The sequence below is a fragment of the Oncorhynchus gorbuscha genome, linkage group LG09 (assembly GCF_021184085.1).
Source record: "Oncorhynchus gorbuscha isolate QuinsamMale2020 ecotype Even-year linkage group LG09, OgorEven_v1.0, whole genome shotgun sequence".
Taxonomy (NCBI): domain Eukaryota; kingdom Metazoa; phylum Chordata; class Actinopteri; order Salmoniformes; family Salmonidae; genus Oncorhynchus; species Oncorhynchus gorbuscha.
Genome location: NC_060181.1, coordinates 39217215 through 39359789, shown reverse-complemented (window position 1 = coordinate 39359789; position 142575 = coordinate 39217215). Strand labels below are relative to the sequence as shown.

The 142575-nt window shown below is 43.6% G+C and overlaps 8 protein-coding genes across 17 annotated transcripts in view; 6 read left to right on the top strand and 2 right to left on the bottom strand.

Annotated features, from left to right (window-relative positions):
* LOC124043605 (voltage-dependent calcium channel gamma-6 subunit-like) overlaps nucleotides 1-12717 on the bottom strand; it is a 51448-nt gene extending 38731 nt beyond the window's left edge. For 2 of the 3 annotated variants that reach the window (XM_046362370.1, XM_046362371.1), the window contains exons 1-2: nucleotides 12657-12712; nucleotides 9312-9460 (exon numbers count right to left, since the gene is read on the bottom strand). The gene's annotated coding sequence lies outside the window, so the exon portion shown is untranslated. Of the gene's footprint in view, nucleotides 1-9311; nucleotides 9461-12656 lie in introns of all 3 variants that reach the window. The other variant, XM_046362369.1, reaches the window with a different exon arrangement.
* The window catches only part of LOC124043576 (neuronal pentraxin-1-like), a 20015-nt gene extending 6198 nt beyond the window's left edge, over nucleotides 1-13817 (top strand). The window contains exons 2-8 of one of the 3 annotated variants that reach the window (XM_046362297.1): nucleotides 283-384; nucleotides 697-814; nucleotides 2852-3941; nucleotides 5606-6344; nucleotides 6488-6738; nucleotides 9807-9986; nucleotides 10886-13817. In XM_046362297.1, the coding sequence (XP_046218253.1) occupies nucleotides 3198-3941; nucleotides 5606-6344; nucleotides 6488-6738; nucleotides 9807-9986; nucleotides 10886-11095 (2124 nt within the window). In that variant the 5' untranslated portion in view covers nucleotides 283-384; nucleotides 697-814; nucleotides 2852-3197 and the 3' untranslated portion in view covers nucleotides 11096-13817. Of the gene's footprint in view, nucleotides 1-282; nucleotides 385-696; nucleotides 902-2851; nucleotides 3942-5605; nucleotides 6345-6487; nucleotides 6739-9806; nucleotides 9987-10885 lie in introns of all 3 variants that reach the window. The other 2 variants (XM_046362298.1, XM_046362299.1) reach the window with 2 other exon arrangements.
* A 341-nt stretch (nucleotides 13818-14158) lies between these two features.
* On the top strand, nucleotides 14159-18298 carry LOC124043609 (C-type lectin domain family 1 member A-like). 2 transcript variants are annotated; one of them, XM_046362379.1, is made up of 7 exons: nucleotides 14159-14303; nucleotides 15228-15343; nucleotides 15510-15600; nucleotides 15794-15900; nucleotides 16331-16482; nucleotides 16969-17086; nucleotides 17650-18298. In XM_046362379.1, exons 2-7 carry the CDS (start codon nucleotides 15283-15285, stop codon nucleotides 17808-17810), a joined length of 690 nt encoding a protein of 229 aa, XP_046218335.1. In that variant the 5' UTR covers nucleotides 14159-14303; nucleotides 15228-15282; the 3' UTR covers nucleotides 17811-18298. The 2 variants fall into 2 exon arrangements, with proteins under 2 accessions (XP_046218335.1, XP_046218336.1); XM_046362380.1 differs by lacking the exon at nucleotides 14159-14303 and having other exon boundaries at nucleotides 15208-15343.
* A 5983-nt stretch (nucleotides 18299-24281) lies between these two features.
* On the top strand, nucleotides 24282-27304 carry LOC124043613 (cytochrome c oxidase subunit 6B1-like). 2 transcript variants are annotated; one of them, XM_046362385.1, is made up of 4 exons: nucleotides 24282-24382; nucleotides 25711-25832; nucleotides 26757-26857; nucleotides 27120-27304. In XM_046362385.1, exons 2-4 carry the CDS (start codon nucleotides 25727-25729, stop codon nucleotides 27171-27173), a joined length of 261 nt encoding a protein of 86 aa, XP_046218341.1. In that variant the 5' UTR covers nucleotides 24282-24382; nucleotides 25711-25726; the 3' UTR covers nucleotides 27174-27304. The 2 variants fall into 2 exon arrangements, with proteins under 2 accessions (XP_046218341.1, XP_046218340.1); XM_046362384.1 differs by having other exon boundaries at nucleotides 24294-24354.
* A 16377-nt stretch (nucleotides 27305-43681) lies between these two features.
* LOC124043584 (solute carrier family 2, facilitated glucose transporter member 1-like) lies at nucleotides 43682-69125 on the top strand. Of its 2 annotated transcripts, none has more exons than XM_046362320.1 (11): nucleotides 43682-44058; nucleotides 44531-44672; nucleotides 56089-56190; nucleotides 56478-56638; nucleotides 62760-63000; nucleotides 63683-63845; nucleotides 65086-65273; nucleotides 65729-65833; nucleotides 65937-66035; nucleotides 66211-66414; nucleotides 66556-69125. In XM_046362320.1, exons 2-11 carry the CDS (start codon nucleotides 44658-44660, stop codon nucleotides 66832-66834), a joined length of 1557 nt encoding a protein of 518 aa, XP_046218276.1. In that variant the 5' UTR covers nucleotides 43682-44058; nucleotides 44531-44657; the 3' UTR covers nucleotides 66835-69125. The 2 variants fall into 2 exon arrangements, with proteins under 2 accessions (XP_046218276.1, XP_046218275.1); XM_046362319.1 differs by having other exon boundaries at nucleotides 43682-44068.
* Nucleotides 69126-69400: 275 nt separating this feature from the next.
* LOC124043575 (polyhomeotic-like protein 1) lies at nucleotides 69401-82993 on the top strand. 2 transcript variants are annotated; one of them, XM_046362295.1, is made up of 16 exons: nucleotides 69482-69535; nucleotides 69875-70076; nucleotides 70596-70714; nucleotides 70962-71072; nucleotides 73287-73364; nucleotides 74097-74234; nucleotides 74479-74643; nucleotides 74939-75020; nucleotides 75110-76134; nucleotides 76240-76363; nucleotides 76641-76816; nucleotides 79128-79218; nucleotides 79331-79418; nucleotides 80793-80946; nucleotides 82170-82380; nucleotides 82549-82993. In XM_046362295.1, exons 3-16 carry the CDS (start codon nucleotides 70598-70600, stop codon nucleotides 82698-82700), a joined length of 2712 nt encoding a protein of 903 aa, XP_046218251.1. In that variant the 5' UTR covers nucleotides 69482-69535; nucleotides 69875-70076; nucleotides 70596-70597; the 3' UTR covers nucleotides 82701-82993. The 2 variants fall into 2 exon arrangements, with proteins under 2 accessions (XP_046218250.1, XP_046218251.1); XM_046362294.1 differs by lacking the exon at nucleotides 69875-70076 and having other exon boundaries at nucleotides 69401-69535.
* Nucleotides 82994-86431: 3438 nt separating this feature from the next.
* Nucleotides 86432-103911, bottom strand: LOC124043592 (tyrosine-protein kinase STYK1-like). Of its 2 annotated transcripts, XM_046362336.1 has the most exons (10): nucleotides 103525-103911; nucleotides 99319-99374; nucleotides 92648-92863; nucleotides 89319-89534; nucleotides 88716-88897; nucleotides 88058-88135; nucleotides 87498-87712; nucleotides 87347-87387; nucleotides 87104-87200; nucleotides 86432-86943 (listed from the first exon to the last, which is right to left on the bottom strand). In XM_046362336.1, the coding sequence occupies exons 2-10, from the start codon at nucleotides 99371-99373 to the stop codon at nucleotides 86748-86750; spliced, it is 1296 nt and encodes a 431-aa protein (XP_046218292.1). In that variant the 5' UTR covers nucleotide 99374; nucleotides 103525-103911; the 3' UTR covers nucleotides 86432-86747. The 2 variants fall into 2 exon arrangements, with proteins under 2 accessions (XP_046218292.1, XP_046218293.1); XM_046362337.1 differs by lacking the exons at nucleotides 99319-99374; nucleotides 103525-103911 and adding an exon at nucleotides 93668-93729.
* Nucleotides 103912-106224: 2313 nt separating this feature from the next.
* Nucleotides 106225-142163, top strand: LOC124043572 (chloride channel protein 1-like). The gene is made up of 23 exons (XM_046362286.1): nucleotides 106225-106347; nucleotides 119826-120135; nucleotides 120422-120553; nucleotides 123801-123929; nucleotides 124403-124536; nucleotides 124642-124719; nucleotides 124945-125023; nucleotides 125293-125418; nucleotides 125596-125680; nucleotides 126044-126145; nucleotides 128978-129062; nucleotides 132074-132229; nucleotides 132717-132786; nucleotides 133022-133132; nucleotides 133740-133953; nucleotides 134153-134286; nucleotides 134378-134562; nucleotides 135244-135325; nucleotides 135860-135942; nucleotides 139689-139736; nucleotides 140220-140324; nucleotides 140480-140566; nucleotides 140787-142163. The coding sequence occupies exons 1-23, from the start codon at nucleotides 106297-106299 to the stop codon at nucleotides 141255-141257; spliced, it is 3057 nt and encodes a 1018-aa protein (XP_046218242.1). The 5' UTR covers nucleotides 106225-106296; the 3' UTR covers nucleotides 141258-142163.
* Nucleotides 142164-142575: the final 412 nt, after the last annotated feature.

Sequence of the window (142575 nt, the reverse complement as noted above, 5' to 3'; positions counted from 1 at the left end):
TCCTTAGCTGTCACGTCCGTGTCCGTACAACCTCTCAACAACATTGTTCCATAATGTATTAGCTAAACCTGTTCACTTTACCAGTAGTATACAAACATTAAGTGGCACAGAAATAAAGGAAAATGTTTTGAGTCTGGTAAAATCACCTGTGGTGTTGTGTAGGCTATAGCAATGTTTTATTAGTTAGCTAGGGTTTGAGGTAGGTGTATCTAGCTGTCTTATGTGTATTTCTTCAATAGCTCAATTGATTTCATAAACTAAATTGGATATATGGCTGTACAGGTTGGAATCAACCCAAGATGATGAATCCTGAAGATGTGTCAACCCCTACCGTGCCCCATTCTTCCAAGAGCTCACTGAGTTTGAATGAAGACCTCTAGTGAGGTAAGTACAGTACACACACACCAGTGGATGCTGAGGGGAGGACGGCTCATAACAATGGCTGGAGCCGAATCAGTGGAATGGTATCAAACACATGGAGAACATGTATTTGGTGTATTTGATACCATTCCACTGATTCGGCTCCAGCCATGAGCACGTCATCTCCAATTAATGTGCCACCAACCTCCTGTGACACATACACACACGACACTGGCTTGATTATGTCCCTTGTCACCTATCTTTTTACCCACAGAGTAACAGCTCTGGTGCTCCTTGCCTCTCATTCTATTCTTAATTTGTCTATGTTTGTCCTAGGGGTGAGAAGAGCTGACAAATCAGAACTGAGGAGGATTGTTACGGAGCCCCATGAGGAACACCTGATGCTGGGCTGACTTCTCTCTCCTATCTGCTCTCCAGTCCAAACTGTTCCGCTGTGTGTTTCTGCGCCTCTAAACCCCCTTACCCTGAATAGTTGCTCTGATGACCATGGATCTAGGATTGTACCCAAGATCCATCTTGGGTACAATTAACTCCATCTTCCTCTCTCTCTCTCTTTGTCTCACTCTCTCCCCCACACAATATCGTTTTTAAATTAGTGTTGTAATGATGATTTTATTTGGTTACACATGTGTCAACAATTCTTACTTCTATTGTCAATTCTGTTGTTGATTTGTTAATGTTTTTAACCAATTTCAATAAATGTATTTTTCTTACATTTAGATTTTAGGGAGAATTTTACTACATTTACAGCATTATACAGGCACCAAACTTAATACTGTAATTTTGCTTTACAGCAGAGATGTATGTTACAATACTATTTTCCTTACTGCTGTAAATTTACAGTAAGGAAAATAGTTAAACACATTATTTGTCTAATACACTGTAGATAGAAATATAGCTTGCCGATATAAAGAATTGCCAACTTGACATTGACAAACGTATATTGTATGTATTAATCTCATCAAAATATCGGACTGGGGATGATATTTTAAGAAGTAGGCCTATCGGTAGGCGTGGTGACTTGATGAAAGCCATGGGGATGATATTTTAAGAAGTAGGCCTATCGGTAGGCGTGGTGACTTGATGATAGCCATGGGGATGATATTTTAAGAAGTAGGCCTATCGGTAGGCGTGGTGACTTGATGAAAGCCATGGGGATGATATTTTAAGAAGTAGGCCTATCGGTAGGCGTGGTGACTTGATGATAGCCATGGGGATGATATTTTAAGAAGTAGGCCTATCGGTAGGCGTGGTGACTTGATGATAGCCATGGGGATGATATTTTAAGAAGTAGGCCTATCGGTAGGCGTGGTGACTTGATGATAGCCATGGGGATGATATTTTAAGAAGTAGGCCTATCGGTAGGCGTGGTGACTTGATGATAGCCATGGGGATGATATTTTAAGAAGTAGGCCTATCGGTAGGCGTGGTGACTTGATGATAGCCATGGGGATGATATTTTAAGAAGTAGGCCTATCGGTAGGCGTGGTGACTTGATGATAGCCATGGGGATGATATTTTAAGAAGTAGGCCTATCGGTAGGCGTGGTGACTTGATGATAGCCATGGGGATGGGTAAGAGCCTTATAAGAAAGTGTCCTGGTGCTCTCTGCTACCTTCTCCTGGTTTTGCCTCACTTTCTGTCTGACCTCCTATTCAGGAAGTGCAGGATTAATTGAGGCCTTATACCTACTCTTAGAATGTTTGCTGAAGTCATATAGGTGGTTTGATGGAATACAATCTCTGATTAGGAATAACATATAAATGCTAACAATGCTAACTTTGCGTAAGAGGTCAGTAAATGCCATTCCCCAGATAAACATGTGCATAAACAACCTACTATATCCCTGGTCAAGAGCAGTTCTTTCCATTACTGTACATTGTAACTCAGGGCTACGGTGCTACTGTATCCTAGTCTGTACACACCACCTCAATCACACTGGCATTATTTGCGGCTCTTTCAATATAGATTCTTTGGTGACAGCCCCTTGTCTCGCACAACTGTTCCCCTGTTGTTCCACTATGAATAACCTCCTAGCCCTGCATAGTAAACTGCCTGCCTGCCCACATTAAAATGAAAACCATCATTCATTTAACTGCATCCTGATGACTGCCTTGTAATCTGATTACACTGCCCAGGGGGGTTCTCAGTTGATGCAGTTGGCATCATTCACTGAAGGCCATTGCTGGCTCATTGAAAACCAATAGCGGTGACTGATTGACTAAATAATTGTAGTTTCATTGTTTATGACCCCAGCTCCATTACTCCCCACCGCTGCTCTGCTCGAGTTCTGTCATCGCCATCCTATTGCTCTGTACTGTTCAGTATATCAATGTACTTCTGATCTTGCCCTTGTATGTTGCTGTTGTCTACTCACTGAAGTGATAGCATTTCTCAAGACTTAAAAAAAGTATTTCCAATTAAGCTTTTAAAGTGCCAATGACTTATCGCCTTTGTCTTTTCCTTCCAGATGGAAGCACCATCGGCCCTCACGGATAGATAGAAGCCGGCTATAAAGGGATTATTTTGGCTGCCGAACACAGGAGGCACGCTGTGCCACGACGGTCCACCTGGAGGCAGACCCCTCTTCCCTGAACAGAGGAAAAGGACTTTGGCACAAAGGGCTTTGGCACAAGGTCCTGCGTGTTGGAACACTTCTTGAAGGAATTGACCCTGTTGGACAGGGGATTTTGGACTGTTTTGCCATGTGTCAAATCAGCTTGCCATCCGCTCCAAATGACCTCTACTCGTGGTATACATCACACCAAAAATAAAGCGTGGAAGGACAGTCTCCCCTGACAGGAGAGAACGAAAATATGCCCGACAATGCCATTCCACCCCTGATGCTTTTGCCTAAAGTGAAAATGCGTTGGAGTGGAGTTCTCCCAGTTTTCATCCTACCCTCTTTGCCTCTTTTTTCTCTACTCCTTTATTCTCTCATATCTTCCTCGGTGGCTGTTGTTAGTTTGCCGGGATTAGACTATGACTATGGAGCCCAGCCAAAGTTTGTTTGTACCCCGATTCCAGCGGATGCAGACCCCAGCTGCTTCACACCAGGCGGGGCAGCACACGGACCTGCCCACGACAGACCCAGCAGTAATGGGCATCATGGACCTGCTGCAGGGGCGCCCAATGGTAACGGCAGGAGGTCGATGGGAATGGGGATAGGAATATCAGACGAGGCCAAATCCACCATCCTGCACCTTCGCGAGAGCCTGGTGCGGCAAAAGGAGACCATCTTAGACCAGCGGGAGACGATCAGGGAACTGACTGCCAAGCTGACCCTCTGTGAGGGCTTTGACCGGGGGGTGGGTCATCACGATGACCATCACGACAACCACCATGGATCCCCGCGTCTCAACACCCATCACCCGAGCTCGCACCACGCCCACCATGATGCTGACCACCACGGGGATCCACACTACCCACTGAACAATGGACATCGATCGGACCCACACCACCGAGGGAAGGACAACGCTGGGAGCAAGCATGGGGCCTTCTCCCCTGAGAAAACTAGGAAAACGCTACAGACACTCAAGGAGAGGCTGGAGAACTTGCAGGTCAGTGGGAACAACAACAAAGGTTGAGTAGGAAGAGGGATAGGAAGCTTATTGGTCCTTTGTGTGAATTTAGGTTATCTTATGCGTCACTACGGGGCACTGTGTCTCGCTACTGACCTGGAATGAAGCACGACAATGGGTGCTCCAGCTTTCTCTCACGCCGTGAGGATATCAGTGGCCTACAGCCCAAGCTCCATCCATGTGCATGCGTAGGAAGACATAAGTTGATAAGTTAATTATCCCGACTCTCACCCTAGAGGATATATTGCACTGATCCCATGGGAATTCATGAAGCCTAGGAGAAGGTTTTGTTTAGTGATTGTATGACATATGACCATTGACACTAACAACCAACTTTTTATTTTCTTTATTTTCCCATGAATCAAGGAAGTTCCTGTATATACAAAATCCAACTTAATTGACCAACATTTTGGGGATTCCGAAAGATCATTTTTTGGTTCTAATTGATTTCGGTTTCTCACCCATTTTCTTAAAGCGATTCTAGCACTCTATAATGAATTGTAAGACTTGCTATGAGACATGCTATAGGCGTATATCCTATACAAGTACTACTAACACTTAATAACACTGGTGGTTCATAGAAAGTAGAGCCCAACCTATATGTTTTCTTTGGGGTCCGATAACGATTCAGATATTTTGTGGGACAAAACTGACCAACACCAATATATCTGTCGATTTAGTGTTTTACAACAGGGAAATTGAAAAGTTACATTTTTCCACACCAAGTTTTCCTAAATTTCCATCCAAAAGAGTAATTGTCCAAGAAATTTCTTCAAATGTTGATTTCTTACATTGTGACAATGAAAATGAGAATGGACGCTAGTGTTCAGATAAGCATGCGATTCACTTTTTTCCATCCCTTTTACTGAATAATGAAACTATATATATCGGTCAGGCTCTAAAAATAAAGTGTTACCAAAACAAACGTGCTATAAGACATCACAGTGGCATATATCCTATACAAGCATTAATAACACTTAATAACACTGATGGTTCATAGAAAGTGTTACCAAATGTCTTGAGGGTGTTAGACAAAGACAGTTCAGCTGAGATTGGCCTCCCGAGTGGCTCAACTGTCTAAGGCACTGCTTCGCAGTACTAGAGGCATCACTACAGATCCGGGTTTGATCCCGGGCTGTGTCGCAGCCGGCCGGGACCGAGAGACCCATGAGGCGGCACACGATCGGCCCAGCATCGTCTGGATCAGGGGAGGTTTGGCTGGCTGGGATGTCCTTGTCCCATCGCGCTCTAGCAACTCCTTGTGGCGGGCCGGGGCGCATGCACGCTGACTTCGGTCGCCAGCCGTACAGTGTTTCCCCCGACACATTGGTGCGGCTGGCTTCCGGGTTAAACGAGCAGTGTGTCAAGAAGCAGTGTGGCTTGGCAGGGTTGTGTTTCGGAGGACGCTTGGCTCTCGACCTTTACCTCTTTACCTGGGAAAAGACTGTAACTAACAATTGGATATCACGAAATTGGGGAGAAAAAGTGGTAAACAAATACAAAAAAAGTCCTATTATGGAAATAAATTCCAACTGATATTTTAGTTTGCTCCACAAAGTTTGAATAACCAAGCACATGGACTAATAATAAGGCATGCAAACATTTCCAATTGTAACTATTAATCATTTTCTCTCTTTCTCCAGGCCAGGAATTCCTCCAGCTCCTATTCAAGCTCACTGAGAGACCTCCTGCAACGCAAAATCAATGCACTTGAGAAGCAGCTCAACAATCACTACGGTGGGCATCATGATTATGGTCACCATGACGACCACCACGATGACCACCATGACGACCACCACGATGACCACCATGACGACCACCACGATGACCACCATGACGACCATCACGAAGACCAACATGGACCCGACCACCATCATGATGATCGACACGATGACCACCACGATGACCACCACGATGACCACCATGGACCCAGTCACCACGACGATCACCATGATGACCACCACGAGACCCGCACCCCCACCCCCACCCACCACAACAACCGCCACAACAACCGTCAAAACAGTCGCCATGACCGACACTATGACCGCCACTATGATCGTAGCCATGGCCGCCATGACACCCACCATAACGACCACAATGGCGAACACCATGATGACCATCACAACGACCGTCATGGCGAACACCATGATGACCATCATGACCTTCACCACGATGACCACCATGATGATCTTCACGATGACCACCATGATGACCACCATGGAAACGGTCACAGTGACGATGGTCACCATGGCAACGACGACCGTGGCCATCATCCTCGTCCATCCTATAACAGCAAGCCGCCGGCTCCAAGACCTCTTGGCCGTGGACACAACAAGCTTGAAACTGTGTTGAGCCACCTTAACCACAGGAACAATGACCCTGGTATTAAAACTCTGATAATAACCCACTTTGACACTGTATACTATTTTCCGAGTTATATCATGCATGGCGAGTTGTATTTGCAGGTCCAAATACTCAGTATCAGCTGTTCATTGCTCATATTTTGCTGTCTTGTACCCTAACAGGTACCCGGAAAAAGCCAAATAGTCCGGATGCTTTCCAGATTGGCTTCCCTATGCGCACTAACTTCATATATGGGAAAATAAAGAGGACCCTGCTCAACGAAATCTTCGCCCTCACTGTCTGCCTCTGGATAAAAGGGGGATCAGGGCCTGGCCTCGGCACTCCCTTCTCCTACTCTGTACCGGGACAGGCCAACGAACTGGTTCTGATCGAATGGGGCAACAACCCCATGGAACTACTGGTCAACGACAAGGTAAGAGCATGATTGATTATTTTACATACTTTCACGTTGTGCCCCTAGTGACCAATTTGTGAAGATCTATATATTTGTCCTCACTTCTTACACACATACACTCTCCTACTATAAGGTTTCCTACTGTGATGTGTCACAATGTGATGTGTCATACAATGACTGTACGTACATACCCCAACCAGAAGCCATGGATTACAGGCAACATTCGCACTGAGCTAAAGGGTAGAGCTGCCGCTTTCAATGTGTGGGACTCTAACCCGGAAGCTTACAAGAAATCCTGTTATGCCCTGCGACGAACCATCAAACACATAAGAAAAGCATCAATACAGGGTTAAGATTGAGTCATACTACACCGGCTCCGACGCTCGTCTTATGTGGCAGGGCTTGCAAACTATTACAGACTACAAAGGGAAGCACAGCCGCGAGCTGCCCAGTGACACGAGCCTACCAGACGAGCTAAATCACTTCTATGCTCGCTTCGAGGCAAGCAACACTGAGGCATGCATGACAGCATCAGCTGTTCCGGACGACTGTGTGATCACGCTCTCCGTAGCCGACGTGAGTAAGACCTAGAAACAGGTCAACATACACAAGGCTGCAGGGCCAAACGCATTACCAGGACATGTGCTCCGGGCATGTGCTGATCAACTGGCAGGTGTCTTCACTGACATTTTCAACATATCCCTGATTGAGTCTGTAATACCAACATGTTTCAAGCAGACCACCATAGTCCCTGTGCCTAAGAACACTAAGGTAACCTGCCTAAATTACTACTGACCCGTAGCACTCACGTCTGTAGCCATGAAGTGCTTTGAAAACCTGGTCATGGCTCACATCAACACCATTATCCCAGAAACCCTAGACCCACTCCGATTTGCATACCTCCCAAACAGATCCACAGATGATGCAATCTCTATTGCACTCCACACTGCCCTTTCCCACCTGGACAAAAGGAACACTTATGTGAGAATGCTACTCATTGACTACAGCTCAGCGTTCAACACCATAGTACCCTCAAAGCTCATCACTAAGCGAAGGACCCTGGGACTAAACACCTCCCTCTGCAACTGGATCTTGGACTTCCTGATGGGCCGCTCCCAGGTGGTGAGGGTAGGTAGCAACATATCTGCCACGCTGATTCTCAACACTGGAGCTCCTCAGGGGTGCGTGCTCAGTCCCTTCCTGTACTCCCTGTTCACCCACGACTGCATGGCCAGGCACGACTCCAACACCATCATTAAGTTTGCAGACGACACCAGTGGTAGGCCTGATCACTGACAACGACAAGACAGCCTATAGGGAGGAGATCAGAGACATGGCCGGGTGGTGCCAGAATAACAACCTATCCCTCAACATCACCAAGACTAAGGAGATGATTGTGGACTAAAGGAAAAGGAGGATTATCATTGATGGGGCTGTAGTGGAGCAGGTTGAGAGCTTCAAGTTCCTTGGTGTCCACATCAACAACAAACTAGAATGGTCCAAACACACCAAGACAGTCGTGAAGAGAGCACAACAAAGCCTATTCCCCCTCAGGAAACTAAAAAGATTTGGCATGGGTCCTGAGTTCCTCAAAAGGTTCTACAGCTGCAACATTGAGAGCATCCTGACTGGTCGCATCACTGCCTGGTACGGCAATTGCTCGGCCTCTGACCGCAAGGCACTACAGAGGGTATTGCGTACGGCCTAGTACATCACTGGGGCTAAGCTGCCTGCCATCCAGGACCTCTACACCAGGCGGTGTCAGAGGAAGGCCCTAAAAATTGTCAAAGTCCCCAGCCACCCCAGTCATAGACTGTTCTCTCTACTACTGCATGGCACGTGGTACCGGAGTGCCAAGTCTTGGACAAAAAGGCTTCTCAACAGTTTTTACCCCAAAGCCATAAGAATCCTGAACAGGTAATCAAATGGCTACCTGGACTATTTGCATTGTGTGCCCCCCCCAACCCTCTTTTTTACGCTACTTCTACTCTCTGTTTATCATATATGCATAGTCACTTTAACCATATCTACATGTAAATACTACCTCAATCAGCCTGACTAACTGGTGTCTGTATGTAGCCTCGCTACTTTTATAGCCTCGCTACTGTATATAGCCTGCCTTTTTACTATTGTTTTATTTCTTTACTTACCTATTGTTCACCTAATACCTTTTTTGCACTATTGGCAAGAGCCTGGAAGTAAGCATTTCACCTGTTGTATTCACACGTGACAAATAAACTTTGATTTGATAGCATTTAGAAAAGGAGTGTTTCACCATTTTGAATCATAATTCTAAATAAGACGGCGCTTATGTTATCAGTCAGTTGCCCCATTGGCAGCACAAGTGGAAAATCAATCACCTCAAGGCAAGCAAGCTTTACACCTCAGTGTCAGGTGACTCCACTCTTATCCGATCAGGCACCGGAATTTGATTTATCTCCTGTCCTCAAGGAGCGAGGCAGGAGGCAGTTACAGTTCACCTGCTGCCTCCTCTCACCTAGTCTTGCCTCCTGAGAGACAGTGGTTCTGTCTTCATTTATCATCCTCCCTAATGGCGTAAGACCACAGAGGGCAAAGGGCAAGCAGCTTACCTAGCACAGTCATGTGAAGAGACGTCTAATGAGAGGGTGGACACGGGGATAGACACATGGTCTGGGCCCATACCTCAGCATGAGTCAGGGTTTCTCCCAGACAAGAGGGGATTTGGTGGTTAAACCTGGGAGATGCCGAGCTATGGCACCTGAAGGATATGACACAAAAGAAAAGAAGGCCATCGCATTTCAATTGGTGAGCTATTTGTACCTATTCACAAAACCTGGCAAATCATTTACAAAATATCTCCAACAACATTTGTGTTTAATTTACCTTCTGAAGGTGTCATTTTTCTAAATGCCCAAGACAATGACACTAATATCCTGTTCTGTGAGTAGTCAATTAAACTGGTAATAATCTCTCTTTCTCCGAACAGGCCGTGACTTTGCTCTTTTTACTCACGGAAATCTTTTGTTTAGACTCTGTGGATTAAGCCAATCAATCAATCAATGCAATTAGTTAATTATGCCATTGCCTCTATTTTCTTTGCACAGGCAGTGACATTGCCCATGGCAATGACAGATGGGAAGTGGCAACATCTGTGCGTGACATGGTCGACACACGATGGGCATTGGGAGGCCTTCCAGGACGGTGTAAAAAGGGGATCTGGAGAGAATCTATCTGCATGGCATCCCATCAAGCCTGGTGGAGTCTTTATTCTGGGCCAGGAACAGGTACATCTCCACGTTTTATTTCTATGAATTTTCACACTCAAAGTTCTGAAGAACATATAAAAGCTGGGTTAGGAACCGTACATTTCTAAACATCAGTACTGGATCCCACAGCTGACACAAAATGTTGCCAGCAGGGAATTACTTGTCACACTTACAGTGTGTGTTTGCTGATTTTAGGATTCGCAAACACTAAAAGCTGTTAATACAATCATGTTAAAGCGGATTATCGTCTAGTTGTGTCCTGAGAAGACACAGGCTATTGCCAAAAACTAAGCTTGGAAATCAGTACATTGGTGACTGTGATATGTGGTTGTCTCACTTAGCTATCTTAAGATGAATGTAAAAACTGTATGTGGCTCTAGACAAGAGATTCCAGCCTGGTCTCATAGACTAGACGTAAGATAGTAAATGCAAATCCGTGACACCCAAATTAGTATGGTATGGTTACATTAGACAGAAGTTTACTTAAGGCTAAAACAAAAGTAGGGTGGTTAGTAGGGGTGAATAGGGGATGGGTGGGCATAAAATGCAAAAGTCTAGCAACCCAAAGGTTGCGTGTTAGAATATCATCATGGACAATTTTAGCTAATTAGCAATTTTGCAACTACTTACTACTTTTTTGCTACTTGGTATGTTAGTTAAACCTTCCCCTTAAGCCGAACCTTAACATGACACTAGGTCATGAGAAGGTTTAAGAACAAAGGTTGATTGATCTGAACTGCCTAGTTTTAGAACATTGTTAGTGACTAACCAACCTTGTTTTAAAGGAATTAAAAAGGTGGAAAACTCAGACATCTGTTTAAATAATTGCGTCTTTATCGTTTACTGTGGGATAGATTGTTCTTGTTCATGTTTTGTGGGCCTTTACACTTAATAATAATGCTGTGCTTTCCTAACAGGACGCCCTAGGTGGCCGATTTGACGCCACCCAGTCCTTCGTGGGCGAAATGTCAGACCTCCAGTTGTGGTCCCGCGTTCTCACGCCCAATGAAATCTACAGCCAGGCTTCCTGTGGAGGTCACATGGCCGGTGACCTCATCACCTGGACAGAGGCAGTGGTTGAGCTTCACGGTGGGGTCACCAAATACCCCTTCGACCCCTGCCACTAAGCACTACCCCACTCTGCCTCATTAAAAATGTCTGATCACCAAGCCCATGATGTCAGTCAACCAGCTGTACGGTGTGGCAGCAAGGGCTCTGTGCCCTACGCTGCAGAGACATTCTGCTATTTTTGCCATCCATTTCCTCTCTGTTCTGCCTTCCCCCTCGCTGGGCCGAGGAACTGAGAGGACTTTAAAAGAGCAACGGCTGGATATAACCGAATGGTCATGACTACAGCTGCTCCCGAGATCCAGTACAGGAAATAGGATTCCCTGTCTCTAGATGGGTCCATCCATGTATGCCCCGGCCTTAGCAAAGCCCTTCATCAGTCAGGTGTTCAAAGAATCAAAACCTTTTTTTTCTGGGACGTATTACGCCTGGATATGGTTCACAATAGTCCAGGTGTTATTTGTTTGTCTTTCTGTTTTTGACTGGTGAGCAGGATGATACCAGTGATGAAAAGGAAAGCACTGAGGTAGAATGCTCATAAACCAACTTTGGACAGTATGGAATGAACAACCTAAAGGGACTGAAAACAGAGCCCTGCAGATGGCAAGTGTATGAGTTGGAAGACATTGATAAAGATTTGATGGTTGAATGTGAGGGATTACGTATTATTGTTTTGAACGTGAAGATGGGAGGAGCTCCTCTAGGGATGTTGTTTTGAGACTTTTAGCCTGTCCCGACTCTACCAGAGATTTTAGAGGCCTGTTTTCTACTACTGTGTTGTACACACATGCAACTGATCAACATTCCACTGGAATTTTTCACAGGAACTTAGCTCTACAAATAGCTGATGGTGCTCTGCTTTTGGTTAAAGGAGTTTGCTTTGTCTGTTTGCGGAAACATATTTTTGTAAGTACGTGTGTTTTAATAAAAAGTTAAAAAGGTGGACATTTTGTAAGCTGGAATGTCTGTTTTAACACAGCAAAACTTGTGGGTTTGGTTTCGACGTATTTCTATGAGTGTGTCTGAAATGGCTGCCAGGTTTGATGCAACAGCAGAGCAGAGTTGACATTGTCAAGACTGACTTGTGGACAGGTGCCCGCATAAATACAGGTTAACTGGCTGTCAAGAGTTCTAAGGTAATGCTGACATCTCCATGGTAACCTGTGGCTTACAGTGGGATTTACCTGACAAGTAGAGCTCTGACCCAGATCCAGACTATTTCCGTGCTGTCAGTAGCATACACATGCTCTCAAAATAGGCTAAATTCACACATGCACTCACATGCACTCACATGCACTCACATGCACTCACATGCACTCACAACAGCTTGGAAACAAAAATGTAATGCTGTAATGCTCTAAAAAATCTGTTGCTTTTTATTAGTTGGGTCTTGTGTTTTTAATGCATGTAAAATACTTATACAAATCTGAAAAATATAGCCTATGTATTGAATATCAACTGTGAAATTGCATAAACAAATACACACCATTACATTTTTGGTAAGTATAACTTATTGTACACAACACGTCCTTTCCTTATCTATCCTTTCAGTGTATATGTCCATCCCTTATCTGTCTGTACAGCATACAAATGAGGAATGTATTTTATTAGTTCACTTACCCCCATTTCAGTGTATTAAGTTTGGACTGTCTATCGTCTCATTGTTTCACTTGAACACGGATCGTAAATGCACAGAACAATGAGACAGATATTTCACGGGATGGATAAATGCGAAGCATCCGGTTGCTGTTTCCACTCACGACCAGATATGGTGATGAGAGGAAGCCCAGTGGCTGGCATTGGGAGAAGATGGAGCCAGATGGATTTTGGCTGACATTTTGCAAATTCTTTCCTTGATGAAACATTTGAACTCGATACAGTTTTCTGTAATCTGTAACAAACAGAGTGGACAACGTCTTGTAAACTTTACCCTTTGCCAAAGTTTTAAAAAACTGCATTATTTAGAAGGAATGCAAGGGCGAATTGAGTTATTGCACACTTCACAAAGTAGACGTTCCCTAATGTAAATATGCAAATAAATACTAGAATTCGCCAATAGGATCTCGCTAGCTAGTGCTTGGTTCTGCCCATATTCTTGCTTGGTTCTGCCCACTATGATTCATTTGCTCCCATTGGAAATAAAAGGCTCTGGTCTATCTTGGGCTAGTTATAAAACATCTTTGGTAAAAGGGTCTGTTGTTGCCATGGTGATAGTACAGACCTTGGCTGGACATAGCCCCCTGTTGCTAATAATCATTGCAACCATTACAGTATGTTAGTAAATATTTGTTAATGCACCTTTGTGAGAGGACATGGATTGGTATGGATTGTTTTATAAGAGTTTATAATGCCAAGATGAGCATTAAAAAAAACATGCTCCAGTTTATTTTCCTGATAGTGGGCTAAATGTATGTAATGTTTCCCAACATTTTGTGTGTATGTTTCTAATTCATTACATTTAAAAAAGATGATTGATTAATGAATGCTAATACAATTGGATAAAATGCAGTTTAAACATAGTATTGAATGCAGTTTCACCATCAGAATCTACGTTGCTTCCATAAAGTTTGTATAATCTCGCCTTTGGTATACATTTTATCTGTATATAAAGAAATTCTCAATAGCTTAGTTTTTCTTGTCTGTAAATATTGAACAACCTTTTATTTATTCATGTCTGTGTATTTGTTCAAAAAGTCCCTTTCCTGTGTATGTAAGCCAAAACTATAAGATGAATCGTAAAACGTAAACAAGAAATAAAGGGACTAACTCTGGTAAATATTATTGCATATTTCATGAACGGGTATTTCATGTATTTTCTTTCATTGGTGGTCAGTCTTATGAAGACGAATAATGTTTGTTAAAAAACTGTGTTACTGCTTGGATAGAGCAAAAGCTTGCACCCACACCAGCCATCACAGGGTAAAAAAAATCCAAACATGTAGCATACTGTGAAGGGCAGCTAGTGCTATATATTGCTTACACTTATCCAGTCCCTTTACAGATCTGTGAACACCAAAGGGGTAATGGGTGGGAGCTACACACAAAGGAAACAGCAGCATGACTCATGATTAGAATTCTTCAGTGAGTCCAACTTGTTTGCCACAAGAGGGTGTTAGTTGCCTTTGGAGGGTGTTCTGTATGTTGAGGAGCCTACATCGTCATGACGGCATAAAGACCCAACACAAGTCAGAGTCAGAATGCTGCGGCTTTGTTTTGTATGCTTTTAAAGCAGCAATCGGCGGTTGAAATCACATATCATCTAACAAAGTATGATACGAAAATAAATGTACTTTTGGCAAAGCTTGGGCATGATATCGGCTAGGTTTGGAATATGTAACAGCAATAGCAATGCTACAGGGCCTAATCTACAGCTGTAGCCTGTATTGAGTCACAATAGTAACTTAGCCTCGGATCTGTGCACTATGTTTTTGTTGAATAGCACTTTCAAACCACCCCAGGAATTGTGTATGCCTTGATTTTTGCCTGTGTTGAGAACAGAGATGATAAGAGTGCAGGGGGTGCGTGCAGTTGGAAGAATTCAGATCCTGTTGCTGCCGGTCTTAAATGACTGCGGATTCTCATTTGCCAAAACAAGACTCTCACACAGCCTAGAAATGGGTCCGCTTCAGAGCTAAACATAGCACATAAATCGCGTCGGTTGAAGCAGATATTACTATGGATTATTGAGGAGAAGGGGAATGTCTGGCAACACTGTAGGTGTCAAAGTATAGATAAGCAATGCATTTTAAAACAATAGTAGTTATCTAAGCACGGAGGGCATTTGAATAGAAGTCTTGGGGCTGGCTGTACATTGCGTTCCGTTATGACCTAGATACTGTTTGCTGGGTGCCATATTGAATTGGTCTGACCAAGACAACACTTACAGACTAGGGCCAGGTTTCCTAAAAAACATCTTAAGGCTACGCTCATCTTTAGAACCATAGGATCCTGAGATGCTTTTGGGTAACCGGGCCCTGGGAAACCATGCATATTCTAAACAGAAATGTCACCACAAGCTACATAAAGTTGTCCACAAACAACACAATTGAATAAGGGTATTTGGTCATAATCAAAACGTCTCCAGCCTGACAGGTTTTGCTATCAAATGTACTTTGCATGAAGCTAAGGGTGACATACTGTCTCAAAGCTCATTTGTGAATTGGAACTCATGAGAGCTGGATCTATTTTCAGCCTCCAGCAGTCTCCCACTGCTCTGGGGGAATGGGAGTCATAAGACCAGGAGAGAATGGGGGCGTCTGAACCGGGCCAGCTACATCCTAAAAAGATGGAGGGGTCAACAGTGAGAGGTGATCCCATTATCATAACATTGTAGCACATTTTATCCAAAGAAATAAGATCAAGTTCAGATTATTGCATGTTTGATGTCTAAAAAGCATAATGCTATACTTTTTTAGTATGTATCATGTTTATACTGACATTACTGTATGTGGCTGAAATATTTCCCCCTCTCAGATTGGTGGCATACACAGTACAGACAGTTATCACATTACCTTGCCCTGCTGTTTTCTGCTGACTGTGGCCACACTCCTACAGACCTTCCACTGTGAGTTTCATTAGCTCATATGTTTTTATTAAAAAGATTCAGGGGTCAGAAATAGGAGTCCACTGATTTACATTGTTATGGACGGTCAAGACTTGAGGTTTTAACCCTAACTTGACCTTTTAATTGGCTCTCTCTGCTACCTCATCCTCACTTTTTGTTGTTGCATCCATGGCAAACGGGCCGCGTGGGTCAGACTCAAAGACCTGACTCAGAAGCTGAACACCCTGAACAACTCCTACGTCCTCCTCTTCCACAAGTACCCAACACTCAACCTGTACAGTCCTGTCACCACCCCCAGTGGTGAGCACAGACATTTAGGTTGTTTTTATCTGGGGGGAAGAATACTCCAATCCAATAAACTGTTAAATATATGGACAGACAGAGAAAAGATGATGAAGGATAACCAGGATCAACTTAAAATTCCAAAATGGCTGACAATGACAAGAGTCGCGAAAATTGGGTAGCATCACACTAGGCCTATGCGCTAGGCCTGGCATCCTAATAACAGCATCTCTTTAGCTAGTATCAGATTAGTCGATGTAGACATGTACCACCATAAACAATCCCCGCTTGATGGTTTTAAGAGTATTGTTTATTGATATATTTAGGAAATATTGTATTTATACAGGTGATGATACAGAGATTGAAAAACCTATTTTACATAGGGAACCTGTTTCACCCCTGTTCACCATTACCCCTGAGTAACCTCTGGCGTAATCTTGTTTCACAGAGCGTGAGTGCAGGCCGTGCCCAGAGGGATGGGAGTCTTTTGGGGAGAGATGCTGCCTCCACACCCAGGAGAGACAGAACTGGATCTCCAGCCAGTACCACTGCTTGTCTGCAGGGGGCAACCTTGCCATGGTGAAGAGTGAGGAGGAGCAAGTATGAGAGAGCCATGAACCCCATCACCCAATGATACCTGCATACGTTAAGGTTTCTTTGGAGGACTGCATTGTAGCCTATTTCTCAATTCTGTATTCATTTGCATCTCAAATGTGGATCCCTTTTGAATCAAGAGATGATTTAGAACCTATATCATGACAAATCAAAATCCTCAAAAGGTCCGGAGCTTTGGAGGTAAATAAAGAACTGAGATTTACTGAGAATTACTTGGAAATATTAGAAATATATAGACTGCCCTATCACTCAAAGCTGTGATATTCCTTTATACAGTATACAGTGGACCTAACACAGACACGAACATAATCTATAAGGTCAGGGCATGAATGTTTAGACGCATTGCATTCACCGTGTAATACATCACTTTTGACACCCTCAGTTAAAGTTAATAATAGATTTAGGAGTTCTACGAAAACGTGGGGCCGTGTCTATTTTGAGGCCTCCATCTGAGTGTTGCATTTTTCTCAGATCTTCCCGTGGAAGAGAGCCAAGGAGCTGAGCAAGGGAGACTCCTACTGGATCGGCCTGAAGAACGGTAACCCAGGCGGGGCTGGCACTGGGTGGACAACTCCCCGGTGGAAAAAGGGTAACTTATAGTTACAGAAGATTTGCCTCTGAAGGTAGTCTTGAGCAAAAAAAACAAAAAAAAAGGTCCCGTAAATGGATAGAAATATCGTCCAGAAATGGAGTTTGGATCTCAATTCTATCGTTTGGCGTGGTGTCTTGTATCGAGACTCGAGACTGCATTCATGTGATGACATTACCTCAAATGACAGTATCAGATGAGGATACTTACTGTATGAGGTCCCTAGTTAAGGTCATGAAGAGAACATGTTTATTGCCATATAGATGAAACTATGTACATCGGTTAGGCTCTCAAATCATTATTTATCTGCCCACTTGGAGAGATTAGAGGTAGCACAATATGACCGAAGTAAGCAACCCAGAATGGGTTTAAGTAGAAGAGATGTCTTTAAAACAAAACAAAATATGAATGTATTTGAGCATCCTTGAAAAAGATATGGAAATAAATTCCAACTGATATTCTAGTTTTCTCCACAAAGTTTGAATAACCAAGCACATGGACTAATAGTAAGGCATGCAAACATTTCCAATTGTAACTATTCATAATTTTCTCTCTTTCTCCAGGTCAGGAATTCCTACAGCTTCTATTCAACCTCGCTGAGAGCCCCAGACCATTATTCCTCCTCCACCAAACTTTAAAGCTGGCTCTATGCATTGGGGCAAGTAGAGTTCTCCTGGCATCCAACAAACCCAGATTTGTTGGACTGCCAGATGGTGAAGCGTGATTCATCACTCCAGAGAACGTTGGTTCCAGAAGCAGTTTGGAACTCGGTAGTGGGTGTTGCAACCGAGGACAGACCATTTTTACGTGCTACGCAGTTCAGCACTCGTCGGTCCCTTTCTGTGAGCATGTGCGGCCAACCACTTTGTGGCTGAGACGTTGTTGCTCCTAGACGTTTCTACTTCACAATAACAGCACTTATAGTTGACCAGGGCAGCTCTAGTAGAGCAGAAATTAGACAAACCGACTTGTTGGAAAGGTGGCATCCTATGACGGTGCCACGTTTAAAGTCACTGAGCTCTTGAGCAAGGCCATTCTACAGTCAGTGTTTGTCTATGGAGATTGCATGGCAGTGTACTCAAATGTTATATACCTATCAGCAACGGTGTGGCTGAAACAGCCAAATCCACTCATTTGAAGGGGTATCCACATACTTTTGCTCACACAGAGCATTCGGAAAGTATTCAGACCCCTTCACTTTTTCCACATTGTTACGTTACAGCCTTATTCAAAAATGTATTAAATAGTTTTTTTCCCTTATCAATCTACACACAATACCCCATAATGACAAAGAAAAAACAGATGTGTTGTAAAAATGTATTCAAAATAGATTTAAAAAATATAACATTTACATCAGTATTCAGACACTTTACTTAGTACTTTGTTGAAGCACATTTATTTTCAGGTCTCTCCAGAGATGTTCCATTGGGTTCAAGAACGGGCTCTGGTTGGGCCACTCAAGGACATTCAGAGACTTATCCCGAAGCCACTCCTGTGTTGTCTTGGCAGTGTGCTTAGGGTCATTGTCCTTTTGGAAGGTATAACCTTCGCCCCAGTCTGAGGTCCTGAGCACTCTGGAGCAGGTTTTCATCAAGGATCTCTCTGTACTTTGCTCCACTCATATTTCCCTCAATCCTGACCAGAGTTAAGTCTTGACTTCATCAGACCAGAGGATCTTGTTTCTCATGTTCTGAGAATCCTTCAGGTATAACTTTGGGGAAACTCCAAGCGGGCTGTCATGTGCATTTTACTGAAGAGTGGCTTCCATCAGGCCACTCTACCATAGAGGCCTGATTGGAACTCTGGAGCTCTGTCAGAGTGACCATCGGGTTCTTGTTCACCTCCCTCGCCAAGGCCCAAATAGCTTAGTTTGGTCAGGCAGCGACCTCTAGGAAGATTCCTGGTGTTTCCAAACTTCTACCATTTAAGAATGATGGACACCACTGTGTTCTTGAGGTCCTTCAATTCTGTAGAAATGTTTGGTACCCTTCCCCAGATCTGTGCCTCAACACAATCCAGTCCAGGAGCTCTACAGACAATTCCATCAAAATCATGGCTTGGTTTTTGCTCTGACATGCACTTTCAACTGTGGGACCTTATATAGACAGGAGTGTGCCTTTCCAAATCATGTCCAATCAATTGAATTGACCACAGGTGGTCTACAATCAAGTTGTGGAAACATCTTAAGGATGATCAATGGAAACAGGATGAACCTGAGCTCAATTTCGAGTCTCATAGCAAAGGATCTGAATTATTCTGTAAATAAGGTCTGTTTTTGTTTTAAACATTTCTAAAAACCTGTTTTTCACTATGACATTACTGGGTATTGTGTGTAGATTGATGAGGAAAAGGTTTTATTTAATCAATTTTAGAATAAGGCTGTAACGTAACAAAGTGTGGAAAAAGTGAAGCGGTCTGAATACTTTCCGAAGGCACTGTTTAGTGTACATTCAGCCTCTTGCGAATTGAAGGAAATTAATTAAACACAGAGACGAAAGATACATAATTTTGTTTATTTTTTAATTGGTAGCTTTTTGGGGGAATCCTGGCTTCCCTTTGCAACCATGAATACACGCCACTGCCTATTGGTAGATAAAAAATATATATTCAAAAAAGCAGACAATGAATATCCCTTTGAGCATGGTTTAGTTATTAATTACACTTTGGATTTTATATCAATACACCCAGTCACTACAAATATACAGAGAGGAAAGAAACTGCACAGGGGTTTCACCATGAGGTGACTTTAAAACAGTTACAGAGTTTAATGGCTGTGATAGGAGAATTGTAGTTACTCCACAATACTAACCTAATTCAAAAGAAGGAGGCCTGCACAGAATATTCCAAAACATGCATCCTGTTTGCAACAAGGCACTAAAGTAATACCGCAGGAAATGTGGCAAAGCAATTGACTTTTTGTCCTGAATACAAAGTGTTATGTTTGGGGAAAATCCAATACAATAATATTACCGAGTACCACTCTCCATATTTTAAAGCATAGTGGTGGTTGCATCATGTTATGTGTACGTTTGTAATTGTTCATCAACGTAATGGAGCTAAGCACAGGCAAAATCCTAGAAGAAAACCTGGTTGAGTCTGCTTTCCACCAGACACTGGGAGATGAATTCAGCTTTCAGCAGGACAATAACCTACAACACAAGGCCAAATCTACACTGGAGTTGCTTACCAAGAGGACAGTGAATGTTCCCGAGTGGCCGAGTTACAGTTTTGAATTAAATCTGCTTGAATATCTATGGCAAGACTTGAAAATGGTTGTCTAGCAATGATCAACAACCAATTTGACAGAGCTTGAAGAATTTTGACAAGAACAATGGGCAAATATTGCACAATCCAGGTTTGCATAGCTCTTATCAACATAGCCAGAATGACTCACAGCTGTAATCGCTGCCAAAGGTGATTGTAACATGTATTGACTCAGTGGTGTGAATAAATAAATGAGATATTTCTGTATTTCCTTTTCAATAAATGTGCACCAAAAAAAATGATGTTTTCACTTTGTCATTATGGGGTATTGTGGGTAGATAGGTGAGAGAAAAATGGATTTAATCCATTTGGAATTCAGACTGTAACAGAACAAAATGTGGAATAAGTCAAGGGGTATGAATACTTTGTGAAGCTATTGTAACTTATGAATGCCTCATGAGCTCAACTGTCATACCCCATCAGAACCCAGAATATAAGCTTTTTTTACTCCAAACAATGTAATTGTGAACAAACACTGAAGGCCTCAATACATGGTTAAAAGTTGAAAAAGATCATTTTATGTAATTTTATTTGACCTTTATTTCAACAGGGAGTCAGTCCCATTGAGACCAAGGTCTCTTTCACAATGGAGCCCTGCATTTTGCAATTTCACACATTTGACAAAAATATAAAATACAAGGGAATGCAAAAATACAAAATGACATACACATTCAAGAAAAACAATCACATTCCTCAACAAATAAGTCCTCGATAAATATTTTGAATTGCATGAGAGGCATCTAGTCTAAAAAGCATCCAGTCTAAAAAAGCAGCTTTTCTGTGTTGGAATGGTGTGGGTGTACCCCAACAACAGAATGGTGTGGGCGTATACCGGTCAATAAAAATATTCATGCAAGTAGACCGCTGATTTGAGATACAAGTTTGATGTGGGTTCAACTACATTATTTGGGTACGAGTTAACAGAATAGGAACTTTTAAAAGTGAGATTTTCACTGGACAGTTACTTTAACTTACTCATCAACAGGCTTTTTAAAAGACAGCTTATGGTCTATCCAATTAGGTTAAGGTTAAGAAAAGGGTCAGGGTCAGAGAAAATGCTATCCTAACCTGCTAAGAAAAGTAACTTCCAGTCGTAGCTGTATCGAAGGGAGATTCCTTAAAAACATGCCACTTCGATTCTGATATGACCAGAAGTTACTTTTTAGTCGCAGGTTAGGAAAACTAATGCAGCAGGTCAGGAGATGTACGTTTCAAGTTTTATTAGCATGGTTAGGAGAATTAGGTTAAGGTTAGCGAAAATGCTCTCTAACCTGCTACGAAAAGTCACTTCCGGTCATAGCTTTAGGGAGTCCCGTATCGAAGTGGCCTGTTTTTAGGCATCATCACTAGCTACCACAGCCACAGTCATAAACCCCGCCCATTTCTACAATTAATCTTCTTGAGAAAAAAAGATGAAACCCGCACACTGTTCTTGCTAGTATCACTACTCTTTATTAAGCTCTGACGAAGGCCTTGAGGCCGATACGTAAAGCGTATTAAAGAGCAGTGTAGGGGTTTCTTCTTTTTCTCATCTTATTCAACTGTTACCTTGCACCTGCAACAAAGATAGCTCAGATGTGCGAGTGCCTTTTGAATGACAACTTTCTCTTCTTAAAATCTCATTTTAAACCTAACCCTAACCCAAAGGACGTCCACCCAATTTGACAACCGTGGGAAGCATTGGAGCCAACATGGGCCATCATCCCTGTGGAAGCTTTTTACACCTTGATGAATTGAGGCTGTTCTGAGGGCAAAAAAAGAGGAAGGGGGGGGGGTGAAACTGAATATTAGGAAGTAATTCCTAACTTTTGGTATTGTCAGTGTATATTTTGTCTCCAATGTTAATTGAAAACATAAATACATTTGCACAATGAGCACTTGTTGTCTCTCAAATACACTGCTCAAAAAAATAAAGGGAACACTTAAACAACACAATGTAACTCCAAGTCAATCACACTTCTGTGAAATGAAACTGTCCACTTAGGAAGCAACACTGATTGACAATAAATTACACATGCTGTTGTGCAAATGGAATAGACAACAGGTGGAAATGATAGGCAATTAGCAAGACACCCCCAATAAAGGAGTGGTTCTGCAGGTGGGCACCACAGACCACTTCTCAGTTCCTATGCTTCCAGGCTGAAGTTTTGGTCACTTTTGAATGCTGGCGGTGCTTTCACTCTCAGTAGCATGAGACGGAGTCTACAACCCACACAAGTGGCTCAGGTAGTGCAGCTCATCCAGGATGGAACATCAAGGCGAGCTGTGGCAAGAAGGTTTGCTGTGTCTGTCAGCGTAGTGTCCAGAGCATGGAGGCGCTACCAGGAGACAGGCCAGTACATCAGGAGACATGGAGGAGGCCGTAGGAGGGCAACAACCCAGCAGCAGGACCGCTATGTGCAAGGAGGAGCAGGAGAAGCACTGGCAGAGCCCTGCAAAATGACCTCCAGCAGGCCACAAATGTGCATGTGTCTGCTCAAACGGTCAGAAACAGACTCCATGAGGGTGGTATGAGGGCCCGACGTCCACAGGTGGGGGTTGCGCTTACAGCTCAACACCGTGCAGGACGTTTTTCATTTACTAGTGAACACTAAGATTGGCAAATTCGCCACTGGCGCCCTGTGCTCTTCATAGATGAAAGCAGGTTCACACCGAGCACATGTGACAGACGTGACAGTCTGGAGACGCCGTGGAGAACGTTCTGCTGCCTGCAACATCCTCCAGCATGACCGGTTTGGCGGTGGGTCAGTCATGGTGTGGGGTGGCATTTTTGGGGGGGCCGCACAGCCCTCCATGTGCTCGCCAGAGGTAGCCTGACTGCCATTAGGTACCGAGATGAGATCCTCAGACCCCTTGTGAGACCATATGCTGGTGCGGTTGGCCGTGGGTTCCTCCTAATGCAAGACAATGCTAGACCTCATGTGGCTGGAGTGTGTCAGCAGTTCCTGCAAGAGGAAGGCATTGATGGTATGGACAGGCCCGCCCGTTCCCCAGACCTGAATCCAATTGAGCACATCTGGGACATCATGTCTCGCTCCATCCACTCCTGGACAGTCTGTTGCACCACAGACTGTCCAGGAGTTGGCGGATGCTTTAGTCCAAGTCTGGGAGGAGATCCCTCAGGAGACCATCCGCCACCTCATCAGGAGACGTTGTAGGGAGGTCATACAGGCACGTGGAGGCCACACACACTACTGAGCCTCATTTTGACTTGTTTTAAGGACATTACATCAAAGTTGGATCAGCCTGTAGTGTGGTTTTCCACTTTAAATTTGAGTGTGACTCCAAATCCAGACCTCGATGGGTTGATAAATTTGATTTCCATTGATCATTTTTGTGTGATTTTGTTGTCAGCACATTAAACTATGTAAAGAAAAAAGTATTTAATAAGAATATTTCATTCGTTCAGATCTAGGATGTGTTATTTTAGTGTTCTCTTTATTTGTTTGAGCAGTGTACATCGTTACAGTTCAGTGGAGGCTGTTGGGAGGAACTATAAGAAGACAGGCTCGTTGTAATGGCTGGAACGGATTAAATTGAATGGACACATCAAACAAACTCGCGATTTTTTTGTGCCATATTAGCATTGACATGAAACCAGTCAAAACACCTCAAAACAAGGCATAGTATTAAGAACAATATGAAAATAGCTACATACGATTTCCAACATTGCAGTTTCTTGTCGTTCGCTATCTGATCATCCAGAATCACGACAACACACTGGCTTCTGCCCCATTGAAGCGTCCCATCGTTTTCGTGACTTTCTCAATTTTTCCCAATGGTAAACGGCCTATCTTCATTTATTCACCATCTTTGATATCGTTTAGGTCTTGTTGAATTTTGTATATCATTATTATTATTATTATTATTTTACAGCAGGTGGCAGTAGTGGGCTGTATTTGAATACTTAGAGAAGCCGCTTGTCTTGCAGGTGCACCACACTATGTTCCTTCTCCCATCATGCGTTGCGTTTTGACGCTCTTCTTCAGAGGACACCGCAAGAGGTCAGTTTATCAGACTTTTAGCGCAGAGGTAGGCCTTCTTTCTTAACTAATACAATATTGTTATTCCATTAACTAAGATGCACGATATTTTCAACAATCGATGTTGTGTCGTCATTAACAGTCATACAGAAGTGAATAATAGGTGTATGTGGCCGTTTGGCTTTGAGACAGCTAACTACTAACGTCAGCTAGCTACAGATTGCTGTAAGCACACCTGTGCTAGTCCAACTATATATATATGAGCTAGCGAACTAGTTTATAAAGAGTGAGACGGCTAACAATCTCGTTTTGCATGTTCAACTAATTTAGTCAAATTACTTGACTTTCCATTTACCTCTAGTTGGATAGGGATGTCTAGTTAGCATAGCTAGTTTAGCTAGCTATACACATTATCTGCCAAGTAGCTTGCTAGTACTTTGACATTCACAATGCCAATGCACTAGTACCCAGCGCCAGCTAGCTACGTCGGACGTAGAAAAGCTGTAACGTTAGGTGGTTAGTTGTAACCTTACCCAGTGAATAGTTTGACGAGGGATGAATTCACTGAGGTTTGCAAGTGTTTTGGTTGATTGTCGTGGTTTGTTTGTATTGTTAAGATGTGGTGTGTCTATCGGCTGTGTCCTGAAGTACAATTTTGCCGTTTTATTGATTCATTTAATTATCATGTTTGTTCTGAGCACCATTGTGAATGAGACCCTGGTCTAAATTGGGCTACCCTGAATAAATACAAGTGGGAAAAAATAAAATTGTCTTGTGTGAACTGGCATTAGCGCAGTTATTGCAGGCCAAGGGTAGGAGCTAGGTTATGTCTTGACTGATTAATCAGGCTGTGGTACACAATTAATTGGTGTATATACAGACTGAGACATTTGTGGACAGAATCGTATAAATGTCATTTACAAGCCAGAATGTTGAAGATTCTCAAATTTGAATATATTCAAATGTAATTTAATTCTAGCTTGTAAGGAACATTTTACATGATTTTGTGAACATGTCTCAGGCTGTATATACATATACATTTTGAACCTTACAGGTTGTCTGCGGTTTGTCATGAAGATTCTCAAATTTGAATATATTCAAATGTAATTTAATTCTAGCTTGTAAGGAACATTTTACATGATTTTGTGAACATGTCTCAGGCTGTATATACATATGAATTGTATATTACAGCCTGATTAATCACACTAGGACATGTCAATTGGGTCCATGTTTAAGGAAGTAGAATTGGACTATAAGCTGCTAGCCTGATTCTAATTGCAAACATTCCAATGTCCTTTTAGGCAAGGTTGATAGAGTGATTATGGAAATTGGTTGAGATTTGTGTTCAATATTTTGATTAGTATGAATGTTTTGCAGATTGAAATCAGTCAAAATGTCTGACGTAATTGAAGAGAAGATCAAGAACTACAGAACGGCTCCTTTTGATGCCCGGTTCCCCAACACCAACCAGACCCGAAACTGCTTCCAGAATTATCTGGGTAATAACCACCACACTCTACCTTTTTGTTTGCCATTCAGAGCTGCACACAGAGATGTTTAGGCCAGGCCTATATAGCTCTGGTGCTGTTGTCCTTTCAAACAATAGACCTTGTTCACACTGGATATTAAAATACTTTTATACATCTCTCAGGCATCTCATACATTCACCGGCAAAGTTATTCTCTATGCTAAACCAATGTATGCTTAAATAAGGGTTTTTGAAGAATTAATCCACTTCATCTAGGGGTACTCTGTTGGTCGGTTTTGGACACGCTGTGAATAAGATCCGCAGCATCGATTATCATCCAAAACACCATGACATGGCTATCATTACATTCACTCAATATGTCTTGTAGTTACAATGATAATAGTCCCCATGTTCTTTTGAGTCAGACCCACTGTGGGTGGTTGCCATGGCACTTGCTGATTTCAACTTGAGCTTTAACCAAAGCATGTAGTGCTTAAGCCAGGTTCATGTCCATCGCTGACAGTTCACTTGTTTAAATTGTTTCACTTCCTCGAATGGCTATTTTGCTGAGTTAATTCTGGTACCTGCGTAAATGCTTAGTTAACTAACCCGAATGATGAACGGGCACCCGCTGTTTAGTTTTTTTCCCTATTTGTGATTCATGTTTTATTTTTATTTAGGCAATTTGTTAATTTACAAATGAATTTACAGTTATGTAGCCTAGTACAATGTGAACACCTTAATTGTCAACTGACATTTACAACTGCCACTCACCATAATGAGAACTCACATAGTCAGATTGCTATTGACTACTATTGTTATTTGAATACTTGAACGATCCTTGTGTATTAAGTGTAGAATACTGGCACTTAATGGGCTAAATTTTATGAAAATATTCATTTGGTCAGTTCATATGCGTATTATGTTGTATTGCACATATTTCCCTTTCGTCCAGACTTCCACAGATGTAACAAGGCTCTGTCAGACAAAGGCCAGGACGTGGCACCCTGTGACTGGTACCAGAGAGTCTACAAAAGCCTGTGTCCCTTGAGCTGGGTATGTGTCACTAGTTCAATGGTTCTCTCTGGACCATACTGCCCTACAGTAAGTGTTGAACACTCTAATGTATATGTACCCTTGAAGAGACTTATATTTAAATCAGTGGTGCCAGTCATCAAGTAATGCAAGGTTAAAGGTGATGTGGCTGGTTAGTAGTTTCAGGACAAACTCTCCTCTCTTCCTTTCTCAATTTTCATCTTTTATGTCATTTTGTTTTCTGTCATGGGACATTTACTGAGTTTCTCTCTCTCGCTCCAAGGTGGCAAAATGGGACGATCAGATTGAAGCTGGAAGTTTCCCTGGGAAAATCTAAATGGACACATGACTTCTTCCACTGATCTCGCGTCCTTTCCTCCGACTTCCCTTACGTACCTCTTAATGTCTCTGTCAAGCATTTTGATGTTTCTGTAAAAATGACTAATAAATATTTTAATGTTGTGGTGATATTTGGTCATGCTGACTTTGGTTTGGTGTTGGACAGTCCCATAAATTAATCCACAAGACCGGATAGGTCGGTATATTGAAAAGGTACAATAGAATTTAGTAAAATAATTGCTGACATTCGGTAGGATGACCTGCCATATTCTCTAAAACAACAGAGGTAGCTTACAGTATAGAAATGAACATTCAATTCTCGGCAACAGCTCTGGTGGACATTCCTGCAGTCTGCATGCCAATTGCACGCTCCCTCAGAACTTGAGACGTCTGTGGAATTGTGTTGTGACAAAACGGCACATTTTAAAGTGGCCTTTTATTGTCCACAGCACAAGGTGCACCTGTAAGGATCATGCTGTTTAATCAGCTTCTTGATATGCCACACCTCTCAGGTGGATGAATTTTCTTGGCAAAGGATAAATGCTCAAACATTTGTACACAACATTTTAGAGAAGTTGTGTATGAAACATTTGTTTTTATTTCAGCTCTAGACACATGGGACCAACACTACATGTGTTTATATTTGAGAAATTATTGCATGTTTATATTTTTGTTCAGTATACATTCAGAACTACTCAATGAGGGAATGTGAACAACACCCAGAGTACAATGACACTTGGTAGCCGACCAGGTCAGAGTAGGTAAACTAAAATGCTGCTAGAGTATACAGTAGATGTATCTCCTAGTAGTCTATAGAAACCAACGTGCGCAACTATGGGGGAAAAACGGCCGGGTTTGGCTTAATTTGTCATGTTAAAATAATGGGCATCATGCCATGCCAGAGATGGCGCTAGTGGGGGACCTATCTAGGATATATACATAGGTGCGTTATGAGTTTCTGATTAGGATGTCGTAACATGTAATAACCGAGTAAAAGATTATGCTTGCATTTTACCAAACTTTCCGACGTGAGTTCTTCACATAACATGGAAATTAACCCAAAGCCAAGCGCTACGGAAAAGAGGACACGGTTTGTGGACAATGTAATCGCTGTCGGATAAAGGCAAACAAGTGGAAGAATTGAGCGAGAACGAAGAGACTGCAATATCTCAGTCAAATTCCGATGCCAAGGACATGAAAGGTGATTTGTATAAAAACGGGGTTTTCCGTGATCCGTGGGAGAATTATGAAATCGTTACCGTCTTAGATAAAAACGAGCCGCATGTGCGAGTAGCAATACTGCTTAGCGTTATTGGAAGAGAGTGCCATATGCTTCAGCGTTATCTAGATTTGGGGGAAGAGGATATACAAAAATAAAAAATCATTGACGTTTTAAAAAGACATTTTGAACCCACTCGCAATGAGAGTTATGACAGATTCATGTTTAGCACGTGAATAAACTCAAGCAGAGACGTGTGGTCAATATGTTGTGAGGCTGCGTCTGATTCGTGTGATTTCGGGTCAATGAGAGACGAAATGCTCAGAGACAGACTTGTGATTGGCTGTAAAAATGAGAGCAAGTATGCTGTGCGAACCACAATTTACGCTGACTAAAGCCATAGATATATGCAGAGCAAGCGAACAGTGAAACATATCCAATTAAAAAACATGACTACTGTCTTTGTTTGAACAGACAGGATCTGTCAATTATGCCACCCAGAACAAATACAGAGGCTATGTCGATAAAAAAAAATAATAATCGGACAGTGATGCAATGCGGAAAAATTCTGAAGATGGGTGCACGTACTGTGGATCAACACACGCAAGAGCCAAATGCCCAACATATGGGGTTATATGCAAATTCCGTGGAAAAAAATAAACATTTTGGTAAAGTGTGCAGACAAAGACAAAGTAAGCCTGCCAATCTGCTAGAACAGGATACATGCAGTGATCAAAATTATGAAGAAAAGTGGACATGCTATACATGACATATGTTAATTCTGTTCAAAGTGGCAAAGATGAATGTTTTACAAACGTAACGCTCGCCCCACTGATGTGTGATAACTGTGATTATGATCCAAGCAGCACTCAAATGCCAGCTAGACAGTGGCTCAACTGTCAATACACCTGGCCAAAGAGACTTTATGTAAGTGATGGAAATGCAAAGCCACAACCAAGTAAGGCTGTACGATGGCTCGGTTATTACACAAGTAGGGGAGTGTGAACTACAAGCCAATCATGATGGGGGAAACGTGCTAAAGTTCCAATTGGTGAAAACCTTCCAAAAGCCTCTCCTTTCAGCAGAAACGTGTGAAAAGCTTAAGTTGCTACAGCTCAACCACCAACATGTTGTTCATCATGTCAGCACTCAAGAAAAACAACAGGTCCCATCAGACTTGAACTCCTCAGAGGCAACACTGAAACAGTTTGAGGATGTTTTTGAAGGTATGAGTGCTCTGCCAGGTGAGTTCCACCTGGTGGGGGATTAGTCTGTTAGACCAGTTCTACAGCTTCCCCCCCCCAACCCCCGCCGAATCCCCATTCCACTGAAGGAAAACATACTAACGGCTGTTGATTCAATGGAGGAACAGGGTGTCACTACGAAGGTCACCAAAGAGTACATCCATCCTGGTAAGGGACTACTGCACATACAGAGACAAACTCACAATGCAGGAAGAGGTCGTCCACAAAGGCGATAGGGCGGTAGTGCCAGAAACTCTACGCCCGATGATTCTCTCTCATATCCATGCAGGCCACTCGGGTCGAAGCCAATCTCAGGAAAGCCAGAGACTCAGTATTCTGGCCCAACATGACCCAAGAAATAAAAAATGTTGTGGCTGTGTGCAGCATATGTAATGCTAATCTACCTAAGCAGCAAAAGGAAAGCTGCACCAACATGACTTACCAGCACGTCCTTGGTCTAAAGTGGGAATGGATCTGTTCACACTAAAGAATTTTCCTTTTCTGATTATAGTGGACTATTATTCAGATTTTTGGAGGTGGAGAAATTGACACAACAGCCGCTTGCATCATCGACTGTTGTAAGCAGCAGTTTAGCAGATTTGGCATACCTGACAGTTGTGGTGTTAAGGATAATGGGCCCCAGTTCATGAGTCAAGACTTTGCTTTGGTTTCAAAAGCCCAGGAGTTCCATCATGTGACCTCCTCACCCTACCACAGTCAGAGTAATGGTAAGGTAGAGTCAGCAGTGAAAATAGCAAAGACTCTCATCATCGCAAAGGCTATGCAGGAAGGCACAGATGTGTGGCAAGCCATTTTGGCGTTGGGTAAATACTCCCATAGAGGGCTTCGGCAGTCCTGTACAGAGCTTAATGTCTAGACATTCCTTCTCTCTGTTGCCAACAACTCCCAAGCTCCTCGCACCAAAGGTCATTAGGGATGTTCAGGCACACCAATGTGCACATCAGGACAAGTCAAAACATTACTATGACCAGCATGCAAAACATCTGCCTGTGATTAAACAAGTGCTCCTCTCACCTCACTCCAGGGATGCCACATGGAGTCTTGGCACATGCATAGGGCACATCAGCGCAAGGTCATATGAAGTGGAATTAAAGGGACGAAAGTATCGAAAGAACTGGAAGGACATACGCCCAGCTCAGAAGAGCATAGGGCACAGGAGGGCTACATGGGAAGACTGTGAATATCCTCTGGATGGTGTGGACAGGACGCATAATGAGGAGACGGGGGAAGACCCCACCAGGGCAGTTATCTCTGCCGACCGTGCCTCCACAACTTTAGGAATATGTGGAAGAGGAAGGAGAGGCCCTGAGGCTCCCAGAGGTGCCAGGAGAAAACCTGAGGATCCCAGAGGTGCCCAACGTCCCAGAGGAGCCAGGAGAGGACCTGAGGATCCCAGAGGTGCCAGGAGAAAACCTGAGGATCCCAGAGGTGCCCAATGTCCCAGAGGAGCCAGGAGAGGACCTGAGGATCCCAGAGGTGCCCAACGTCCCAGAGGAGCCAGGAGAGGACCTGAGGATCCCAGACGTGCCCAACATCCCAGAGGTGCCAAGAGAGGACCTGAGGATCCCAGAGGTGCCCAATGTCCCAGAGGAGCCAGGAGAGGACCTGAGGATCCCAGAGGTGCCCAACATCCCAGAGGTGCCAGGAGAGGACCTGGGGATCCCAGAGGTGCCAGGAGAGGACCTGGGGATCCCAGAGGTGCCAGGAGAGGACCTGAGGATCCCAGAGGTGCCCAACATCCCAGAGGTGCCAGGAGAGGACCTGGGGATCCCAGAGGTGCCAGGAGAGGACCTGGGGATCCCAGAGGTGCCAGGAGAGGACCTGGGGATCCCAGAGGTGCCAGGAGAGGACCTGAGGATCCCAGAGGTGCCCAACATCCCAGAGGTGCCAGGAGAGGACCTGGGGATCCCAGAGGTGCCAATATGCTACCAGTGTGACACACTTGACTAGGACAAAAGTGCCCGTACCGCAGGGGCCATCTCCCTTAAGAGATGGACAATATATTTTTTTACCTTATAAAAAACAAGGTGTTGATTATGTAAATACGTATTTTCACTGTGGTAAAAATGGTATGAAGTGCTCAAGCTAATTATTTATGAAAAGGAAGATGTTAAGATAATGCCAACCCAGAGATGGTGCTAGTGGGGCACCTATCTAGGATATATAAACAGGTGCATTATTAGTGTCTGATTAGGATGTCGTAACCTGTAACATGTAATACCTGAATAAAGGATTATGCTTGCATTTTACCAATCTCTCCGACGTGAGTTATTCACATACTGTAAACATACAGTTGACAATGTGTAAACTATGTTTATAGAAAAAGTTTATTGAAAATATAAATGCGTTTGCACAATGAACACTTGTCTCTCAAATACATCATTACAGCAAATTTTACAGAGGTAAAGACAGTTTCAGGTTGAATATTCACACTTTCAAACCTCAATAGCTTTCATACCACTTGAGCCACAGACTCCAAATAAGTGTCATAATGTTGGAAAAATTGTGCACAACATTGCACAGTTCTTATTTAACGATTTGGACAATAAAACGTGGAAATGTGAGCAGCATTTTGTATTCCTAGTTGAATTAGTTAGGGAGCGTAAACAAAGTACCTACTTTGTTTTTTACCAATGAATTTCAACAGCTTCTTGGTCATGTCACCGACTGACTTCAAACAAGGTTCAGAATGTCCACTCAGTTGACATACAGATTGCACACCCTTTAGTTTGTCCATTGTCATCTCACACGGTTTTACATGAATTTTCAACATTTTTTCGATGTTTCTAATTTCAACAGCTCCTTGGTCATGTGACCTACTGACCTCAAACAAGGTCCAGAATGTACACTCAGTGGGCCTACACATTGCACACCCTTTAGTTTGTCAATTTCCATTGATAATGTTGAATTAGGTCAACATTAGAATTTCAATAGCTCCTTGGTGATGTGACCTACTGACCTCAAACTACTTTCAGAATGTCCACGGACTGGTGGAGACGGCGCCGCGAGGCGTCCAGTGCGGTAACGCGACTGATCCCAGAGAAGCTGGCGGGAGCCCGGGGGAGAGTTCTCTTTTCTTTGTAAAGGGCAGGGCACCCTGGATTGGGTTCACCCCCGAGAAAGGGACCCAAGCCCTGGAAAGCATTGCGGTTCCGGCGGCGTCCGGTGAGCTCTCGCTGGCCCTTGAAGATCCAGGGGGGAGGGTGTACATTTCAAGCCGGGCCGTATCCATATCCACAGCAGGTCTCCAAGGTGAACAGCCTCGGGCATGTTTTAACAAATAAGGGTAGTTGGCAAGTCAGATCCGTAACTTCGGGTTAAGGATTGGCTCTTAGGGCTGGGTCAAGGTTTCGTACATAGCAGAGAAGCTCACTCGCTGCGATCTACTGAAGGTCAGCCCTCGATCCAAGCTTTTGTCAGGGACAGAAGGCGTCTGACTCCACCATCCTCCTTCTTTACTCACGGGATACCAGGTGCACGAAGAAGGGAGATCCCAGGAAGGTGGGTAGAAGGCGTAAGACATTGTGCTCTGGATAGGTAGGGGGCTAGGTGGTGGTCGCCCATCCTTCCAGGCTCGTCCTCTGGTGGGACTGTGAGTCAGGTTGGTACTAGCTGTGGAAGTCAAAGGGTCACCAGGTGCACAAGGAGGCCTCCCCCAGAGAGTGTAGGCCAGGAGTCAGAGGTCACCAGGTCAATGGGGGCCTGCCTGGAGGTCAGGAAGGCTCCAGGGAGAAGGCCCAAGTGAATAGGTGTTTGAGTGACACTGTCCTTCAGGGGGGCAGAGTAGGGAAATTAATGTAAAATTGTGTGATTTGAAAATGGACATACAAAAGGGTGTGCAATGTGTAGGCCCACTGAGTGTACATTCTGAACCTTGTTTGAGGTCAGTAGGTCACATGACCAAGGAGCTATTGATATTATAAACATTGAAAATGAATGTAAAATCGCATGAGATTAAAATGGACAACAACAAAAAGGTTGTGCTACATATAAGGCCAATCAGTGGAAATTCTGACAGCAGTTTGAGGGTTGTAGGTCACATGACCAAGGAGCTATTGACATTTGAACATTTGAAAAATGTATGTAAAATCGTGTGGGATGAAAATTGACAAACAAACGGGTGTGCAATACATAAGGCTTGTCAGTGGATATTCTGACAGCAGTTTGAAGGTTTTAGGTCACATGACCAGAGAGTTATTGAAATTAGAAACATTGAAAAAGATTTAAAATAAATGTCAAATCGTGTGAGATGAAAATGGACAGACAAAAGGTTGTGCTACATATAAGGCTAAGCAGTGGATATTCTGAAAGTAGTTTGAGGGTTGTAGGTCATAAGATTAAGGAGCTATTGAAATATGAAACTTAAAAAATATATTGAAAAATCTCGTGAGATGCAAATTGACAAACAAAATGGTGTGCAATGTGTAGGCCCACTGAGTGTATATTATGAACATTGTTTGAGGTGTGGGTCACATGACCAAGTTGCTATTGAATTTCAAAAATGTAAAAATTATATTTTCAAATAGAGGGAGATGTAAATCGACCCTAAAAAAATGTGTGCAATGTGTGTCTATCTATGCCATCGGGTTAGTGACGGTCCCTAACTGCTGTTAGTGGACGTAAGGAAAACTACAGGCGAATATCCGTCGAATATCCCACCTGAGTCTGTTTTTACCTCGGTGCGAATATTTGCCATTTTAGCAGTGACATGAAATCAAGAACAAGATGAAACCAGCTAAAACGAGTGTAGTGTCTTAACACTTAGTACTTATTTATGTAATAAGAAAGACTCTGAATACAAGCAATTTAACTGGAGCTTCACATTTACTCAAACAGGTTAGTACCAGAATAACATAGAACAATACTGCGCATGACCAAGGGCGCTTCATCCTTAAAGGGGACATCAGTAATTAACAGAACATAACATTCCTTCTCTTATACAATCAGAGTTACTTTTACCAAACCACAACTGAAACATTTCCCAGAACTTGTTGTGGTTATTTTGCATCTTTTAATTTGAACTTGAACAGTTTATAAGTCTAGTCTGTCTGGTGGACGGTGCCTTCGTTCTGGGTAGCGCCTCAGATTGTCTGGAGGCTCCTGAACATCCTCAGTGTGTGCTTGTTCCATTATAGCGTCTGCTATAGCAGCACCTTCATCAACACGTTCCCTTCTTTCAGCCTGGGGTCTCTCTACTGCCCCACCGTCCTCTACAGTTCCTTGTGTGTCACTCTCGGGAGCTCTCTGTGCCTGTTCTCTCTCGATTGTTGTGCTGTTTTCCGTGGAATGCATTTGGTTAATGTGACGCCGCCACATTATGTCTGGGCTCACTTGAACCTGGTAAGTTCTGGGTCCCGTTTGTGTGTGTACGGTCCCTCTTGTCCATTTCCCTCCTCTTCTGTAGTCTCGCACCATCACTTCCTGTCCTGTTTGGAGATGGCGCTCCCGGCCACCGGAGAGCATCTTGGCTTGTTTGTTCAGCACTTCATTACGCCTGTTTGGCTTCATGATGTCCAGCTGTGTGCGGAGAGGCCTCCCGAACATCAGTGCGGCTGGGCTTTCATTTGTTGTGGCATGTGGGGTGTTTCGGTAGGAGGCCAGGAACTTGGCCAGTTTTGTTTGCAAAGTCCCTTCGTCTCGTTTTGCTGCACGGAGTCCTTGCTTTAGAGTTTGCACAAAGCGTTCTGCCAGCCCATTGGTGGCAGGGTGGTACGGAGCTGAAGTTGAGTGTTTGATTCCATTTACTGACATGAATCTTGTAAACTCGTCACTTACAAAAGCTTGCGCGTTGTCACTTACCAGCTGCAGTGGCAAACCGAAGCGTGCAAACGTTGTTCTGAGACACTCTATCGTCTGACCTGAGGTGGAGGAGTCAGTGCAAAACACCCCCAGCCATTTGGAATGGGCATCCACTATAACCAGAAACATGTGCTTTTCAAAAGGACCAGCGTAGTCCACATGAATTCTCTGCCATGGCTCTGCGGGCCATTCCCATGGGTGGACTGGGACAGGAGCAGGCATGTGAAGGGTTTCCAAACATCCACTACAGTTCTTTGCCATATTTTCTATCTGTTGGTCCAGACCTGGCCACCAGAAGTGGCTCCTTGCGAGCAGCTTCATTTTGACAATTCCAACATGACCTTCATGTAGTTGCTGCAAGACTCGATGTTGGCATTTCTGGGGTATCATGACTCTCATTCCCCACATCAAACATCCCTGGTACGTTGTAATTTCGTTTCTCCGCTGGAAATACGGAGTCAGCTCCTTTCTGCCAGTAGCTGGCCATCCTGACATGGTGTAGGTGTACACTTTTGACAAGGTCACATCTTTCCTTGTCTCATGTTTGATAACTGTGCTTGTGACCGGTAGTGCCTCGAGCTGAGCGGTATGGAACATGTCCACTGCATCCACCCTCCTTTGCCTTTCTCTTGTACATGGCAGTCTGGATAATCCATCTGCATTTGTGTGGAGGGATGACGGCTTAAACTCAATGTCATACATATGACTGGCAAGGAACAGGGCATATCGCTGTAACCTGGCTGCTGTCATTGCCGGAATGCCTTTCTTTGGGCTGAAAGTGGAAAGCAACGGCTGGTGATCTGTAACCAGTGTGAAACGCTTGCCATATAGGTATGCGTGGAATTTCTTGACGCCCCACACTAGTGCCAGTGCTTCTTTGTCGATTTGTGAGTAGTTTTTCTCTGCATCATTCAATGTTCGTGACGCAAATGCAACTGGCCTCTCTGACCCATCTTTCAGTGTGTGTGAAAGGACTGCCCCTAATCCATAAGGGGACGCATCACAAGCCAACTTCACTGGCATTTCAGGGTCGTAATGCATCAGGACCTGTTCAGATGTTATGAGCCGTTTTGCCTCCAGAAATGCATTTTCACATTGCTCTGTCCACCGCCATGTCCTATTCTTTCCCAGGAGCTGATTTAGAGGCTGGAGTACTGCTGAAAGGTTTGGGAGGAATCTTCTGTAGTAATTGATCAGTCCCGTGAAAGATCTCACTTCTGTGATATTTTGTGGTCGTGGTGCCTGTACCACTGCCTCGATTTTGTCCTGTGTTTTGTGCAATCCATTACAGTCAATCTCATGTCCACAGAAGACAATATTTGTCATGTTTGTCATTTATTATCATGTCTTGTCCCTGTGCTCCCCATTCTATTCGTTTCCCTCTGCTGGTCTTATTAGGTTCTTTCCCTCTTTCTATCCCTCTCTCTCCCCCTCCCTCTCTCACTCTCTCGCTCTCTCTTCTCTCTATCGTTCCGTTCCTGCTCCCAGCTGTTCCTATTCCCCTAATCATCATTTAGTCTTCCCACACCTGTTCCCGATCCTTTCCCCTGATTAGAGTCCCTATTTCTTCCTTTGTGTTCAGTTCCTGTCCTGTCGGTTCCTTGTTTAGAATTCACCGTGCTGTGATTGTGTATCGCCCTGTCCTGTCGTGTTTTTGCCTTCATCAGATGCTGCGTGTGAGCAGGTGTCTCTGTCAGCTACGGCCTGCGCCTACCCGAAGCGACCTGCAGTCTGTGGCCGCTTCTCCTGTTATTCCCCTCTACAGACTAGAGGATTTCTGTTATTCCCTGTTTGGACATTTCCTGTTAAGGATTCAGGATTTGTCGTTTTCTGTTTGGACTTGAATAAACTCTGTTTCTGTTAAGTCGCTTTTGGGTCCTCTTTCACCTGCATGACAGAAGGAACCGACCAAGGAATGGACCCAGCGACTTCAGACGCTCGTTACACTGCCGTCAAGATCCAAGGAGCCATGCTCGGCAGACACGAGCAGGAATTGTCTGCTGCTCGCCATGCCGTGGAGAACCTGGCCGCTCAGGTTTCCGACCTCTCTGGACAGTTCCAGAGTCTACGTCTCGTGCCACCTGTTACTTCCTGGCCTGCCGAGCCTCCAGAACCTAGGGTTAATAACCCACCTTGCTACTCCGGGCAGCCCACTGAGTGCCGCTCCTTTCTCACGCAGTGTGAGATTGTGTTCTCTCTCCAACCCAACACATACTCTAGAGAGAGAGCTCGGGTTGCTTACGTCATTTCACTCCTTACTGGCCGGGCTCGAGAATGGGGCACAGCTATCTGGGAGGCAAGGGCTGATTGCTCTAACAAGTTCCAGAACTTTAAAGAGGAGATGATTCGGGTTTTTGACCGTTCAGTTTTTGGTAGGGAGGCTTCTAGGGCCCTGGCTTCCTTATGCCAAGGTGAACGGTCCATAACGGATTATTCTATTGAGTTTCGCACTCTTGCTGCCTCTAGTGAGTGGAACGAGCCGGCGCTGCTCGCTCGTTTTCTGGAGGGACTCCACGCAGTGGTTAAGGATGAGATTCTCTCCCGGGAGGTTCCTTCAGATGTGGACTCTTTGATTGCTCTCGCCATCCGCATAGAACGACGGGTAGATCTTCGTCACCGGGCTCGTGGAAGAGAGCTCGCATCAACGGTGTTTCCCTGCTCCGCATCGCAACCATCTCCCTCCTCTGGCTTTGAGACTGAGCCCATGCAGCTGGGAGGGATTCGCATCTCGACTAAGGAGAGGGAACGGAGGATCACCAACCGCCTGTGCCTCTATTGCGGAGTTGCTGGACATTTTGTTAATTCATGTCCAGTAAGAGGCCAGAGCCCATCAGTAAGCGGAGGGCTACTGGTGAGCGCTACTACTCAGGTCTCTTCATCTAGATCTTGTACTACTATGTCGGTCCATCTACGCTGGACCGGTTCGGGTGCTACATGCAGTGCCTTGATTGACTCTGGGGCTGAGGGTTGTTTCATGGACGAAGCATGGGTTCGGAAACATAACATTCCTTTCAGACCGTTAGACAAGCCTACGCCCATGTTTGCCTTAGATGGTAGTCATCTTCCCAGTATCAAATTTGAGACACTACCTTTAACTCTCACAGTATCTGGTAACCACAGTGAGACTATTTCTTTTTTGATTTTCCGTTCACCGTTTACACCTGTTGTTTTGGGTCATCCCTGGCTAGTATGTCATAATCCTTCTATTAATTGGTCTAGTAATTCTATCCTATCCTGGAACGTTTCTTGTCATGTGAAGTGTTTAATGTCTGCCATCCCTCCCGTTTCTTCTGTCCCTACTTCTCAGGAGGAACCTGGCGATTTGACAGGAGTGCCGGAGGAATATCATGATCTGCGCACGGTCTTCAGTCGGTCCCGAGCCAACTCCCTTCCTCCTCACCGGTCGTATGATTGTAGTATTGATCTCCTTCCAGGGACCACTCCTCCTCGAGGTAGACTATACTCTCTGTCGGCTCCCGAACGTAAGGCTCTCGAGGATTATTTGTCTGTGTCTCTTGACGCCGGTACCATAGTGCCTTCTTCTTCTCCGGCCGGGGCGGGGTTCTTTTTGTTAAGAAGAAGGACGGTACTCTGCGCCCCTGCGTGGATTATCGAGGGCTGAATGACATAACGGTTAAGAATCGTTATCCGCTTCCCCTTATGTCATCAGCCTTCGAGATTCTGCAGGGAGCCAGGTGCTTTACTAAGTTGGACCTTCGTAACGCTTACCATCTCGTGCGCATCAGAGAGGGGGACGAGTGGAAAACGGCGTTTAACACTCCGTTAGGGCATTTTGAGTACCGGGTTCTGCCGTTCGGTCTCGCCAATGCGCCAGCTGTTTTTCAGGCATTAGTTAATGATGTTCTGAGAGACATGCTGAACATCTTTGTTTTTGTCTATCTTGACGATATCCTGATTTTTTCTCCGTCACTCGAGATTCATGTTCAGCACGTTCGACGTGTTCTACAGCGCCTTTTAGAGAATTGTCTCTACGTAAAGGCTGAGAAGTGCTCTTTTCATGTCTCCTCCGTTACTTTTCTCGGTTCCGTTATTTCCGCTGAAGGCATTCAGATGGATTCCGCTAAGGTCCAAGCTGTCAGTGATTGGCCCGTTCCAAGGTCACGTGTCGAGTTGCAGCGCTTTTTAGGTTTCGCTAATTTCTATCGGCGTTTCATTCGTAATTTCGGTCAAGTTGCTGCCCCTCTCACAGCTCTTACTTCTGTCAAGACGTGTTTTAAGTGGTCCGGTTCCGCCCAGGGAGCTTTTGATCTTCTAAAGGAACGTTTTACGTCCGCTCCTATCCTCGTTACTCCTGACGTCACTAGACAATTCATTGTCGAGGTTGACGCTTCAGAGGTAGGCGTGGGAGCCATTCTATCCCAGCGCTTCCAGTCTGACGATAAGGTTCATCCTTGCGCTTATTTTTCTCATCGCCTGTCGCCATCTGAGCGCAACTATGATGTGGGTAACCGTGAACTGCTCGCCATCCGCTTAGCCCTAGGCGAATGGCGACAGTGGTTGGAGGGGGCGACCGTTCCTTTTGTCGTTTGGACAGACCATAAGAACCTTGAGTACATCCGTTCTGCCAAACGACTTAATGCCCGTCAAGCTCGTTGGGCGTTGTTTTTCGCTCGTTTCGAGTTTGTGATTTCTTACCGTCCGGGTAGCAAGAACACCAAGCCTGATGCCTTATCCCGTCTGTTTAGTTCTTCTGTGGCTTCTACTGATCCCGAGGGGATTCTTCCTTATGGGCGTGTTGTCGGGTTAACAGTCTGGGGAATTGAAAGACAGGTTAAGCAAGCACTCACGCACACTGCGTCGCGCGCGCTTGTCCTAGTAACCTCCTTTTCGTTCCTGTTTCCACTCGTCTGGCTGTTCTTCAGTGGGCTCACTCTGCCAAGTTAGCTGGTCATCCCGGTGTTCGAGGCACTCTTGCGTCTATTCGCCAGCGCTTTTGGTGGCCGACTCAGGAGCGTGACACGCGCCGTTTCGTGGCTGCTTGTTCGGACTGCGCGCAGACTAAGTCGGGTAACTCTCCTCCTGCCGGTCGTCTCAGACCGCTCCCCATTCCTTCTCGACCATGGTCTCACATCGCCTTAGACTTCATTACCGGTCTGCCTTTGTCTGCGGGGAAGACTGTGAGAGCCGCCAATAAACGCAGGATTAAGAGTCCAAGGTATTGTTGCGGCCAGAGAGTGTGGCTTTCCACTCGCAACCTTCCTCTTACGACAGCTTCTCGTAAGTTGACTCCGCGGTTCATTGGTCCGTTCCGTGTCTCCCAGGTCGTCAATCCTGTCGCTGTGCGACTGCTTCTTCCGCGACATCTTCGTCGCGTCCATCCTGTCTTCCATGTCTCCTGTGTTAAGCCCTTTCTTCGCACCCCCGTTCGTCTTCCCTCCCCCTCCCGTCCTTGTCGAGCGCACCTATTTACAAGGTACATAAGATCATGGACATGCGTTCTCGGGGACGGGGTCACCAATACTTAGTGGATTGGGAGGGTTACGGTCCTGAGGAGAGGAGTTGGGTTCCGTCTCGGGACGTGCTGGACCGTTCACTCATCGATGATTTCCTCCGTTGCCGCCAGGATTCCTCCTCGAGTGCGCCAGGAGGCGCTCGGTGAGTGGGGGGTACTGTCATGTTTGTCATTTATTATCATGTCTTGTCCCTGTGCTCCCCATTCTATTCGTTTCCCTCTGCTGGTCTTATTAGGTTCTTTCCCTCTTTCTATCCTCTCTCTCCCCTCCCTCTCTCACTCTCTCGCTCTCTCTTCTCTCTATCGTTCCGTTCCTGCTCCCAGCTGTTCCTATTCCCCTAATCATCATTTAGTCTTCCCACACCTGTTCCCGATCCTTTCCCCTGATTAGAGTCCCTATTTCTTCCTTTGTGTTCCGTTCCTGTCCTGTCGGTTCCTTGTTTAGAATTCACCGTGCTGTGATTGTGTATCGCCCTGTCCTGTCGTGTTTTTGCCTTCATCAGATGCTGCGTGTGAGCAGGTGTCTCTGTCAGCTACGGCCTGCGCCTACCCGAAGCGACCTGCAGTCTGTGGCCGCTTCTCCTGTTATTCCCCTCTACAGACTAGAGGATTTCTGTTATTCCCTGTTTGGACATTTCCTGTTAAGGATTCAGGATTTGTCGTTTTCTGTTTGGACTTGAATAAACTCTGTTTCTGTTAAGTCGCTTTTGGGTCCTCTTTCACCTGCATGACAATATTGTCTTTGAAGAACTCACACTTCTTTAAGTTTGCCTGTAGACCATACTCTTTCAGTCTTTTCAGGACCTCTTCCAGGTTAGCCAGGTGCTCTTTGTCGGTGCGTCCTGTTATGATCATGTCATCCAGGATACACTGGGTTCCTGGGATTCCTTGCAAAATCTGGTCAATAGTTCGTTGCCAAATGGCTGGGGGTGTTTTGCACTGACTCCTCCACCTCAGCTGAGACGATAGAGTGTCTCAGAACAACGTTTGCACGCTTCGGTTTGCCACTGCAGCTGGTAAGTGACAACGCGCAAGCTTTTGTAAGTGACGAGTTTACAAGATTCATGTCAGTAAATGGAATCAAACACTCAACTTCAGCTCCGTACCACCCTGCCACCAATGGGCTGGCAGAACGCTTTGTGCAAACTCTAAAGCAAGGACTCTGTGCAGCAAAACGAGACGAAGGGACTTTGCAAACAAAACTGGCCAAGTTCCTGGCCTCCTACCGAAACACCCCACATGCCATTTGGCAACGAACTATTGACCTGATTTTGCAAGGAATCCCAGGAACCCAGTGTATCCTGGATGACATGATCCTTAAAGGGGACATCAGTAATTAACAGAACATAACAACGAGTCAGATATGATTCCCAACATGGCAGTTTCTTGTCATTGTTGATAGCTATCTGCCCATCCAGAATCACAACTCACAAACTTCTGCCACATTGAACCGTGTGCATCGTTTTCGTGACGTTGTCAGGTAACCCATCTATCTATGCACTGTAGGATATTACGCGAGAATAATGAATAAACCTCAGCCACTCACTCTCAGCCTCTGTCGTCACCTCACAAAGTGTGTAGTTCATTTATATTTTGGGGGTAAAAATGTGAACAACAGTTATGGTATTTTGATGAACTGAGGATAATAATACCTTTTTTTTAAATGATGCTCTTTGCACCCTTTATTTATTTATTGCCCTATCCACGACCGATGGACACACTAATCTAAAGGATACCACTATGTTTTTCCACTGACCCGTCACAGCATGGGTGGGAAACAGTGTATACAGACCTGTGTACCTATGGTTGAACATTGATTGGCATGTGTGTTGCTAAAAACACATGCGATTTAAACAGAAGCTACAAAAATGATGTAGTTCGAATAAAACCGTTCAAACGTAGACGTTCCCCTATATAGCCTATATGATGCAACTGACCACGAGGGTTGCAGGAAAGACTGCCGAATGCTTGTTACATCAAACTGAATGAGGTGAAAGTGAGGAATGGATCAATTATACAAGGAAAGTGCTCATTGTCTAAATACAGGCACAACCTTTATTAAAGTATCAGAATGATGAAAGGGCACAACCTGGTGCAACACCGTTCAAATTCAGTTGACATTGATGCTGCAACATAAAATGCTTGTGCCATGTTACTCCATCCAACATTTCAAAATGATTTTTGGCCCGTTATTGTCCAAGCTTCTTTTATATTGGGAATAATGGGACACTATGTAAGTGAGCATCTTTATTTTGATCTCAATATAATAGAAAACGAATGCTTTATTTATTAGGCCTATGGTCTGCATAATTACCAAGAGCTTCTCTCTTTATTTGGGAACATCACCTACAATGTAACAATTTATGAACAATAATTGTTTCATTCTGCTTGTTCACGTTGACTGAATAACCCTGAGTCATGGGCTACTGTCACTATTCTCACACTGAGTCATGGGCTACTGTCACTATTCTCACACTGAGTCACGAGATTTCTGACAGCCATGTGACGTGATACCCATAACAGTTATTCAATTTCAGTCCCACTGCTTGAGAACAATATACGGGAGGCAATTTATGCAGCATATATTATACACATATTCTACAACTTCAACCATTTAAACAAATATTAAATGGAGGAATAGCTCGAACGGAAGAGCATACAAACGGATGGATCCTCATCAGTATCGCGGACGGTTGCCAGGCGCGTGATACATTGCTTTGGTACTGGGGCAGCGTTGCATCAGCAGCATCCGTCATCAGCTGATCACTCTCAAGGTCTCCTTCGCAGAGCATCATGGGGAGGACACTGGAACCGCTGGTTCTATCCGGGGACCGCTACATCCCCTACAACTAAACCAACGTTGGTTCACCATCAGCACCATAATAGGAGACCCACGTCAAAAAGAGGTCACGCAGAGAGCATCTCGTTTTTCATAGGTTGTTAGGAGCTGGACTAAGTCCTCAAAGGGAAACGTGCGGATTGTCGCGCATCCACTCCACAAACCTGAGCTATATGAAACGAATAACGAAGACATTTGCAAGGGACTTTGTTTTAATAGTATTCTACCGCATTGGTGCCAGTTGAATCGTGGAGGGCGGGAGAGGAATAGCACGACTGGTCACGACAGGTGAATTGCGGTAAATTGCTTGTTTTAAACTATTATATGACATCTAGGGCATTGCTGACATACCGTCTGTATAAAATATTGATTAGTAGGTCAAGAATTAGTGCCTTTATAGTAGCTTTTGGCCGTTTAAGAAGTGTGGGAATCACTCTATTTGACCGCAAAGTCTACGTTTTGCTTTTCATAGAACAGTGATTTTTCTAGCGAAGTATAAATATATTGTTTTTGCTGCCATCGGATTCCTCTATTAGCTCAATACGCATAAAACAAATCAATTGAATAGAATCGTAAACAAATGAAGACATTGCAATCTATTAAGACGTTAGAAAGTATGCTATCAGGATATACAATTATTCAACTTGTTATTTTAGGGCTACTTCAGTTCAATTCATAAAAGCAACAGGGCAACGTTTGTTTACAACTGTGATCAGATTCAGCACCAAGGACAACGTCTTATCAGTTCCTTATTTTGCAGGCTGCCGCTTTCAAGACTGTGCCGTGCTTTTCCACCTGAAGATCTTTTCTCTTGTCCTCTTGTCCTGTTTGTCATCTTCTCATCAAGAGCTGCTATTTGTTAGTGAATATCTATCTATTCACTGAAGATGGTGGAGGAGGAGGTACGTTCTGCCCCCTAATTCAACCCTGTAGACAGAGTAGCAATCTATGCTGCTGTTATTATATGCTGACCATGCACTACTCACAAGTACTATACTTTTGACCATACAATGTGTGGCCCCTCAAAAGGTGCCTAAACCTTTGCATTCCTACAATCCATCAATTTTTTCCAATTCTGTTGCATGCGGTCAGAATGTCATATGACTGTTCAAAACCTACTTCATGGTGGTGGGCGTTGTGCTGTATGATGCTGTATATCAGTGAGTCATGTTCTACGCTGAGCTTCCCTGAGCCATACAGCACCTTCCGAAAGTACTCACACCCCTTGACTTTTTCCACATGTTGTTGTGTTAACAGCCTGAATTTAAAATGGATTCAATTGAGATTTTGTGTCACTGGCCTACACAAAATACCCTATCATTTACAAATGAATAAATCATGAAAAGCTGAAATGTCTTGAGTGAATAAGTATTCAACCCCTTTATTATGGCAAGCCTAAATAAAGTTCAATGTGCTTAACTAGACACATAATACGTGGCATGGACTCACTCTGTGTGCAATAATAGTGTTTAGCGTGATTTTTGAATGACCACCTCGATCTCTGTACACCACACGTACAATTATCTGCAAGGTCCCTCAGTCAAGCAGTGCATTTCAAACACTGATTCGACCACAAAGACCAGGGAGGTTTTCCAATGCCTCGCAAAGAATGGCACCTATTGGTAGATGGGTAAAAATAAAAAAGCAGACATTGAATATCCCAGAATATTCTAAACATGCATCCTGTTTGCAACAAAGCACTAGTGAAACAACGACCAACTTGACAGAGCTTGAACAATTGGTAAATATTGTACAATCCAGGTGTGCAAGGCTCTTAGAGACGTATGCAGAAAGACTCCAAGGTGTAATCGCTGCCAAAGGGAATTCTAAAATGTATTTGTCATGCAGGTGAAAGAGGACCCAAAAGCGACTTGGCGAAAACAGAGTCTTTAATCCAGTAAAGTAAATACAATCAAAAAACACAACTTTCACTCGAAATGACGAGGACAAACTGGAGACTCGATCTTGAACAGCAGGTGAACAGCAGGTTGCCTCGGGAAGGCACTTGAACCAAACAGACTCAGACACCTGCTCACCACGCAGCATCTGAGGAAAACACGACACGACAGGGCGATACACAAACACAGCACGGTGAATTCTAGACAAGGAACCGACAGGGCAGAAACGAATAACAAGGAGAGAAATAGGGACTCTAATCAGGGAAAAGGATCGGGAACAGGTGTGGGAAGACTAAATGATTGATTAGGGGAATAGGAACAGCTGGGAGCAGGAACGGAACGATAGAGAGAAGAGAGAGCGGGAGAGTGAGAGAGGGAGGGGGAGAGAGAGGGATAGAAAGAGGGAAAGAACCTAATAAGACCAGCAGAGGGAAACGAATAGAAGGAGAAGAACAGGGACAAGGCATGATAATCAATGACAAAACATGACAGTATTGTGTCGGGGGTGTGAACACTTATGTGAATGAGATATTTGTGTGTTTAAATGTTCAAAACATTTGCACAAAGTTATAAAAACACGTTTTCACTTTTTGTCGTCATGGTGTCATGTTTGTCATTTATTGTCATGTCTTGTCCCTGTGCTCCCCATGCTATTCGTTTCCCTCTGCTGGTCTTGTTTGGTTCTATCCCTCTCTCTCCCCCTCCCTCTCTCACTCTCTCGCTCTCTCTTCCCTCTGTCGTTCCGTTCCTGCTCCCAGCTGTTCCTATTCCCCTAATCATCATTTAGTCTTCCCACACCTGTTTCCGATCCTTTCCCCTGATTAGACTCCCTATTTATTCCTTTGTGATCCGTTCCTGTTCCGTCGGTTCCTTGTTTTGTATTCCATGCAGTAATTGCGTTTCGCCCTGTCCTGTCGTGTTTTTTTGCCGTGATTGTGTATCACCCTGTCCTGTCGTGTTTTGTGCCTTCTTCAGACGCTGCGTGTGAGCAGGTGTCTCAGTTGACTACGGCCTGCGCCTACCCGGCGACCTGCAGTCTGTGGCCGCTTCTCCAGTTGTTTTCCCCTCTACTATCTAGAGGATTTCAGTTATTCGGTTTTGAGCATTAATAAACTCTGTTTCTGTTAAGTCGCGTTTGGGTCCTCCTTCACCTGCATAACAGAAGGAACCGACCAAGGAATGGACCCAGCGACTTCAGACGCTCGTTACACTGCCGTCGAGATCCAAGGAGCCATGCTCGGCAGACACGAGCAGGAATTGTCTGCTGCTCGCCATGCCGTGGAGAACCTGGCCGCTCAGGTTTCCGACCTCTCTGGACAGTTCCAGAGTCTACGTCTCGTGCCACCTGTTACTTCCTGGCCTGCCGAGCCTCCAGAACCTAGGGTTAATAACCCACCTTGCTACTCCGGGCAGCCCACTGAGTGCCGCTCCTTTCTCACGCAGTGTGAGATTGTGTTCTCTCTCCAACCCCACACATACTCTAGAGAGAGAGCTCGGGTTGCTTACGTCATTTCACTCCTTACTGGCCGGGCTCGAGAATGGGGCACAGCTATCTGGGAGGCAAGGGCTGATTGCTCTAACAGATTCCAGAACTTTAAAGAGGAGATGATTCGGGTTTTTGACCGTTCAGTTTTTGGTGGGGAGGCTTCTAGGGCCCTGGCTTCCTTATGCCAAGGTGAACGGTCCATAACGGATTATTCCATTGAGTTTCGCACTCTTGCTGCCTCTAGTGAGTGGAACGAGCCGGCGCTGCTCGCTCGTTTTCTGGAGGGACTCCACGCAGTGGTTAAGGATGAGATTCTCTCCCGGGAGGTTCCATCAGATGTGGATTCTTTGATTGCTCTCGCCATCCGCATAGAACGACGGGTAGATCTTCGTCACCGGGCTCGTGGAAGAGAGCTCGCATCAACGGTGTTTCCCTGCTCCGCATCGCAACCATCTCCCTCCTCTGGCTTTGAGACTGAGCCCATGCAGCTGGGAGGGATTCGCATCTCGAATAAGGAGAGGGAACGGAGGATCACCAACCGCCTGTGCCTCTATTGCGGAGTTGCTGGACATTTTGTTTATTCATGTCCAGTAAGAGGCCAGAGTCCATCAGTAAGCGGAGGGCTACTGGTGAGCGCTACTACTCAGGTCCCTTCATCTAGATCTTGTACTACTATGTCGGTCCATCTACGCTGGACCGGTTCGGGTGCTACATGCAGTGCTTTGATTGACTCTGGGGCTGAGGGTTGTTTCATGGACGAAGCATGGGTTCGGAAACATAACATTCCTTTCAGACCGTTAGACAGGCCTACGCCCATGTTTGCCTTAGATGGTAGTCATCTTCCCAGTATCAAATTTGAGACACTACCTTTAACTCTCACAGCTCTTACTTCTGTCAAGACGTGTTTTAAGTGGTCCGGTTCCGCCCAGGGAGCTTTTGATCTTCTAAAAGAACGTTTTACGTCCGCTCCTATCCTCGTTACTCCTGACGTCACTAGACAATTCATTGTCGAGGTTGACGCTTCAGAGGTAGGCGTGGGAGCCATTCTATCCCAGCGCTTCCAGTCTGACGATAAGGTTCATCCGTGCGCTTATTTTTCTCATCGCCTGTCGCCATCTGAGCGCAACTATGATGTGGGTAACCGTGAACTGCTCGCCATCCGCTTAGCCCTAGGCGAATGGCGACAGTGGTTGGAGGGGGCGACCGTTCCTTTTGTCGTTTGGACAGACCATAAGAACCTTGAGTACATCCGTTCTGCCAAACGACTTAATGCCCGTCAAGCTCGTTGGGCGTTGTTTTTCGCTCGTTTCGAGTTTGTGATTTCTTACCGTCCGGGTAGCAAGAACACCAAGCCTGATGCCTTATCCCGTCTGTTTAGTTCTTCTGTGGCTTCTACTGATCCCGAGGGATTCTTCCTTATGGGCGTGTTGTCGGGTTGACAGTCTGGGGAATTGAAAGACAGGTTAAGCAAGCACTCACGCACACTGCGTCGCGCGCTTGTCCTAGTAACCTCCTTTTCGTTCCTGTTTCCACTCGTCTGGCTGTTCTTCAGTGGGCTCACTCTGCCAAGTTAGCTGGTCATCCCGGTGTTCGAGGCACTCTTGCGTCTATTCGCCAGCGCTTTTGGTGGCCGACTCAGGAGCGTGACACGCGCCGTTTCGTGGCTGCGTGTTCAGACTGCGCGCAGAAGAAGTCTGGTAATTTTTTTCTGCTTCTGCTCCTGGTCTTGCTGGGTCTCAGTCTGTTCCCTGCCATCGCATCTCTCCTGTTCTTGTCCCTGCCCTTGCTGTGTCTCAGTCTGTCCCTAGTTCTCATTTTTTTTTTTAGAGTAGTACCCTAGTTTCCCTTTTTATCGTTTTTCGTTACGGTCCTGAGGAGAGGAGTTGGGTTCTTTCTCGGGACGTGCTGGACCGTTTGATCTATGATTTCCTCCGTTGCCGCCAGTGTTCCTCCTCGAGAGCGCCAGGAGGCGCTCGGTGAGTGGGGGGGGTACTGTCATGTTTGTCATTTATTGTCATGTCTTGTCCCTGTGCTCCCCATGCTATTCGTTTCCCTCTGCTGGTCTTGTTTGGTTCTATCCCTCTCTCTCCCCCTCCCTCTCTCACTCTCTCGCTCTCTCTTCCCTCTGTCGTTCCGTTCCTGCTCCCAGCTGTTCCTATTCCCCTAATCATCATTTAGTCTTCCCACACCTGTTTCCGATCCTTTCCCCCTGATTAGACTCCCTATTTATTCCTTTGTGATCCGTTCCTGTTCCGTCGGTTCCTTGTTTTGTATTCCATGCAGTAATTGCGTTTCGCCCTGTCCTGTCGTGTTTTTTGCCGTGATTGTGTATCACCCTGTCCTGTCGTGTTTTGTGCCTTCTTCAGACGCTGCGTGTGAGCAGGTGTCTCAGTTGACTACGGCCTGCGCCTACCCGAAGCGACCTGCAGTCTGTGGCCGCTTCTCCAGTTGTTTTCCCCTCTACTATCTAGAGGATTTCAGTTATTCGGTTTTGAGCATTAATAAACTCTGTTTCTGTTAAGTCGCGTTTGGGTCCTCCTTCACCTGCATAACACATGGGGTATTGTGTGTAGATGGGTGAAGAAAAAAACAACTATTTAATCTATTTTTAATTCAGGCTGGGAAAAAAAGTGGAATAAGTCAAGGGGTATGAATACTTTGTAAAGGCACTGTAGGATTGAACAGTTCGATTACTGTTCTATGAGTAATAGGTTCCAGAATGAGCTTTAATGTAATGGACGTTTATCGTGCAATAGACTATGGCATACACTTCTAATCATTCATCTCTGCTATTGACATAATGAACAAACCCAAGGTCTTTTGAAGCTCAGCCTATGTTGTGGTACTAGATATACAGCCAAAGCTAATCAACTCATCAATACAATTTGGCCCCAGTGTCTTTCAGTACATGAGTGGGTTTGATTGGTTCTCTCACAGTAGGTTAATGAGATAAGAGTGAACGGTTCAGTGAATGGCTCAAAAAGAGAGAGAGAGAGAGAGATAGAGAGATAGATAGATAGATAGATAGATAGTCTTTTCCCTCCCACAATGCATTGGTGCAAGGAGCAGCAATGCCATGTTTTATCGCTGTGTGTTTTGGTCTATTTTAGCGAGTGTCAATTTAACGGTAACCTTCAGGCAGTTGTTATGAAAATGAGGAAGAGACAGAAATAGTCTTGGAGCGAGAGGGCTATGGAAGAAGTCGTGTGTCTGTCATTAGAAACAGGGAGGGGGGGAAGAGGAGGAAATAGATGCAGTCTGGGATGGGGTTATGAAATAAGTCGTGTGTTACATCATTAGAAAAGAGAGCGATGGGAACACAAAGAGGAAAAGAGAGATGGAGCCCCGAGACAGAATTGGAGTGTACAGTTCACTAAGGTCAGATGAATAAGTTCCACTTCTGTGACTCTGAAAAGGACTACTACCCTGTTGAATTCTTATTTTTATCTGAGTGTTGCTCACTTTGAAAACAACCCCATTTACTAGGCTACTAGCACAAAGTTACATTGTACACATACCCGAGGTATGACCGTGTGTAATCGTGATAAAAAAATCAAGTTCAGCATTTGGCTGGGCTGAAAAGGAAGACCTCTTTTAACACAGTCCTATTTTACGACTTATCTCTTATCCCGACTCTTTCGATATTGATACAATAATTGTACAAATCATGAGAATTTTACACATTTTGAATGCATCTCAAGGCTGCTTATTTCTACTGAGTCATTGTGACTTTACAGGCGGCGAAGGGGGGTAGAGAGAAGAGAGAGGGGGAGTGGTGGAAGGTGAACTTCAGGATATAAACAGAGTGAGAGGAGGGAGGGAAGAGAGAGAGAGAGGGATAGAGGGAGGGACTGGGTTTGGCGGAGGCCATAGTGTTTAGCTCGTTTGTTTACAGTGTGTTAAAATAGCACAGACTGTCACATTGTACGTTTTTGCGGACACATGCTTTGTCTTGTGACACATCCCTGCCTACTTCAGTTTCTATTTTTCGTTGGGATTTCCGGATAGTTCCTCTATTGAATTGCCACCATCACTTTGGGAGACCTTCCCGTCCAAACACACACATACAAAACACAGAAAATAAATGCCATCTAAATATGTTTGGAAATCTGTCATATGGTGGAAGAGAAAATGTAATCCAGTAGGAGAAGAGGTGACAGGACAATGTTTATAATGGACCAGAATTGCATCATTCAACTATAGTTAGATATAAGGTGATATGAAGATCAAATAAATGACACTGATGCCAAGAACATTTTTTATCTTATATTTCATTGCATTCAAAAATTTGGGGGTGTCATTAGCGTTTCCTACACAAGTCCCTCACGTCTCTGTCATCTCTTCTCGCACAGACTGAGGCTCACATACGGACTCAACACCGCCTCAACAGCGAGCTCTAGAGGTGGACCGAAGGGCACCTAAGCCGCGAGGGAAGGTCGACCCAGTATCATATAACCTCTAACAATATGCCTTCTCAGCAGTGTCTCTGCATAGTGTTCCATATTACTGGATTCAGCAGAAAAGACCCAGAGCTTGATTTATGTGGCCTTCAACGAGTTTCATTTGAGATCTGGCTACAGGGTCAATTAAGGATACAGTCAAATATAAATAGCCTACATTTTGGTACCCAGCATATAGCCATATTTATATGCATACGACTATAAAGTGGTCTGCTAATGTTATAATGTATCTAGCAGATCTCAGCATGTCTTTAAAGACTGGGGAAATACCTTTTGTATGGAAATGTGCCCGACCCTTCTCCATGAAGGTGGGGGAACTCCTTAGACCCAAATAACTATAGACCTATATCAGTAACCTGTTCAATAGCAAAATTCTATGAGAAATGAATATATTCCCAAATGTCTTAGTACCCTGATGACTTTAATTTGACACTTTTTAAAAATCTGTCTTTAGACCCACCCATTCCACTACTACAGCATTAGTGAATCATACACATGATATACCTTCTTAATCTGACCAAGGCAAACTAACTGGTGCCATCTTTCTGGTTTATCCAAAGCATTGGATTTAGTCGATCATCTTACTAGGAAAACTTCAAAACCTTGGTTTCACTAACAGATCACTAAACTGGTTCCATGCGTATCTCAGCCATGGAAAACAATGTGTTTTCATGGACGGACACAAGACGCAACTTTTTGTACTCAGTATAGGTGTACTTCAAGGCTCCTTCTTTTCTCTGTATTCATAAATGAATGGCATCTAATTGTTTTGAAGAGACATGTTCACTTCCACGCGGACGATGAAGTGCTCTATATAACCAGGTTCAAATATTTTGCGGATACAAGCAACTCTCCCAAGATGATTTTAACACTTTACAAAAATGATTTCTAGCAAATCATTTAGTGGTTGTATTGAAGACAAGTCCCATATCATACCTTTTGGTACACGGCAAAGAATAAACTCCACAGCTAGCAATTTCAAAACTCATGCAAGTGATGGAACGATGCTTGAAAATGTGGATGGTTTAAAATATCTAGGTTTGAGGATAGATTCTGAATGATCTTTTGGAAAGCGTATTGATGATTTTTGAAAAAGAATGAACTCTAATAAGCTTCGGGTTACTCTACAGATCGAAGAATTGTTTTACTGTATCTGTTAGAAAGACCTTAGTAACCCAATTGCTGCAACCGATCCTAGACTATGGGGACATTATCCATCGGAAAACACGACCAAAACCTGACTTTGCAAATCAGAATTCATGTATCACAATCTTTGCAGATTCTTCCTTGGATGCTATTGTAAGACACATCATTGCACAATGTATGAATCACTAAATTGGCTCTCACTCCGAAACAGAAGACAATCGGTACCGATTTATTTTTACACGTGTCATCTTAAAGGTCCTTGTATATATTAAGGAACACCTAACTTTACAAGACTCACACTACGTTTTTTTTGCCAACAGCAGCAATTGCAAATTCCAAGGGTACATCATGGGGTTAGAGTAAGGTCTTTCAGATACAAAGACCCAACTGACTGACGAGTCATTTACCGAGAGAAATCAGGGCATTAAAATAACACAGTGAATTTAAGAAAAGCCCTTTTTCAAATGTTAAGAACAAACTGTTTTTTTTTTTAACTAATACAAACATCACCATGTGAAGAAATTTGTAAATATGTACAGTACCGTTCAAAGGTTTGGACACACCTACTCATTCCAGGGGTTTTCTTTATTTTAAAAAAAACTTTTTATACATTGTTGAATAATAGTGAAGACATCAAACTATGAAATAACACATATGGAATCATGTAGTAACCAAAAAAAGTGTTAAACAAATCCAAATATATTTTATATTTGAGATTCTTCAAAGTAGCCACCCTTTGCCTTGATGATAGCTTTGCACACTCTTGGAATTCTCTCAACCAGCTTCATGAGGTAGTCACATGGAATGCATTTCAATTCACAGGTGGAATTTCTTTCCTTCTTAATGCGTTTGAGCCAATTAGTTGTGTTGTAATGAGGTATGGTTGGTATACAGAAGATAGCCCTATTTGGCAAAAGACCAAGTCCATATTACGGCAAGAACAGCTCAAATAAGAAAAGAGAACGACAGTCCATTGTTACTTTAAGACGTGAAGGTCAGTCAATGCGTAAAATTCCAGCGCAGTCGCAAAACCATCAAGCGCTATGATGAAACTGGCTCTCATGAGGACCGCCACAGGAATGGAAGAAGTTCATGAGAGTTACCAGTCTCATAAATTGCAGCCCAAATAAATGCTTCACAGAGTTCAAGTAAAAGACACATCTTAACATCAACTGTTGAGAGGAGACTACGAGAATCAGGCCTTCATGGTCTAATTGCTGCAAAGAAACCACTACTAAAGGACACCAATAATAAGAAGAGACTTGCTTGGGCCAAGAAACACGAGCAATGTTTCAGATTTGCACTGTGTCTTTGTGAGATGCAGAGTAGCTGAATGGGTGATCTCTGCATGTGTGGTTCGCACCGTGAAGCATGGAGGTAGAGGTGTGATGGTGTGGGGGTGCTTTGCTGCTGACAGTGTCAGTGATTTATTTCGAATTCAAGGCACACTTAACTAGCATAGCTACCACAGCATTCTGCAGCGATACGCCATCCCATCTGGTTTGCGTTTATTGGGACAATCATTTGTTTTTCAAGAGGACAATGACTCAACACACCTCCAGGCTGTGTAAAATCTATTTAACCAAGAAGGAGGGTGATGGAGTGCTGCATCAGATGACCTGTCCTCCACAATCACCCAACCTCAACCCAATTGAGATGGTTTGGGATGATTTGGATCGCAGAGTGAAGGAAAAGGAGCCAACAAGTGCTCAGCATATGTGGGAACTCCTTCAAGACTGTTGGAAAAGCATTCCAGATGAAGCTGTTTGAGAGAATGCCAAGATTGTGCAAAGCTATCATCAAGGCAAAGGGTGGCTACTTTGAAGGATCTCAAATATACAATATGTTTTGATTTGTTTATCACTTTTTTGATTACTACATGATGTGTTATTTCATAGTTTTGATGTCTTCGCTATTATTCTACAATGTAGAAAATATAAAAAATAAAGAAAAACCCTGGAATGAGTAGGTGTGTCCAAACTTTTGACTGGGACTGTTGAAGAAGTTAATGCTGGCCAACACTGATTATTGTTGCATTAACTCTACACTGGCGCCAGTTTCTTTTGCCAAGTACACATTTTGCACAGGAATGACAAAAGCCCCATTGATGGAGGAGGGTAAAATCCTTGTCATTGGCAACAGTCACGCAGTCCCATCCAACCTATAAGATCACAACTAAGCACATTTCATAACCCTGATCTGGGCTCTTCACTATTTGTGGCTCGATGGTGCTAAACATAGGCCTTTCCTTCTAGCCTGACCGTAATTATCCTTGTTATGGTACCACAATAATAGACCTAACAGCTTTGGGATCTTTTTGGAACACCAGATAAGTGTTATGCTGCCATCTGAACATTTCTCTGGAGACACCAGTTTGAGGGGGAGCGCGGTTCTACCTCTGTCTGTCTGTATGACTCATCCTCCTTCTACCGTATTTGTTTAATGAATAAGGTGTGTCCAAACGTTTGACTGGGACTGTATGCATGTGCAGTATATATTATAGGGACTGAATTGTGTTAGTTGTATTAGTAGTTGTAGCAGTAGTCTTTATTAGTTCTAAGCCTATTCGTAGTTGTATGCTGTTTGTTATGCTGTTAATGTACGTTTTAGTTTGGTATTACTATTTCATTGCTATTGTTATTAGACAGCAGTTGCCATATTATTCTGTCTACTTCTATTATTCTGTATTGTTAATTTTTTTTGTTTTTTTTGGGGGGGGGGGGGGGGGGTTGGGGACACTTGAAAACAAGATGGTGCATCTCAAGAGATTTCATCCTGCAAACATTTTTATGAAAAGTAATTATGCAGTAGTGGTAGAGGTTGAGAGTAGAGTAAAGGTGGTTTGGTGAACTACGCTCACATGATGCGCGCAACCTCCTCTGAGACCTCAGGAAGTGTAGGCTTTACCTCAGTATTAATACTGTTTTAAGACGGCTTGGGTTTGACACCTGGCCAGAGACATTATAATATCTTAACCTGTAATTCTGTATGATGTCATTTACAGACAGTGCATGTAGAACAGTACTAATGTCTCTGCTCTGACAGTGTTTTAGTTTTACACTATATGGGCTCTTAATCAGAATGTACTGCCATTAACCCAGGGGCACAACTTTGGTTATAGAAGTGGGTGGGGCCAAAAAGGTAATAAAAATAAATGAAACAATTGGTCGGATAAGCACCCCAAACAGCCTACCTGACCGCTCGTGGGCATCCACATGGTCCTAAAGCACACCGTTGCCTCGTTTTGTATCACATTCAAAAATGCTATTTCAATTTCCCCTGCATAAATCCATAATAACACACACTCTCCCCATTCTGTCTCTAACAGAAAAAGCAGGTGACAGGATACCTCCTGTTCTCCCTGGCCACTGCAGTCATTGGCTCGCTGCAGTTTGGCTACAACACAGGGGTCATTAATGCACCTGAACAGGTTTGTAGGCTAATTATGTGTTTTCTTATAACAGTGAAAGCATGTGTGGGATTTGGTTTTGTTAAACTTTACATTGCTTAATAACTTTCCATTATGCTTGTCGATATTGTACTACTGATTTGTTTTCCACAGTGCTTCATCAAGCGCTAAATCAAGACGTTGTATCTTGGTAATGCTTCATATCTGATCTTTTTCTCTCCCTCCCTCTCATTTGATTTATTCTCTATCTCTCTGTCTCACTGTCTCTCTGTCTCTCTCTCTCTCTCTCTCTCTCTCTTTCTGCTCAGAAACTGCGGGCCTTCTTCAATAACACATGGATGGAGAGGTATGCCGAGCCCATCAAACCAGGAACGTGCACCATTGTGTGGAGCTTGTCGGTGGCCATCTTTAGTGTGGGCGGCATGGTGGGCTCCTTCAGCGTCGGAGTGATGGCAGACAGATTTGGGAGGTGAGTGGTGTGTTATGCAGGTGAATGAGGACCCAAAAGCGACTTGGCAAAAACAGAGTCTTTAATCCAGTTTAAGGAAATAGCAATACTCCTAGACAAATCGGAGCGGTAAATAAAGCATTAAAAACAATTCCACTCGTAATCACGAGAACTGACTGGAGACTCGATAATAAACTGCAGGTTGCCTCGGGAAGGCACTTGACCGTAGCAGACTCAGACACCTGCTCACCATGCAGCATCTGAGGGAAACACGACACGACAGGGCGATACAAAGACACAGCACGGTGAACAATAAACAAGGATCCGACAGGACAGAAACGGAAAACAAGGGGAGAAATAGGGACTCTAATCAGGGGAAAAGATAGGGAACAGGTGTGGGAAGACTAAATGATTGATTAGGGGAATAGGAACAGCTGGGAGCAGGAACGGAACGATAGAGAGAAGAGAGAGAGAGAGGGAGAGAGAAAAAGAGAAACGAACAGAAGGAAAAGCAAAATGACAAGACAATATAAGACAAAACATGACAGTACCCCCCCCACTCACCGAGCGCCTCCTGGCGCACTCGAGGAGGAATCCTGGCGGCAACGGAGGAAATCATCAATCAGTGAACGGTCCAGCACGTCCCGAGACGGAACCCAACTCCTCTCCTCAGGACCGTAACCCTCCCAATCCACTAAGTATTGGTGACCCCGTCCCCGAGAACGCATGTCCATGATCCTACGTACCTTGTAAATAGGTGCGCTCTCGACAAGGACGGGAGGGGGGGGAGGGAAGACGAACGGGGGTGCGAAGAAAGGGCTTGACACAGGAGACATGGAAGACAGGATGGACGCGACGAAGATGTCGCGGAAGAAGCAGTCGCACAGCGACAGGATTGACGACCTGGGAGACACGGAACGGACCAATGAACCGCGGAGTCAACTTACGAGAAGCTGTCGTAAGAGGAAGGTTGCGAGTGGAAAGCCACACTCTCTGGCCGCAACAATACCTAGGACTCTTAATCCTACGTTTATTGGCGGCTCTCACAGTCTGTGCCCTGTAACAGCAAAGTGCAGACCTCACCCTCCTCCAGGTGCGCTCACAACGTTGGACAAACGCTTGAGCGGAGGGAACGCTGGACTCGGCAAGCTGGGATGAGAACAGAGGAGGCTGGTAACCCAGACTACTCTGAAACGGAGATAACCCGGTAGCAGACGAAGGAAGCGAGTTGTGAGCGTATTCTGCCCAGGGGAGCTGTTCTGCCCAAGACGCAGGGTTTCTGAAAGAAAGGCTGCGTAGTATGCGACCAATCGTCTGATTGGCCCTCTCTGCTTGACCGTTAGACTGGGGATGAAACCCGGAAGAGAGACTGACGGACGCACCAATCAAACGACAGAACTCCCTCCAAAACTGTGACGTGAATTGCGGACCTCTGTCTGAAACGGCGTCTAACGGGAGGCCATGAATTCTGAACACATTCTCGATGATGATTTGTGCCGTCTCCTTAGCGGAAGGAAGTTTAGCGAGAGGAATGAAATGTGCCGCCTTAGAGAACCTATCGACAACCGTAAGAATCACAGTCTTCCCCGCAGACAAAGGCAGACCTGTAATGAGGTCTAGGGCGATGTGAGACCATGGTCGAGAAGGAATGGGGAGCGGTCTGAGACGACCGGCAGGAGGAGAGTTACCTGACTTAGTCTGCGCGCAGTCCGAACAAGCAGCCACGAAACGGCGCGTGTCACGCTCCTGAGTCGGCCACCAAAAGCGCTGGCGAATAGAAGCAAGAGTGCCTCGAACACCGGGATGACCAGCTAACTTGGCAGAGTGAGCCCACTGAAGAACAGCCAGACGAGTGGAAACAGGAACGAAAAGAAGGTTACTAGGACAAGCGCGCGGAGACGCAGTGTGCGTGAGTGCTTGCTTAACCTGTCTTTCAATCCCAGACTGTCAACCCGACAACACGCCCATAAGGAAGAATCCCCTCGGGATCAGTAGAAGCCACAGAAGAACTAAAAAGACGGGATAAGGCATCAGGCTTGGTGTTCTTGCTACCCGGACGGTAAGAAATCACAAACTCGAAACGAGCGAAAAATAACGCCCAACGAGCTTGACGAGCATTAAGTCGTTTGGCAGAACGGATGTACTCAAGGTTCTTATGGTCTGTCCAAACGACAAAAGGAACGGTCGCCCCCTCCAACCACTGTCGCCATTCGCCTAGGGCTAAGCGGATGGCGAGCAGTTCGCGGTTACCCACATCATAGTTGCGTTCAGATGGCGACAGGCGATGAGAAGAATAAGCGCAAGGATGAACCTTATCGTCAGACTGGAAGCGCTGGGATAGAATGGCTCCCACGCCTACCTCTGAAGCGTCAACCTCGGCAATGAATTGTCTAGTGACGTCAGGAGTAACGAGGATAGGAGCGGCCGTAAAACGTTCTTTTAGAAGATCAAAAGCTCCCTGGGCGGAACCGGACCACTTAAAACACGTCTTGACAGAAGTAAGAGCTGTGAGAGGGGCAGCAACTTGACCGAAATTACGAATGAAACGCCGATAGAAATTAGCGAAACCTAGAAAGCGCTGCAACTCGACACGTGACCTTGGAACGGGCCACTCACTGACAGCTTGGACCTTAGCGGAATCCATCTGAATGCCTTCAGCGGAAATAACGGAACCGAGAAAAGTAACGGAGGAGACATGAAAAGAACACTTCTCAGCCTTCACGTAGAGACAATTCTCTAAAAGGTGCTGGAGAACACGTCGAACGTGCTGAACATGAATCTCGAGTGACGGTGAAAAAATCAGGATATCGTCAAGGTAGACAAAAACAAAGATGTTCAGCATGTCTCTCAGAACATCATTAACTAATGCCTGAAAAACAGCTGGCGCATTGGCGAGACCAAACGGCAGAACCCGGTACTCAAAATGCCCTAACGGAGTGTTAAACGCCGTTTTCCACTCGTCCCCCTCTCTGATGCGCACGAGATGGTAAGCGTTACGAAGGTCCAACTTAGTAAAGCACCTGGCTCCCTGCAGAATCTCGAAGGCTGATGACATAAGGGGAAGCGGATAACGATTCTTAACCGTTATGTCATTCAGCCCTCGATAATCCACGCAGGGGCGCAGAGTACCGTCTTTTTTCTTAACAAAAAAAAACCCCGCCCCGGCCGGAGAGGAAGAAGGCACTATGGTACCGGCGTCAAGAGACACAGACAAATAATCCTCGAGAGCCTTACGTTCGGGAGCCGACAGAGAGTATAGTCTACCCCGAGGAGGAGTGGTCCCCGGAAGGAGATCAATACTACAATCATACGACCGGTGAGGAGGAAGGGAGTTGGCTCGGGACCGACTGAAGACCGTGCGCAGATCATGATATTCCTCCGGCACTCCTGTCAAATCGCCAGGTTCCTCCTGAGAAGTGGGGACAAAAGAAATGGGAGGGATGGCAGACATTAAACACTTCACATGACAAGAAACGTTCCAGGATAGGATAGAATTACTAGACCAATTAATAGAAGGATTATGACATACTAGCCAGGGATGACCCAAAACAACAGGTGTAAAAGGTGAACGAAAAATCAAAAAAGAAATAGTCTCACTGTGGTTACCAGATACTGTGAGGGTTAAAGGTAGTGTCTCAAATCTGATACTGGGAAGATGACTACCATCTAAGGCGAACATGGGCGTAGGCTTGTCTAACTGTCTGAAAGGAATGTCATGTTTCCGAGCCCATGCTTCGTCCATGAAACAACCCTCAGCCCCAGAGTCTATCAAGGCACTGCATGTAGCACCCGAACCGGTCCAGCGTAGATGGACCGACATAGTAGTACAGGATCTAGATGGAGAGACCTGAGTAGTAGCGCTCACCAGTAGCCCTCCGCTTACTGATGAGCTCTGGCTTTTACTGGACATTAATTGACAAAATGTCCATCAAATCCGCAATAGAGGCACAGGCGGTTGGTGATCCTCCGTTCCCTCTCCTTAGTCGAGATGCGAATACCTCCCAGCTGCATGGGCTCAGTCTCTGAGCCAGAGGAGGGAGATGGTTGCGATGCGGAGCAGGGAAACACCGTTGACGCGAGCTCTCTTCCACGAGCTTGGTGACGAAGATCTACCCGTCGTTCTATGCGGATGGCGAGAGCAATCAAAGAGTCCACACTGGAAGGAACCTCCCGGGAGAGAATCTCATCTTTAACCACTGCGTGGAGTCCCTCCAGAAAACGAGCGAGCAGCGCCGGCTCGTTCCAGTCACTAGAGGCAGCAAGAGTGCAAAACTCTATAGAGTAATCCGTTATGGATCGATCACCTTGGCATAGGGAAGCCAGGGCCCTAGAAGCCTCCCTACCAAAAACTGAACGGTCAAAAACCCGAATCATCTCCTCTTTAAAGTTCTGGTAATTGTTTGAACAATCAGCCCTTGCCTCCCAGATAGCTGTGCCCCACTCTCGAGCCCGGCCAGTAAGGAGTGAAATGACGTAAGCAACCCGAGCTCTCTCTCTAGAGTATGTGTTGGGTTGGAGAGAGAACACAATATCACACTGGGTGAGAAAGGAGCGGCACTCCTTGGGCTGCCCGGAGTAGCAAGGTGGGTTATTAACCCTAGGTTCCGGAGGCTCGGCTGACCAGGAAGTAACAGGTGGCACGAGACGAAGACTCTGGAACTGTCCAGAGAGGTCGGAAACCTGAGCGGCCAGGTTCTCCATGGCATGACGAGCAGCAGACAATTCCTGCTCGTGTCTGCCGAGCATGGCTCCTTGGATCTCGACGGCAGTGTTACGAGCGTCTGTAGTCGCTGGGTCCATTCTTTGGTCGGATCCTTCTGTTATGCAGGTGAATGAGGACCCAAAAGCGACTTGGCGAAAACAGAGTCTTTAATCCAGTTTAAGGAAATAGCAATACTCCTAGACAAATCGGAGCGGTAAATAAAGCATAAAAACAATTCCACTCGTAATCACGAGAACTGACTGGAGACTCGATAATAAACTGCAGGTTGCCTCGGGAAGGCACTTGACCGTAGCAGACTCAGACACCTGCTCACCACGCAGCATCTGAGGGAAACACGACACGACAGGGCGATACAAAGACACAGCACGGTGAACAATAAACAAGGATCCGACAGGACAGAAACGGAAAACAAGGAGAGAAATAGGGACTCTAATCAGGGGAAAAGATAGGGAACAGGTGTGGGAAGACTAAATGATTGATTAGGGGAATAGGAACAGCTGGGAGCAGGAACGGAACGATAGAGAGAAGAGAGAGAGAGAGGGAGAGAGAAAAAGGGGAACGAACCTAAAAAGACCAGCAGGGGGAAAACGAACAGAAGGAAAAGCAAAATGACAAGACAATATAAGACAAAACATGACATGGTGACCCCAGTATTCACCTATTTCACGCCGATGCCATTCTTCACTAACTATCGATAGTTTTCTAATGTTCACATTTTGGAACAGGGTAGGAAGTGAAGTTTTCAATGCAAAAACCAAAATGTTTGACTTGTAAATTAAAAACCACTGCACCTTCACACACTGTAACAATATTATTTGAGCCAGCATACTTAGAATAACATTTCTAGCCCATTGTCAATCATCTTCCCTGATGAGAAAAAAACACACACACCTTTATTAGCTACCCACACGTATTGTCTATGGCAGAACAATCAGCTGTGAATAACGTTTCTTGAGCGGGGCAGCAGGTAGCCGGGGCAGCAGAGCGTTGGACTTGTAACCGAAAGGTTGCAGGATTGAATCTCCGAGCTGACAAGGTAATAATCTGTTGTTCTGCCCCTGAACAAGGCAGTTAACCCACTGTTCCTAGGCCATCATTGAAAATAAGAATTTGTTCTTAACTGACTTGCCTTGTTAAATAAAGGTATAAAATAAAATTGACAGTTTTGGGATTTTTATCCTAGGAGTGAATTTGGTCACTCTTCAGTTCTGGTTCTCTGCCTTTCCTTGGTCTGTTTCTGCCTCTGCTACACTGCAGGAACCAATGAGGCTCCAAGGAATCAGTGGAGAGTGGTTCGAATGGTTGCTCTGTTTCCTCCTCCCTCTACATCTTAACCTCTATCTGTCTATCTCTTACTCTGTGCAACACTTTGTCTCTGAAGCCTCCAATCTGTGTGTGTCTCTGGGTATTGGGATAAAGGAAATTGTCCATGTTCCTGGTCAACATCCTGGCTGTGTTCGGAGGCCTCCTCATGGGTTTCTCCACCATTTGCTCCTCCTATGAGATGGTCATCGCTGGACGCCTCGTCATTGGCCTCTTCTGCGGCCTCTTTACCGGCCTTACGCCCATGTATGTGGGGGAGCTGTCCCCCACCCCTCTCCGAGGCGCCTTCGGCACCTTGCACCAGCTGGGCGTGGTGATTGGCATCCTGGTGGCTCAGGTCGGTCCTCGATGGCAGCCATCTTGATTTTCTGTCCTTTAACATAGGAATAGTCTAAACACGTACCTTACCATACCATGTCTTTGCTTATGATACTGGGAATAAAGTCCCCATGTAAGAATATTCTGTTTAATGTGTGGAAGTATTATTTTATGCAGTGATGTAGTTAAAAACAAACAACCATGATTGCCGTTCGGGGAGAATAAAGTTACGCTCCCTAATGCCTGTGTAAAATAAAAAAAGATGCCTAAACGGCGTTTACTTCCGTTTACCCTCCATTACACCACTGCTTATATGATTAAGTCGTAACTGGCAGACATTCTGATTTACTTGTCTCTTAACATTGGAGTAATATCTTTTTCAAATTATTTTCTCATTATTCAAATGATTTAATGAGTATTAAATGAGTTTTTAATGAGCGACTACATCTTGCTCTAGGAATACAATTAGTAATATTCCTCCCCTTCATTTTCTCCCATACACTGTCATGAAACCTTCTCCAATTTGAATCCCTTTATAGAACTGCCATAGTTGAATCCTATCTACCATAGTGTATATCCATCCCATCAGTGCTTCCAATCCCATCAATGTACAGCATATTCCATTAATGTTTGCATGTAAACTGCGAATGAAACATTACTGGTAGTAAAGTTAATCCTACTTAAACCTCTCTGTGTTGTAGATCTTTGGTTTGGAGTCTCTGCTGGGGTCGGACAAGCTGTGGCCTCTGCTGCTGGCACTGACGGTCATCCCGGCCGTGCTGCAGTGTATCCTGCTGCCCTTCTGTCCTGAGAGCCCTCGCTTCCTCCTCATCAACCAGAACAAGGAGGAGCAGGCCCGCAAAGGTGGGTGCTCCAAACCATAGAAACCATCAAATTGTTGGGGTTTGAGGTGCTTTGCACATTCTAGTAATTATATTTCTATGCTCGAAATGCAGTCATTTACTCTGGTTCGTCAGGAACTCTGATTTGTCAGGAAGATAAATGGAAAGGCTTTCATTTTTAGCTCCTATTTTAGCTTGTATGTACCTGGTATGGTGTCTATTTGCAGATAAATTACGTAGTGAGCTTTTCATGCATAACAGTGTCTAGGGTTTACTGAGAATGGTGCGACAAACAAAACATCCGGTCTGCGGCAGTCCTGTGGGCAAAAACATTTAAATAAAAAAGGGGGAAAAAAGATTGATAACGTTATGTAAGAACTGGCTCTACCATGGACAGATACTGAACAAACAACAACAACGCAGGCAGGTTTTAATGTTGGTGCTATGATCGCTAGTCTGCTTGACAATGTACACAACGGATGTGTTAAAGGTCCAATGCAGTCATTTAATAGAAAAAACGATTTGTCTACCCAATTGGTAATTACAGTCTTGTCCCATCGCTGCAACTCCCGTACGGATTCGGGAGAGGAAAAGGTCGAGAGCCATGTGTCCTCCGAAACACGATCCCGCCAAGCCGCACTGCTCGCTTAACCTGGAAGCCAGTCGCACCAATGTGTAGGATTTTATATCAATATCAAATAAGTTCTGGGTAACAACTAAGTACCATACTATGATTGTTTTAAATGAAAATGGTCAAAAAGAAACCAAAAATAGCTTCTTATCAAAGAGCAATTTCTCAGCAATAATTTTGTTACGACTATCTGGGTGTGGTCTGCGTGGGGAGGGGAAACTTGTATTGGCATAGAGGTTTGGAGCTCTCTTTCTTATTAGTCTATTAACTAATTGACCGCATGATGATGTCACCAAGCAGACCAAAACTCAATCCCACTAAAACAGCCTGAAATTCCAGGCATTTTTTTCTAGCTCTTACACTAAAAGGGCATTATCATCATCAACATTTATAGTGTGGAAATATATATAAAACACAGGAAAATCACATTTTTGACTGCACCGGGCCTTTATAGATGTCTTATGCACCTAACATATTTCAATATTTTCTTGAACATATTGTCATTGGTTGACTTTCTAGTTACCTAATGATTTCACAAATACAATCTCTCCTTTTACAACTTGTATGTCCTTTACTCTCCATCGTGGTGTCACTTATCTGTCCCTCTCACTCCACCGGTTTCTCCCCCCAGCCCTGGTGCGTCTGCGTGGCACAGAGGATGTGAGTAAAGACATGCAGGAGATGAAGGAGGAGAGTTCCAAGATGGCCATGGAGAAGAAAGTGACCATCCTCGAGCTGTTCCGCACCGCAGCCTATCGGCAGCCGCTCCTCATCGCCGTCATGCTCCACCTCTCCCAGCAGCTCTCCGGAATCAATGCTGTGAGTGAACTATGACTCCCAGGGGGCCACAGTACAAACACATTCTAATTCATTTAAGTGCCACCAAGGATATCTCAGAGGACAGCCTAACAATACAGGGTCGTATTCACTAGGCACGAAACAGCGGAAAAAAGCAGAGACAGAGACTATCTGCTACGGTGTGCCCTTATGAAGATGACCCGACCTTCATACAGAGAGAAACTGCAGCTGCCTATGCATAGTTGAATGGCAGGTGCATTCAACCTGCCTTATATTCTCAATGATTGCATGTTTGGGAGATTTGTTTGTATTGTTCAATGGATTAAACATGATTTAACGGGCGTACGGCAACTCCACAGTGTAACAGTGTGATAAAAAGACCACTTTGATAAGATGTGGCTACCTATTCATAGATCATGGCTTTGCTGCAGATCAAGAACATAATCCTATTGTCTCCCTCCCCCAACCCTGTTCAGGTGTTCTACTATTCAACTGGTATCTTTGAGTCAGCCGGTGTCACCCAACCCATTTATGCCACTATTGGAGCAGGAGCTGTTAACACTGTCTTTACAGTGGTATCTGTACGTATAACATGCTGCATGTGTTACAGTAGTGTTTATTGAGTTTTTATGTGAATGTAATGTATGTTTACTGTAAGGTAACTTCTTTCTCTGTTTTTGTCAGCTCTTCCTGGTCGAGAGGGTGGGACGAAGGACTTTGCATCTCGTCGGATTGGCCGGAATGGCCATCAGTGCCCTGCTCATGACTATTGCCCTCCTGTTGGTGGGTGTCAGTTTCTATTGGTTGTCATTCAACATAACAGATATGTCATTAATTACAGTAATTCAGTTTCATTGCTATTATTGATCACAATCTCCATTTCCTTTCTCTCTATCTCCCTCCCTCCCTCCCTTTCTTCCTTCCTTCCTTCCTTACCTCCCTCCCTCCCTCTGAGTAGAAGGGCTACTCGTCTCTGAGCTACCTGAGCATCGGGGCAGTGTTTCTGTTCGTGGCCATGTTTGAGATGGGGCCTGGACCTATCCCATGGTTCATAGTGGCAGAGCTCTTCTCCCAGGGTCCGCGGCCGGCCGCCATAGCCGTGGCCGGCTGCTGCAACTGGACCGCCAACTTCCTGGTGGGAGTCAGCTTCCCCAAACTGGAGGTGTGAGAGGTTTCTCTAGGTTTCCCATTAGGGGCGAATTCTAACTTTCACTTAAGTAAACACTTCACATAGTCATACAGTGAATCATTAGAATAATTAGACTTCCACTCTTTTTCTCTCTCTTTGTTTGTAATTCTGTAGGAGCTGTGCGGGCCATACGTCTTTATCATCTTCATGATCTTACTCATCTTCTTCTTCATCTTCACCTTCATCAAAGTCCCAGAAACAAAGGGCAAGACCTTTGACGAGATCGCCCGCGAGTTTGGCGGGGCCCCCCCGCCCCCCACCACCTCTGTGGAAGCTCCTCCCACTAGTAGCAGCGTAACACTTCCTGCCTCGCCCATCAAGGAGAAGGTCCCATTGGTGGGAGCGGCAGCAGCAGAGGATAAGTCCATCTCAACTGTACAGGCGAGCTTGTAGAACCCTGTGTCAGGTCGAGGGTTAAATGTCAGGTGTTTGGGGTCAGCAGGTTCAAAAACAGATACAAGCTTAATTCTTTGGGAGTTCAGGTACATGGGGATGAGTGATTGAGGTGACGGGAAATATACTTTTCGTGTACATGGAAAGCCACAATGCACACTTATTTTGGTGGAATACGGTAGCTAGGATTTCTTTCATGTGTAATATCTTCTTGGAAGTGTTCTCAATTTATAGGTCAAAACTATTATTGAATTGTTTTGCCTTTTACTGAGTGCATCATAATTTGAAGAGCAAAGTGGGCCTAGTCAAAACAAACAACCTCAATAGTGTTTCTAGTTAATAGTAGTTTTAATAGTAAAACTGTAGATTAGGGTCAATTGCATTGGTTTGCTTTCTTGGTTTAGAAATAGCTTTTTTAAATAACCCAATAATCCCAGAATGATCATACTTGGCATTTTCTTTCAACAGATATATTCGTGATCAAAATGATATGCTTTTACCCTATATTCAATGTAAGAATCCACTGATAAAGAATCACATTTGGATGGTTGATGAAGTAAGAGAGTACATCTTTCACTTTAACTTAAGCTGCACCGTATTAACCAAATAGAAATCAATTAAAACTCCACAATAGCTAATATACTCTTTAAAAAACACTTTAAGGCAAATGAATTAACATAAGTAATCATTTGATAAATATTTACCTGAGGGAGTGCTTTTACAGCTAGCCTATTAGAAAAATACTTTAGGATAGCGTAGAATTGCATTTAACTATATTGACTAAGGCGACTGCAATAGAGGTTTCAAGTGAAAAAGGATGAAACTTTATATAAAGGATGGGTAACATGAATAAAGATAGTTATTTTGGATATTAGATTATAATAGATTATGATATGTGTTGTGATGTTATGAACTTGGATTCGATTAGAATCAACCATAGATAACAAAGGACTCTATGGTATTGAGTGCAATTTTGAATTTTTCTGCAGTGAGAGCATTCAGTAAAAAAAAGAAGGAATATAAAATTGTGACGGTTGTCTATTCAATGTGGATTTGAAATACCACAATAGTTGTGACCAAATGTGAGGATTTGTGCAAAATTGCTTTTTAATTACTCTACTTTGTGACCATTTGTCTGACAATTACCATGTGGAAAATTTTTAAAAATAGTAATTTGTTTAAAGATTTCATTGTATAGATAGAGTCGATAAATGTTTATTTTTTTGTGGTTGTGTAAAAGATATGTAGTAAATTTTGCTCCAAGCGCAATCACTATTTATTTTGCTCAGAAAGATGACACAGGGTCATGGCTTGGTTCCGTATTAATATAATATATGGTGGATATATGATATGTGTTGCACTGGGGAAAATACATTCCTTTGATGGTAGTGTTCAGTATTTGACCTCTACTCTTAGGAGAAAACGTTATTCAGTGGCTGCACTCCCTCACTACTGTTAACAAGACTGCAATACTGTACTAACTCAACCATACCCAGCTACCATATGCACATTCACTTACTGTACACAGTTAGGAGAGTATTTATTTGTAAATATGTATTTCAGAAATAATATTTATATGTTGAATGTGTACTTGTTCTGACTTATGGGGTGCCCATCATCCAATGAGTGAACAACTATTTAGATTTGTTTCCTAGTAATACGCTGAAGCATTGAGACACAATTGCTCTATTAACTTTGTGGTTAAAGTATTATTTATGTCAAAATATACACTGGAAATAAAACCAGTTTCCTTACCACTGCTCCACAACAGTGCTTCCCTCATCCTCCCCCTCTTCCACTTTCCACTTGCCATCCACTTGCTTAGTATACACCTAAAAAAAGTGTTTATTTGTATTTTTTAGGATTGTGTCCTCTATTGTCACAGATATCTATTCCAATTGACTTCAGAAAACCATGTTGTTTTGAAATGGGGTTTTACCCATGCTGTTGGTATTGCTATTAATGTCGATTTTGTCCATGGCCTTTGTTTCATGGCCTTCCGTTTGCTTTGAGTGATCGTGTTTATGAGGTCCATGTTTCGGCTGTTTATTTGCTCCGCCTCTTCAGCACCTTTCAGCTAATGTGTACCGTATGTGTCTGTGAACACATTCTTCCTGCTTCTAAAGTCGTGTACTCTTATTCTCCATAAGGCACCAAACAAAGGGCATTTAAGCAATGTCTATAGTCTCTGCCATAAAGAATTGAAATGAAAATGTATGAAATAATCCATGTTGGTATTGAATTTAAAAAATGTGGTCATATTAATATTTCAAGATCATGCGAAGTGCAGATAATGGTCCTGTATTGGGAAAATGTATCACACAAACAGTATAAATCTGGCTATAACAATAGCTTTTGAGAAAATGAAACATTACATCAAACATGCACCCTCATATGTTACATGTATTCGTTTCACTTATGTTTGTATATATGAATACAATGTTAAATAAAATATCCCACATGTAACAAACACCCAAGCCTTCTGATACTATCGTTGGCAAGTACAAAGTCAGCGTTTTGCTTTATTAACCTAATTTACATCCACCAGGTGGCATTACAAACAGCAATTCCTGGTTGTTTGTTTGTGTACTTCATCTGGACATAGTCTTTCAACATGATTTGGGATTAGGTGATGTTGACAGAGATCCTTTTGAGTGACAGGTTTAGAGTTTGAAGCTTCGAAGGAAAGAAAGTGGCCAAAGTAAGTACATTTTTTAAACCTCGTTTTAAAATACAATAAAAGTGTAATGGTAGCTTTACTTATAAACGCATCTAAGTTAACTAGAAGGTAAAACGGTTTCGCTCATTTTACATTGGTGAAACAATGATTTCTGGAAAATGTTTGTATGGTCACACAATTGGGGTAATCAAATTCATTGTAGCGGATGCACAAGGCTGCTCGAATGATTATTTCATGATGCAGCTACAATGTAACAGGAAGCATCACATACATTGTCGCAATGAATTACATATTAACCGTGTTCTATGGCAGGTAGATATTACGTTGTAATAACTATGTTGTTGTTACACATTTTGGCAGGCGACCTACGTGCGCCGTCATTCCATTGCGCCGGAAAACGTCAAAACATCAGAAGGAGGCGTTGTCCTCCACCCAAATTTATGCAAACTGTCAACAACCCAATTGAATGTACTGTAATATCGTCGTGCAAAAGGAATTGTTGCATACTGCTACGCATTGAAGTCGAGATAGAAACATAGGTGGCAATACACCAACGTCCACGGTGAGCAAGGGATTTGCAGCATACGGTGCTCATGGGTAGCTAGCTAGTTACAGTAGCTAGTTTTTGTGCTATCACTGTCTGCAACTAGTTACTGTAGCTAGCTAGTTAACTACTGTACGAGCTAACAGCACTCAACTTGCTTTTAATTATAGTGAAACAAGTGAGCTGCATAACATGTGGACAGCTAGCTATCTTATAATGTTTTACCTTGCAAGCGACTAACAATGAATGTATTACTAGTTTAGGATGTATTGCATGTATGTTGCATGACAATCAAATGTTTGCAAGCAGTCACGTGAAGGAGTGAACGGAGGAATGGCATTCTTGATTGATAGATACAATCTTGTCAACATGTAAATACAGATGTTAGTTATCCATGCATGACAGATGTATTCCACACCTTACAGCTCCACAAAGCTGTAGTGTGGATAATATTTTACCTTCCACCAGTGACTGATAGGTCTTTTGACATTGTTTTCTTGGCAGCATTTGATTGAAAGCTTCTCTTCTTTTCCTCAGTGATGGAGACAGATGGGGACCAAAATCAGGGCTCTACCAATGGAACCACTCCATCAGGAGTGAACTCCCGCCCCTCTCCAATGAACTCCATGTCCCTGTACGAGAGACAGGCTGTGCAGGTCAGTACGTGTGGGTGTGCGTGTGCACAGGTGTGTATGCATATGAATGGGAATATTATGTATAGTCTATGCCTTTTTCTGACATGGCAATCACAAATTGTACTCATAGTCACACAGGATCATCTGTAATCCTTGCCTGTAGCGTAGTTGTCTCATTATCACTGTGCAAGCCATCGTATATCAACCTGCTATTGACAGTGCAATGTCATTACTCCCTCTCCCTGTTTTCTATCTTGTGCAACTGAAGGCCCTTCAGGCGCTGCAGAGGCAGCCCAATGCAGCGCAGTACTTCCAGCAGCTAATGCTGCAGCAACAGATCAACAGTGCCCAGCTACAAAACCTGGCTGCAGTACAACAGGTAAAGGACCATCTTTATGAACCACACCTACAGTTGAAGTCGAAAGTTTACATGCACTTGGTTGGAGTCATTAAAACTATTTTTTTCAACCACTCCACAAATTTCTTGTTAATAACAAACTATAGTTTTGGCAAATCGATTAGGTATGACACAAGTAATTTTTCCAACAATTGTTTACAGTTTATTTCACTTATAATTCACTGTATCACAATTCCAATTCCATTTACATACACTAAGTTGACTGTGCCTTTAAACAGCTTGGAAAATTCCAGACAATTATGCCATTGCTTTAGAAGCTTCTGATAAGCTAATTGACATCATTTGAGTCACTTGGAGGTGTAGCTGTGGATGTATTTCAAGGCCTACTGTCACGTTCACTGTCTTCAAACTCCCTGTCATAGATGAGTCAAGGTGCAGCGTGCATGTAATTCCACATTTTTTAAATAAAGTGAAACCTGCACAAAAAAACAGGTAAACACCAACCGAACGTGAAGCAACCGTGGCGCGCACAAACACACACAGAAAATAAATAATTACCCACAACATTAGGTGAGAAAAAGGCTGTCTAAGAATGATTCCCAATCAGAGACAACGATAGATAGCTGCCTCTGATTGGGAACCACACTCGGCCAAAAACAAAGAAATAGAAAACATAGAATGACCACTCAAATCACACCCTGACCTAACCAAATAGAGAAATAAAACGGCTCTCTAAGGTCAGGGCGTTACAGCCTACCTTCAAACTCAGTGCCTCTTTGCTTGACATGAGAAAATCAAAAGAAATCAGCCAAGACCTCAGAAAAATAATTGTAGACCTCCACAAGTCTGGTTCATCCTTGAGAGCAATTTCCAAACGTCTGAAAGTACCACGTTCATCTGTACAAACAATAGTGCGCAAGTATAAACACCATGGGGCCACGCAGCCGTCATACCGCTCAGGAAGGAGAAGCGTTCTGTCTCCTAGAGATGAATGTACTTTGGTGCGAAAAGTGCAAATCAATCCCAGAACAACAGCAAAAGACCTTGTGAAGATGCTGGAGGAAACGGGTACAAAAGTATCTATATCCACAGTGAAACGAGTCCTATATATACGTAACCTGAAAGGCCGCACAGCAAGGACGAAGCCACTGCTCCAAAACCGCCATAAAAAAGCCAGACTACAGTTTGCAACTGCACATGGGGACAAAGATCGTACTTTTTGGAGAAATGTCCTGTGGTCTGATGAAACAAAAATATGTTTGGCCATAATGACCATCGTTATGTTTGGAGGGAAAGGGGGGAGGCTTGTAAGCCGAAGAACACCATCCCAACCGTGAAGCATGGGGGTGGCAGCATCAAGTTGTGGGGGGGCTTTGCTGCAGGAGGGACTGGTGCACTTCACAAAATAGATGGCTTCATGAGGAAAGAAAATGATGTGGATATATTGAAGCAACATCTTAAGACATCAGTCAGGAAGTTAATTTAAAGCTTGGTCGCAAATGGGTCTTCCAAATGGACAATGACCCCAAGCACACTTCCAAAGTTGTGGCAAAATGGCTTAAGGACAACAAAGTCAAGGTATTGGAGTGGCCATCACAAAGCCCTGACCTCAATCCCATAGAAAATGTGTGGGCAGACTTGAAAAAGCATGTGCGAGCAAGGAAGCCTACCAACCTGACTCAGTAACACCAGCTCTCTCAGGAGGAATGGGCCAAAATGTACCCAACTTATTGTGGGAAGCTTGTGGGAGGCTACCTGAAACGTTTGACCCAAGTTAAACAATTTAAAGGCAATGCTACCAAATACTAATTGAGTGTATGTAAACTTCTGACCCACTGGGAATGTGATGAAAGAAATTAAAGCTGAAATAAATAATTATCTCTACTATTATTCTGACATTTCACATTCTTCAAATAAAGTTTTGATCCTAACTGGCCTAATTTTTCCTAGGATTAAATGTCAGGAATTGTGAAAAACTGAGTTTAAATGTATTTGGCTAAGGTGTATGTAACTTTCCAACTTCAACTGTACCAATAATGCATGCTCAGAATAGGGGACATTGGTGCTGTTTTGACATGGTCAGGTTACAGTTGGTTTGCTATTTTAAAAGGCAGAATGTTCAGGTTAGGGTGGCAGTACAATATGTCGTCATGAGGTTTGGTACATAGTCTGTTTTTTTCTGCTCTAAACTATGGCAATGGCTTTTTACATTATTCCTTGTTGTCCCTGTTCTAGGCGACCTTTGCTGCCAGTCGCCAGTCCAGCCCTGCCACCAACAGCACCTCTCAGACCACCAGCACGACAGTCACATCTGTACGTTTACACATACATGCCTCTTTCAGAACTAGCACAGCACATGATAATTTTCCTTAGATTCTATTTAAACTTTATTTAACTAGGCAAGTCAGTTAAGAACAAATGATTATTTACAGTGACGGCCTACCCAAAGGCACAAGGCCTCCTGCGGGGTCGGGTGATTACAAATAAAAATATAGGACAAAACACATCCCAACAAGAGAGACAACACTACATAAAGAGAGACCTAAGACAACAACAGCATGGTTGCATCACCACATGACAACAACATGGTAGAAACACATCATGGCAGCAGCATAACATGGTACAATCATTATTGGGCACGGTCAACAGCACAAGGGCAAGAAGATAGAGACAACAATACATCACTCGAAGCAGTCACAACTGTCAGTGAGAGTGTCCATGATGGAGTCTTTGAATGAAGAGATTGGGATAAAACTGTCCAGTTTGAGTGTTTGTTGCAGCTCGTTCCAGTCGCTAGCTGCAGGGAACTGACAAGAGGAGCGACCCAGGGATGTGTGTGCTTTGTGGACATTTAACAGAATGTAACTGGCAGAATGGGTGTCATTGACACAAATACAGCTTCAAATAGGGAACTCCAGTGATATTTGCGTGAAACCATCGTTTTCAGTTTGAACATCTGGCACTTCCATTGTTTAATTGTCTCCAGACTAGTCAATACAGTTTGCTTTGGTTGTTGTCAAATCCCCTTTTTTCTTTCCCCTTCAGGTGAACGTAACCACTTCTGGGGGAGGGGCCATAAACAGCACCCGCGCTATAGGCCCAGGCTCTTCCGGGACATCCACCATAAGCCAATCAGTGCTGCTGGGTGGGAGTGCAGCAGGACAGGGACAGATGTATCTGAGAGTGAGAACACATGCACCATTGCCTGATTCACACTATATGGCCGACCCGAACAAAACTTTGCTGTCTCAGATATTTTCAGCACAGTTCCAATTCCACTACAGTGGATTCATAAACAGGTCAGCACAGTACAGCTTAGCTTGGTGTGGTTCGGGCTTGGCTCAGGAGTGTGAGTATTGTATCTGCTTTTGTCATTTGTCTCCATGAAGGGACTGTTTGATTGACTGTCTATTTTGTTGTACTCTAGGTGAACCGGTCTCTGAGGGCTCCCCTCTCCTCACAACTCATCTTTATGCCTGGTAGCACGACAACCGCTGCCATGGCAACGGTCACCCAGCAGCCACAGACTCAGCAGCAGCAACAACAGGAAGTTACACCTACTTCCTCCAGCAACCAATCAGACAATGACCAGGTATGGATCAACTTTGTATTTGTGACGGAGAGCATTGGAGTGAGTCCTGCTTTAGTGATGTAATCTAGAATAGCTTCTTCCCAGATCTGTTGTTGCTGTCTTGCCAGTTCCTGTGGTCATTACAGCACAAACAGATCTGGGACCAGTAAACATCTAGAATTTTTGTGCAGTAAAACCACAGTGTTATACTCTGAAATTGGTGAAACTCATGCTTGTACTTCTCTTGCATCCCTCTCTCTGGCCTTTTCTTTCCATCAATCCTCATAAACTCATCTCTCCTTTCTCTCTGGGCCAGGTGCAGAACCTGGCTTTGCGATGTGTCGGCAGTCCCAAGGGAGTCGGGGTCAAGACTGAAACCCCAGAGAGGGGTGAAATAGGTGGGGAGTGAAGTCGCAGCATACTTAGCTCTACATACTTAGCATACTTACTTACCTCTTAGTTATTCATTTCCCTAATTCTTTTCCAGCAACCTACTCCCTTATACAGTCATCTCACCAGCAGTTCAACCAGTCCACTCAGCAGTCTCCCACTAAACCAACCCAACTGCAACAGTCCCACATCAAGATCCCCACCTACATCCAGAGCTCCAACGCTAACCTCTCCTCTCTCAACCTCAAGACGGGCAACCACCACTCTAACACCCCCTCCTCACCCTCCACCTCTGTCCCACTCTCACAGCTCCTCCTTTCCGGACCCAACTTTGGCCGGGGCGGGGCTATCACCACGGTGAACTCGGCCGCCGCGGCGACGCACATTCTGGTGCCCACCTCCAGTGCACCCACTCAGTCCCACAGTTACCAGATGGGTGCTGCCACCATCAAGCCCAATGTTAGTACTCAAACGCTGGTGGTTCAGCCTCTGCAGAAAAGCACTATTAACGACAAGGGAGGCCATGGGAACGGTCCCATTCCAATCCAGCCCAAAACTCAACAGGGTCTCCGTATGCCACTGCAACTGCCCTCCCGCAACCCACCTCCCATCCTCCCCGCGCCCCCCGCAAACAACCAGACTAGTGCCGCCCAGCCTCCGCCGCACATCCCAGTCCAGATAGTAGGGGCCAGGCCAAGCTCCATAGGAAACCCCCAGGCTTTGGCCTTGGTCCAGGCCCGGAACGCCTGTTCCCAGGACGGAGCTACCCTTCTAAATAGCTCCAACAGCGCCAGCCTCCTCACCATGGTGGCCTCCATTGCATCCAGAGAGAGAGGGGGTTTAGGCAAAGGGGTGGGTCTAAAAAGCCTTCAATCAGCCCAGGAAGCCCTCTCATTGGCCCATGTTTCTCACGTGCAAGCACAAGCCAATCAGAGTCCTAGGCTGAATCCAAATCAAAATTGCACCTTGGCCACCAGCATCTCCTCTCAGTCCCAGGCCGCCATCTCTCCTCCCACCCTCTCCCGTTCCTCCCTCACTCTACCCCTGCCGTTGGTTGAGGCGAGCAGTGCATCCACTGTAGTGGCTGCCAATGGAGAGTCTGTGTGTCCTCAGCCTCCCCAGGTGAGTTGTTCCTTAATGATGACTGATGACACTATAAATTACTGATGTTTCTAAACTACGTAGCAGTTGTCGATTCCATTTGTGAAATTATGACATTCCTCAAAGGGTAAGTCGATGAAGAGGAAATCCGAGTCAGATGCAGCCAATGAGGAAGATGGTCCCCCCCCTCCCCACCTTGTTCCTCTGAGTGAACACTCCCCTGCTCTCTCCTCCTCCGCCATGGAAGCAGGTAAGGAGTCAGCTACGAATGTGCCCACTTGTCTGAAATACTTTGCCTTTCTCATTCCTCTCTTTTACGACCACTGGAAGGATAAGAGTGCAGGGAGACCATTTTCCACCATAGCCCAGCCACCAACATGTCAAATTCCCTTTGATCCATACCTATACATGATTCCAAAAACCTCACATTTGCATAGATTTAGACACTGTGGCCAGTCAGCCTTGCTCAAATTGTTCAAAAATAAATGATAAAATCCTTTCTCTCCCCTCAACCATCTTTTTTTAAGGCACTGGTCCACCTTCTCCCTCCCCTGTTCCCTCTCCTTCCCCTGCCCTCTCAGTGTCCCGTGTGGGGGGTGGCCAGGGGGAGAGAGCCCCCCCTCCACAGGCTGTGGTCAAACCCCACGTCCTCACCCACCTCATAGAGGGCTTCGTCATCCAGGAGGGAGCTGAACCCTTCCCTGTATGTACAATTCACCTTAGAGTAGTTGTGGTTCTCATATACAATACAACATCCATTCAGACCCTTTGGGGATATACAGTGCATTCTTAAAGTATTCAGACCCGTTGACTTTTTCTAAAAGGTATACAATTTTAAAAAATGCCCTCATTAATCTACACAGAATACCCCATAATGACAAAGCAGAAACAGGTTTTTAGATTTTTTAACAAATTTATAAAAAATGAAAAACAGAAATACCTTATTTACATAAGTATTAAGTATTATAAGACCCTTTGCTATGAGACTCGAAACTGAGCTCAGCTGCATCTTGTTTCCATTGGTCATCCTTGAGATGTTTCTACAACTTGATTGGAGTCCACCTGTGGTAAATTCAATTGATTGGACATGATTTGTAAAGGCACACACCTGTCTATATAAGGTCCCACAGTTGACAGTGCATGTCAGAGCAAAAAAACAAGCCATGAGGTCGAAGGAATTGTCTGTAGATCTCGGAGACAGGATTGTGTCGAGGCACAGATCTGGGGAAGGGTACCAAAACATTTCTGCAGCATTGAAGGTCCCCAAGAACACAGTGGACTCTTCCTAGAGCTTGCCACCCGGCCAAACTGAGCAATCGGGGGAGAAGGGCCTTGGTCAGGGAGGTGACCAAGAACGTGATGGTCACTCTGACAGAGGTCCAGAATTCCTCTGTGGTGATGGGAGAACCTTCATCTAGAGTGGCCAGGCTGAAGCCACTCCTCAGTAAAAGGCACATGACAGCCCGCTTGGAGTTTGTCAAAAGGCACCTAAAGGACTCTGGTCTGATGAAACCAAGATTGAACTCTTTGGCCTGAATGCCAAGCGTCACGTCTAGAGGAAACCTAGCACCATCTTTACGGTAAAGCATAGTGGTGGTGGCAGCATCATGCTTTGGGGATCTTTTTCAGCGGCAGGGACTGGGAAACTAGTCAGGGTCGAGGGAAAGATGAACAAAGCAAAGTACTGAGAGATGGTTGATGAAAACCTTCTCCAGAGTGTGCAGGACCTCAGACTGGGGCAATGGTTCACCTTTGAGAAGAATGGGAGAAACTCCCCAAATACAGGTTTGCCAAGCTTGTAGCGTCATACCCAAGAGGACAAAAGGCTGTAATTGCTGCCAAAGGTGCTTCAATAAAGTACTGAGTAAAGGGTCTGAATACTTATGTAAATGTAATATTTCCGTTTTTATTTTTTGAAATTTGCCTTAACTTTACTATTTATATTTTTGACAACTTTTACTTTTACTTCACTACATTCCTAAATAACATAATGTACTTTTTACTCCATACATTTCACCTGACACCCAAAAGTACTCGTTACATTTTGAATGCGTAGCAAGACAGGAAAACGGTCCAATTCACCCACTTTGTCACGACTCCCACCGAAGGTGTCTCCCCTGCCTGTTCGGGCGGCGCTCGGCGGTCATCGTCGCCGGTCTACTAGCCGCCACCGATCCCTTTTTCCTTTTCTGTTCGTTTGGTCTTATTGGTTGCACCCGTCTCTTATTTTGTTTCTTGATGTATGTCTATTTAAGCCTGTTAGGCCCGACTAGGTTTGTGCGGGATTGTTCCTCTGTCGGTTTGTGGGATGTGCATTTGTATTTTATTTTCTCCAGACTGTTTGGGTCTTGTGTTTGGGCCGGTCAGTTTTATGCGCCTAGTGTTTTGGCGTGACCGGAATAAAATACGATTGTCCGATCCCTCTGCTCTCTGCGCCTGACTCCAAACCCACTACTCCTAGAAGACTTGACACACTTATCAAGACAACACGTGGTCATCCCTTTTGCCTCTGATCTGGCGGGATCACTTAACACAAATGCATCTTTTGTAAATAATGTCTGAGTGTTGGAGTGTGCCCCTGGCTATACATACATTTATAAAACAGGAACATGGAGCCACCTGCTTTACTTAATAGAAGGAATAGGAAATTATTTATACTTTTACTTTTGATACTTAAGTATATTTAGAACCAAATACTTTTAGACTTTTACTCAAGCAGTATTTTACTGGGTGACTTTCACTTTTACTTGAGTAACTTTCTATTAACGTATCTATACTTTTACTCAAGTATGACAATTGGGTACTTTTTCCACCACTCGTGTAGATTGACGAGGAGAAAATGTTTTAATCCATTTTAGAATAAGGCTGTAATGTAACAAAATGTCGAACAATTCAAGGGGTCTGAATACTCTCTGAATGCGCCGTACAACATCTGATTTAAATAATGATTAAATAATCCCTTTAATCAGTAATGTTGTACACAACACATTTTGTTCCTGTATATTGATTGACAGGTGAGTGGGCCAGTGAAAGAGCCAGCTGGAGAAGATTTGGCAATGGACAATCCAGACGCCAGTCAGCCTGAGACTGTGAATACAGCTACAGGTTAGGCTCAGACCATAGTCCAAGTCACGTTTCCATTAAAGAAAGTGGTTTGACTACGAACTATAATTCATATAGTTCTTTAAACCCCTCTTTTCCTGTTCTCTCTTCCCAGTGCTGAAGTGTGAGTACTGCAAAAGCTTCGCCCCAGCCAGACAGTTTAGAGGGACCAAGCGCTTCTGCTCCTTGACCTGTTCCAAGAGGTACAGTCATAATATAGTACAAAGTCACTGCAGTGTTCTGTGTCTACTATACTGAAGAAAAAAAATATACGCAACATGTAATGTGTTGTTCCCACGTTTCATGAGCTGAAATAAAAGATCTCAGAAATGTTCCATACTCACAAAAAGCTTATTTCTCTCAAATTTTGGGTACAAATTGGTTTACATCCCTGTTAGTGAGCATTTCTCCTTTGCCAAGATAAATCCATCTACCTGACAGGTGTGGCATATCAAGATTCTGATTAAACAGCATGATCATTACACAGGTGCATCTCGTGCTGTGAACAATTAAAAGCCACCCTTTAATGTGGAGTTTTGTCACACACCACAATGTCACAGATGTCAAAATGTTGAGGGAGCTGCGTAATTGGCATGCAGACTGCAGGAATGTCCACCAGAGCTGTTGCCAGAGAATTGAATGTTCATTTCTTTACCATAAGCCGCCTCCAACGTCGTTTTAGAGAATTTGACAGTACCTCCAACCGGCCTCACAACCGAAGACCACGTGTAACGAAGCCAGCCCAGGACCTCCACATCCGTCTTCTTCACCCGCGGGATCATCTTAGACAGCTAATGAAACTGAGAAGTATTTCTGTCTGTAATAATGCCCTTTTGTGGGGAAAAACTCGTTCTGATTGGCTGGGCCTGGCTCCCAAGAGGGTGGGCCTATGTCCTCCCTGACCCACCCATGGCTGCATCCCTGCCCAATCATGTGAAATCCATAGATTAGGGCCTAATGAATGTATTTCAATTGACTGATTTCCTTATATGAATTGTAACTCAGTCAAATTGTTGCAGGTTGTGTTTATATTTTTGTTCAGTATATATGGCAGTATACATTGAGTGTACAAAACATTAGGAACACTATACTATTATTGAGTTGCACCCCCTTTTGCCCTCAGAACAGTCTCAATTCGCCGGGGCATGGACTCTACAAGGTGTCGAAAGTGTCCCACAGGGACACTGGCCCGTGTTCACACCAATGCTTCCCACAGTTGTGCCAAATTGTCTGGATGTCGTTTGGTTGGTGGACCATTCTTGATACACACGGGAAACTGTTGAGCGTGAGAAACCCAGCAGCGTTACAGTTCTTGACACACTTAAACCGGTGCGCCTGGCAGCTACTACCATACCCTGTTCAAAGACACTTAAATCATTTGTCTTGCCAATTCACCTTCTGAATGGCACACATACACAATTCATGTCTCACTTGTCTCAAGGCTTCAAAAGCGTTCGATAAGGGATCATAGCTTTCACCTGGATTCACCTGGTCAGTCTGTGTCATGGAAAGAGCAGGTGTTCTTAATGTTTTGTACACTCAGTGCATGCCTGCGATATGTCTCCCTGTTGCTCCAGGTATAACGTGAGCTGCAGCCAGCACTTCCGCCTGCGACAGGGGCTTCACCTCACCCACTCTGACGAGGACGGAGTCCTGAGGAGGAGGGTTCCCCACAGGACCAGCTCCGAGATCGCCAGTGCCAAAATAGCCGGGAGACCCTTACCAGTCAAGGTAATGGTCCGTTTATCATTGATAGTTGTACACTTGTTTTTGAGCTGGCATGGATGACTGAAGAGCAATATTCCTTCAAAACAAATTCCGGGACTGAGCCAATTTCAGGTCTGCTGAGTGCAGAACGTTGTGAACATTCTGTGCATTTTCCTGCTCGCGTTTACTGTGAGCACTGAGGCTGTACCCGCTTTAAGTTAGTTTTAACAGTGGCCATGTAGTTTACAATGGACAAAATGGATCCCATAACATTTTAACATGGAAATAGCTGTTCTATCATTCAGCCTATAGCAGCAGCCAATGTGTAGTGTTCAATGTAGGCCTTCAATCCATGAGACTTGCGAGGCTTGACATTAACCTGTTTATCCACTTGTCCTTGAGACAAGAAGGTGACTGAAAATGCTGTTGTGGTGTTTGATGTAAAATGCATTATTATTATCATACCATTATTAGAGAGAATCAGACAAATTATACTACCCTCTGCTACTTAGCTTATTCAAGCCTGTCTCAAAATACAACACTGCCCCTTTAATACAAAACAAATGCTCTTTACCTGACTTGCTTTTAAAAGATGTGTAGAAATGTACATGTTTTGTGCCCGTGTAGGAAGCAGTCACTCCCCTATTGCTGACTACAAATGATCTATAACTGGGCTATCAACTCACTAACTAGCAAAGGATATAAACATGCATGGCTACATGCAGCTTTCGCTTTGATCTCAAAACAAGCTCATCTACTCACGACCTTCTCATGCTGTAAACACCATCCAGTTCAAAGTATATGGCACAGGTCCATATATGACAATGGTCTATTTGCATATAGGCCTACTGCAGCTCTGATTGTTTACGCCTCACCTCTGTGTACAGTACGGCCTGAGTAGTGCGTGTCAATGCAATAGACTCCTACTCAGATGCGTTATGCCCACAACAAAATATATTGCGTAGTTGGTTTTTTTTTCGGTATGTTTTATTGAATGTGACTAATATTGCATCGATTCGATCACAGTTGCCACAGTAAAGGGAAACGTTGATAGTGTTAACAGAGAAAACTCTAGAACGGTGGTCACCAACATTTTCTGAGTCAAGATCACTTTCTGAGTCAAAATGCAAGCCAAGATCTACCACTCTTTTAGTTTAGGGAGAACAGTGCTGTAAAGAGACATGGCCATTCAGTGACTACCTTGTTGCACAAACACCTCTCATACAGTCCTGGTTCATTGTCTACAGTGCCGCTCCGAGTCCAGCCGTTCGGACGACATCTCCAGTTGCGAGGAGGAAGAAGACGACCCCATGTCCTTCTCCCCGGCCTCCTCCTCTTCCTGTCATCAGCCTCCCCCCACACTCCGATTGGAGGGCTCACCGGCGCCCCACTTCCTGCCCGGCAGCCCTGCCCAGTGGAGTGTGGAGGAAGTGTCTCAGTTCATATCATCTCTGCAAGGTCGGTACCACAGATGAGCTATATACTGTAGACGCCATTGGTTTATACAGTTCAGAAGGACATGCAACAACACACAAATGCTACTCTCCATCCCCCCCACCCCCTCTCTCTCTCGCCCTCTCTTACTCCCAACTTCCCTCTTTCTCTCCGTCTCTTCTCCTCTCGCAGACTGTGAGGAGCTGGCGGCCCATTTCCTGTCCCAGGAGATTGATGGACAGGCCCTGCTGCTGCTCAGAGAGGAGCATCTCATGTCCACCATGAACATCAAGCTCGGTCCCGCCCTCAAGATCTGTGCCCACATCAACAACCTGAAAGACTGAGAGGAAGGATGAAAGGAGCAAAGGAGGGATTTTGAAATACTCCCCCCAAAATAAAAGGAGAGAAAGAAGGGCTGGAGAGAGAGAGAGAAGAGGTGACAATATGGCCATTGAAATACTTTTTAGCTGTGTTAAGTGGGGTCCCTGTTGATTTTATTATACACCATATGTACAAAAGTATGTGGACATCACTTCAAATTAGTTGATTTGGCTATTTCAGCCACACCTGTTGCTGACAGGTGTATAAAATCGAGTACACAGCCATGCAATCTCCATTGCCTAACATTGTCAGTAAAATGGCCTTACTGAAGAGCTCAGTGACTTTCAACATGGCACCGTCATAGGATGCCACCATTCCAACAGGTCAGTTTGTCAAATTTCTGCCCTGCTAGAGCTGCCCATGTTTCAGCATGACAATGCCCCCTTGCACAAAGCAAGGTCCACACAGAAACGGTTTGTCGAAATCGGTGTGGAAGAACTTGACTGGCCTGCAAATAGCTCTGACCTCAACCCCATCGAAAACCTTTGGGATGAATTCGGACGCCCACTGTGAGCCAGGCCTAATCGCCCAACGTCAGTGCCCGACCTCACTAATGCTGTTATAGCTGAATGGAAGCAAGTCCCTGCAGCAATGTTCCAACATCTAGTGGAAATTCTTCCCTGAAGAGTTGAAGCTGTTATAGCAGCAAAGGGGGGGACCAACTCTATATTAATGCCATTGATTTTGGAATGAGATGTTCGACGAGCAGGTGTCCACATACTTTTGTCTGTGTAGTGTATTTAGTCAAAACAAACATAGAATGAAAGTGGAAAAGATGAGGCTTCTACCCACAAGACCTGGACCTTCAATGTAGAGTATTATGTTACATTATGTGAGTGAGTGAGCAAACCCTATATATGTGTGTAATGTTTGCCTATATATTTAAATATACCTTTGTTGGCTGGACTGCCTTTGTTTACGCTGTAGAGAATCATTGCGTTATCTCTCTGTGGAAATTGTGGCCTTTTTAAGTAGTTTCGACGAGCGAAAATAGAACTAGAACGGAGTCGTCCGTAAAAAAATAAAAATAACATGTTTCATATCATTCCTTATTTTTTACGAGCAGTTATGTATGGTAAGGTCATGTAAACCAATGGACCATTGCCTTTACCAACCATTACTGGGGAGTAGCAAATATATTGGCCTAAGGATCCTTGACAAATAGAGGGTGACATTTTCTGTCCGCTGAAATGAGAAAAAAAATGTACAATTGGTGCACAGGATTTATATTTAAAAAAAACCTTCCTTTTTACAATGTACGTGAGGTGGCAGCAATAATCTATGAGGATCTGAAGTACTGGTACACCTGATCCAAGTCATACCGTCCCATTGGCTACTGTAGTTTTCCAAACGTGTTTCAGATTATATGCCCTACTGTCTATTTGAAATGTTTGTGTTTTTTGTCAAATCTTTGCAGTTTTACACACAGCATGAGCTATTTACAGTAGTGGACAGAACATGTCACCAAGGTCGTGTTCATTAGGCATCAAACGGACAAAAACTGACTGAAACAGGGAGGGACTACCTGGACTTGTCCAATAAGAAACACACATTTTCTCGATGCATGCCCTAATGAACATGACCCTGGATTGTGGTCTTCCTCATAGCTTTCCTCATAACTTCTACCTATCCAAGGCTTTTGTTACAGAAGCAGTGACTGTGGCTATTATGAATAATCAATCATCTTATGATTAGGTGCTCTGCTAATTGTGTGTTTACGTTTTAAGCTTGGAGAAGGCGAGGTCAATTATCATGCAACAAAATAAACAAACTACTAGGACAAAATGGAGGAGTGGTCGTGCTTTTATTTTGAATCCGATTTGATGAGTGTTGTGTAGACTGAACGTTTATTGTGTGTAATAGCTAGTTGTGCTCTTTACTTTACAGTCCTTTGACTGGTTAAGACTTATGAGTTTTTTTTTAAAGGAATATTTGTTAGGCAGGGATCCCAGCTCAAATAAAGATCACTTTTCTTTGTTGAACAACAGATCCCGTAAAGGGAAATATCAAATGATGTATGATATACATGTATGGTGCATTTTATTCATCATCATGATGATGTGGCCTGGTGACAATTTGCTTCTTAAAAGTCCAATACTGCATCTTGGAAACTGCTGACATGCAGAACATTCCCTGCTGGGCTAGGTTTTATTATGATGAGGCAATTAGCCTTTTCTATTTGATGGCACTGTGGTTAAAGTGCGAGTGACCATAGTTTGCCTGTACAGTAGAAATATAGAGCTAGCATAGGATAGAGACCCAGGGAGGGCCTTGGAAGTCACTGGCATTAGAACCTGCAGTGAATCAGGGAATCTTCATTTTGTTGTCCTTCGGAGCCACATATATATTCAGTGGGACAGTGGACAAATATAGAAATATACATGTATTATTCTTTAAATAAACAATATAGGTATGTACAGTGCCTTCGGAAAGTATTCGGACCCCTTGACTTTTTCTATATTTTGTAAGGTTACATAGGGCCTTGTTCTAAAATGTATGAAATTGTTTTTTCCCCTCATCAATCTACACACAATACCCCTTAATGACAAAGCAATAACAGGTTGTTAGACATTTTTGCAGTTTCATAAAAAATAAAAATATTACATTTACATAAGTTTTCAGACTCTTTACTCAGTACTTTGTTGAAGCACCTTTGACAGCGTCTACAGCCTCGAGTCTTCTAGTGTATGATGATACAAGCTTGTTGGCACACCTGTATTTGGGGAGTTTCTCCCATTCTTCTCTGCAGATCCTCTCAAGCGTTGCTGCACAGCTATTTTCAGGTCTCTCCAGAGATGCTCGATCAAGTTCAAGTCTGGGCTCTGGCTGGGCCACTCGAGGATGTTCAGAGATTTGTCTCAAAGCCACTCCTGCGTTGGCCTGGCTGTGTGCTTAGAGTCGTGGTCCTGTTGGAAGGTGATCCTTCGCCCCAGTCTGAGGTCCTAAGCACTCTTGAGCAGGTTTTCAGTACTTTTCTCCGTTCATCTTTGCCTCGATCATGACTAGTCTCTCAGTCCCTGCTGCTGAAAAGCATCCCCACAGCATGATGCTGCCACCACCATGCTTCACCGTAGGGATGGTGACAGGTTTCTTCTAGACGTGACGCTTGGCATTCAGGCCAAAGAGTTCAATATTGGTTTCATCAGACCAGATAATCTTGTTTCACACGGTCTGAGAGTCTTTAAGTGCCTTTGGCACACTCCAAGTGGGCTGTCATATGTGCCTTCTACTGAGGGGTGGCTTCATAAAGGTCTGATTGGTGGAGTGCTGCAAAGACGGTTTTCCATCTGGAAGGTTCTCCCATCTCCACAGAGGAACTCTAGAGCTCTGTCAAGAGTGACCATCGGGTTCTTGGTTACCTCCCTGACAAAGACCCTTCTCCCCTGATTTCTCAGTTTGGCTGGGCGGCCAGCTCTTGGAAGAGTCTTGGTGGTTCCAAACTTCTTACATTTAAGAATGATGGAAGCCACTGTGTTCTTGGGGACCTTCAATGCTGCAGAAATGATTTGGTACCCTTCCCCAGATCTGTGCCTCCAAATGATGTCCAATCAATTGAATTTACCACAGGTGGACTCCAATGAAGTTGTAGAAACAGCTCAAGGATGATCATTTTGAGTCTCATAGCAAAGGGTTTGAATAATTATGTAAATAATGTATTTCTGTTTTTTGCAAAAATTATTAAAAACCTGTTTTCTCTTTGTCATTATGGGGTATTGTGCGTAGATTGCTGAGGATTAAAAAAAAGTAATCCATTTTAGAATAAGGCTATAATGTAACAAAATGTGGAAAAAGTCAAGGGGTCTGAATACATTCCGAATGCTGTATGTGTTAATATCCGAGTGTTTCATCAGTCTCTTACGTTGTATTGAGCATAGTAAGGGACCTAAAGATAAACTAGTCGTGCTGTTTTGACATTTAAAACGCTCTCCCAACAGTCTTCATGATAATGTGAGAAAAGCAACACTGAACGTAATGTAGACCTTGATTTAAACGACCATCGCAGGAGCCAATCAGAGAACAACGTAATTGTAGGCCTCTCCATATCCCGCCTCCCGCAGGTACTTCTCAATGTCCAGTGGCTCAGGCACTCGAAGAACTGTCCTACTGTTGGCACTCTTCTCTCCTGATTGGAGCTTCTGGATCACCTCAGCCAATGCAGGGCGCTCCTGTGGAGCGAACTGGCCGCAGGACTTGATTATGGAATACCTGATGAAAAGGTACAGTAGTTTTTGTAACCAATGTCACTTGTTTTGTGGTAATCATTGTGGCCACTTCTACCAACGCCGAAGAGAACTATTACAGCACTGTTATAGTCATGTGTTTTCTGTCGTATATTCATGTATCATTACTTAATGGGGTCTCTTACAGTGAGTTGGAACAATTAGCTGGTCTCGTCTGAGTCTTTCCTCTCTGGAGGTATTGAAGAAGATCACCGGCCATGATTTTAGGGAATGGTGGGTCACCTACAAAGTGGAGGAATAAATTATGAATTAGGGTGTGTATACAAGATAAACATTATCATAATGAGATACATATTTTTCCATTTGTGATGGTTACTGCAGTTCAGTAGACCAGTAACGATGCATTATTTATTTAGGAAAGCATTTACCTAGTGTCACTATTTCATGGAGCAGGATACCAAAAGACCAGCTGGAAAAAAGGATGGTCGGAGAGTTCATCGTTGAAGTAAAAAAAAAAAAAATCACATGTATTTTTGATCATTTGTGTAATGGATATGTCCTATCAGGTTGGCGACTTACACGTCACTGCTTTGACTGACAGGTCTCCTTGCCAATACTTCTGGAGCCTGCCACTTCCTCATCTCAACGTTCTGCAGTTCTCCTGGAGCTCCTGCTTGTGTTTTCTTACAGTATGCTGGACCCAATCCCCACAGTTTAGCCGTTAGGTCTAGACCAACCAGCACGCTCCGAGCTCCAACGTTGCCATGGATACAGCTCTGACCGTGCAGGTATTCCTGAATACACAATTAGAGAGGATGTTGTGTTTTAATATGGCTATGTGACATTCAAGCATATGAAAGCCATTCATACAGACGAATCAAGTGGATATGGCCAGGAGATTTTTCTAAACAGGTAAAACTCTTGGCCCCTACCAACAGGTTCAAATCAAATGATCATTTACATCAGCAGTTGTCACCGTGCTTATACAGTTCTGAATAAGAATGATGTAATCATCCGATTTACATTTTATAACATACGCACTCAACTTGAACTATCATTTTTAATTGTAGACAAAATGACAGAGATGGATGGATCACTTGATGTGTGGGAAGGAGAGCGAGAGGGAGAGAGAGACCAACCAGAGCAGAAGCCACTTGTCCTCCTATGGTGAAGATGCGCTGCTCTGTGATATCACACGGGGACTCCACACCCGTGTCCTGCCAAGAAAGAGCACTGTGAGTTTCCACTCACACTATCACTAAGGATCATGTCCATATTCACTGTAGTCTACATGAGTTACAGAGTGTTTGCTCAGCCTCTTGAGACCCACATACAACTAGAATTGTCAGGCAAACTGACGACAATTTACGTAAAAGTTGTGCGGGCAGATCTCTAGTTTGGGCCGTTTCCTAACATATCAGGGTAGTGTTCAGTATACTCCAGTCCGTAGCAAAACATTTTGGTGAAACAATAAATCTCTCTTTGGACAAGTTCAAGCCGGGTTACCTCTCCATTTCACTCTGTTTCAAACAGTGTTCTCCCTACTGAACACCCCAAGCTATTTGGTAACTTACAGTAGGAATACCCACAGAGATAGAGGACTCATTGTGGATTTAAGCCGTTTTAGCATGGACATTGCTATTGAGGGCTTCTATCGTGCTTCGCCCATTTTCAAGTAGTAAATTGGGTGGGGATTCCTATGGGTTGCAGCCTCAATGATGCTGCCCATGTCACAGACGCCAAAATGGCCCAGATATAACGATGAGTCCTCTATCTAACTCTATGGGAGGACCATACCTGTCGACACCTCCATAGGAACCCCAGCAGGTCCCTGTGCACCAGTTCCTCCATCACGGTGATGAGGGAGGTACGTAGGGAGACCACGCCCATCAGACCAGGCAAAAAGGGGTGGGGCCCCAGCTCAGACAGGAAGGAGGCAAAGCCCAGGAAGGACTGCCGCTCGCTGTCATCGGCTTTTTCTGGGGTGAGAAAAGGTACACGTTGAGATGAACTACATTGCAGTCGGACTGCGTGGAATCACTGATCTACAAATCACCTTACATCCAAATAACTATTCCTTATTACTATCAAGATTAGAGATTCTACACCTTGCCTTGCTTAAACTGATCTTAAACTGTTGTATGTTTTTGTCCTTTATCTGGCAGTAGGCTACTCATGGGAAAGTTAGTCCGTTTTGTTATGGGTTGGACTAGGTCTTTTGATTTGCATATCGAGTTAAAGATCACAAGATTTCATAGTAACACAAAGACAAGAGACAACATCCCCAAGATTTCAGGTTTTATACTCTTATAAGCCTCGAGGTCTTTACAATGCACTGAGTGTCCATCTCTGGATGGGAGCGTTGATTTGACCATTCCAATGAATTTCAAAGCGTGTTACCTTTAAGTGTCCGTAGAACCACGTCTCTGTTGTCCATCCTTGCCCTGTAGAGGGTGACAGAGTCGTCCGGTTTGACGGGGAAGGAGAGGGGCAGCGGAGTGACCAGGTTGAAAGAGCCATGCTGTCTCTCTCTGGGCGTCGTGGCAAGGGCGTCACGCCGGGTCGGAGTGCTCATAGGTAACTCCTCATGCTCCAGAGGGTTCAGCTCAGGAGGAGCTGCAGGTAATGAGATGGGTATTGCACATATATCAAATCAAGTACTACTTAAGTCGTTTTTGGGGGGGTATCTGTACTTTACTATTTATGTTTTTTCAACTTTTCTTTTACTTCACTACATTCCTAAAGAAAATAAGGTACTTTTTACTCCATACATTTTCCCCGACACCCAAAAGTAACAGGAAAGTGGTCCAATTCACACACTCAACAGAAAATCCCTACTGCCTCTGATCTGGTGGACTCACTAAACACACATGCTTGGTTTGTAAATGATGTCTGAGTGTTGGAGTGTGCCCCCTCTATGTGCCCCTTATCCGTAAATAAATAAAAAACAAGAAAATGGTACCGTCTGGTTTGCTTAATATAAGGATTTTTTTTTAAATTATTTATACTTTCTTTTGATACCTAAGTATATTTGAGCAATTACATGTACTTTCAATACTTAAGTACAGTATATTTAAAACCAAAGACTTTCAGACTTTTACTCAAGCAGTATTTTACTGGGTGACTTTCACTTTTACTTGAGTCATTTTCTATTAAGGTATCTTTACTTTTACTCAAGTATGACAATTGGGTACTTTTCCCACCACTGCGTAGAAGAGACCTAGAGATGCAACTCATGCAATACAAAACAAACATCAGTTTCTGCCAATGCAGGCTTTTTAAAGTAGATAAATGCACCATATGCCAGTAGATGCATATCTGGCAGGAGTTTGTCTAGTTTTGGAAGACATTTACATTAAAAGTTTGAAATAAACCATATGGCAATCATTGTGCTTAAGCAAATTGACCAAGTATGTGTTTTACACCGTTTGTAAATGCTTACTACTGTACTGTAATTCTAGTACAGAGTTAGTTTTGGATATCTCAGACCTTGGAGCATTGTAACCCACTGGGCACAAACTTGTGCTTCAGTGTTTCAATGTAAGTTGTCAAAGTACTGTGATGTGGAACCTAACTTGAAAATGAACTGGATTTGAAGAAAGTAACTGTTGTTTTGAGGAAAGACATTTCAACCACAGGATTATGTCATCATTGTAGCCAATTTTCAACATAGACAAAACCTAGAATATGTAGAATTTGTACCTTTGAAACAATGTCAGATCTTCAACGTAATATCCACTATCAGAATTTTTTTTAAACAATAGACTGGGCGGCACGTCCTACTGGAGAGTTGATTTACAACTATTCATTTGGTCTCCCATCCAGGGTTTTAACCAAGCCCAGTTTTTATATTTGTCACAGTCTCCTATCAATGTGCTATTGTGAGAATGATTGTTGAGAGACCTCTTCGTAACTAAATATATTCACTGTTGCTATTGAAGTCATTCCAAAGGGTAGTTTTAACAGAGCAAATGAAATGTCATCAACAGCTATTGTTTCAATTCAACCCAGGGTTCAACAAAACCTAGACAATACAAAACAGGACTAAGGTTTCAAGCTTTGGTTGAATTCAAATGTAACCTTTAAGTTCATGTTAATATGTTGGATTCTCGTCTCTATCTCAACCTAAAAATCAAAGTTAAAAATAGTGCATTTCAAGTTTGATTAGATTTAGTCATATTCTTTAACTTTGGTTGAGATGGAGACCCAACATATCAATCATTCATTTGTAGACAAACTGGATATTGAATTGTGTTTGGTTGTCAACGCAACCAAATATCAATATTTGAAGGAGATCTTCTGCTTGAATAGTTCCATCTGTGCCACTGACCTGATCAGCCTTTAGTCAGTTGGTCTACAAATTAATAATTGATATGTCGGATTCATGTCTCCGTCTCAACCAAAAATACAAGTTAAAGAATAGAATAGGACATGCAATCAAATTAAACTTTAAATACACTTTAAATAAAGTTTGATGTGATTTAGTTATATTCTTCAACTTTGATTCTTGGTTGAGTGATAGACGTTAATGCAATATATCAACTGTTAATTTGTAGAGAAGCTGGAGTTAAAGTCAGACTGAGTCAGTGGAATAAAAGATACATCTCTTTCAAATGTGGATATTTGTGTGGACAACCAAACTTTTGCAATACAGTAAATAGCCAATTAACTTGTCGACAAAGTTAACAAATTATATGTTGGATTTAGGTCTTCAACGAAACCAAAAGAATTACGCCAGTGGCTCAGATGAACCTATCCAAGCATTAGATATCCTTTAAATGTTGATATTTGGCTGCACTGTCAACCAAACACAAGTCAATATTACTTTTGTAAAACACTAAATAGCAGTATTTATTCAACCCAGTATTTATTCAACCCAGTATTTATTCAACCCTAAAATGAGTAATGCATCAATGGCCACATTTTGAGGTTGGCCTCTTGTAACTATACGGAGTATACCACACGTTAGGAACTCCTTCCTAATATTGAGTTAGCATGCAAAGGTCGCAGGTCTGTGGAGATCTTTACAATTGCTATAATAATCTGTACAGAATCTCGAACAGCGTGTATCACTTGCACTATGTACTTTTAATGTAAACTCAACTGCACAGTAATGACATATTAAATTGTTGTATAATTACAAAATATCTGACATTGTATTTCCAATGGAATTTGGTTGTGCTTTTAGATGGTTGAAAGCATAGTGATAACACATTGGGAATTCAACGAACTTCTTGCTTTCTTTTTCAGTGAGTGAATAAAGGCTGAAATCTCATTGATCAACATCCCAACCAAATATTACCCTCATTTCCACATTGAAATGATGTGGTTTGCCCAGTGGGAAGCTAGGCAGCAACAGCACAAGGTCTGGGGAGGATGTCGGCTTCTATATGACAATTTGAAAAGGGTGAGAAAAACATATTCAGGGGAGGGTCCTCATCAGACAAACAACTCTCCCAACAAATCACTAGTTTAGGTAGGCAGAGATTAAAATGCAGGCGGGCACCGTGCTCATCTTTAGCTAGGGCAGTAATGTGACCGGTGACGCGCTTCCCCTTTCCGACTCGTCCTCTCTGTCCCAACTGACAACACAACTTGTAAAGACGTGTTAAGCTGGAGCATTGACACATTGCCATTTGTCTAGAGAGACTTGCACATAGTGGTAAGATACTTGTGCCGGCTCATCAGTCAAGCTCATTGGCATTACCTCGATGTGCACACCAACTTACCCTCAATGCCCTGTATGTTCCGTCTGGTACTTTTCCTCTGGGTGTGTCTGCTCGCCATGCTGGTGCAGTGTGGTCGGGCTAGGATTACTGTGGGTCGTCTGCGGTTTTCCTTTCCAGTGCAGTACCTCAGCAGGAGAACGATTAGCAGACTGACCAGGAAGCTTGCTAGGAGCAGGACAGGCACGATGATCACTTCCTGTTCATACACTGTGATCTCTGAGAGAGAGACAGACAGACAATAATAATAAAACAAAGAAACAAAGAACAGAGAAAAATGTCCTCATGTGTACTACCTTCATACTTGAACAATGACAGCTTCTCTGTCCTAAAGAGGGACTAGTCTGTGGTGACCTAAATGCCAGAACTTGACACGCTGACACGCTCAGAACCCGACACGCTCAGCACACAGGGGGACAAACACCTACCCGGAGCCAACAGTACTCCCTTCCAAATATGCCCCCCTAGACATAAATATGACAAAACAATGGGTCACACCTGCAGCCCTGTCGCACACTGGGTTTGTACATAGTCAATGGTAGGCTTCGAGGAGACTCCTGTGGTAGGTACACCTACAGCTCATCCCTTGGCAGTTGTACCTTAGATTACTTTATCACTGACTTTATCACTGACCTCAACCCAGAGTCTCTCAGAGCATTCACAGTCAGCCCACTTACACCCCTATCAGATCAGAGCAAAATCACAGTCTACCCGAACGGAGCAATACTCAATCATGAGGCATCAAAGCCAAAGGAACTGCACAATATTAAGAAATGCTATAGATGGAATGAAAGTAGTGCAGAAACCTACCAAAAATCAATTAGGCAACAACACATTCAATCCCTTTTAGACAACTTCCTGGACAAAACAGTTCACTGTAATAGTCAAGGTGTAAACCTGGCAGTAGAAAGCCTAAGCAGTATATTTGACCTTTCAGCTTCCCTATCTTCTTGCCACTCTTCCATAAAGGCCAGATTTGTGCAATATACGACTGATTGTTGTCCTATGGACAGAGTCTCCCACCTCAGCTGTAGATCTCTGCAGTTCATCCAGAGTGATCATGGGCCTCTTGGCTGCATCTCTGATCAGTCTTCTCCTTGTATGAGCTGGAAGTTTAGAGGGACGGCCAGGTCTTGGTAGATTTTCAGTGGTCTGATACTCCTTCCATTTCAATATGATCACTTGCACAGTGCTCCTTGGGATGTTTAAAGCTTGGGAAATATTTTTGTATCCAAATCCGGCTTTTAACGGACCTCTGAGACTATCACAGTGCAGGTGCATTTATACGGAGACTTGATTACACACAGGTGGATTGTATTTATCATCATTAGTCATTTAGGTCAACATTGGATCATTCAGAGATCCTCACTGAACTTCTGGAGAGAGTTTGCTGCACTGAAAGTAAAGGGGCTGAATAATTTTGCACGCACAATTTTTCAGTTTTTGGTTTGTTAAAAAAGTTTGAAATATCCAATAAATGTCGTTCCACTTCATGATTGTGTCCCACTTGTTGTTGATTCTTCACAAAAAAATACAGTTTTATATCTTTATGTTTGAAGCCTGAAATGTGGCAAAAGGTTGCAAAGTTTAAGGGGGCCGAATACTTTCGCAAGGCACTGTACCAATTGGATCTGGCTAAAAAATACTTGAATCAGTTATCGAAGCCGATGCCCTTTATGGTTGTGAGGTCTGGGGTCCGCTCACCAACCAAGAATTCACAAAATATGACAAACACCAAATTGAGACACTGCATGCAGTATTCTGCAAAAATATCCTCTGTGTAAAATGTAAAACACCAAATAATGCATGCACAGCAGAATTAGGTTGATACCCGCTAATTATCAAAATCCAGAAAAGAGACTTTAAATTCTACAACCACCTTAAGGCAGTGATTCCCAAAACGTCCATAATAAAGCCATCACCTGCAGAGAGAAGAGAACCCTAATCAAGCTGGTCCTGGGGCTCTGTTCACAAACACAAACAGACCCCACAGAGCTCCAGGACAGCAACACAATTAAACTCAACCAAATCATGAGAAAACAAAATGATAATTCCCTGACCCATTGGAAAGAAATATTAAAAAATCAGAGCAAACTAGAATGCTATTTGGCCCAAAACAGTGAGTACACAGTGGCAGAACACCTGACCACTGTGACTGACCCAAAATTAAGGACATCTCTGGCTATGTACAGACTCGGTGAGCATAGCCTTGCTATTGAGAAAGGCAGACCAGGCTCTCAAGAGAAGACCGGCTATGTGCACACTGCCCACAAAATGAGGTGGAAACTGAGCTGCACTTTCTAACATCCTGCCAAATGTATGACCATATTAGAGACACATATTTCCCTCAGATTACACAGACACACAAAGAATTCGAAAACAAATACAATTTTGATAAATTGCCATGTCTATTTGGTGGAATACCAGAGTGTGCCATCACAGCAGCAAGATTTGTGACCTGTTGCCCCAAGAAAAGGGCAACCAGTGAAGAACAAACACCATTGTAAACACAACCTATATTTATGTTTATTTATTTCCCTTTTGCACTTTAACTATTTGCATGTCATTACGACACTGTATATACAGTACATAATATGACATTTGGAACATTTGTAAATGTAATGTTTACAGTTCATTTTTTATTGTTTATTATCTATTTCACTTGCTTTGTCAATGTAAACATATGTTTCCCATGCCAATAAAGCCCTTTGAATTGAATTGAATTGAATTGAGAGAGTAAACTCTGGTGCATCTTTCTCTTAACCTCTAACCTGCTACAGCTGACCCTGGGCTGCAAAAAGACAATGTTTCTGAATCACATTGGGCAACAATAAAGTGAAAAAGAACGAAAGAAGTATAGAATGGAAATGGCTCATCTACACAAACAGTGTAGATGAAGGGGAGGAGACAGGTTAAAGAAGGATTTTTAAGCCTTGAGACAATTGAGACATGGATTGTGTATGTGTGCCATTCAGAGGGTGAATGGGCAAGACAAAGTGCCTTTGAACGGGGTATGGTAGTAAGTGCCAAGTGCACCGTTTTGAGTGTGTCAAGAACTGCAACGCTGCTGGGTTTTTCATGATCAACAGTTTCCCATGTGTATCAAGAATGGTCCACCACCCAAAGTACATCCAGCCAACTTGACACAACTGTGGGAAGCATTGGGGCCAGCATCCCTGTGGAACACTTTCGACACTTTGTAGAATCCATTCCCCCGGCTGTTCTGAGGGCAAAAGGTAGTGTAACTCAATATTAGGAAGGTGTTCCTAATGTTTTGTCCACTCAGTGTGGTACATGACACTTAAAAGCAAACAGGTGTGGTCTAGGATTTGTTTTGAGTAGGGTAGACTTGAAGTAGCAAGAACACTACATGCCAATAGGAATGTGTTTCAGACTGTTTGTCAGGGGTGATTTAGTGCTCGTCATTCCCATCATATTTCATAAGTTACTTATTTACACTCCTTTCATTTAAAGGTCCGATGCAGCCGTTTTTATCTCAATTTCAAATCATTTCTGGGTAGCAACTAAGTACCTTACTGTGACTGTTGTCAATTAAAATGTTTTAAAAAATGTTTTTAAAAAGCTTCTTAGCAAAGATACATTTCTTAAGCAAGAATTTTGCTATGACTGTTTGGGAGTGGGGAGGGAGAACATTGAAAACTAGCTATTTTTATTTATTTATCCGTTATTTTACCAGGTAAGTCGACTGAGAACACGTTCTCATTTGCAGCAACGACCTGGGGAATAGTTACAGGGGATGAATGAGCCAATTGTAAACTGGGGATTATTAGGTGACCGTGATGGTTTGAGGGCCAGATTGGGAATTTAGCCAGGACACCGGGGTTAACACCCCTTCTCTTACAATAAGTGCCATGGGATCTTTAATGACCTCAGAGAGTCAGGACACCCTTTTAACGCCCCATCCGAAAGACGGCACCCTACACAGGGCAGTTTCCCCAATCACTGCCCTGGGGCATTCGGATATATGTTTTTAGACCAGAGGAAAGAGTGCCTCCTACTGGCCCTCCAACACCACTTCCAGCAGCATCTGGTCTCCCATCCAGGAACTGACCAGGACCAACCCCTTCAGAAGCAAGCTAGCAGTGGTATGCAGGGTGGTATGATGTTGGCAGAGAAATGTGGAACTCTGATTGGTCTATTAACTAATTTACTGCATGGTGATTTAAAAAAATAAATAAATACCTTTATTTAACTAGGCAAGTCAGTTAAGAACAAATTCTTATTTTCAATGACGGCCTACCGGGGAACAGTGGGTTAACTGCCTGTTCAGGGGCAGAATGACAGATTAGTACATTGTCAGCTCGGGGATTTGAACTTGCAACCTTTCGGTTACTAGTCCAACTCTCTAACCACTAGGCTACCCTGCCGCCCCAGGCAAGCCAAAACTCCATCCCCCAAAAACTGTCTGCCGATCTTTTCAACCAGGTCTTACACTAAAAGGGTATTCTCATAATTTTATTACAACCTCATAGTCTGGAAATATATTCAAATATATTCAAAACACAGGAAAATCACATGACTGCACTGGGCCTTTAAGTGCTCCTTAAATAGCATACTGAAAAAGGTGTGGATGGTGGTGCAGTATGCTTGCACCACACCTTGATTGTTTGGCTGAGTCAAGCTGCTCTGTGCCGTACAACGTCACTAGAATGTTTAAAGCCAATTGATAAGAATTTAACAATCTGGTTTTGATTCCTTTTCAGGTGATCCATGATGCATCATCAATCAGCTGTTCTTGTTCCTTTTAGAAGCTTCTGGGGAGTCTGAACTCTCTTTCTCCTAGCCTCAACCTGCTCTGCGGCTGACAATGCGGGGGACAATGTGGCTGACCCTGTTCTGCTCCCAGCCTGTCTTATGTGCCTGGTGGATCTGAGTACTGTGACAGCAAACACAACACACGTCTCTTATCTTTGTATAACGGACCAGAAAAGGTTGTATTGTATAGTATTGTATTAGGACACGCAGTGGAAACAAAATGAGTGTTTCTCACTGGACAAGTCTAGGCCCCCCCCCCCCCTGCGTTTGGTGCCTACTAAAACCAGCCCCCTCCTAACTATATTTCACACGTATCTATATTTATTTCACAGTTCTGCTGCTTTCTCTGCTATGTATCCAAGGTGTTGTTCTAGACGTTTGAAGTGGCTTCATTGTGTCGGTTGCAACACCTTTGTTACAGCTCTGTTTGGTAAAGGCTGGGCAAGGTAACAACCGTCTCCACCCAGAGACATAGCCATATGTATCAAATGTATTTACTGTGATGGTGATCATGTGTAAGCACAAATACAATCTCAGCAATTGGATAACCAGTTTGTGACAGAATGTTACGTCGCACTTTTTACACTGATGGGAAGAATCGCAAAAAACTCACCTCACCAGAAATATATCAGTGGACAGCTAACTGCCACATGGTTAAACATTTCCTTGCGATTTCCGTAAAATTGTCTATCGATTTCGAAAAGAGTCCAAATGTATGGAGTGTTTTCAATCAAGGCCTTTGGCTTGGAGTCCCAACAGCTTGCGTACATGCAGTAAGATGTAGAAGGGGAAGGACAAGGGGACACGGGAGAAAACGAGAGAGGAGTGGAGAGAGGAGTGGAGAGAGGAGTGGAGAGAGGAGTGGAGAGAGGAATGTAGAGAGGAGTGGAGAGAGGAGTGGAGAGAGGAGTGTAGAGAGGAGTGGAGAGAGGAGTGGAGAGAGGAGTGGAGAGAGGAGTGTAGAGAGGAGTGGAGAGAGGTGTGGAGAGAGGAGTGGAGAGCGGAGTGGAGAGAGGAGTGGAGAGAGGAATGTAGAGAGGAGTGTAGAGAGGAGTGGAGAGAGGAGTGTAGAGAGGAGTGGAGAGAGGAGTGGAGAGAGGAGTGGAGAGAGGAGTGGAGAGAGGTGTGGAGAGAGGAGTGGAGAGCGGAGTGGAGAGAGGAGTGGAGAGAGGAGTGGAGAGAGGACTGTAGAGAGGAGTGTAGAGAGGAGTGGAGAGAGGAGTGGAGAGAGGAGTGGAGAGAGAAGTGTAGAGAGGAGTGGAGAGAGGAGTGTAGAGAGGAGTGTAGAGAGGAGTGGAGAGAGGAGTGTAGAGAGGAGTGTAGAGAGGAGTGTAGAGAGGAGTGGAGAGTGGAGTGGAGAGAGGAGTGTAGAGAGGAGTGTAGAGAGGAGTGGAGAGAGGAGTGTAGAGAGGAGTGTAGAGAGGAGTGTAGAGAGGAGTGGAGAGAGGAGTGGAGAGAGGAGTGGAGAGAGGAGTGGAGAGAGGAGTGGAGAGAGGAGTGTAGAGAGGAGTGTAGAGAGGAGTGAGAGAGGAGTGGAGAGAGGAGTGGAGAGAGGAGTGTAGAGAGGAGTGGAGAGAGGAGTGGAGAGAGGAGTGGAGAGAGAAATGTAGAGAGGAGTGTAGAGAGGAGTGGAGAGAGGAGTGGAGAGGAGTGGAGAGAGGAGTGTAGAGAGGAGTGTAGAGAGGAGTGGAGAGAGGAGTGGAGAGAGGAGTGTAGAGAGGAGTGTAGAGAGGAGTGGAGAGAGGAGTGGAGAGAGGAGTGGAGAGAGGAGTGTAGAGAGGAGTGGAGAGAGGAGTGGAGAGAGGAGTGGAGAGAGGAGTGTAAAGAGGAGTGGAGAGAGGAGTGGAGAGAGGAGTGGAGAGAGGAGTGGAGAGAGGAGTGGAGAGAGGAGCGCTCACCACAGATGGTGTTCCCCGGTTGACACTGATTATCGGCATCAGAGTAGGATGACATCCTGAGGAGGAACACACACACAGAGATATCATCATTAGATTACCATCGGTCAGCAGCCTCATAAAGCCTTAGCCTGTAATGACACATGGAATGGAGTGTCCAACACCACTGTCACACAAGACACATTATGTAAGAACGTCTGGAGTCTGTTAGCTCCATCTAGGCTAATCAATGGCTGCTTCAGAGAACGGAAAAAGACTGTACAGTTTGTATACTTGACAAACAATTTCCATTTCGCTCCATGTTGCATGTCTTGCACCCCCCCCCTCCCATTGATAACAATGACAATGCGAGTATTTTTAACATGTTTTTGTTATGCTGTGTATGTATGTTTTTGTTATGCTGTGTATGTATGTTTTTGTTATGCTGTGTATGTATGTTTTTGTTATGCTGTGTATGTATGTTTTTGTTATGCTGTGTCTGTATGTTTTTGTTATGCTGTGTATGTATGTTTTTGTTATGCTGTGTATGTATGTTTTTGTTATGCTGTGTATGTATGTTTTTGTTATGCTGTGTATGTATGTTTTTGTTATGCTGTGTATGTATGTTTTTGTTATGCTGTGTATGTATGTTTTTGTTATGCTGTGTATGTATGTTTTTGTTATGCTGTGTATGTATGTTTTTGTTATGCTGTGTATGTATGTTTTTGTTATGCTGTGTATGTATGTTTTTGTTATGCTGTGTATGTATGTTTTTGTTATCCAAAGCGACTTACAGTCATGCGTGCATACATTCTACGTATGGGTGGTCCCGGGGATCGAACCCACTACCCTGCCGTTACAAACGCCATGCTCTACCAACTGAGCTACACAGGACCACCACCATATGTATGTTTTTGTTATGCTGTGTATGTATGTTTTTGTTATGCTGTGTATGTATGTTTTTGTTATGCTGTGTATGTATGTTTTTGTTATGCTGTGTATGTATGTTTTTGTTATGCTGTGTATGTATGTTTTTGTTATGCTGTGTATGTATGTTTTTGTTATGCTGTGTATGTATGTTTTTGTTATGCTGTGTATGTATGTTTTTGTTATGCTGTGTATGTATGTTTTTGTTATGCTGTGTATGTATGTTTTTGTTATGCTGTGTATGTATGTTTTTGTTATGCTGTGTATGTATGTTTTTGTTATGCTGTGTATGTATGTTTTTGTTATGCTGTGTATGTATGTTTTTGTTATGCTGTGTATGTATGTTTTTGTTATGCTGTGTATGTATGTTTTTGTTATGCTGTGTATGTATGTTTTTGTTATGCTGTGTATGTATGTTTTTGACTGCTAGTATCTCTTATCATATCATCTCAATTGTTGAATGCAGAGCTTAGATAAACCCTAGATTAACCCTAGATTAACCCTAGATTAACCCTAGATTAACCCTAGTAACTATGGTATCTGGGTAGATCTGATAGTGTCTGAATGGTGAGGCAACTTAAGGTGCAGTAGCGTGACTATGACTATAGTACAATCACACAATGACTGCATAAGGAGGCAATATAGATAGCTCAGCAAGGGGCGTCCAGTATGACACCAACTTGGCAAGGTTAGAGCGTTGACCCACGCTTGGTATTTGGGATGTGTGTCCTAAAGACGTTAAAACCCTAGATAGGTTGGGCGTGCCAGTGCGTTGGTACCGCAGCATTGTTTGCCCAATAGGCCTGGCCCGTCTGGGCACAGTACAATATGTCACACTCAACTTCACAATTTAGAGGCCTCATTATCAAACAAAGTCTGACTTTCATTGTTAAGTCTCGGATGACACCGCTATTTGAAGTTATTTTGATATGATTTGGGCATGACGTTTGGAAAATGCCAAGACAGACGGGCTGGCTTACTGGCTGACTAGTATTCAGTGAAAGTGGACAGGATATCATTATTGAAATTAAGTTGGCAGGGTCAGGGCAGGTCAATGTGAGAAGTAATCACTAGGGGCTAGACAGTAGGAAGAGACTGTGCTGTGCCTGAAATTGCACCCTACTCCTTACGCAGTGGACAACTTTTGACCAGGGTTCCCACTACATAGTGGACAACTTTTGACCAGGGTTCCCACTACATAGTGGACAGCTTTTGACCAGGGTTCCCACTACATAGTGGACAGCTTTTGACCAGGGTTCCCACTACATAGTGGACAACTTTTGACCAGGGTTCCCACTACATAGTGGACAGCTTTTGACCAGGGTTCCCACTACATAGTGGACAGCTTTTGACCAGGGTTCCCACTACATAGTGGATAGCTTTTGACCAGGGTTCCCACTACATAGTGGACAGCTTTTGACCAGGGTTCCCACTACATAGTGGAAAACTTTTGACCAGGGTTCCCACTACATAGTGGACAGCTTTTGACCAGGGTTCCCACTACATAGTGGACAACTTTTGACCAGGGTTCCCACTACATAGTGGACAGCTTTTGACCAGGGTTCCCACTACATAGTGGACACAGCTTTTGACCAGGGTTCCCACTACATAGTGGACAGCTTTTGACCAGGGTTCCCACTACATAGTGGACAGCTTTTGACCAGGGTTCCCACTACATAGTGGACAGCTTTTGACCAGGGTTCCCACTACATAGTGGACAGCTTTTGACCAGGGTTCCCACTACATAGTGGACAGCTTTTGACCAGGGTTCCCACTACATAGTGGACAGCAACAGGGTTTTTGGACAACTTTTGGGTTCCCACTACATAGTGGACAGCTTTTGACCAGGGTTCCCACTACATAGTGGACAACTTTTGACCAGGGTTCCCACTACATAGTGGACAGCTTTTGACCAGGGTTCCCACTACATAGTGGAAAACTTTTGACCAGGGTTCCCACTACATAGTGGACAGCTTTTGACCAGGGTTCCCACTACATAGTGGACAACTTTTGACCAGGGTTCCCACTACATAGTGGACAGCTTTTGACCAGGGTTCCCACTACATAGTGGACAGCTTTTGACCAGGGTTCCCACTACATAGTGGACAGCTTTTGACCAGGGTTCCTACTACATAGTGGACAGCTTTTGACCAGGGTTCCCACTACATAGTGGACAACTTTTGACCAGGGTTCCCACTACATAGTGGACAGCTTTTGACCAGGGTTCCCACTACATAGTGGACAACTTTTGACCAGGGTTCCCACTACATAGTGGACAACTTTTGACCAGGGTTCCCACTACATAGTGGACAGGTTGCCATTTCAGACTCAGCCCCCGTTTTCATTTGATCACCACAGAGATAAAACTACAACGGGTTGTATGGAACATTTAGAGGCCCAGAGTCACAGCTCTCTGGACGGTTGTTTTTCAAATGGAACTACAATTTGAATCAACTTGAGAGGGCAGAGAGTGGGCCATGGTAAATGTTCAAAATGGCAAATGGGATCAAATACACCCCGAGAACCAGTTCAGTAGGTTGTGTTGTTTATATATTCATATTGAGGATTTTAATACTATAATCACATCCTTAGAAACATATTGGCACCCATGCTATGTCCATCTTACCTTACTTTAACACGTTTAATTTATTGAGCAGATGCTCTTATCCAGAGCGACTTACAGGAGCAATTAAGGTTAAGTGCCTTGCTCAAAGGCACATCAGCAGATATTTTCAGCTAGTCTGCTCAGGGATTCAAACCAGCAACTTTTCGGTTACTGGCCCAAACGCTCTTAACTTGCTAGGCTACCTGCATGTCTACATAAACACAACCAAAATCAATCACAACCTGTCTAAATGAAGGATTCATCAAACTCAACACGTTGACAGTCACCTGTTCCCCTCTCATCCACAGGATCCTATTTCATAATCGATCGCGAAACTCGATCGGGAAACTTTGGGTGTGTTTTGGCACTTACTTCCCGTCACTGTTCTCAGGTGACAATAATGAGTCACGGTCACAGGACACTCCTCCACTTAGTGTTGTTAGGAAGCACATTCGGACAGCATTTCTGCGTTTTTCCCTCCCTCACCTCTTTCCAAGTATGTTTGTGTCACTCAACCAGTCTGGCTGCATTGCTCTTTGACATGCATTTCTCACACACAACACAACACGACACACACATGATACTAAACATGGAACCTTTAGGATATTTCACCTTGTATTTTAACCAACAATGTATTCTACCCTTCATTTGAACCAAAACTGTACATGTTATTCACTCATTTTATTGTGTCAACTTACGTGGCATGCTCCCTGTGTACGGCTGAGTCTCAATGATGTGTAATGGCATTAGGTCCTCAGCATCCAACGCTTCTGTAGTGCCCCTCCTCACGAGAAGCAGTACTAGAATCACACTTTTGATATTAACGATCGTCTACCACCCTCCATTGTATTATAACCCCAGCGTGTGACAATTGGCCTCTCCCACTTTCCTAACTTCTCTATCTGTCAATCTCTCTCTTCTGTTGCGTCTCTTTCCTTGTGTCTGCTTTGTCACTCTCCCAGGTTAGCCCTGCCCTCTCCAGCACCTTTTCCTCCTCACCCTTATCACCTGCTCACGGTGAGTTCTATCTCAAACTCTAACTATCTCAAACTCATTTGGTCTCCTCCTTATCACCTGTCTCCATCAAAGGTCAAAGGTGTGGTCGATTCACAGTGCCTCCGCGTGGCTATTCTTGAATGGCAACACCTCCCATCTCCATTACTTTTCCCAAAGTGAAACTGGTCGTTCCACTCCTATCAACAATCACAGGCACCGAGGGCATTGGGGAAGTACTGTAACGTAGGTAGTATCAGTCTTCTGGTGCACTGTTACTCTGGCTCATGAATGAGGGGCAATGGAATTATTCCCCGCCTTGCAGTTGTTTGGTACTGTATACAGCAGTGGAGGCTGCTGAGGGGAGGACGGCTCATTATAATGGCTGGAATGGAGTCAATGGAATGGTATCAAATATGGTTTCCATGTGGTTGCTACCATTCCATTGACTCCATTCCAGCCATTATAATGAGCCGTCCTCCCCTCAGCAGCCTCCACGGGTAGACAGGTTGTGTGGCATTGCAATGTCATGTTGGGGTTTCCTTTGTTTTTAAAAATGAATACTCAACAGTTTTCCAACACCATCAGACAAACATTCATGGGAACTTCTTTTTGTCCATCTGTTAACTGTTAAAGTAACCGTCCAGTGTTTCCAGATTTCTACGAAATATGACTTACAATATGAGTGAAATAGTTTTCCTTCCAAAAACTGGTTATTAAGTATGTTAAAAAACAGCTTTTCTGTATTGTAATTGTGTGGGCGTACCCCAACAACAGAATTGTGTGGGCGTACCCCAACAACAGAATTGTGTGGGCGTACCCCAACAACAGAATTGTGTGGGCGTACCCCAACAACAGAATTGTGTGGGCGTACCCCAACAACAGAATTGTGTGGGCGTACCCCAACAACAGAATTGTGGGCGTACCCCAACAACAGAATTGTGTGGGCGTACCCCAACAACAGATTGTGTGGGCGTACCCCAACAACAGAATTGTGTGGGCGTACCCCAACAACAGAATTGTGTGGGCGTACCCCAACAACAGAATTGTGTGGGCGTACCCCAACAACAGAATTGTGTGGGCGTACCCCAACAACAGAATTGTGTGGGCGTACCCCAACAACAGAATTGTGTGGGCGTACCCCAACAACAGAATTGTGTGGGCGTACCCCAACAACAGAATTGTGTGGGCGTACCCCAACAACAGAATTGTGTGGGCGTACCCCAACAACAGAATTGTGTGGGCGTACCCCAACAACAGAATTGTGTGGGCGTACCCCAACAACAGAATTGTGTGGGCTTACACCAACAACAGAATTGTGTGGGCGTACCCCAACAACAGAATTGTGTGGGCATACCCCAACAACAGAATTGTGTGGGCGTAAGATGGTAATTAAAAATATTCACGCAAGTAGACCACTGTTTGGCCAACTCATCCTCCTGTAGACCACTGATTGGTCAACTCATCCTCCTGTAGACCACTGTTTGGCCAACTCATCCTCCTGTAGACCACTGATTGGTGAGCTCATTCTCCTCAGGAGTATGACATCATAGGGAGATATTCAGTTAACACTTACTTTAAACACCCAAAACATCAGCGCTAAAGAGTCTGCTTTAAAGGGCTCTGAAAACATCTTGTGATCTGAAAACCTCTATACTTTCCGTACATCTACCATATTACGTAATTGTCTCCTTTCTGTGCATTTTAATTAATTTATCTTTAATGAAGTTCTGTAGTATCTTGAACTCCTTGGATATTTTTCTGAGTTCCAAATGTTTTTTCTTTTTGACGGGCATTGCATATCAACATCTGTTTTCTCGACTCTCATAGTTGCTGTATCAGACAGTCGCAGTTGCTAGACCCTGAACCTTGCTATATCCTGACATCTCCAAACCCAACAAGCCAAAAGAACATCCTGTGCCATAGCCATACCCTCAGCAAAGTGCAGTGCCAACTCCAACGAGGAACATCCCTCACAGCAGGTCATGCCCAATGAACTATCTCTCTCGCTCTCTCATTCCCTGTCTCCACCCCCTCCCCTTCTGTCTCCCCACCTTCCCTGCTGTACCTCTATTCAAATTAACAGGTTCTCAAAGTCTTAGGGGGTCTCCCCAGGCAACAGGATGGGTACGCCATTAGACACTGCTACAGTCTGTGCTGCCTATCTGATAGAGGGAGAGATAGAGGGAGAGATGGGTTAGTGAGGCATGGGGCGTCTGCTCATTGACACGCACTGCTCACCAGGACAGGGGTGGGCAATCCGAGTGGTGGAGGGAAGAAGGGGGGGGGATCTACTGCAAGGGCTCGTTTACACTGTGTCAGAATGTGTGTGTGTGTGTGTGTGTGGGAGAGTATCTATCTCTCTGTGTGTGTTTCCAGTGTGCATGTGTGTCTGCGCGTACTCTCCGGCGCGAACGCAGAGCTGGAAATGCTGAGACCGACAGCTGGTTTATTTTTGGGTCAGTGACAGTGTGTCAATGGCCGCAGATGCGTCGGAAAGGAAGGCTCTGAGATACCAACAGACCCTGGTCAGTTCTCTTTCTCCCACGCTCTCTTCCTCTCTCTCTCTGTCTCTCTCCTCTCACTTCCTATCCCTCCGTAACTCTGTCAGTAACTTCTCCTCTGATCTCATTCCATTCGCTCTCAGCGTACCACTGTGTAACGCTACCTATCTCTGCCGCTTCATCTCTAACTCGGAAATGAATCTTGCGCAATCTCTTGCATGACATATCGGGTCGTCCCTGCTCTTGCATAGGGAGCATGGGGAGGGACACAGTATTGTCACGGTGGTCACAGAGACCTCTTAGCAGGCCTGTTACTGTGGCAACAGGCTCATGGCAACAGGTGTCTTGTGTGTCTGAGGACCACACACCTTCAGTCTCCGTCTCAACTCTCTCTCACCGTCTTGCTCTTTCTCTCTCTGCCTTTCTCGCCACCTGTTCATTAGCCTCTCCACCTTTCGGTCCTTCCGTTGCTTACCCACAAACATAATGCATTTTTAAGAGGAGATAGATGTTTGTTTGTTCAACTACCTCCTTGGTTTTGTATGGTGGTAAGTGCCTCTCCATGCTCTCAGATAGACCTGGGAGAAATGTGTTTGCATGAAAAGTGTGATTTCCTCCATGGTGATAAATCTAGGTTTAAAGCAGTGTGGTGTGGTGTGGGAAGGGGTAAACCCAATTGTGCACGTGGAATATGCTTGTAATCTCCGCGCGTCACGTAGTCTAAGACCCCGGGGAACAGATTGTTCCAAAACATCCAGAGGGACATAAACCATTGGACGTTCAGAATGTCTTTTGGATTCTTAAGAAACACGCAGGATGTCAATTGGTGTGGCGTATTGTATTTAACAGGGAAACAGTATACCGTGGGGCTTTGGCTAAGGCCATAGGCTGTTAGACTGTGTGTCCACATGGTGATGGGTGTGTGTGTGTGTCTACACCTGCGTATCTGCGTGTGTGTGTGCATGTACTGTATGTCCTGTGTGTGTGTGTGTGTGTGTGTGTGTGTGTGTGTGTGTGTGTGTGTGTGTGTGTGTGTGTGTGTGTGTGTGTGTGTGTGTGTGTGTGTGTGTGTGTGTGTGTGTGTGTGTGTGTGTGTGTGTGTGTGTGTGTGTGTGTGTGTGTGTGTGTGTGTGTGTGCGTGTGTGTGCGAGTGCGTGCATGCGTGCGTGCGTGCGTGTGCGCGTGTGTGTGTGCACATGTGTGTGTGTTTGTGCAGGCCATGTGGACTGTGATAACCGTATGTTTACACTGTCACCCGGGGAGCCGGGCTATATTGAGAAGTGTCACTTTTTTGGAGCGGGAGTTTGTTTCTGTTCTCCTTGTCGTTGTGCTGGGGAGGATCAAGAAAAGATATCACCTGGGGGCCTCCCATTTCATTTCAACAAGATGCCATTGCCAGGCACAATAGAGAGTTATGTGGAGAGTTGTTGACAGACATGCAGAGAATGTATGTGGTTAATACTCTGGAAGACTTTGACTTTACATTCCCGCCATGTGGCCCATTGCTATAGATGTCACGCGTCTATAGTTCGATCCGAACAGCAGATGAATAGACCTGCAGACAGACAGACAGACAGACAGACAGACAGACAGACAGACAGACAGACAGACAGACAGACAGACAGACAGACAGACAGACAGACAGACAGACAGACAGACAGACAGACAGACAGACAGACAGACAGACAGACAGACAGACAGACAGACAGACAGACAGACAGACAGACAGACAGACAGACAGACAGACAGACAGACAGACAGACAGACAGACAGACAGACAGACAGACAGACAGACAGTAGATAGATTCCTATTTGTTACTACTACTACTATTATTACTGCAATAACTTCTTATATTTTGGTGTCCCTGCTGGTGCCACTTGAGGACATGTTATAATGTGAATACAGTAAAGGGTGTTGTCAGGCCCGACGTGCAGGCGTAGGCCCTGCAACCGCTAACAGTGATGATTCATTGTCACGTTGGTATAATTTATTGGGAGACAGACGCAGGAATGCATAATATGATTTTTTATTGTACAAAAAGGCACGGGGACAAAGACCAAACAAACACATATACAAAACACAGGGTTGAGACCAAAACAAAAGAGGAGTACCTCGAATAAATAACACAAGCGCACAATAATTAACACATGGGACGAAAACCGTAATCATCTGCGCAATCCACAAGGGCACAAAAGCCCAAAACACACCACAGGTACTCACACGCACCAACGGAAATGGTAACAATAATGGACAGCACCATGGTGAACAAAGGGCACATATATACAAATACAATCAGTGGGAATAGGAGCCAGGTGTGCACAATGAAAGTTCCAGAGGGATCTGTGACGGTAGGACCGGTTGTGGCGGGTCGGACGGGCCAGTTGTGGCTGATGAAGTTGCGGAGGTCGCCGGACGGTCAAGTCGCAGCGTCACCAGACGGGCCATTCCCGCTGTCTCCCTCTATGGTCAATCATTCTGTCACGTTGGTATGAAGGATCGGGAGACAGGTGCAGGAATGCGTAATCGTTTAAAAAAATTGTACCCAAATGATGGTGTGCCGTGTAAAGGCACGGGGACGAAGACCAAACAAACACATCTACAACACACAGGGTTGAGACCCGAACAAAAGAGCGAGGAGTACCTCTAATAATAACACAAGCGCACAATGATTAACACACGGGACGAGACCCAAAATCATCTGCGCAATCCACAAGGGCACAAAAACCCAAAACACACCACAGGTGCTCACACGCACCCACGGACTTTGGAACACTAATGGACAGCCCAATGGAAACCAAAGGGCACACTTACTAATCAGTGGGAACAGGGGACAGGTGTGTGTAAAAGTTCCGGAGGGATCCGTGACATTCATAATATGACCGTTATGTATTTTATCCATCCGAGTTACCAGTAACAGCTTGCTGGTGTAATAAATGTAATTCTTCACATTACATTGTCAAGCTGTTACTAAAAAAAAAACCCACGGATAGAATCTGTAACTGTCATAAGGCAGAGCTCATGAATCATAATCTATTCTCATGTTGTTTGCTCTGATTTGAATCCACCCTAACTATCTCACGGGTGTGTCCAGGTATGTGCCTTCATTGTGAAAACTACAAAAAAGAGCCGTTATGATTGATTATCATTGAGATGAAATCTCTTTTGCAGTGTTGATCAAATCCACACGGAGTGATTTGACGTCTCCCTGTATACTTTATGATGAACGTGCTTGCTTTCCGCTTTACGAACATGCCCAAATGCCGTGGTCCATTCACACCTACCTCTCCCTTACAGAAATCCTTGAGGGTCAGCGGGACGACAGACAAGCAGACAGATAGTGAGAGATTGGGAGATACACCCAGAGGGCGAGAGATAGCGAGAGTGAGAGGTGTGGAGAAGTGTGTAGCGGTGAACGTTGGGTCACACCGGTGCTAAATATAACTCCCAGAGTAGAGTTACACCCGGTGAGAAAGGGGGGAGAGAGGGAACGTGTTCGAGGAGCATGAGGTGTAGATGCAGAAGAGAGCGAGGGGCTCAGAGGGGAGGAGAAACATGGAGAAAGAGGGGGATTACATGTACTGACAGAGGTAGGGAAAGGCAGAGGATGACTGAAATAGACTGATGGGAGTTGTGAGAGAGCAGCGGCGTGATGGTATGGGATAAAACACGTGTATCAGTCACACAGGTGTCATTTCTCATTTGAAAACTTTTAAATTGACCAGCTTATTGATAAGGTGTTCATACAGGCACTTTACAAGACTGATCTGAATGTATCGACAAGCAAACTGATGGGGACGTTAATATTACAATGGTCACAAAACCTTTAGCATATGACCTACTGTGACCTACTGTGACCTACTGTGTAGTATATTAGTAGTTGTAGTATATTATGGTGTGTAGAATAGCCAATAGCCATATGATAGTGATGCATTACAGTCATGGACTAGTTAGTTGACTGTCCTAAGTTAGATCCAGTTAGATGCTAGTTAAGTAAATGCCTAGTAAATGTTTGTGAAAACATCTGTGTGTTACTAGACATAAATATTGGTGAACTCTTTAAGATTCCAACTCGCCCATGGCCTTTGTTGGAGGAGTGAGCATCAAAGAGATTTGCCTTCCTGTCACAGGAGTTTGCCAAGATGTTATGTTACCACAATGTATTCTGAAGGTGAAAGAGTTTGTACAGAAACCACTAGGAAACACAAGGACCCTGATAAAAAAATAGGGCAAATAAAAATGAAGTGAGGATTAAGTCTTGAGGTAGACCTCTTGCTAATAAGGGAATCTGTAGAGGGAGAATTTCTTTAAGTTCCCCAAACAAGTTAAATCAAACTTACAGTATGGAATCATTTAGAATGAAACCAAATGTTTCTATAAAACATGATTAGACATGATATTTTGTCATTATTAAAAACATGATTATCTTTTGAGTATCTTTTGGTGTGTAGAGGATCGTCACTCAATTGCAGGTGGGGTTACGGCTAACCCCACCTTGCACTATTTTCCAGGGGTGAGTCGGCTGAGAGCGGTTTCTTCTTCCTTGGTATAGTATAACAAGTGGCATAACCAAGGCTTTACTGCTGCACTTCAGGGGACTGAAAGTATTTCTGACTCCTTTTCTGGAGTCTAGTATTTCCCAGTAAATCCATGACTACAGCCAAATGGATTTTGTGTACACATAATAGCCGTACGTCTGCTACTGATACCTGTGTTGAATACAGTCATTCAAATCCAACAACACACTGTTATAAAAGATTCATTGTTACTAAATCCTGTCCACAGATTCCGCAGACGGCAGCTGGGAAAGTTCCCACATGAAAAATACTACTGTTTACCGTTTACAGTACTTACTTATAGAATTATGTAGTAAACTGTAGAATGCTATAGTACACACTGTAGTATCCCTCGATTGTGTAGTGCTTACTGTAGCACTTTGTAGTATACTGTATAATACTACATTACACACTGTAATATCCTTTGGTCGGGTAATGCTTACTATGGATGTTGTAGAAAACTGTAGAATACTATAGTAAATACTACATTATTATCCGCAACAACACTGTAAATACTATTTCTGCAAAAATACCACACTTGTTTAACTATAGTAAATACTACAGTATTTAAATTGTAAATACTCTGTCCATTCCCCTCCCCCATATCGCAGTTTGTGCCACCCATAAATGAGAAACCTACATGCCAAGTATAGACCATACTATTGTGTTCCCTACAGGTTATAGAAAAGAGTAGAAGCTCTGAACTATCAGTTCAGTCCCCAGTCCTACCTACCTACAGGTTATGGAAAATGGACTCTTGTTGTATTTCTCCAGTAGGTTTCCTCAAGGAGAAAGTCTCCACTTCTATGTCAAAGACAATAAAACATAGTAAATACTACAGTGATGTCCACAAAAACACTACAGTAAATACTACAGTGTACTACAATCCGCAAAAACACTACATTAATTACTATAGTATATACTACAGTTTTCTTTCACTACAGCATTTATACTATAGTTAACTATAAATAATACAGTATACTACAGTGAATACTACAGTAGAGTCAGCAAAAACACTACAGTGAATACTATAGTATTAATACCAATGTATACAATAGTATATCTTCTTTTAAAGACATCCCCATATATTCTGTCTGGTTTAATTCCTAATTATAACCCCTTAGTGCCTATTTTTGAAATGATACAACTTCCCCAACATATCGTTATAGTAAGAGGTTTGTTGGACAGTTACCCGATACAGGTATAATACAGTCTGATGCTTTGCTACGGCATCCCATGGTAAGCCTGACAGGTGATAGGTCTGGTCCAATGGAAGTCATGTCGAGTGTGCAGCTCAGTTTCGTCTCATGTTACGTTGGGGATTTATGTGCTATACATTTCTGTGTGTATGACCATGACTGACGTACAGCACTCTTTCTAGGACCCACAGAGACAGACCTGTACGTGTACACTAAATTAAGAGGTGTTGAAAGGCTATTGAAAGGCCAGCCCAAAGCGTCAACGCTAGGCCCCACTTGTGACTACTTGTTGCAATGTTGACCAGCGATCAACTGCACTATGCAGATGCTGTTCGTATCTGAGCGCTCATAGTATACATTAGATGCTTTTCAGACTCCACACAACAGATTGTTGGTTTCCCACAAAATATTTTGTTTCACACAGCCATGCAATCTCCATAGACAAACATTGTCAGTAGAATGGCCCGTACTGACGAAGTTAAGTGACTTTCAGCGTGGCACCGTCATAGGATGCCACCTTTCCAACAAGTCAGTTCAACTGTACGTGCTGTTGTTGTGAAGTGGAAAGGTCTAGGAGCAACAACGGCTCAGCAGCGAAGCGGAAGCCGCACAAGCTGACAGAACGGGACGAACAAGTGCTGTAGCGCGTAAAAATCCTCTTTTCTCCGTTGCAACACTCACTACCGATTTCCTAACTGCCTCTGGAAGCAACGTCAGCACAAGAACTGTTCATCGGGATCTTCGCACAAGCTTAAGATCACCATACGCAATGCCAAGGGTCGGCTGGAGTGGTGTAAAGCTCGCCGCCATTGGGGCAGTGGAAACACATTCTCTGGAGTGATGAATCAGGCTTCACCATCTGACAATCTGACAAACTAATCTGGGATTGGTGGATGCCAGGAGAACGCTACCTGCCCGAATGCATACTGCCAACTGTAAAGTTTGGTGGATGAGCAATAATGGTCTGGGGCTGTTTTTCATGGTTCGGGCTAGGCCCCTTAGTTCCAGTGAAAGGAAATATTAACGCTACAGCTTACAATGACATTCTAGACGATTCTGTGCTTTCAACTTTGTGGCAACAGTTTGGAGAAGGCCCTTTACTGTTTCAGTATGACAATGCCCCCGTGCACAAAGTGAGGTCCATACAGAAATGATTTGTCAAGATCGGTGTGGATGAACTAGACTGGCCTGCACAGAGCCCTGACCTCAACCCTATCGAACACCTTTGGGATTAATTGGAACGCCGAGTGCGAGCCAGGCCTAATCACCCAACATCAGTTCCAGACCTCAATAATGCTCTTGTGGCTGAATGGAAGCAAGTCCCTGCAGCAATGTTCCAATGTCTAGTGGAAAGCCTTCCCAGAAGAGTGGAGCAAAGGGGGGACCAACTCCATATTAATGACCATGATTTTGGAATGAGATGTTTGATGAGCAGGTGTCCACCTACTTTTGGCAATGTTGTGTATAACAATTTCTTTAAAGGACATAAATGTAGACTACAACAATGGAGGCTGCACATAGTGTCTCGGTAATAAGCAAACATGAATCATTCGATTATTTGTGTTTTACATGGAACCTCACATTAACTGAACTGTATTATGACCAGTGGTGGAAAAAGTAACCAATTGTCATACTTGAGTAAAAGTATAGATACCTTAATAGAAAGTTACTCAAGTAAAAGTGAAAGTCACCCAGTAAAATACTACTTGCGTAAAAGTCTAAAAGTATTTGGTTTTAAATATACTTATGTATCAAAAGTAAATGTAATTGCTAAAATATACTTAAGTAACAAAAGTAGAAGTAAAATAATAAATCATTTCAAATTCCTTATATTAAGCAAAGCAGATGGCTCCGTGTTCTTTTTAAAATGCGTGGATAGGCAGGGCACACTCCAACACTCAGACGTTATTTACAAAAGATCCATCTGTGTTCAGTGAGTCCGCCAGACCAGAGGCAGTAGGGATGACCACGTGTTCTCTTGATAGTGTGCTCCCTCTCCGACCTCTAGGTCACCAGGCTGCTCGTTATGGCGCACCTGCGCGTCATCAGACTCACCTGGACTCCTTCACCTCCCGGATGACCTTCCCTATATATGTCAGTCCCTTTGGTTCCTTCCCCAGGCGTTATTGCTTCTGTTCCTGTGTCATGTCTGTTCGTTGTTCATGTCTCTTATTTTGTATTATGTTGTGTTTATTTATTAAAACACTCACTCCCTGAAGTTGCTTCCCGACTCTCAGTGCACATTGTTACAATAAGTGTGTGAATTTCACAATTTTCCTGTTCTGGTAAGCATTCAGAATGTAAATAATGCTTTTGGTCGTGGAGTAAAAAGTATTAATGTTTCTTTAGGAATGTAGTGAAGTAAAAGTTGTCAAAAATATAAATAGTAAAGTAAAGTACATATACCCCAAGAAACTACTTAAGTAGTACTTTAAAGTATTTTTACTTAGGTACTTTACACCACTGATTATGACATTATTCAGGTCTGATACGTCATTATGTAATTCCATCGGTATGTACATAGATAAAGGTTCATCTGTTTAAATTGAGGATGAGGGTTATGTATTGCAATTATTGCAACCCCCATTACTAGCCTGTTCAACCTCTATTTCATATCGTCTGAGATCCCCAAAGATTGGAAAACTAACATGGTCATCCCCCTCTTCAAAGGAGGAGACGCTCTAGACCCAAACTGTTACAGACATATATCTATCCTACCCTGCCGTTCTAAGGCCTTCGAAAGCCTAGTTAACAAACAGATCACTGACCATTTCGAATCCCACCGTACCTTCTCCGCTATGCAATCTGGTTTCAGAGCTGGTCATGGGTGCACCTCAGCCACGCTCAAGGTCCTAAACGATATCATAACCGCTATCGATAAAAGACAATACTGTCCAGCCGTATTCATCGACCTGGCCAAGGCTTTCGCCTTTCAATCACCACATTCTTATCGACAGACTCAACAGCCTTGGTTTCTCAAATGACTGCCTCGCCTGGTTCACCAACTACTTCTCAGACAGAGTTCAGTGTGTCAAATCGGAGAGCCTGTTTTCCTTTGGCAGTCTCTATGGGGGTGCCACAGGGTTCAATTCTCGGGCCGTCTCTTTTCTCTGTATACATCAATGATGTCGCTCTTGCTACTGGTGATTCTCTCATCCACCTCTACGTAGATGACACCATTCTGTATACTTCCGGCCCTACTTTGGACACTGTGTTAACTAACCTCCAGACGAGCTTCAATGCCATACAACCCTCCTTCCATGGCCTCCAACTGCTCTTACATACAAGTAAAACTAAATGCACGCTCTTCAACCGATCGCTGCCCGCACCTGCCCGCCCGTCCAGCATCAATACTCTGGACGGTTCTGACTTAGAATATGTGGATAATTACAAATACCTAGGTGTCTGGTTAGACTGTAACATCTCCGTCCAGACTCACATTAGGCATCTCCAATCCAAAATTAAATCTAGAATCGGCTTCTTATTTCGCAACAAAGCTTCCTTCACTCATGCTGCCAAACATACCCTCGTAAAATTGACTATCCTACCAATCCTTGACTTTGGCGATGTTATTTACATAATAGCCTCCAACACTCTACTCAGCAAATTGGATGCAGTCTATCACATTGCCATCCGTTTTGTCACCAAAGCCCCATATACTACCCACCACTGCGACCTATATGCTCTCGTTGACTGGCCCTCGCCTCATATTCTTCACCAAACCCACTGGCTCCAGATCATCTATAATTCTTTGCTAGGTAAAGCCCCGCCTTATCTCAGCTCACTGGTCATCATAGCAGCACCCACCCGTGGCACGCGCTCCAGCAGGTATATTCTACTGGTCACCCCCAAAGCCTATTCCTCCTTTGGCCGCCTTTCCTTCCAGTTCTCTGTTGCCAATGACTGGAACGAATTGCAAAAATCACTGAAGCTGGAGACTCATATCTCCCTCGCTAACTTTAAGCATCAGCTGTCAGAGCAGCTCACAGATCCTTGCACCTGTACATAACCCATCTGTAAATAGCCCATCCAACTACCTCATCCCCATATTGTTATTATTATTTATTTATTTTTGCTCCTTTGCACCTCAGTATCTCTACTTGCACATTCATCTTCTGCACATCTATCACTCCAGTGTTTAATTGCTAAATTGTAATCACTTCGCCACTAACGCCTATTTATTGCCTTACCTCCCTGATCTTACCTCATTTGCACACACAGTATATAGATGTTTTTCTATTGTGTTATTAACTGTACGTTTGTTTATTCCATGTGTTGTTGTTTGTGTCAAACTGCTTTGCTTTATCTTGGCCAGGTCGCAGTTGTAAATGAGTCGCAGTTGTAAATGAGAACTTGCTCTCAACTGGCCTACCTGGTAAAATAAAGGTGAAATAAAAGTATAAATAAATAAATTGAGCCACTAAAACAATATCATGCAAATGAAACAATAACAGTGTAGGTTTGAAGACCATTGAACTGTTAGTTTGGAAAATATTGGCGTTGACATGTTCCTTACAAGATGTTCTGCTGTTTGATAGTTTTTTTATCATAGTAATTAGTAGACTTGATTGACTGTTTATGCAAGTGAATTAGAATATGTCGTCTTCCGTTTAGAATTGGAATGTTATATTTCCCACCTCTCCAGTTTGATTGTGAAAGGTGTCTGTCGTGATTACAAAGTGGGTGAAATACTTACCCACAACCCACTGCTGGTCTTGTCTGATACAGGATCAAATACCTTGAATCTTGGCTTGATCTTTGGTTGGTGTAGTAGCTGACCAGCCACCTGCTCCCCCCACCCCCCGTCAGAAACGAATGTAATAGCTATCCCTCAAAAAGATACATTCCATGCACTGTAATTACACTATGATAAAAGCATGAATACTAATACATTAAAAGTAATGTAGTATTAGATGTATTAGACAATAGGACATTATTTTAGTGTGTCATGTATGTGTTTATGAAAGTATGTCCATGTTTCTGTGTGTGAGAGAGTTGCGAGGTGGAGTTATCTCTTTGCCAGATGTCTGGATGTGGTCCAGAGGGAATTCATCCAAATGTAGACCCACGCTTCCTCTCTACGAGATTTAAAGTCAACATGTCGAGGAGTTTTGTCTTTCTGTATGACCCGTCCGCCAGGATGCGGTGAGCTCCAAAAGTATTGGGACAGTGACAATGTTTGATTTGTTTTGGCTCTGTACTCCAGCACTTTGGATTAACGTGGATGCTACCATTACTTTGTGCCCAATAGAAATGAATGGTAAATCATTTATTGTATCATTTTGGAGTCAATTGTACTGTAAATAAGAATAGAATATGTTTCTTAACACTTCTTTATTGTGTATTTTTTATTTATTTTTTCATTTCACCTTTATTTAACCAGGTAGGCTAGTTGAGAACAAGTTCTCATTTGCAACTGCGACCAGGCCAAGATAAAGCAAAGCAGTTCGAAACACAAACAACAACACAGAGTTGTTGAATAAACAAACATACAATCAGTAATACAGTAGACATGGATGTTACCATGATTACGGATAATCTTGAATGAATCGTGAAGAATGATGAGTGAAAACATCACAGAGGCATAAATATCATACCCCCCCCCCAAAAAAAATAATGCTAACCTCCCCTGCTATTGTAATGGTGTTGAGGTTATAATGTCTTGGGGGGGGGGTATGAAATTTGTGGCTACAGAGCCAAAACAACAAAAAATGTGTGACTGTCCCAATACTTTTGGAACTTACTGTACATTATGACACTTGAACTCTCCCACATTCTGAAACAATCAATATATGTTTATTTATTTGAAGTTCTTCTTTGATACATGACCATTCACATTATATTTATATATTTTCATAACATACAGTACCAAGTCAAAAGTTTGGACACATCTACTAATTCAATGTTTTTTCTTTATTTTTACTATGTTCCACATTGTAGAATAATAGTGAAGACATCAGAACTATGAATTAACATATGGAATCATGTAGAAAGCAAAAAAGTTTAAAAAACAAATCTAAATATATTTTCGATTTTAGATTCTTCAAAGTAGCCACCGTTTGACTTGATGCAGGTTTGCACATGCTTGACATTCTCTCAACCAAAATAATTATTTTCTCAACGGTTCTTGGAGTGCCCACATATTCTGAGCATTTGTTGGCTGATTTTCCTTCACTCTGCGGTCCAACTCATCCAAAACCCTCCCAATTGGGTTGAGGTCGGGTGATTGCGGAGGCCAAGTCATCTGATGCAGTACTTCATCACCCTCCTTCTTGGTCAAATAGCCCTTACACAGCCTGGAGGTATGTTGGGTCATTGTCCTGATGGAGAACAAATGATACTCCCACTAAGCACAAACCAGATGGGAGGACGTATCGCTGCAGAATGCTGTGGTAGCCATGCTGGTTAAGTGTGCCTTGAATTCTAAATAGATCACTGACAGTGTCACCAGCAATGTACCCCCCACACCATCACACCTCCTCCTCCATGCTTCATGGTGCGAACCACACATGCAGAGATCACTTGTTCACCTACTCTGTGTCTCACAAAGACACGGCGGTTGGAACCAAAAATCTCAAATTTGGACTCATCAGACCAAAGGACAAATTTTCACCAGTCTAATGTCCATTGCTCGTGGTTCTTGGCCCAAGCAAGTCTCTTCTTATAGGTGTCCTTTAGAAGTGGTGTCTCTGCAGCAATTTGACCATGAAGGCCTGATTCACGCAGTCTCCTCTGAATAGTTGATGTTGAGATGTCTCTGTTACTTGTTCTCTGTGAAGCATTTATTTGGGCTGCAATTTCTGAGGCTGGTAACTCTAATGAACTTATTCTCTGCAGCAGAGGTAACTCTGGGTCTTCCTTTCCCGTGACGGTCCTCATGAGAGCCAATTTCATCATGGCCCTTGATGGTTTTTGCAACTGCACTTGAAAAAACTAAAAGTTTTTGACACTTCTCCAGATTGACTGACCTTCACATCTTAAAGTAATGATGGACTGACGTTTCTCTTTGCTTATTTGAGCTGTTCCTGCCATAATATGGACTTGGTCTTTTACCAAATAGGGTTTCTGTATACCACCCCTACCTTGTCTACTGTTATGAATACTCAGGGAGAAAAAGGTCTAGAGTCACACACAGAGCGCGGCAGGTGTTTATTTCACACTCACAGAAGGCAGGAATCGTGGTCACAGGCTGGCAATGGTCATACACAGGTAGTCAAACAGGCAGGTAAATCCAAACTCTGACTGAAGTCTATAACTGGTTCTCACAAACGAGCTAGGAAAAGGCTAAGTAGAGTCAAACGAACAACACCTCACAAAGGCACAAACAGAATGAACTGAACTAAATAAGGAGCTGATGAGACCAGGTGCGTAACTAACACAGGTGAAATCAATGAACAAAAATGACAGACAGGGCTACGTTCAAGAACACAAAGAAACAGAACACAAGGTTGACTAAGAAAATAAATGCAGAACCTTACATCTACAATGTAGGAAATATGAACTGTTACATGCAAATATACTGTATGTAATAATAATAGTATATATACTGCATGATATATATTTTCTTTAAAATATACACATTCAGAGCAAATTAAAATATCTTAAACTGTTGTTTTTTATTTTCCCAAAATAGAATGTTGTCATCCTAACCTTACCTGAACTACATTTTCGGCGGGTCTTCACTGTCGTCCTTTGTTCATGAACATATGGGTCATGTTCTGTAGTCTCTCTTCCTCCTCTCACTTTCAGCTGTATGGGGAATACCGTGAACACCCGGGTGGGTCTGGCCGGAGAGAGGCCACCCGACTTCTAACAGAGAGACAATGGAAGAAACACCACCACCATCACCATCACCATGGCCACCATCCACAGCATCACCGTGGCCACCATCACCACGGGCACCACCATGGCCACCACCATGGTCACACACATGGACACGGGCACCACAGCAGGCACAGGGGTCGGCATCACTCAGACGAGGTGGGACATGCACAAATGGCTACAGAGCAAGGCAACCCTTTGTCTATAAAGAAACGTCGCTCCTACTCAAAGTGCAGAGGTGAGAAGTCAGTGCTCATTAAAGTCGCAGATATTAAATTGACTCTAACAGTGTTCAAGTTAAAAGTGTCTTTATTGCCCCACAATACTCAGAGTTAATGTTGCACTTTCAAAATTGTTAGCTTGTGATCAATAGTTGAACATGAACATTGATCAAAACTGGTTATTGTTGTATTAAAATCAAATCTGATTTTAGAATTGATGACCTTTTAACCCTGTATAGTTACAAAGTATACATGTAGTTGAAGCTTTATTGTGAATTATCGTCTGTCATGGTGTTTTCTCAGACTGTGTAGCACGGGTACAGAGGTTCCTGGTCACCAAGCTGGGAGAGGACTGGATCTTTCTGGTGCTGCTGGGCATCTCAATGGCACTGGTCAGCTGGACCATGGACTACACCAGTGCCAAAAGTCTACAATGTACTACAATACCCACAATGCAACACACACTAAACCATCTTGTTTTATGTTGATGAGATATGTTTTTACAATGCTTGCATTCAAGCCACTGAACCGGCAATTCATACAGTTGCATGAATGCTTTTACAGCATAAATAATTATCTAACAAGACACCTGGTTGCTTATTGTTGAGGGTTAGGCTAAATGATTATCAAAAAGTGTTGCAAAACAGTTCAGCGGTAACCTGATTTGCAAAATGAATCTTGCAAAACAAACATTGCAAAATGTTTTACTTGAAATTATAAATTATGTTTATAGTCATTACCCAAATTAGGGGGTTGAGTGAAGTTTGTGCAGTGGAATCCCTCAAGGCTCTGTTCTTGGCCCGCTACTGTGCAAATTTCATATAATACCTTTCAGTGATGATATATAATTTACAGAGTAAATTTTCTCTGATACGTGGACGATACACATCTGTACACTGTATAGCTTACAAAAGTTTGTTACCAAGCTGCCTTAAAATTGGATTTCAAGTCCAATCTGGATTTTGTGTGGAGTTTACTTATTCTAATGTTACTTTAACCTAGTAAAGTAAGTGTAACTCACAAATTAGTATTTAATAACTTGTTGTATAAGTTGTTTTAAATTTGCAACCAGGCTGCCTTAAAATGTAAAGTTGTGTCAACTTCCTATACAGTTGAAACAACTACTTTGAAAATGACTAAGTCTTTGAAATGATATAATAGAGATTTCAGTAAGGATCATTACCCTCCCGTCTGTCACTTCACCATGTGTGAGTTTTTCAGTGTACTGAGTAATGTCAACAAATCAACAGATCACTTCAACTGCAATGGCATTCTCAGCAACAATGACAGAAACGTTTACCTTGTTATTCTTTGGAATCTACCTTCAACTGAAGTCGCTCTGGATAAAAGTGTCTGCTAAATGTAAAAAAAAATGTAAATATAAAAATGAACGGTTGTAAAGCATGCTGGATATTATTGTAATGAGCTCGGCCCCCCCCCCCAAAATATGTTGAAGTCATCTGAACTTGACACTTTCAGTCAGCACTACTGTTACAGAGCATTCGGAAAGTATTCAGACCCCTCCTCTTTTTTCACATTTTGTTACTTTACAGCCTTATTCTAAAATGGATTAAATCAAATAAAAAAAATCCCAGCAATCTACACACAGTATCCCATAATGACAAAGTGAAAAAATGTTTTTAGACATTTTTGCACATTTATACAAAATAAAAACAGATAAAACCTATTTACATGTTCAGACCCTTTGCCAGGAGACTCGAAATTGAGCTCTGGTGCATCCTGTTACCATTGATCATCCTTGCGATGTTTCTACAACTTTAATTCAATTGATTAGACATAACTTGGAAAGGAACACACCTGTCTATATAAGGTCCCACAGTTGACAGTGCAAATCAGAGCAGAAACCAAGCCATGAGGTTGAAGGAATTGACTGTTGAGTTTCGTTGTATTGAGGCACAGATCCGGAGAAGGGTACCAAAACATTTCTACAGCATTGAAGATCACCAAGAACACAGTGGCTTCCATCATTCTTAAATGGAAGAAGTTTGGAACCACCAAGACTATTCCTAGAGCTGGCCGCCCAGCCAAACTGAGCAATCGGGGGAGAAGGGCCTTGGTCAGGGAGGTGACCAAGAACCCGATGGTCACTCTGACAGAGCTCCAGAGTTCCTCTGTGGAGATGTGAGAACCTTCCAGAAGGACAACCATCTCTGCAGCACTACACCAATCAGGCCTTTGTGGTACAGTGGCCAGACGGAAACCACTCCTCAGTAAAAGACACATGACCACACGATTGACGTTTGCCAAAAGGCACCTAAAGGACTCTCAGACCATGAGAAACAACATACTCTGGTCTGATGAGTCCAAGATTGATGTATTTGTGCCAAGCATCACATCTAGAGGAATCCTGGCACCATCCCTTTGGTGAAGCATGGTAGTGGCAGCATCATGCTGTGGGGATGTTTTTTCAGCGGCACTGACTGGTAGACTAGTCAGGATCAAGGGAAAAATGAATGGAGCAAAGTACAGAGAGATCATTGATGGAAAGCTGCTGCATATGCGCTCAGGACCTCAGACCAGGGCAACAATTCACCTTCCGAAAGGACAAAAACCCTAAGTGCACAGCCAAGACAACCCAGGAGTGGTTTCGGAACAAGTGTCTGAATGTCCTTGAGTGGCCCAGCCAGAGCCCGGACTTGAACCCGATCAAACATCTCTGGAGAGACCTGACAATAGTTGTGCAGAGACGCTCTGCATCAGACTTGACAGAGCTTGAGAGCATCTGCAGAGAATAATGGGAGAAACTCCCCAAATACAGGTGTGCCAAGCTTGTAGCGTCATACCTAAGAAGACTCAAGGCTGTAATTGCTGCCAAAGGTGCTTGAACAAAGTACTGAGTAAAGGTTCTCAATATTTATGTAAATGTGATATTTCATTATTATTATTTTTTATAAATGTGTATACATTTATAAACACCTGTTTTTGCTTTGTTCATTATGGGTTATTGTGTGTAGATTGATGAGGGGGGGGGGGACTATTTAATCCATTTTAGAATCAGGCTGTAACGTAACAACATGTGGAAAAGGTCAAGGGGTCTGTTGCTTCAGTTGATTTGACTTCATGGTTGTGAATTTCTAAGTTGAGTAAACATTGTTTTTGTTAACTCGATTTGATAAGCTTTGACATTTTAAACTTAATATTTTGTCAACTCAACAAATGTAACAAATTGAGTTGACTTGGCTAGATAAAACTAGTCATTTTGACTGAATCTCAATATCTTTTTTTACAGTGTACATTTCGATGAAACACGGGTGAAACTAAGCAAGTCAGTGCCTCTCTCACAGAATATTACTAATGGCAAGAGAAACATCTACAAAGGGAAAGGACATCTGTCAGTCCAGATGGATTGACAGTTCATCCAAGAAATAGGGCATCTTAGTGTATTTTCTTTGTAACTGTCTGTGTCAGTGTCTGCCCTGTCATAACCAACTTCCCTTTCTCCTCTCTTCTCACCCCCCTTACCTTATCCTCCATCCTCTTCCCTCATCTTCACCCCTTTTTCTGTGTCTTCCCCTCATTTCCTCCTCCCCCTCCTCCCTATTGCCCTTCATCCTTCCCCTTTCTGTTTTGCTCACCTGCTCCTCTACCTTCCTGCTTTTTCTCACATCCCTTCACATGCCTCACTTTCACCCCTCCCCTCAATTTCACTCCCCCCTGTCAGTGTATAAGTGGATTCACTGGGAGCTGAGGGGTAATGTCCTGCTCCAGTACCTGGCTTGGGTCAGCTATCCCATGGCGCTCATCATGTTCGCCTCCTTCTTCTGCCACCTGGTCGCCCCACAAGCCATCGGTGTGTACCCGCTCACTCACTCAATGCTTACTGCTTACTTTCCCCATCACCCTCCACCCCTAATGACCTGTTACCCACAGTCCGTTATCCATTGATCTTCTCCCCTCTCTGCTTGTGTACCTCACACACTGATGACCTCACTGTCTATCTAGAGCTATGACCTTTCCTTGTTGTTCTGAGACAAACATATATTTGGTTTTCCTGTAAAACAGCAATTTTGTAATTCTACCTCTTCCCTGACCTCTTTTCACCTCCCCACCCTGTCTGTCTGTCTGTCTGTCTCGCTATCTCTTGCTCTCTCTTTTGCTCTCTGTCTCTGTCTCTCTCTCTCTCTCTCTCTCTCTCTCTCTCTCTCTCTCTCTCTCTCTCTCTCTCTCTCTCTCTCTCTCTCTCTCTCTCTCTCTCTCTCTCTCTCTCTCTCTCTCTCTCTCTCTCTCTCTCTCTCTCTGTCTCTCTCTCTTTCTCTCTCTCAGGCTCTGGTATTCCTGAGCTGAAGACCATTCTCAGAGGGGTAGTGTTGAAGGAGTATCTGACTGTCAGGGCTTTTACTGCCAAGGTCATTGGTCTGACTGCAGGTCTGGGCAGTGGGATGCCAGTAGGGAAAGAGGTGGGTTACACACACTCACATCTGATTCCCTGATTACAGCTATCTAAAAAGCCACTACAAGTTTCCTTGTTTCTGTCCCCTTGTCTTCCACTTTTTCTTCCCAAGGGCCCGTTTGTTCACATCGCCAGCATCTGTGCTGCTGTGCTGAGCAAGTGTATGATGTTCTTCTCGGGAGTCCATCAGGTGAGCAGTTACTTGACCAACATTGAGAACACGGACATTACAGTTTTGTCAGATCACTTCGCATTATACTTTTAGATGTTTTTCCAATGAGGTTCTCTTTTCCTCCCTCGGTTCCTTGTCTACTTGTATGGGATCCCCTTTCCCTCTGTCTGTCTGTCTGTCTGTCCCTTCCGCTCTACATCTCTGCTGCCCTCTCTCTGTCACCGTCTCTCTGTGTGTCAGTAGAGCCCATACTGCTACACAGACATCCTTACAGTTGGCTGTGCGGTTGGGGTGGGTTGCTGTTTCGGTACCCCTCTTGGAGGTACAACACTGTTTTCCTTTTCGATTCACCTTCCATCCATCTAGTATAAAGCAAGCTACAAAATCAGCTCAAGCAATTGTCATGTGTCTGACAATCAATATAGGCACGGTGTTGAAATGGCCTCAGTTACGTGTATTTGTGACAGGTCGTCATGGCAAGTCTTCAAAATGCAATATGCGATCTGGAGTTGAACTATGTGCCACATTTTCTGATATGACGTCTGACTGATATTTGACCTCTCTCTTGCTTTGATCCTGCCGCTCCACCAGGGGTGCTGTTCAGTATCGAGGTGACGTCCACTTACTTTGCTGTGAGGAACTACTGGAGAGGCTATTTTGCCGCCACCTTCAGTGCCTTCATATTCAGAGTGCTCTCTGTGTTCAACAAAGATGCAGGTGGGTCCATGAACTACATGCACGAGGAGGTATTGCGGGCTGTGACACAACAAAATGTGGAAAATGTGAAGGGATGTGAATTTCTGTGAAACTATACATGATAAATAGTATAATGTTCGTGTATAAGTTCTAAAACTCTCTATTTCCCTGCACCCCCTGTCTTTTCGTCCTCCACAGTCACCATCACTGCTCTCTTCCGCACCAAGTTCCGCATGGACTTCCCCTTTGACCTCCAGGAGCTGCCTGCATTTGCCATCATCGGGTGAGAGAAAGGGTCGAGAGCCCCCAGGAGCGTGGTGAGGGCACGGTGACCACACTGTGTGTAGTTCGTTGTCGTAACCCAACATGAATGCCTAACCTCATTCTATGTGCCATAAAGCTCTTACATTGGTAGTTATTTTAAGAACGGAGATGGCGTGTATGGTTTTGCTTGCCAGTGTGCTTGCTTCAGCTTCCTAGATTACAGATCTAGAAAAAACGATATTACAGGCTAGGTCGACACCAACTAAACGTACATCTGAAGCAGGCACACATACTGTATATTATTCCGAAAATGTACCTTCTCTTGTTCTTATTTGAACCTTGAGAGTGAGTGAGGTAAAGGTGCTGGTGGTTGTCACTGCAGGATCTCCTGCGGCTTCCTGGGGGCCTTCTTCGTCTGGCTGAACCGCCAGGTGGTGCTGTTCATGAGGAAACCCAACGCCATGACACGCTTCCTCACCAGACAGTGAGTTAAAGGGACGGGGGTGGTGTATTTTGATGAGACACATGAGGAAAATGCAAACCTGAATTGGGGAGGATCAGGCTAGGGGCTTAGTAGAATGGAAGAGAATAGAATAGAATCATCCATTGTCTTTCTCCAAACAAAATTGTGTTGCCGACTGGTGCGTTTTACAAGAACAGACAATCAAACCATCATCCAGACATTGATCGATCCATCTATAAGCAATTAGTGGTCTCTGAAAAAGAAACTAGTTACACTCTCGCTCCAATAGAAATGAATGGTTTAGCAGCAACCAGTGCAGCTGCTTTTGTCAGAGCTGAACATAGTTACACTGTGGGGAAGATGATGGATGGGAGCACTGGAATTAGACCAACAGAGACCAGGAGGATGTAATTATATTGTCAGCTTTGAGAGTGTTAAATTGGTGCTTGTTCTTAGGCCTGTCCTACTGGGAGAAAGAGGGAAGTTATCTTATAGGAGGAGAAACAGGACATTTGTGAAGAGGGTATTATGGCATAGGGTGCAGTTATATTCAGAGGATTATATAGTGCCATCGTAAAGTATTCACACCCCGTGTCTTATTCGCCATTTTGTTGTGTAGCAAAGTGGGATTAAAATGGATTTAATTGTCTTTTTTTTGTGTCAACAATCTACACAAACTACTCAAAGTGGAAGAAAAATGCTTAGACAAAAAAAGCACTAACATACTTTGGTTAGATAAGTGTTCAACCCCCTCAGTTAATACATGTTAGAATCACCGTTGGCAGCGATTATAGTCTCTCTGGGTAAGACCTTTGCAAAGCTGGATTGTACAATATTGGCCCATTATTTCTCTTTTTAAACTCCAAGCTCTGGTCTAGTTGGTGGTTGAGCAGTGCTAGACATCCATTTTCAAGTCTTGCCATAGATTTTCAAGCCAATTTAAGTCCACACTGTAACTAGGCCACTCAGGAACATTTGATGTCATCTTGGTAAGTAACTCCAGTGTACATTTAGCCTTGTGTTTTAGATTATTGTCCTGCTGAAAGGAGGATTTGTCTCCCAGTGTCTTTTGGGGAAAAAAGCATACCGAAGCAGGTTTTCCTCTAGGACCTTGCCTGTGCTTAGCTCTATTCCTTTTCTTTTTATCCTAAAAAACTCACTAGTGCTTGCTGATGACAAGCATACATGATGCAGCCACCACCATGCTTGAAAATATGAAGAGTGGTAAGTCAGTGATGTGTTGTGTTGGATTTGCACCAAACAAAATGCTTTGTATTTAGGACAAAAAGTGCATTTTTTTGTCACATTTTATGCAGTATTACTTTAGTGCCTTATTGCAAACAGGATGCATGTTTTGCAATATTTGTATTATGTACAGTCTTCCTTCGATTCCCTCGGTCATTTAGGTTAGCATTGTGGAGTAACTACCATGTTGTTGATACATCCTCCGTTTTCTCCCATTACAGTCATTAAACTCTGTAACTGGTTTAAAATCCCCATTTGGCTTCATGGTGAAATCCCTGAGCGGTTTCCTTCCTCTCCATCAATTGAGTTAGGAAGGACGCCTGTATCTTTCAGTGGCCGTCAGTGCCATTTAAGATGAGGGAGGACAAAGAAAAATGTTCTTCTCATGAGCATGGCCTTATTTTCTATTACAGCGTATTGGATGACTGTTATTCATATTCTATTCACCCAGTTCCATGTAACAGTGATAGGTTTAGGCTACTACATGATACTCACATTTTCCCTGTACCCATCATGAGGTTGCTGCAACCTAGCCTATGAATGAAAGTTTACAACCTAAGTGCACACAGGTTGAGAGAGAAGTTTGAGGTGATAGACAGTGACACATGGACAGACAGTGACACAGTCAATACCACCTACCACTCTTGCCTGCATCTAGCTGATATAGGGTGTAATCATTAGTCCAACAGTTGCAAATATGAGTTTCTATTGGACAAATTCAGGTATGTTTATCCCTGTTTTGTTTTAGCAGCGTGTGATTAAATTTTGCATAGTTTTATCTAAAAAGGATAACGTTTTTAAATGTTTTAAAATGTTTGTTTTTATGAAGTTCACTGAGGATGGTCCTCCTCTTCCCCCTCTGAGGAGCCTCCACCTGTATCTTTGTAGTGACTGGGTGTATTGATACACCATCCAAAGTGTAAATAATCATTTCTCCATGCTCAAAGGGATACTCAATGTCTGTTTTTTTTGTTATCTTCCAATAGGTGTCCTTCTTTGCAAGGCATTGTAAAACCTCCCTGGTCTTTGTCGTAGAATCTGTGCTTGAAATTCATTGCTCGACTAAGGGACATTACAGATGATTGTATGTGTGGGGTACAGAGATGAGATAGTCATAAAACAATTATGTTAAACACCATTATTGCACAGAGAATTAGTCCATGCAACTTATTTTCTGACTTGTTAAGCTAATTGTTACTCCGAACGTTATTTAGGCTTGACCAAACATCATTTTTTATTAATTTCTAAAAATTTTTTAAAATCAGAATTCCACTTTTACACTGCTGGGTTATTGTGTGTAAATCAGTGGCACAAAATCTAAATGAAATCCATTTTAAATTCAGGCTGTAACACAACAAAATGTGGAAAAAGTAACAGGGTGTGAATACTTTCTGAAGGCAATGTATGCTGTATGCCACTTAGCAGACATTTTTATCCAAAGCTATTTACAGTCATGTGTGCATACATTTTACGCAAGGGTGGTCCCAGGTATCGAACCCACTATCCTGCCATTGCAAGTGCCGAAGCGTGCTCTACTAGCCGAGCTACAGAGAACCACAGGGACATAGGGTTGGAACATAGAGTTTTTAATCCCTTTTCTTTCCCCAGCCGACTGATTTTCCCCGGTGTTGTGACCTTAGTGATAGCCAGCTTGACCTTTCCCCCTGGATTTGGACAGTTCATGGCTGGAGAGGTCAGAGTTCAAATATAATTGTATTTGCCAATTTTTGTTTCATCTCTCACTATGAATATGCTCTGTAGAAGTCCCTGTTTATTGGGACTTGAAAACATGTTAGTAACACTTCACAACACTTTGATGAATAAGCATAAGTTATTATAAAGTGTTACCAATATTGTTTTGTTTAGCTTAAATGCGACTGTTACCTACTTTTCTCAATCATGAAAAGTGTCACTGCAGATCAACATTCATAGGATCATCTAACGAGTATAACTATTTACCAAAATATGTCAATTGGGAATTTTGGGGCTTTCTCATAACTAAAAATACCCACTAGGCACAAATATATTTGACTCAACATGGTTTCCACGTCATTTCAACCCAAACATTCTATGTGATGACGTTGAGTCAACGTGGAAAACAAATCAACGTGGAAAAAAAGTAATTCACGTCGCTTTTGTCACCCAACTTTTAACATACATTATTTTGGGGTTGAATTCACGTTAGTCGACAACTCAACCAAATGTAAATCAAAACTAGACTCTGCACTCACGTCTGTGCCCAGTGGGCTGGCTGCTAGTAGCAGTCTGTTTCTGGTCTCAAGACAATTCTACAAGGAGTTGGCACCCAGGTTAAACCTGGACTGTGTAATCTAGATGTTCAGTATTAGCTGGATATTAATTGAAGAAGCCTCTTTGCCCAGCCATTCAGAAAAATGCCCTAGGTTAATCTTGTGTTTTGAGACCCCTTAAAATAGCCTGCATAGTTAGTGCCTTATTAGGTGTGTTTAAAGCAGTCAGAAACACCTGTGTGCAGTGGGATCTTCACCCTCAAGCTACGATGTTTAGCATTTTTTAAAGATGAAACTTGTGCCCCATTTCTACCGTGTTAAAATGCCGAGGTGGTTCCAAAACAGACCATTATGCTCACAGTACAGTATTGGCAATTATTTCAAAACCTCTCTTTTGGAACTATATTGAATAGGCCTACAGGTTGACATATTTGCACACAAAGCAATCTTCATCTGCAGTATTTTGAACGAGTTCTGACTACAGTACAGTTGGTTTTGTCAAAATATGATTCGACATTTATATATACAGTACCAGTCAAAAGTTTAGACACACCTACTCATTCTAGGGTTTTTCTTTATTTTTACTATTTTTCTACATTGTAGAATAATAGTGAAGACATAAACTATGAAATAACACATATGGAATCATGTAGTAACCAAAAAAACAAATGTTAAACAAATCAAAATATATTTGAGATTTGAGATTCTTCAAAGTAGCCACCCTTTGCCTTGATGACAGATTTAAACACTCTTGGCATTCTCTCAACTAGCTTCACAAGGAATACTTCTCCAACAGTCTTGAACGCTGCGCACTTGTTGTCTGCTTTTCCTTCACACTGCGGTCCAACTCATCCCAAACCATCTCAATTGGGTTGATGTCAGGTGATGCAGCACTCCATCACTCTCCTTCTTCAGAATGCTGTGGTAGCCATGCTGGTTAAGTGTGCCTTGAATTCTAAATCGATCACAGACAGTGTCACCAGCAGAGCAGCCCCCACACCATCACACATTTTCCTCCATGCTTCACGGGGGGAACCACACATGCGGAGGTCATCCATTCACCTACTCTGCATCTCACAAAGACACGGCGGTTGGAACCAAAAATCTCAAAGTTGGACTCATCAGACCAAAGGACAGATTTACACCGGTCTAATGTCCATTGCTCGTGTTTCTTGGTGCAATAAAGTCTCCTCTTCTTATTGGAGTCCTTGGGTAATGGTTTATTTGCAGCAATGCAACCATGATGGCTTGCTTCATGCAGTCTCCTCTAAACAGTTGATGTTGAGATGTGTCTGCTACTTTGTGGCGCTCTGTGCAATGTGTGACTATACTGACAAACGCTACGGGGTGGAAAAGAAATTGGGCTGCAATTTCTGAGGCTGGTAGCTTCAATGAACTTATCCTCTGCAGCAGAGGTAAATCTGGGTCTTCCTCTCCTGTGGCGGTCCTCACGAGAGCCAGTTTCGTCATAGGCCTTGATGGTTTTTGCGACTGCACTTAATAAAGACACTTTAAACGTTTTAGAAATGTTCATGTCTTAAAGTATCTCTTTGCTTATTTGATGCTGTTCTTGACATAATATGGGCTTGGTCTTTTACCAAATAGGGCTACCTCCTGTATACCACCCCTACCTTGTCACAACACAACTGATTGGCTCAAACGCATTAAGAAGGAAAGAAATGCCACAAATGAACTTTTACAAAGGCACACCTGTTAATTGAAATGCATTCCAGGTGACTATCTCATGAAGCTGGTTGAGAAAATGCCAAGAGTGTCATCAAATGGTGGCTACTATTAAGAATCTCAAATATAAAATATATTTGTTTAACACTTTAATTACTACATGATTCCATAGTCTTGATGTCTTCACTATTATTCTGCAATATAAAAAATAGAAAGGTGTGTCCAAACTTATGACTGGTACTGTATATATTAAACTATTCATTACACATTTTAACACAATTGCACCTTTACTGTTTTTAACACTTTTTCATTAACACTTTTTAACCCTATTTTTCATTAACACTATTTTTATTTTATTTGAATTTTTACCCCCTTTTTCTCCACAATTTCGTAGTATCCAATTATTAGTAGTTACTATCTTGTCTCATCGCTGCAACTCCCGTACGGGCTCGGGAGAGACTAAGGTTGAAAGTCACGCGTACTCCGATACACAACCCAACCAAGCCGCACTGCTTCTTAACACAGTGCGCATCCAACCCGGAAGCCAGCCGCACCAATGTGTCGGAGGAAACACCGTGCACCTGGCGACTTTGGTTACCATGCACTGCACCCGGCCCGCCACAGGAGTCGCTGGTGCGCGATGAGACAAGGACATCCCTACCGGCCAAACCCTCCCTAACCCGGACGACGCTAGGCCAATTGTGCGTCCGTGGGGCGAGTTCTTGCCATTACGTTTTCCATCTTCCTTTCCCTTCTTTCATGCCACCGCCAGCTAATGCCCAGAGAATGCATCAACTCCCTGTTCGACAACTTCACCTGGACCAAAATATGGGGCTCCCCCCCTTCCCCCGGCCTGGGGCGCTCCTCTGCCTGGCTGCACCCCGACGTCAGCGTCTTTGTCATCCTCCTGCTCTTCTTCGTCATGAAGGTACCCTTCCTCATTCCCCTGCTCCCTCCTCCCTCTTTCTTTTCCACCCTGTAGCGCTTGTCAGTATGGTCACATGTTGCACATAGCGCCACTCAGTACAATGGCGGACTCCTGGTTGAGTCACTCATCTCAGTAGAATAAGAATCTCCCTCAGAGAGACTGTGGTGGAGATGTAATCCTTAGCACTCCATCAGTATCAAACTCGACATAGTTGCCTAGAGATTTCCACTGAGTGTACTGGAGGATAAGAGTGCAATACTGTGAGTGTTAGCATCAGTAGGATTAGTATTTCCCATCGAGGAGATAGTGATGTGTATCTTGTCACAATGGCATTATTGGATTGGAGAAATGTCACCGAATAGACTAGTCGGGAATGTAGTCTAGTATTTGAAAAAAACAATTCAAGTCAAATCCTCTATACTTTTGTGGAAGTGCTAAGATGCATTAACTCTGCTCAGTTACTAATTGAATTCCATCCATGTCCCAGTTTTGGATGTCTGCTGTTTCGACGACGATGCCCATCCCTTCTGGAGCCTTCATGCCTGTCTTCATACTCGGTAAACAGAAGCACAAGATTATCATATGTTATTAGTTGTAATATGAACACAAATTCCATTATCCATTTTTTACATTTCTTTGTTCAAATAAATTGACAGAGAGAGTGACCCAAAAGCCTACAGTCCTGGGGGGAGGGGGGGAGGGGAGGGGGGGGTGTCTAAACATCATATAGCCAACATGCAAAGTAAACATGACATTCCGCCTCCCATATCCACCATTTGTCCCCCCCCCCAGGAGCCTCTTTTGGCCGGCTCGTGGGGGAGATCATGGCTGCCCTCTTCCCCGATGGGATTCTGTTTGATGGAATCTTGTACCGCATCATCCCAGGAGGGTACGCAGTCATTGGTTAGTCTCCCTTTCCACCTCCTCCTCTCCCTGTCTCAGTCAGTGCCTGCCCGTCATCCCCATTTGGTGTGACAGTGAAATGTCACTGTCTGTTCCCCCTCTCCTGTCCTCTGCTGTCTCTGTGACCATAAACCAATACGCTACCATTAATCTCCTTCATCTTCCCTCTCTCACCCTACAAACCCCCCTCTTTTCCTCTGCTCCTTTCATTCCATCCATTTTACTCTTTCTTCCTTCGCTATTCCCACATGCCGTCCTGTACATCATTACCAACCCTGGGTCCCTGATATAATGTTTCTCTTCCTCACCCCTCATCCCTTGTTCTTCACCCCATTCCTCATCCCTTCTTTCCCTCCTGCCATCCCTCCTGTACTTGTCCACAAACTATGAGTAGTGTGTTACCTCTTCCCATTAATCCCTCCCATCTTTTGCCATCCACCCATCACCCCCCCCCATTGTTTTGTATATCCCCCTCTCTTATGGATCATCCATCTACACATCCCTTCCACCTGCAAATGCCTGTTTTCTCTCCTTTTCTCTTTCTACCCATCCCTCTCTCCCTTCCTCTGTCTTCCATTTCCTTCCTCTTCTCCCTCCTCACTCCCAGGAGCGGCGGCACTGACCGGGGCGGTGACCCACACGGTGTCCACGGCGGTTATCTGCTTTGAGCTGACGGGCCAGATCTCCCACATCCTGCCCATGATGGTGGCCGTTATTCTGGCTAACATGGTGGCCCAGGGCCTACAGCCCTCGCTCTACGACTCCATCATCCAGATCAAGAAACTGCCTTACCTCCCTGAGCTGGGCTTTGGACACATCAGGTGTGCAAAGAGAAGCTGCAACCAAGGTGACATGTTGGCTCTAAGGGGGCCCAGTTGCATTGAGGGTCTCATGCTAAAAGAATGAGTTGTTTGAGTCAATATGGCCGCCTCAGCATGCTTGATTCTTCAACATAAACACACCCGTAGTACACAAGTGTTGAGCATGAATTAATGATTGGCATTTCCTTCTGACTTACAGCCAGTATAACATCTTTGTGGAGGACATCATGGTTAGGAAAGTGAAGTTTCTCTCATTACAGTCCACCTACAGGGAGTTGATACACCTCCTGGATTCCACTTCTCTCAAAACGATACCACTAGTGGATTCAACAGGTAAAAATGTATGCATTCTTTGTGAACGTGAGGATACATTTCAGTGTCTTCATTTCTTGAGTGGTTCATCATCATGTGACTCTTCCTGTAGACTCTATGATCCTTTTGGGCTCCATCGAGCGGTCAGAGCTCCACGCTCTCTGTGATTGGTGGCTCTCTGCAGAGAGGCGGATCCTCAGGCAGGAACAGCGTTTGCAGGAACAGAACCAGTATGCCAAAGAGAGCTGGGAATCCTTTGCCTTTGTGGATGAAGATGACGAGGAGAGTGGAGATAAGGTGTGTCAGAGAGACCAAGGGGAAATGTTCATGAGGAATCAAAAACACACTCTTAGAAAATCAATCAAATCAAAGTTTATTGGTCGCCTATAGGGTTGTTATGGTGACCGTATTACCGCCACACCTGCGGTTACGAGTCATGAAGTCAGTCAACCCATCAGCTAAATATGACACAGCCAGATCAGGACCTAACATAAGGACAACTCAGAGTATGTTATTTTGTTCTTCTGAATTAAACTACATTTTCTTCATATCATGTTTCTTTAGACCAGTCTAAAATAAATAATGGATTTATCGTGAAGGTGTAGGCTATATTACATGGATTTATTAGACTTTTTAAAATGTAGATGTTCCAAAGGTCTGCATCAGTGACTTGTAGTCTGTGTGGAAGCCAGGAGATGCTGAATGCATTTATCTTAATTAACGGTCAATTACTGTGAGACCGGCAGTCATTTTCTTGACAATCAATTTTGTGACCGCCACAGCCCTAGTCGCATACATACGAAGGGTACTAAAAGGATTCCTTGTTCGGTGACAAGGTTCTACCTGGAACCAGAAAGTGTTCATCTACAGGAACAAGCTGGAAAACGCTTACTGAAGGGCCTTGCTGCAAGGAACTTGCATTGTGCCATTATTTAAGCTGTCAACGTGATGAATTTACTGTTTTGTTCAATTTCCCAGAGTACCCCAGTTCAGGAAGAGAGCAATGGCCCCCTGCCATCTCCTAAACCACAGGAGCCCTTGTCCAATCACACAGCTCCTGGTGAGTTGAACCATCTCCATGGAACAATGCTTCTATGGGTGCCTGGCAACAGTGTCATCTATTATTATACAGCTCAGTGTACATTCATATTATTATACAGCTTATGGTATATTCATATTATTATACAGCTTAGTGTACATTCATATTATTATACAGCTTATTGTATGTTCATATTATTATACAGCTTATTGTATGTTCATATTATTATACAGCTTATTGTATATTCATATTATTATACAGCTTATTGTATATTCATATTATTATACAGCTTATTGTATATTCATATTATTATACAGCTTATTGTATATTCATATTATTATACAGCTTATTGTATATATTCATATTATTATACAGCTTAGTGTACATTCATATTATTATACAGCTTATGGTATATTCATATTATTATACAGCTTATTGTATATTCATATTATTATACAGCTTTGAATTATTTTGTTATCAATCTTAACATCAAGACACCTTTGTAGAGGACTTTGGCCTTCGTCCATCACAACTTTTATCATCTGTCCTTTTCAGAAAAGGGCCATCTTCAGTCTGTTAGGAGAACTCTACGGAATATCTTCACCTCTCGAGACAGACAGGCAGAGGGACAGTCACAGGTAGTCTAAAACTGTGTGTGTACAGAATGTCTGTGTCTGTGCCTGTGACTCTACGTTAGTGCTGGGCGATTAACCAACATGTCAGTTTTCTTGTTCGTTTTTTTAAACAACTAATTGACCAACGTCGGTTCAATTATTTTGAATTCCATGTTTTTTTACTTCTGTGAGCTCAATGCACATTTTCTCTGGAGATAAATCAGATCAAGCCCGGAACTGTGCGATGTAGTAGGGAGTTGTAGTTTCCAACAGGTGAATATTATACTTAGTCTGGCACATTAAACATGGTAATTGACTACAATGATCATAATCCGTTGTGCACCTACTTGTCCAGTCTGTGTGGCGCAGACACAAAGAGGGAGAGATGAGACAGAAGAACTCGCTATCGAGAGGGATAGAGAGCAGGTACTTCGTGAGGTATCTCGACCTGAAAATACATAATCTAAGTGATTCATAGTTTGTATTCAGCAGTCATAAAAATATGCCTTATTTGCTTTGAAGAACTAGGCTACTAAAATTGTGATTTTGTCAGATGGCATAGGCAGCAGCTCTATAGAGATGAGATGGTGGCTTGGAATGAAATAAATTAATCAAATAATACAAATGTAATATACACTGTGTACAAGACCTTCTCTTTCCATGACATAGACTGACCATACTGAGACAGGTTTAAAGGACTATTTTGAGACATGGATTGTGTATGTGTGAATGGGCAAGACAAAGGATTGAAGTGCCTTTGAACTGGGTATGGCAGTAGCAGTCAGACGCACCAGTTTGAGTGTGTCAAGAACTGCAACGCTGCTGGGGTTTTCACAGTTTCACGTGTGTATCAAGAGTGGTCCACCACCCAAAGGACATCCAGCCACAACTTGACACAACTGTGGGAAGCATTGGGGTCAATATGGGCCAGCATCCCTGTGGAATGCTTGTGACACCTTGTAGAGTCCATACCCCCAACCAATTGAGGCTGTTCTGAGGGCAAAAGGAGGTGCAACCATTGACACAGGAAGTAAGGGTGCTGAAGGCGCTGCACCGCACTGTGAAAAATCTGCATTAAAACAGTTCTAATAATAATAATAAACACAAAAAATGTATTTTAAAAAAAACTTAATCAAAGTAGCGCTCTTGGACTTTACTCGCCATGTATTAGTGGACCGGTATTGTCGCCTGTAGCACGGACAAAAAACCCAACCAACCTCAAAGCACTAATCGCTCAGCACTGCCGTGCACACACCAATATCTTCCTAACGATCACTAAAGTATTTCTGGTGCAGCAACTAGGGAGAATTGAGCAGCAAATAAATTACTGGGGAAATGAGCTGTTGAGATGTAGATACAGTTGAAGTCGGGCGTTTACATACAACTTTGACAAATACATTTCAACTCAGTTTTTCACAATTGCTGACATTTAATCCCAGTAAAAAGTCTCTGTCTTAGGTCAGTTAGGATCACCACTTTATTTTAAGAATGTGAAATGTCAGAATAATAGTAGAGAGAATTATTTAATTCAGCTTTTTAATTTCTTTCATCACATTCCCAGTGGGTCAGAAGTTTACATACACTCAATTAGTATTTGGTAGCATTGCCTTTAAATGGTTTAACTTGGATAAACGTTTCAGGTTTCCTTCCACAAGCTTCCCACAATAAGTTGGGTAAATTTTGTCCCATACCTTCCGACAGAGCTGGTGTAACTGAGTCAGGTTTGTCGGCCTCCTTGCTCGCACACGCTTTTACAGTTCTGCCCAAAAATGTTCTATGGGATTGAGGTCAGTGCTTTGCGATGGCCACTCCAATGCCTTGACTTTGTTGTCCTTAAGCCATTTTGGCACAAATTTGGAAGTATGCTTGGGGTCATTGTCCATTTGGAAGACCCATTTGCGACCAAGCTTTAAATTAACTTCCTGACTGATGTCTTAAGATGTTGCTTCAATATATCCACATCATTTTCTTTCCTCATGATGCCATCTATTTTGTGAAGTGCACCAGTCCCTCCTGCAGCAAAGCACTCCCACAAGATGATGCTGTCACCCCCGTGCTTCACGGTTGGGATGGTGTTCTTTGGCTCGCAAGCCTCCCCCTTTTTCTTCCAAACATAACGATGGTCATTATGGCCAAACGGTTCTATTTTTGTTTCATCAGACCACAGGACTTTTCTCCAGAAAGTACAATCTTTGTCCCTGTGTGCAGTTGCAAACCGTAGTGTGGCTTTTTCATGGCGGTTTTGGAGCAGTGGCTTCTTCCTTGCTGAGTGGCCTTTCAGGTTATGTTGATATAGGACTTGTTTTACTGTGGATGTATATACTTTTGTACCTGTTTCCTCCAGCATCTTCACAAGGTCCTTTGCTGTTGTTCTGGGATTGATTTGCACTTTTCACACCAAAGTACGTTCATCTTTAGGAGACAGAAAGTGTCTCCTTCCTGAGCAATATGACGGCTGCGTGGTCCCATGGTGTTTATACTTGCGTACTATTGATTGTACAGATAAACGTGGTACCTTCATGCGTTTGAACCAGACTGTCCCATGATGTCAAGCAAAGAGGCACTGCGTTTGAAGGTAGGCCTTGAAATACATTCACAGGTACACCTCCAATTAAGTCAAATTATGTCAATTAGCCTATCAGAAGCTTCTAAAGCCATGACATCATCATGACAGAGCTTTCCAAGCTTTTTAAAGGCAATGTCAACATAGTTTATGTAAACTTCTGACCCACTGGAATTGTGATACAGTGAATTATAAATGTAATCAATTGTTGGAAAAATGACTTGTGTCATGGACAAAGTAGATGTCCTAAATGACTTGCCAAAACTATCGTTTGTTGACAAGACATTTGTGGAGTGGTTGAAAAATGAGTTTTAATGACTCCAACCTAAGTGTATGTAAACTTCCAACTTCAACTGTATCTTCTATCCTCGGTGGTTTGATTGTAAAACCATATTTCAAGATGGTAAATATAAATATTTAGCCATTACGTTTGCGTGGGATGAATCTCATTACTGAGCTCTGCTCTCTATACGTACACACACTCTCTTATCTAATTGCGTGTGACATGAATTCACATGAATTGCAAATGGAGATTGTTCCGAGTGTGTGCATAGTCAAACATATTCCCTCTTAGTTCTATATGTTAATCAACATGTGACTTATGGTTATTATTTCCCTGGTATGGCTGGTTGGCTTTTCATATTACCATTTTATACTGCAAATATGAAAAACAATGCATGTTAATGATACTCAAGGATGTACTTGTAAGTACAGGGTTTGAATGTGCACCTTTTGGTCAACCTACTGTATCTCCCTATTCAATGAGGATTCTAATATTTTGTCACCTGTCGTAGTTGTGCAGTTTTCTACTGGGTAGGCCAGCCTTTGGTTTGAATTGTGCACCCCAAACTCATGACTATTTCATAATGAAAAGTTATTGTTATATTTCACACAAACGCCTGGCTTCAGAGATCAATAAGAGTACATCGATGAACATGCAGCCCACACAAAACATGTTATTCTTGACACTGCATTCAACCAAATCATTCTATATATTTTGAGGAGACAAATATGAGTTATTGGTTTCAAGAACAACCGCCCTCAGCTATGTTATGGGAAGCAGAAGTGTAGAGACTCTCGTCACCTCATCTTGAAACTCTTCAAAGATAGTGGGGGACTAAAAATGTGTGCATGACGTTACTCGGGAAGTGTCTTATCTTATTTTATTTTATCTTATCTTACCTCTATTTTCTCTCTCTCTCATCAGGAGCCTTGCGCCAACCCTCTCCTGTCCGATACGATGACACCAGAAGAGGTAACTGATCTCATTCAGGTCCACTTAAGTGCAGCCCCAAGACCCTTACTTCCCCTGATGCCATGCAAAATTATTAGAGTAGGCTGCCTTGTACATTTTCCAACACTTTTGTACTTTAAAAAATATATATTTTTTACCTTTATTTAAATAGGCAAGTCAGTTAAGAACAAATTCTTATTTTCAATGACAGCCTAGGAACAGTGGGTTAACTGCCTGTTCAGGGGCAGAACGACAGATTTGTACCTTGTCAGCTCGGGGATTTGAACTTGCAACCTTCCGGTTACTAGTCCAATGCTCTAAAGACTAGGCTACCCTTGTCAAAAGGGTCTGGGTTAACATGTTGAAACACATAAGAGGGTTAAAAAGTGTCAACATCCATACATCTCTTATGGAGGCAGTTGACATTGAAGGTTGCGTTTTAGAGTGTTTTTAGCCCATTACAGTGTTGCGTTTCTTGACATTGTGTCTGATTGGCTGGAGCAGATCAAAGAATGGGAGGAGGCTGAGATGGACAAGCCAATGGAAATTGATCAGATCCGAATAGATCCCTCCCCTTTCCAGCTAGTGGAGAGGACATCATTACACAAGGTTGGTTCAAGTGCTGCCAATTCATACCAATTTGGAGATATAGTATCTGACATCATGTCTAGACACATGGAAATACGAGTGGATTTGCTTAGAACAGAAGCCATACCAAAATGTTGCGGCCTAATTTGACGTCTGACCTTTTCTGCCTGTCCCAGACCCACACTCTCTTCTCATTACTGGGCCTGAGTCATGCCTATGTCACCAGTATCGGAAAACTGGTGGGTGTTGTTGCACTTAAAGAGGTAAGAAAACGTCCTTTTCTCTTTCTTTTATCTCTTTCTCTACTTCTGTTTCACAGTATTTCATTATCTTTTGCTTGTGACGGAACCTGCCAGTTTAGTAAGAGTTGAGTCAAATTGCCTTATGAGTCTACTCATCATGCTATTTTCACGTAATTGAATGTTGTGTTCTTCTAATGTGTCCCCTCCCTTTCCCTGTTCCCACTACCCCATTCTCTCCCAGCTGCAAAAGGCCATCGAGGGCTCCACCCGTAGCGGGGTCCGGCTACGTCCCCCTCTGGCCAGCTTCAGCAACACCAGCCGAAAGTCATCCAAACCCCAGGCAACCTCCGCTGCCTCCTCCCCGACCACCCCCTCTTCCCCTCTCTCCCAAGCTCCCATCTTCCCCCATGCCACTGCCCCGCCACCTCCCCCGACACAGGAGGAGATGGAGGTGTGGATCGAGGGCACGAGGCGGGAGGTGGCGGAGGTGAACAGCAGCAGTAGTAGTAGCAGCAGCGGAACGGGGAGCAGCAGTAGCCCCTCACTACCCCACTCCTTGCCCCTCTCCATCCCCCTCACCTCGCCCCTCTCCATGCCCCTCACCGTTGCTCTCTCCATCCCCCTCGCCGCCTTCTCCTCTCCCCTCACCGCCCTCCGGCCTGTCGCAAAGCAGCAAGTGGAGGAGGAGAGTGAAGATGAGCAGCCCATCTAGCCTTACAGACGAGTGATGTTTTTTTATAACGTTTTTTTTTTATCCCTCCATCTTCTCTCTCTCCCTATTGCCCTTTCCCTCTTTCGCTCTCTCGCTGTTCCTTCTCGCACCCTCTTTATTCACTCGATGAATGATGTCTGTGAATCCACGAGGAGGAATAATCTGGGCTCGATAGTAGTACTTGACCTTTTAAGATTAGAATTGATGCCATTGGTTTTTAAACAGAAGACAATGGCTACCAGTGGTGCTCCAAGAGCTAAAAAATCAACAAGGCCCCAAAACGACCTTTACTAAACCCATCCTCACCTTGGGAGGGAGTTTTATGATCACCATGCTGGGTTGATAGATGACAGTGTTAAATCAGACTGACGACAGCCAACTCAGATGTAATGATGCTAGAGGTTTTTTACTTAATGATGCCATGACTCCAGCTGAACAACCGCCATCCCCCTCTATAATTTAGATTAATCGCTCACTTGATGATAAAGCAAAACAAACACATACTGATGACATTATTATGAAACTTGGTGACTTTTACATTGGTGACTTTTCCTACCTCCTCCAAAAAAGCTGGGTTGTGTTCATTAGGCACCAGATGGAGATAAACGGACTGAAACAAGGGGGACTACCTCGACCTTGGCCAATAAGAAAGGCTCATTTTCATTTTACACTGCGAAACATTGTAAAACATTACCCTTTGCATGCCCTAATGAACAAAACCCTAATGTTCTTCTGGCACAAATCAAATCATATTTTATTGGCCGCATAGACATATTTAGCAGTTGGTATTGCGGGTGTAGCAAAACGTGTGTTCATAGCTCCAACAGTGCAGTAATATCTAACAATTCACAGCAATACACACAACAAATCTAAAAGTAAAAGAATGGAATAAAGAAATATATAAATAGTAGATTGAGCAATGTTGGAGTGGCATTGACTAAAATACAGTAGAATAGAATACAGTATATACATATGAGATACGTAAAGCAGGATGTAAACATTATTAAAGTGACTAGTGTTCCGTTATTAGAGTGGCCAGTGATTCCAAGTCTATGTACTGAGCACAGAAGAAAAAATCTACGGTATGACGCAATGCTTTATCTGAAAAGTAGTTGGATGATGAATGAAATTCTGTCATTCTACCACAACCACCTTTTGCTTTCTCCCGCTCTCTCTCTTCTTCAAACAGTTTCTCAGGTTGCTCCCTATGTCTTTAAACCTGCAGATGTTGGACAGAGGAATCTTCCTGTCTGTTAATTGAAAAGGATTTTGATTGTATGATGTCGATATGTTTTTTAATGTATGGATGTGCAGTTGA

Bases quoted from the DNA above. Each gene is read 5' to 3' on its own strand.
- LOC124043609 (XM_046362379.1), top strand. From the start codon at position 15,283: ATGGGGGCGTCTGAACCGGGCCAGCTACATCCTAAAAAGATGGAGGGG. The intron at 15,901-16,330 runs GTGAGCACAGAC...CTTGTTTCACAG, and splicing joins TCCTGTCACCACCCCCAGTG to AGCGTGAGTGCAGGCCGTGC. The intron at 16,483-16,968 runs GTATGAGAGAGC...CATTTTTCTCAG, and splicing joins TGAAGAGTGAGGAGGAGCAA to ATCTTCCCGTGGAAGAGAGC.
- LOC124043613 (XM_046362384.1), top strand. From the start codon at position 24,311: ATGCGTTGCGTTTTGACGCTCTTCTTCAGAGGACACCGCAAGAG. The intron at 24,355-25,710 runs GTCAGTTTATCA...AATGTTTTGCAG, and splicing joins TTCAGAGGACACCGCAAGAG to ATTGAAATCAGTCAAAATGT. The intron at 25,833-26,756 runs GTAATAACCACC...CCTTTCGTCCAG, and splicing joins CTGCTTCCAGAATTATCTGG to ACTTCCACAGATGTAACAAG.
- LOC124043584 (XM_046362320.1), top strand. The intron at 56,191-56,477 runs GTTTGTAGGCTA...CTTTCTGCTCAG, and splicing joins TCATTAATGCACCTGAACAG to AAACTGCGGGCCTTCTTCAA. The intron at 65,834-65,936 runs GTACGTATAACA...TGTTTTTGTCAG, and splicing joins CTGTCTTTACAGTGGTATCT to CTCTTCCTGGTCGAGAGGGT.
- LOC124043575 (XM_046362294.1), top strand. The intron at 74,644-74,938 runs GTATGGATCAAC...TCTCTGGGCCAG, and splicing joins ACCAATCAGACAATGACCAG to GTGCAGAACCTGGCTTTGCG. The intron at 80,947-82,169 runs GTAATGGTCCGT...CATTGTCTACAG, and splicing joins GGAGACCCTTACCAGTCAAG to TGCCGCTCCGAGTCCAGCCG.
- LOC124043592 (XM_046362336.1), bottom strand. From the start codon at position 99,373: ATGTCATCCTACTCTGATGCCGATAATCAGTGTCAACCGGGGAACACC. The intron at 88,136-88,715 runs GTATGGTCCTCC...CTTTCTTGGCAG, and splicing joins TCCTATGGAGGTGTCGACAG to GACACGGGTGTGGAGTCCCC. The intron at 86,944-87,103 runs GTAAGAGACCCC...CCTTTTCATCAG, and splicing joins GCTAATTGTTCCAACTCACT to GTATTCCATAATCAAGTCCT.
- LOC124043572 (XM_046362286.1), top strand. From the start codon at position 106,297: ATGGCCGCAGATGCGTCGGAAAGGAAGGCTCTGAGATACCAACAGACC. The intron at 134,563-135,243 runs GTGTGTCAGAGA...TCAATTTCCCAG, and splicing joins ACGAGGAGAGTGGAGATAAG to AGTACCCCAGTTCAGGAAGA. The intron at 139,737-140,219 runs GTAACTGATCTC...TGGCTGGAGCAG, and splicing joins ATACGATGACACCAGAAGAG to ATCAAAGAATGGGAGGAGGC.